General features: G+C 39.7%; 1 protein-coding gene and 3 long non-coding RNA genes across 11 annotated transcripts; 2 read left to right on the top strand and 2 right to left on the bottom strand.

Moving 5' to 3' along the window:
- Nucleotides 1-17,111: 17,111 nt before the first annotated feature.
- LOC137473051 (uncharacterized) lies at nt 17,112-22,989 on the bottom strand. Its single transcript, XR_010998585.1, has 2 exons — nt 22,752-22,989; nt 17,112-17,675 (listed from the first exon to the last, which is right to left on the bottom strand). It is a non-coding gene; the product is annotated as an uncharacterized lncRNA (long non-coding RNA).
- Nucleotides 22,990-23,087: 98 nt separating this feature from the next.
- Nucleotides 23,088-27,023, top strand: LOC137473050 (uncharacterized). Of its 2 annotated transcripts, none has more exons than XR_010998583.1 (3): nt 23,088-23,180; nt 24,848-24,936; nt 26,852-27,023. It is a non-coding gene; the product is annotated as an uncharacterized lncRNA (long non-coding RNA). The 2 variants fall into 2 exon arrangements; XR_010998584.1 differs by having other exon boundaries at nt 23,112-23,261.
- A 7,999-nt stretch (nt 27,024-35,022) lies between these two features.
- Nucleotides 35,023-86,271, bottom strand: CPEB2 (cytoplasmic polyadenylation element binding protein 2). 7 transcript variants are annotated; one of them, XM_068188701.1, is made up of 11 exons: nt 84,265-86,232; nt 81,350-81,628; nt 71,242-71,332; nt 63,171-63,221; nt 56,695-56,718; nt 53,020-53,166; nt 51,358-51,447; nt 45,562-45,680; nt 45,155-45,269; nt 43,183-43,364; nt 35,023-38,984 (listed from the first exon to the last, which is right to left on the bottom strand). In XM_068188701.1, exons 1-11 carry the CDS (start codon nt 85,438-85,440, stop codon nt 38,757-38,759), a joined length of 2,502 nt encoding a protein of 833 aa, XP_068044802.1. In that variant the 5' UTR covers nt 85,441-86,232; the 3' UTR covers nt 35,023-38,756. The 7 variants fall into 7 exon arrangements, with proteins under 7 accessions (XP_068044802.1, XP_068044800.1, XP_068044803.1 ...); XM_068188699.1 differs by having other exon boundaries at nt 53,020-53,190; nt 84,265-86,227; XM_068188702.1 differs by lacking the exon at nt 56,695-56,718 and having other exon boundaries at nt 84,265-86,230.
- A 634-nt stretch (nt 86,272-86,905) lies between these two features.
- LOC137473047 (uncharacterized) lies at nt 86,906-89,033 on the top strand. Its single transcript, XR_010998582.1, has 2 exons — nt 86,906-88,232; nt 88,867-89,033. It is a non-coding gene; the product is annotated as an uncharacterized lncRNA (long non-coding RNA).
- The last annotated feature ends 40,955 nt before the right edge of the window (nt 89,034-129,988 follow it).

The raw sequence follows: 129,988 nt of genomic DNA, 5'->3' as shown, positions 1-129,988 counted from the left end.
CTCTCTGTGGGAGAGATGGAGCACGGAACTGAGAGAAAGGTCTTGGAAACTCTGTTTCTTCCTACCCTGCTGCTCTAAAAAGCAAAGCTTGGTGCTTGGGTAAAGCAAAGCACGGTGCAGATGGAGGGAAGGTGCTGAAGCAGCAGTGGGGGCAGCCCAAAACTGGCTGGTGGAGTGATGTGGTTTCAGCCAGCCAAGGGTACAACGGTCCATAGGTGTGGTCAAATGGTGTTTGTGGAAAAAGGAGCAGGAAGGGGAGCAAAGGAGTGCTAATGCTTTCCTTGCTGCTGCCAGGAACAAGGGCCTCTGCAGCTTCACTGCCCAGGGATGGAACACTGCCAGAGGCTGGGTCCTCCCTCCTCTGTCCTCACCCAGCCCCCCAGCTCAGCCTTCACCACTTGTAAATGAAGGTACAAATGTAATATGAAGAGCAGCAAGGAATTTGGAAAATCATGGAACACAGCAGAAGTTGGAGTGGTAACAAACCCAGAAAGCTGCAAAGACCATCACAGCCATGCCCTGTTCCCATGTAAGGCTAGGAGCTGTTAAACTACCTCACTCCAGCAAAGAGAAGAACATGCATCATTAGATTAAAAACTTGTCTGTGCTTGGATATGGAAGTCTAAAAGGAAAAACCCAGTCTTATGTACTCTTATTTTTTTATACTTGTGTGTCTGTTTCCTAACCCATTGCTAATTCAGACCATCTATAGTGAATAAACAGATCAGTATTCTGGAATGTGTTTTTAATTACAGTCTTGTTTCTTTCTAATGATGAAAAATGAGGATATCCTTTCTGTGTCCCAGGTGACCTGTTTTCTAAAGGGTTTCTATTTTAAATGCTTCCAAATATCTTTTTTCTCTTGTTCCAAAATGTCTCTATTCTCCACCCCTTATATTTTCTGGACATGATTTAACTCCATAACAATTAATTTTGCTGTGAATATATTATCCTCACAGATATGAGAGAAACCTCCAATTTCCACAGTGCTGTTTTCCAAAGTTTCTTGAAGTTTCCTAAGTGACTCCAGCCAAACAACCCCGGAGTATTAGTGCTGCAAAGCAAAAGAATTACATCATTAGGAATTGCTAAGAAATCATGGACTTGATCTCTTTTTTGCACTAAAGTGTCTTTGTGCCTCTTTGTGGCATTTAAAAGGGCTCATTAAGGGTTGCTCTGCTAGCATAGAAGGACCTGAGTGGACTCACACATAACAGGCTCATCTTTGAGAGACACAATTACTTTGGCTCCCAAATGGCCCCAGTGCAGAGAGAATGACCATGGCTTTAATGATCATTCTTTGATGCCCTCTCTGCCACTAAAAGCCTGTCCTTCGAGTGAAAATGGAACACCTGAAAACTGGAACGACTTCTACAGGGCATTTGTGCTATTTTTACCAGATCTTTTAAACAGCAACCCCCACCTGGTCAGGATGTTACCCTCCCAAGTCAAGCTGCTGGTGAAGCCAGCAGGGACATTCCCACTGGAATGAGGGCCAGTGAGCTGGGAGGGAGGGACGATGGCATCCCACTGTGCCCAGATGTGAACTTCCCTGGACTTACTCGGCCATCCAGACCTGGCACCGCAGCAAGTGGCACCAGAGCCAGAGGCCATCACAATGAGGGACAGGCTACTCCCATCCCCAGGTCCCCTCCTGATGCCAGTTCAGTGCAAGGAGTAACAGTAACTTTAGGATGGGTTGAAATATCAAATGGGGTTGAACAGCACTTGAAAGAAAGAGGTAATTTTTCTTCCCATAAGTTCTTGGTTAAAATTAGTATTTTTTTTTCCTTCCAACATAGCACAAGGCCTCAAGGAACCACGGAATTCTATACATATTCCACCAAGGAACTCTATACATATTCCATAGAAAGGGAGCATGGCTTGACTTTTCCACTTCTATACCATCACATACACAAAGACCACTTTCTGAACACTTCCCTCTATTTTCTACATAAGCTAAACTACTCTTTCCACCTCTATGCTAGAATTTGTGTGTGTATGGTTTTTACCCACAAACAAGGAATCTCCTATTTTCAAACATCCTTGTTTGACACCTTTCAGTATGGGGTTAAAAAGTCTAGACAATGGTTTTGCAGCTCATAGATTGTTTTGATTTAGCTGCCAATTGGGAGAAAAATTTGGCTAAGTTGCTTCCAAATACTTCATTTGCTTTTCTCCTTTTTTTTTTTTTTTTAAAGCAAAATTAAAAATGGAGGAGAATGGAAGAGATGCTTTGAGTTGGAGAGAAATATTAATTTTTTGAATACTGATAATAAAAGGCAATGAAACAAAGAATGTGACTGTCATGAAGCGTGGGACACAACTCATTCCTCTGCTTCAGAATATCTAAATCTGTCCCTCCCTCCAGGAAAATATCCTGACGTTCAGCTGTCATAATATTCTTGGGTGGATCCTTTGAGTCTTGCTGACATAAGTTCAACTTTACAGACTAGGTAACGAGATTATTTTATCATTGAGAGTGTGAGGACACTCCCCAGCAAGGGCGGAGGCTCCAGATCCCAGTCTCTCCATGATTCAAAGAAAATCTCCATATGAGTTCACAAATTCACATCTGCTGCTTCTAAATTATTTTATTTAAAGAGTAAGTTACTTGTTCCCTTCCTCCCTCCTCATAGAAAAGGCATAGGAAATAGAATAGCCCACTTAGCTGTACTCCAAAAAATCAGTCTCTTAGTTTATTCACTACTTTTAAACTTCTAGGGAAAGAGAAAAAAGGGTGATGTAAAAGCAACAATTGCTAAGGTCACAGTTGGATTCCATGGTGAGAAATGATCGAATCACTGCTCCCAAGTCACTCATTGAAGGAGCACTCATTGCTGCTGCGCAGTGGGGGAAAGCCCCTCTGGGGCAGATGTGCTGCATCAGGGAAGGGAAGATCTGGGCTGCTGTGCTCAGGCAGGAGAGTGTGCAGATATGAAGATGTGGGGGATGCAGGGATGTGAGGAGGTGATAGCCTTCTTCCTGACATGGAAAATCCGCACAGCTCCGCAGGTCCACAGACACATCTGCCCCGTGTGCCTGAGGTTGAGTCTGGTTCCCTCTGCAGCCTCACTCCCCACATCAGCCATCCAACCAACCTTTCCTGGGAATGAATTAAACCCAACCCCATTAGAAAATGAATTAAACCCAGCCCCATTAGAAAATGAAAGGAGGGAAGGAGGGAAGGAGGGAAGGAGGAAGGGAGGGGGGAAGGAAGGGAGGAGGGAAGGAGGGAAGGAGGGAGAGAAAGAGGGAGGGAAGGAGGGAAGGAGGGAGGGAGGGAGGGAAGGAGGGAAGGAGGGAAGGAGGGAAGGAGGGAAGGAGGGAAGGAGGGAAGGAAGGAGGGAAGGAGGGAAGGAAGGAGGGAAGGAGGGAAGGAAGGAGGGAAGGAAGGAAGGAAGGAGGGAAGGAAGGAAGGAGGGAAGGAAGGAAGGAAGGAAGGAGGGAAGGAAGGAAGGAAGGAAGGAAGGAAGGAAGGAAGGAAGGAAGGAAGGAAGGAAGGAAGGAAGGAAGGAAGGAAGGAAGGAAGGAAGGAAGGAAGGAAGGAAGGAAGGAAGGAAGGAAGGAAGGAAGGAAGGAAGGAAGGAAGGAAGGAAGGAAGGAAGGAAGGAAGGAAGGAAGGAAGGAAGGAAGGAAGGAAGGAAGGAAGGAAGGAAGGAAGGAAGGAAGGAAGGAAGGAAGGAAGGAAGGAAGGAAGGAAGGAAGGAAGGAAGGAAGGAAGGAAGGAAGGAAGGAAGGAAGGAAGGAAGGAAGGAAGGAAGGAAGGAAGGAAGGAAGGAAGGAAGGAAGGAAGGAAGGAAGGAAGGAAGGAAGGAAGGAAGGAAGGAAGGAAGGAAGGAAGGAAGGAAGGAAGGAAGGAAGGAAGGAAGGAAGGAAGGAAGGAAGGAAGGAAGGAAGGAAGGAAGGAAGGAAGGAAGGAAGGAAGGAAGGAAGGAAGGAAGGAAGGAAGGAAGGAAGGAAGGAAGGAAGGAAGGAAGGAAGGAAGGAAGGAAGGAAGGAAGGAAGGAAGGAAGGAAGGAAGGAAGGAAGGAAGGAAGGAAGGAAGGAAGGAAGGAAGGAAGGAAGGAAGGAAGGAAGGAAGGAAGGAAGGAAGGAAGGAAGGAAGGAAGGAAGGAAGGAAGGAAGGAAGGAAGGAAGGAAGGAAGGAAGGAAGGAAGGAAGGAGAACGAGCCGGGTTTCGGGACGTGCTCTGTCCTTGAGGACGCGGAGTTTCCCGAGCGAGCTGCGGGCGCAGCCGCGGGGCCGGCGCGGGGCCGAGGGGCTCTGCGGCACCTGCGCTCCGCTCACTGCCCGGGCGCAGAGAAATCTTTACGAAGGGTTGAAATGGAAGGTCCTCCCGCGTTCCCATGCAGGGTGAGCAAGGCAAATCACAGGGAATATTTTTTCTCTAGGACAAGTCAAAGGACCTTCCGTGCCCGAAGGCGAGAGTTGCCCAGCCCCAGAGAGCCCAAGGTTCTCTCGTTTTCTGCCTCTTATTGCCCTCTGGTGGCACTTGTGAAAATGCCATCATGGTTGTCTGTCCCTGGGACCGCCGCTCAGTCCCCCATTGCCTCAGTTCTTGGTGTTCTTTCACAGTTTGCCTGCAATGGGTTTCACTGCCAGCTTGAGCAGCTCAGACTGGTGATGCTAAAACATAATTGCTTGGTTACCAAGGTCTTCTAAAAGCTCCTCCTTCATCAGTAGGGATTTTGGTACTGATGTTTCACCCACTTGACCTGCTCAGGGTGACACTCCTGCAAAGACATTGAATTGTGTCAGATCAGAATGTGCCCTTCTTGATTTAACACACCCTTTAGGGCACTCTTTGAGCAGCGTGTCCCAGTGGGCTGGCTTCAATATTCACCCCAATATTCAAATTACTTGTGTCTGTCTAAGAAAGGTTCGGAGTTTTTTTTTTTTTTCTGAAGCCAGGACAATAGTGAATTGTTTTCTCCAGGACATCAGTGAAAATGCATGGAGCTGGTCTGCCCTAAAACAAGCTTAGCATTACAGTTTCTCAGAATAACTTCTGTGCATTTGGAAGGACCAAGACTTGGAGTCAACTCCACCAATAAAAGAGGCAAGCATCTTTTATTAGTGGTATAATTTATAGCTTAGAGATCTTTCATATAAAATAAAAGAGTGAACCCTCCTCACCTACAATTAATAGAATTTTGGAAAACATCCACTTTTTTGGCAAACTTGACTGAATATGGGAAATATCCCTCCAAAACCAGACTGTCCACACAGGTGGTATGAGGGTTGGCTGTGGGAGGGGAGGATGCAGGGCGAGAGGGTGAGGCTGCAGACCCACCGTGTGGGACAGCAATGGCTGGCTGTGAAAGAGGAGACCAGAGCCTCCCAGTCCCGTAGCCCCCGTCCATGGCAAAATGAGTATGAGCTCTTGGGTCTCCTGTTCCGAAAGGTATCTTGGCTGTCAAATATTTCTCTCACCAGTTGTCCCCTGAGGTCATGTTTTGGCCAGCTGAACTCTGAGTGCAGTGCTGCCTGCACTCCCTCTGTGCATGTCTTGCCCCTGCTGGAGAGGCTGCAGAGCCCCTGGCAAGTGATTTTGGTGAGACTCTGATTCTACAGCAGAGGAAACTTCAGTGCTAACTGCGCTAAAGATCATGAAAAGCAGTGACCCAAGTAAACCAGTTGGCATGGGGTCCTTTCTTTTCTGCAGCTGCCAGCCAAACTACCTTGATGCACCAACACTATTCTTCCACTTTCATGGCTGAGTAGCAGACCTGGTCTGTAAATAACACAAGGTAAGATAGCATAAAAAGGATGATTTATGTCTGGATTTCCACTCTGAACCATTGAACCCAGCTGTTCCCAAAATCAGAGAAGTTCTTTCACAGAGGTTTAAAAAGAATTGGTGCACCCTCTGAATCAGAATTCAGACCTAACAACAAACTGAAAAACAAACCAACAAACCCAAATGAAATGCAGAGCTCAGATCTGAGCCCTGCTTTATGCCAGGACAGAAGTGAGACGAGCAAAGCCAAACTGGCATTTCAGTCTCCTGCTGTTGGCAATATCTTCTGCACTTACAGGCCGTAGGGAGTGCCTCAGGTCAGAGTGAGGAAAGTACATTAATGTGCCCTTCTGGTGCGAAGCCTGCAGCCCCTGGGGCTGTGCAAAGGAGAAAGAAAGGACCAGGGAGCTCACAAATGCCTGCAAGGATCAAGAGGCATCTGCTGGGCTGGGAGAAGGAAGCAAGTCAAAGCTGCAGAGGAAAGAAAGACATCTTAAAAAGGATTTCATGTGCAAGGAAGACAGCAGAGCTAAACCAGGCACTGAATCCTCTGATGCAGTAAGAAACAGGAAAGTACATCTATCCATAGTCCTTAACATTGCAAACTAGTCTGGTAAATTAATTCCTCACTACGGAGATGGCTATGACAAAAGAACGAGCTTTGACTAATAAAAAAAGATAAAGAACTGGTCTTAGCAACACCACTGAAATGGGTGAGGGATGGTTCTAAGCATGCCCTTGGGTGCTCAGGCACTGGCCTTGGGTGCTGGCCATGTCATGGTGCCTTGAATGCAGGTAAAAGGACAAGATCTTTATCTTTTGGGCATCTGCCTGGGGATTTGATTGTGGTGTTATCTGGTGAACCACAGGGCCAGTTTTGAAGTGTGGAACTGGGAAATTTTATACAGCATCATCTAGAAGATGCTTTTTTTATAAAACAAGGTAAGAAGAAAGCCAGGGTCTTTGGTGTGTGCTTTTTGTTTTGTTTTGTTGTTGTTATTGTTGTTTGGTTGATGGTTGTTTGTTTATTTTTGTGGTTTGGGGTTGTATGTTTGGTTGGTTTTATTTTATTTTGTTTTGTTTTTCAAAGCCCTTGTATTCAAAGGAATACAGTCCTCTCTCACTTTGTTAGCATCTTCTTTATTTTTTAGAGATCTGAGATGCTTATCTCCCATGATATTTCCAATAGCAGCTGCATGACACACCTCTGTCCTGCTGCTGAAGGCTATGACGTAATTAGGCTTGACATTTCACTCCAAGAATGGTCTTAATGTTTTACATTTATTTTTAAATGTTTCACTTTGAGCTTTTGAATGTTTCACTATTTATTTTTTGATGTACAATTATGGGAATCCAGTACCTGTTCAATCACCTGCCAGTACCTGAAAAATCTGAGTGGGATCAAATACACATTTTACTTCAGCAATATCAAGCTCCCAGAACTCTGTTGCAGTTTCTTCTTAGTAAAATTTGAATTATTAACATAATATAGAAAATTCAATAATTAACTTGTTTTTAGTAGTGGAATTTTGGGTTGCTATTATAGCTAATTACTGAAAAAAAGCACAACAATTTGACCTCAAGACACATAATTTAATAAATCTCTAAATGCAGAACAAGAATATTATCTGCCTTTTTGGATGAAAGTAGTAAGATGGAAGAAACAATATGGTTATCAGTTTACTGCACATTTGCAATAATTGAAATGCTGTTTTTAAACTAAAAAATGCTGGTGTTGTAAAGCAGCACTTTCTTCACACTATAAGTGGAGTGAATTAGGTGCTGCTGAGGTTATTTCCATATAGACCTTGCTCATGGGCAGGCACAAGGAATGGGAACACAAAGGCTTGGAGAGGGAAGCTGGGATTGAGCTGCAGAGGAAGGAGCCAGGAAACAGATGCAGAGGAGACTTGTTTTCACTGGTGTGCAGGATTAGAGCAGCCATAGGCAGGCTGGGGAGTTGGGTGCTGGTGTGCCCATCACAGTACCCAAACACTTTATGGCCATTAATCTATTTTTCCTCAGGACATGTCCTGTGGGAGCACAATCCTGCTATCCTTTACTCCATTATTTTACAAATGAGCAACAGAGGGAAGAAGTTTCACCTTCAGGGTCAATCTGCTCTCCATCACTGCCCCCATGGCCACTTCACTGCTGGGCTGCTGGGGAAAGGTTAGTGTGATGTCCTACTACCCCTGGGAAGAGAACAGCAAAGTGAGGGGGGCTGAGCACAAGACATGATAGGCATAGCAGTCATCTAACAGCCGGGAGCACCCAGAAAACAGTTTGGGATAGCAGGACAACAATTCTTCTTAGGGTTGAGCCACCCTGCACTGCTGGGAGATCTGTAGGATCACCAAGTGGGTGAGACGATTCTCACAGCTCTCAGCCTGAACTGTGATTATGTTCAGATCTATACCCGTTTCTTTCTTTCTTTGTTTTGGTCTGTTGATGGCGTTTTCTGAAGCTCACAATAGCATGATATTTGTCTGAGACAATGATGAAAGATGTAGCATTTGTGAGCATGCAACTCTTTTAGCATTTAGCTTAAAATAGTGATGGAATTAATTAGCATATATAAAAACCATTCAGTTAAAACCTATAAAGACGTACACCCCAAACACATCCTCTATAGATCCTTGAAGAGTTTTTTATTAATGTTGTGAAAGCAGTGTTCCAATACCCTTTAATTTTTGCAACTGACAGGCTATTTTATGTTCAAAATAAATAAATCAAAACTAGAGAAATGTTGTGCAGAGGTGAAAGCTCAGGTTTTACAGCAACAGCCTGAGGTGTATGGCATGATTGCAGACACCCTACATCTGCAGAGCTAAACACAGCTCAGAGCTGCAGAAAATTTAAGGATGTTGTTTTTATTTTGAATAATTCTTTTGTTTAGCCTTTGAAGTGAATGTTACTCCAGAAAAAGGCAGGCATTTATCAAAAGAGATATTTGATTTTCAGCAGTAGATGTGCAGACCTGTGCTGTACATTTCATTTTTTGTGTCGAGGGTTTATAGTAGCTGCTTTGGTAGAACATGCCTGGAATATATGATCAAACCATTTGCAGATCCAATTTAAAAGTGTTTTGCGTCATTCTTTTGTCTCTCTCACTCATCTGGTCATTCAGAAAGCTTTCATTTGCACATTTACAAGTAGTAGAAGTTTTTTTTTTCTTTTCTATGATCTCCCCAAACTAGATCTGATTATTGCTACTTACATTTGATTTAGGCTATGATTATAACAAGAGCACTTCCAAACATGCAAAATTCATGAATTCAGCTATTCCCATCTCCAAATGATAAAATGTGAAATACAATATATGTAAGTCTTCATTTCCTTCTAGCTTTTGAATATTTCAGATGAAATCAGCCCATATTTTTAAGCTTTTCTGTATAGCCAAGAGTGCTAAAGGCTTTCTATCCTCCAGGCCAATTTGTTCTCAGTTTTTCAAGCACAAATGCACACAGTAAAGAATAGGCCACTCAAAAAGTTGCCAAAAATCTTTGTGAACTGTCTGCAGTCTCCAAGTAGTGCAGGAAAATAACACTATAAAAACTGTTACTAAATAACAGCAGATTAGACGCTGTGTAAAAATATTCACATCCCAAAGCCAAACACACTAAACTCACTGTTTGGGCAGAGAAATTTTTGGCATCATTACTGAAAAGGACCAAAAAAAGAAAGAGAGAAAAAGGAAACTAATTTCCCTATTGGATTATTTCCTGCTTGTTGGAAAATCATATGAGGATGTGCTTTGCAGGTGTAGCAGCTAAAGCTTTGGTAAATTAAACAAACTGTTGGCTTGAAGGAAATTCATTCTGCAAAAACAGGAACTGCAGTGGTTTCTGTTTCTGTCTCACAAACCCAAAATGGGAGCACAAAAAATATTGTCTCAGAAACCCAAAATGGGAGTACAATGTGTTCTCACATGAAAGCCTGGAAGTGCTGCATCCCTCTGAAAGATGTGAGTGCAGTGTAAGGCTGGATTATGGAACAAGGATAGGGACACACACTTATGAAATGCCCCATTTTATTTTTTGCTTCTCCAAGCTGGCTTTTAACTCAAACATAATTTATGGGGACTGAGGATAAGTTTTAAAACTGACAGGCTGTTGAATCCTGAGACATTTCCACCCACTCTGTTTCCACTGCATAAATCAAAGCCTGCCTTTGTTCAGCAGCAGTATTGTAGCAATGTCTATGAGTTCAGAGCAGTAATTGAGTTATCTTTGAGGTAGCTGCCCTGAAATAAAAATAAAGAGTAAACTCCTCTGGAGTGGAAAGTTCATGTGCCATGTGCCTGGTTCAACGGGCACCATGCAGAGCTGCAGGCATGGCTGAAGTCTCTGTTATACCAACACAAAACTGGTCCATCTGCAGCTCAAGCTAGGAAAGGATCAGGCAACAAACAGCACAATCATCAGCACGCTGTGGTGGCAGTACATAATCTGTAGATAAAAAAGTCTATGGTAAAAAAGTGGGTATCTGTGTACAGCACAGAACAACACTAAAATGAAGTCTCTGCTAAATATGAAGCAAGATTCTTGGCTTGTAACTGGCTGGTTGAACACCTGGCATATCTCAGGGATCATTGCAGCACCATCAAGGTTTTGTGGGGCAGGCAAAGCATCAGCCATGTGGCAATCATTGGGGGTGCCCTTCCTCCTATTCTTCCTTAACAGGAGAAGCTGCCTAGGGAAAATATGAGCATGTTTGAGAGAGAGAAGGGGAAAGCAAGTGATAAGGAAGGTCAGCATTGCTGGAGGGCCAAGGGCTGGGCTTGGTGCTGCAAGGGGGTCATTGCAGGGAGAGTGACTGAGACTGTCTGCACTGCAAGGGATACAGTGGCTCTGCAGGGCCCTCCTGCCACTCTGGAGATGCAGGTTTATCTGGGGATAAACCAGATCTCTGAGGGAGGGCAAGTAATCCAATAACTGTAAGATGAATTACATGATGAACTGCGACAGTTATTATGTTTGTAGTATATGTACTTCCATTATAGCTAAATTAATTGAGGTAGCTGTATGATATGAGCAGGGGTCTCAGGAATTAACCTAATCATTCAGATGTGACCTCTCTCTCTAATGCTCAAAAATTAGCAATACATCATTTGTTCTTCTAAGATCTGTGGTATCTTAATCTCTGTCAGTGCTTACAAAAGCAATTGTAATTGTGCAAAATAAGCAAAAGGAATGGATAACACTATTCAGACCAGAATTGGGTGGAATCACTTGACTCTCAACAGAGTGATTTTGGTTTAAAGAGCTGAAAAGTTCTTCCTTTTTTTTTTTTTTTTTTTTCTCTTTCCTCCTTTCTAGAACTCCTCAGCTTCTCAGACGTGCCAGCACAACTGCTTGTGTGAGCTTGTTTTCACAATGACATGCATTAGAAAAGCTCTTGGTGTGATTCTTGTGGTGTCCTGCACAGGGCCAGGAGTTGGACTCAATCCTGATGGGTCCCTTCCTACTCAGCATGTTCTATGAGCCTGCAATTCTAGTGCTAAAAGTCACCCAGTCACATCCTCTTGCTGGGAGGTCAGAGGATGATGAGTCACCCTGCATCTGGCTTTGGCTCAGCCTGGACACCATTTTTGGGAGCCCTGGGCATGCCCCAGCTGCTCTGCACGGTGCAGGGCCTGGCACAGGTCCCTCAGCAGCAGTGGTGCTGGGACCAAGCTGTGTCTCTGGGAGTGCACATGCCTCCTGCAGGCACAGCCATGAGCATGGGGAGTGGCTAGATGTGGCTGGGTAGCAAACCCGTGTTGATCTGGGCTGGGGACATCATCTGGTAATACCAGCAGGATGGACACAGAAGATCAGGAGTTCTAGAATCAAAACAACACACAAAATTGCATTTGATCTCCAGGTCAAAAATAAGGATTTCCCAAGAAGCCTGCTCACTAGCAGGGCTCTGGGAGCAGCTCTCCGGGGAAGCCAGGCTGGTGCATGAGTGGTGTTCAGCTGTCTCCAGAGAGTGTGTAGAGGGAAGAGTCATTGCAGGATGAGCATCACGTGTCAGGTTATGTGTGTGTGCACAGCTGGAGATGGGCACCATCCATTCTCTAGCACAGCTCAGTGTGAGACGCTTGCCTGTACAAATGTTGTCATGGTGCTGTTGGTCTGATACGGTGCCAGTGCTGATGCAAAAAGGAGAGGCTGAAATATTGAGGATCCTGAGGAATGCTATTGTCCTGTCTAGGAATGGAGATGCAGCCCATCTATGTCAGCAAGCCAAAAGAAATCTGCTTTTCTATACACTGGAATTTTCCTGAGCTAGAGATCTCAGTTTGGTTTTATAACCAGGCAGATATCAGTAACCTACATCTCTCTAAAGAAAGGATTTATCTTCTCTTTTAAAAGGTTCTCTATATTTTTATCCAGGGACTGAAGTAGGCAGAATGAAAACATTGAAAACAGCAAGAGAGCGAAAAGACAATTCTGGAAAAGTGTTACAAGAGCTTTTCCTCAGTGCAAGCCTGCATTTTCCCCCTGCTCTTTTGCTTGTGCACCCAGTTGCCTTACTCTGCCTCTCTTCAGTGTATTTCAGAAATAAAATCTGTCACAATATTTCCTCTCCAAGTGCCACTGTGTGTTAGGTTTCAGCTCCTGACAGGTGTATGAAATACCAGCTCCACCAGATGCATGCAAACGTCGAAGCTTTAAAATGGCTCCCCAGGCCACAGGCCCACTTCACCATGCTGTGTCACTGGGGACAGGTGTCCTTTCGAAGGTTTACCTTTAAAAAGAGAGACTGATCCTGGTGGTGACACACTTAAAACTGCTGAGTGATTTTTTAGGAGCCAGGCAGGGAATGTTGCCTGAAACATGCATCTGCAGGGCAGGGAAAGGGGCTGAAGCTCCTCCTGCAAAAAACTGTGTCAAATCACAGGTATCTTAGCTGAACTTTATTTTCAAATACTTTAATCTCTTTCTTGGAGGCAAAGTCAAATCCTCCCTCCATGGCTTTGATCTCAACTGCTTTTCGGGAGTGCTGGCTGGGAAACATAAGCAAAGATGGGGGGAGATGCTGTCCCCGCAGTGGAGCAATCTGGGTTTTCTCCCAGTCATATGCCCTGCAGCTCTGTAATTCATTTCCTGCTTTCCGTGTATCCATAAAATCTTTTTACTCTTGCATGAAAAGAAATGCTAAAAAAGATGACTCCATTTTGTTTAGCATGGACCCACAGAATTTTGGCTGTTTTGCTGGCAGGGGTAGCATGTTGATCTGCCGGTACCACAATTTATCCATCTTGGTCCATTTAATTTTCTGTTTTAACCTTTTCTGTGGCTTTGCACCTGAGGATTTTTCTAAATAAAAAAATATATTTAAAGGCTGAAATATTTACTGAAAGGTCTGTAATTCTAGCTGATACATCATTCCTGCCACAGAGGAGCTGTGAGAGAAGTATCACAAATGTTGATGGCCAACATTGGGATGGACCCAGCTCCTTTGTCCTTGGTTTCAGCAAACCCCATCTAGCCGGATGCTCTTCTGCTTTTAGCATGCAGCACACTAGCAAAATACATCTAGGGCCTTTTCCTGACACTGCCTTTGTTCTTCAGTGACAGAAGATGCTGTAACGCAAGGACAGCCGGAGGGGCAGGGCAGGACGGGGCTCTCTGTCCACCAGGAGATGGCAGTGCATATACTGAGTTTGGGGCTTTTCCCCTTTATTTCTCTTTTACAGTTTCCCTGAAAGAAAATGGGTCTTTTGAGGACAACGGACCCATAACACTTTCATTTCTATTTTTTTTTTTTTTTACATCCTTCCCACACCGCCATCTGCAGCACAATGCCCCCCACCCCCCACACCTACTGGTCACCTTTCAAGTCTCAGTGGCTCAGCCCTACAGACAGGCACAAAGCGTTGTCACAGACGCTGGACACCGATACTGGAGGAAGGAAAGGAAGAGAGGGCGACCCGTTTTGAACTTAGCAAGCAGTGTGTTCACAGGCTTGATCTCAGTGGTTTTCTGCCCATGCTTTCCTTAAAGAAAAATATGCCCTTGTAGGAAAATTGAATTGACATTTAGCTTCTAGACTTCGTCCTTGACATTCTCAGCTGGCCAGAGGATGGCAGGAGACACAGCTCCTTGCCTGTGTCAAGCCTGTGTGCCTTTGGGCCATATAACTCACAGCACTCAAGTCTCCTGCTAAGGACTCAGACATTTTCTGCTGCAATGTCTTCCATCAGAGGGCTTCCAAAAAGGGTACATTAACATATGAAGTCACATAGATTTTGGGAGGACAGAATGAGACAATAGCTCAGAAAGGGACAGTTTTCTGCACCTGCCCCACCAGCAATGCTCATGGAGCAAAGCCCTTTTGTTCTCCCCTCCCTCACCATTTTGGAGCAGACTCTCAGGAGTTTTGTGCCTTCTGCACTTAGTGTTGAGAGGCTGTTCAATGAATTGCAAATAGATTCAAATGCCACAGCTGAAAATGTGGATTTTTTTTTTTTTGAAGGTAGTGCCATAAATAAAGAGACACCAAGTCCCTGTTTCATATAATGCTCCAAGAACTTTCTCCTGTTTTGCCCCAGTTTTTCACTTATCCTATCAAAACATTTTTCTAAATAACTACAGAGTGTTAAAAATGGATTGCTGTACCCAGGGGAATGTGCTCTTTGTTTGGCAGGAACAAATAGGCCAAGAGAATGTGCGCTCAGCATCACGAGTGGTGTTTGAAGGAAAGAGCAAAGTCAAAAGCCTGTAGACATCACCAGAGATGCTCTCTTTTCAAAGTGAATTTTTATTGCATATTGTCAGGCTTTCAGGAGACACTTCTGCACATTGTGCTCCTAGGGGCTGGGGGAAAAGGAGGAATCTCCTCATCCCAGAGCGGTGCCCATGCTGCTGTTGACACAAAGGATTTTCTACTAATCTTTCTGAAAGTGACCTCATCAAAAATATTTCTTTGCTTCTTAAGATGCCACTTCCAAACAAATACTGGGTTTTGATTACAACAGTCATGTTCACAACTGTTTGCAGTTCAAGGAGGCATTACTGTGCCTCCTCTGATAATCCCTGAGCCCTCAGCAAACACAAACCTGGAAATGTTCAAAGCACCCTGCTGTCATCAGTATCTCTGCAAATTGTTTTTCACTTTTAGAGAATCCTTTTTGCATTTGGTGTGCCTGAACAATCTGTTTCCTAGTGCAATGTGATGCCAGGTGGTAGGAAGATGAAAGACGGACTAAGCACACCTAGTTTCCCCTAGGAAAAAGGAAAAACTGGCCTAAGCCCACAGCCTCAGGAGAAGTTCAAGACATGCTGATTTCCCTGTGGGTTTGCCAGGTTGAACCTCCTCACCCATACACATGATAGGGGCTTGCTGGAGTTGGAAAGTGGTAGGGGGCTCTACAAGAAGTAAGGCCATGCAGTAGTTGTTCAGCAAGACTTAAAAGAAACATGAAATATTTAAACAATACACAAACAAACAAATCCCTTTGATGGGAATTTTGCTGAATTTATTTGCTTCCCAGCTCGATTGCAGTCATAACCCAGGCAGCAAAGAGCACATTGCTGCAAGACAACCCCCCAGACTTTACATCAAGGCCACTTTGCACAGTCCTCTTATTTCTCCTGTTTCCCAGGCCAAGGCTGTGAGATCAAATGTGTGTACTATGTACACTGAGAAACAAAAGTTATTTCAATCATACAAGCATAGAATTGTCTAGGCTGGACAAGACCTTTAAGATCATTGAGTCCAGTCAGGTATGTGACTGCTGCCTATGGACCCCAAAGTTGTTCTTGGTATGAAAAAAGCCAAGTCAAACCCACCTGTGTGCATTGCATCCTCAGCAAAGAGCAAGGCAGGTCTCTCCCATACTCTAGCACTCCACCCTATGTGTGGATTTCTTTTATAAAGTATTTCTGGATGCCTTCTATTCAGGTTAAGTGGCTTCTGAAATATCTGTGCACACATTAATCTGTATCTAGTATGTGTGTGTACACATACAGGGACTCCAGGGACAAGTGTTTTCCACCATTTCCATCAACTCTCTCCCTTCTAGTCTCTCTGGTTATTTGTTACTTTCACTTGCTGTTCATTGTCTTAAATTAAACTCTAAGCTTGTCCTCACAGGGATGTCTTTTATTGTGGGTTGTTGGAAGGGGTTTTGCAGAGAAACTGGAGCAGCAGATAGAGCTCTCCAGGCACTACTGAAATAATAATGAAGTAGTTTCACCAAGGTTGGACGAGACAGCGTTGTCGACTGCATCTGAATTCTACTTGTCCCTGAAAATTGCTTAGGTAATAAGATAGCTGCTTTAGAATTGCTGGGGGTATCCCACAGGATTCTGCTTTGACTCTGATTTCCATTTGCAGCACATGTTCTGCCATTTGGCCAGCACCATCCGCCCGTGTGAGCTAATTTAAGGTTGCTAAACAGATGACACAGAACATACATCTTTTATATTTGATGTCTGCACTGGTGAGTTATCTGACTGAAGGTTAATCTCAGATTCTAATAGGATTTGCCTACACTTCTTGAGAGTGAGATATTGGTCTTCTTTAAACAGCATATTGGGGGAAGCATGCCTGGGGGAAAGGTGGGAGTGTTACTTCGTGCTTTTTTGGCTTCTTGTTTTTGTAGGTTGGAGCCAGTGCTGTGTGCCACTGTGAGGAGCAACAGGGTCATCAGCCCAAGGAGCTCACCTTTCGGAGATGACAGCATCTTCCAGCTCTAGAGTCATCCCTGCACACCTGCAGGGTGAGGAGCTGGCCGCCTGCAGCTGGTGTGGGGCTGGTTGGGCTCAGCTCCCGTCCGGGCTGATGAGTGCTCTGCACCTGTGCTGAGCACGGTGCAGAGCTCAGTGGCTGGCCAGCCCTGTGCTTCACTTTCTTCCTTCCTTTGTACACATCAGAATGTTGACCCGGTGACTGTCTTCATGCTGGGGGGCTTTTCTGTGCCTCTATCCACTTCATCAAGGACAGTGCTCAGACAGCCAGCTTTGGGTATTGCTATGTTTTGCTCTCAGGGCAAGTCCCCATTCCCAACACTACGTGCCCTCTCTGTGCCCCAGTCTGCCAGCTATGCTGCTGCATTTTCTCCCCTTAGTCCCTTCATGTCTGCCTAGCCTCTCCCAGAGGTACAGCAGAAACAGCCTAGGGACCACACTCTGCAAGGAGAACACTCAGAGCATCCCACCTTTACCTGCTGTAAGGTGGGAAAAGGTGTCTGTCAGCTTCCAGAAGAAAGGCTTCTGGCACTGGCTGGCAGCACAGCTCGATCCTGGCAGAGTGGGCAGAGGAGGGAGCTGGCAAGAACTGGCTGCACCCCCTACACCCATGCACCCTCCTAGCATACCCAGGGGGGAGAATATTGTACTACAAGACCATGGAGACCATGAAAACTCAATGCTTCTGATTGTGTGACAACTTGTATTGACACTTCAGTTGCTACGGTCACATAGTCCTCGACTGGCATCTGCAAGTGAAGGACAACAAAAAGAAGCCTAAACATGGATGTCCACAATAAAAAGTCTTGCTCACACAGACAAAACCTTCTACACATCCTGCTGCAGCAGCAAAGCTCACAGACAGCACTGGATAGTGCCCTGGAATTATGCTGTGTGTTCTAGGTGAGGTGGGTTTGAGGTAGGTGCTAATTGCAAGTTTAGAAGGTATGTCCAAATTTTCAACAGTGTAATACCATGCCAGCATGAAAATCTGTTATTTATTTCTGGTGCAGGTCAGCAAGTAACTTCTGATGTGTTGGGTAAGAGCCAGACAGTGCCAGTAAGAGGCACAGTGAGGTCTGTGTCCCTCCCGCCTCTCCTGAAGTGATCTCCACCTTGGTCAAAAGCCAAGGTGCCTGGTGTGGTGGGGTTCTTGTACTGACTCCTCCTCATGGCACCTGCCGGGGGCTGGATGCCTGTTGTACATTAACTAACCTGTACTATGGAAGAAAGGTCATGTGTGCAACCTGGAGAAAACAAAACAAAACAAAACAAAACAAAAAAAAAAAAAAAAAAAAGCCACTGAGTCATCTAAGTGTGTCAGGCCTGAGATGACCCAGTTTTCTGTGGAATTATGTTTCTACACAGGGCAGGGTCACCCCATGGGGTGAAATGCTGGTATAAAGGATGCCATTGTGCTACACACAAGAGATTTATTAGCAAGATCCATGTTACAAGGCCTTGATTTGTCTATCATCTGATCCTTTTTGAATATGCTGTCAAGGCAGTTGATTTCAAAATGATCTCTGTATTGTTTGGGTCTGCTTTGGTGTAGCATGACATTCAGGATTCCTTTGCAGGCAGCTATGCAGAGCAGGAAAATCTATGTGAAATGCTTCCTACTGGAGTCACCATCTGGCCAATATTCATCTTGTTTAGTGAAATGCCGAGATATCCATAGAACGCAGGTGTTAATGCAGATCATAAGGCACAAGTGACCGCAGTAATAAACCAACATGCAATGAAATGTAATTAATGCACCTGGTGCTTGGGTTTGAAAAGAATTTCAGTGCCTTTTTATTTTCCCTGCACACTGAGTGCATTTTAATAGTTGGAATTTCAATCATCAGCTCTCAACCAACCCTTTAATCATATTAATTCTCTTAAAAAGTGAACTATAATGTTTTTTAGTAAACAATATTTCATAATTCAGTCAGCAGGGGCAAAGTGCAAACACACATTAAACTATATGCTGCTTAGTAACATTTTTGTGGCATGAAAAAACTCTTGTCCTGTTTCTGTCAGTCTGGTTCTGCTGCTGGCAAAGGTTTGTTTTCAGTCATGTAAGCATTGTTGATATGTTCCAAGTGTTTTTGAACCAGCTGGAACAAGTGAAAAGATCCCAGGCAAAAAAATAAATTATTAAAATTTCTATCACTGGATTTCACAGTGTGCTTTTTATCTCACCTCTGTCCTGCATTAGTAATGAATGCATTTTGGTAAGGTTAAAAACCCCCAGGATGACATTTGTTCCAAGCAGACAAAAAAAAAAAAAAAATGCAACTCCACACTGGAAATGTAGATTATGTGTCCTTATTTTTGAGTTCCAGAAAATCACATTATTTTCAAATGTCCTCTCAGAGCAGAGATCAGACCCAATCGCATCAGTCAGCTGGCAAATCCCAAGCAGACAGGGTATTTGTGGAGAAAGGGAGAGGTCAAAAAGTCAAAGAGAGGGGTCATGGGCAATTTTTATTTTTGCATAGATATTTCTCAAGGGTGGTCTGAGGGTTGTGAAGAACATAAATCTGTGGCTATACTTGTACACCGACAGAGAGGGATGGTCACACCAAGTGACTTCCCAATCCAGTGCTATTTAGTAGGGACTCAGAGTGCTACCTCCCCAGAGAGATGTCTGCTGCTGACACTGGCATTACTCAATCCCTCTCCCCAGACTTGACACAGGTACAGATCACACTGTGTTCTGCCACTAATGGTCACTGCTAAGCCACAGGGAATGAACTGCTGGCAAGCCAGGGCCATGGGCAAGGGTCAATCACCAGTGGCCACTCATGAATGGGTTATTCCACCACCTTTATGGACGCTGGCTACACTTTCACCTTCATCATTGGACCATCCTTGTAAAGCAGACTTTGGCTCCCAGTCAGCAAGGATGGGCTGCTGAGGGTCACTGCCAAGGGACAGAACACCCTGTTGTCACATAGCTGAGGGTACAACCAGGACTTCTGCAGTATCCCCTTCTTTCACAAGACAAAGGAAACTGGGAGAAGGATGGTCCATGTTGCTGCATGCTGCTGAATTTTCTTGTGTTCAGAAAGAGACAAAGAAATTAAGGAAGGCCTGCTGATCCCAGCTTCTCTTATTGCCTCCCTGTAAATTGCTTTCTTGGCAAGCCCTGTCAGAAGGGTACAGGAAGCACTGGGGTGGGAGTGTGGCGAGTGACAATGAGTGTGAATATTCACCTGGTAGGACAGGGCTGCAGAAGGGCTGATGGGGATGTTCCCTCCTGTCCTCACCTGTTGCAGCATCCCTGCAATCCCTTCAATGACCTGGGTCAGTTTTAGAAAACAAACTACTTAAGGTTGTTCTTGATGCTTCCTGACCTTTTTTACAACCACCATAACTGTTCTCCTCGGGCACCTGACTTTACACTTAGGTTAATAACCTCATAATGGGGTGCCAGCAGCAGACAAGATACATGCAACACTCAAAGCAAACCTTGTTGACAGAACGGGGCACTGCAGGCAGTGCTAACCAGGCTATCCTGAACCCCAGCACTCATAAGGACTGGGACAAAATCACCAATCTATTTTTTTACTTCTTGACCTAACTCAGCTTTTGAGCCCAGGACTGCAGAGGTGAAAGGTTAATGTATTAAGCTGTCTGCTCTTCAATTAATCCCTTAATCCTGGGCAGATTTATAAACTCCTGGAAGATTTTAAATCTCACCTGATTTATGAGATGCCTTTTTTAAGTTCAGATTGCCTTTACAGGCGGTCACCATACAGGGCAATAAGGATAATTGCTATACAGATTTATTATCAGGATGGAAATTTTAATTTCCAAAATAATGTACACCTGTCTATCCTGACACTGTGGCAAAGCTGAGTATCTGAAATGAAAAACCCTGATGTCCCTTTATTTTCTTCATGGCTCATTGAAGAAACCAGTTGTGCTGAGGACAGGCTATGAAGCCTGACAGACAGAGGAACAGAAATCCTTCTGCCATTACAGCAATGCAAATAACTTATTGAAAATAAAGCTATACACTGTTGCAGCATCAAGAATTTCTCTCAGATAATACTGTAAAAATACACCTTTTGGAAGAAGCTCATTGTCTTTTAAGGAAGACCTTGACACTGGAGAGTTATGAGAATATGTGCCAGAAGCTAAGGGAGTTGGCAGGCTAGTATATTTGCATATGGACTTTCTGCATCAGTTAAAAACCTGGAGCCTTGAATACACAGATGTTTTAAAATGCATTCTGGTGCATTCTCTGGTGTCCTGAGAATCTCCCTGAAGCCAGGGAGAGCATAACTAATGTCCAGGCCCAGTAGTCCAAGAAAAGCCCCAGTGCCACTACCACAAACACTGAAGAAAAGGCCAGGGAAGCTCTTCTGTTCCAAGGTAACTAATCATAGAATCATAGGATTGTTTAGGTTGGAAAAGACCTTTAACATCATGTCCAACCCTTATCCCAGTACAGACAAGTCCACCACTAAACCCTGTATGCCACATTTACAGGTCTTTTAAATACTTCCAGCGATAGTGACTATAATTTCCTTGGGCAGGTTATTCCAGAGTTTGACAACCATTCTGGTGTAGAAAATTTTCCTAATGACCAATTTAAACTCTCCCTGACACAACTGGACTTGGCTACTAATCAATCTGCTCAGCTAAAAGAAAGGACTGGATTGTAGGCTGAAGGCTGACACCCCAGTCAGTAAAGGGAATCTAAACACTCCATGTTATCCTGTGACTGAGAGTGCCACTTGCCAATAAAAGACGCCATGTCCAAGAGGGCTGACTGGTATACAGCCAATTACCTGGCTGTCAGACAATGGGCGTGCATCACACCCAGTGCTCGTGATTCATGGCTGCTCACTAGGCTGAGCCTCCTCAGGTATTTCCATATCAAACAGAGGCAGGAATTTTCAACGGCTTCCCACTCAGGTGGGATTGAACCAGTGGTGCAGAAGAAAAGAGCCTGTGTGCAGCCCTGGCCCCTGGCTCCTCAGAGCAGCTGCACACTGTTGCAGAGGAGACCTCTTCCAAAAGATGTCGGACAAACTTTGCTCATGCAGCCTTTGCAGACATCTATGGGCTCAGTTGTTATTGTTGAATATGCTCTTTGTTTAAAAAGTGTAATGTCTGGGGAGGACTTTCATCCACAACAGTTTGAAGAACAAGGAATAGCTCATTCCTTTCTCTTCTGAGCAGACACAGTCCTCTATGCAGAAATATTGTATTATAGGTATTTGGAAGAGAGGGGGTGAGGAGCGGGAAGGAGAAAATGCCAAGATCCCAGCCCCATCAATTGTTGTCAGCTCTGCTCTGGGAATAGAATGTAGCTGTTAATTGCTGCTGCAGATCCAGCAGATGGTGGGTAAGACATTGTATTTAATGGAGCCCCTCAAAAAAGAGTGGCATCTGTTTGTTTAATTTCTTGGCAACTGAATGGCAGATTTAAAAAACAAACAAACCAAATTGGACATTTAGCTATGAACATCCCCCTAACAGATTATAAATGTTTTAAGATAAATAGGTCAAATTAAGGAAAGTATCAATTGACACATTTGAGAAGTAAGCCAAATTTTTAGATATTTTCTCTTTTAAAGATTAGATTTTCAACATATGGCAATGAAATTCCTTAAAGAGCCTTTTAAATTAAATGTTGATACTATCCTTTTGACTATGAATTTATCTAAGTGTTCATAGAACTGTTACAAGTATTAATTCAGAAACGAATCTATTCTGCCTCTCTGACACACACGCTGAGATTAAAATATGATTTCCAGACCTAGACACTTTAATCATGTGCATCTCCTACATTTATAAACGGCAGCAGAAAAACAAAGCAGAAAGAATTCCTCTTTTTAACAGCTGGGACAAACAACTCTGAGGAGCTATTGCCGTGGCTATTGCTGCCACAGCTCCAGTATTAATGCAACTCCTGTATTTCTGGAAATTCACTGCAACAGAAGTTGCGCAGTAGAGTTTGTCATGGATCCATGTGGAATATGGAATATGATATTGTCTCTAACAATGGTCAAACCTGGATGCTTTGCACAAGAATGTAAATGCCCTTGATCTTTACTGTCCATGCAGGGCTGCACCATGTGAAATCCACCCTAGCCCCACTCACTGAGTACACCGCCTCCCAAACTGTAAGAATGGATGACTCTCCTAAGATCTCCTCCAGGTATTTTTTCTGGGAAGCCTTCTGCACCATTTGTCAGATTTTAGGCATGTTTTGTATTTTCCTGTTTTAGAGCAGAGTTCAGATAGGATGCTTAAACTGAGAAACAGCCCACGTGGCCTCTCTGTTTCCAGCTGCTGATCCAAAAAATGCTGCTGCTCACTTTTTCCTACCAGCTAACTCCCATCCGTGTTCATTGCTGCGGGCTAGGCAGAGCCTTCCCATGCCAGAAAGCCGTTCCCTGGGACTTTTTTCTGGATGGCGGCTGCTGCAGGGCCGTGCCACCCGGGCCGCGTGTGCTGGGCCGCGCCAGGGCCTGGCGCTGGCAGGGGCGGCAGCAGGAGCCCCCAGCCCGGGGCTGCCAGCACGGCTGTGCTGCTCAGATGTGTCCGCCCTGGCACGTTCTGCTGGTGGCCGCACGCTGGCTGGAGTCGTGCTGTGTTTTATTCCAGGGGCTCATTCCCTTTCAGGCACTGGATGTGCACGTGCTGTCCCCTGACAACAGGCCTGGGCATGGGGGGCACAGATGTGGGCGTCCCTCAGAAGCGCGCTCTCAGGCAATGCCGGATGACTGCTGCTGGAATTCTTCCAGGTGAAAAAGGCCAGGGTAAAGATTCACTATAATCTCTGTGTGTCTGCACTGCCCGAGCAGGACAACCTTGGGCCACAGGGGGTAACTCACTTCTCACAAAATTTCCCTGGGTGGGGAGAGTATCTCCTACCCTCTTGCTGACACAAATTCCCCTCCTCAGCCTATCCCCAACTCTCTTCTCCCAGGTGCTTGTTTGTCCTATTCCACATGGACATGAATGAGGAGATAAATGGGAAATATCAACACCATAAACCAACTGTCAGTATTTTACCCTGGTGATTGAATTCTTCAGGGAAACATATATCTAAATATAGTCATAGGCTGTAGTCAGCCAATATTTTTACAGCTCTTTATTAAGGACGCCTCAGATATATATATTTTGCTTTTGTTTTATTTTTATCATTCAGGTCATAGCTTTGTGAATATCCCATCTTTTAAAATAAAGGGGGGCTGAGTTGTTCACATAGTGTATACACCTTGATAATATCTGGTCAGTTGTGATGAAGCAAAACTTATACCTCAGCTCCCCAGTCTGTGAATAGGGCATAATAACATGCAGATGATAATAACAGACAATTTTTCTCACTCACAGAAATAAAAACAAGAGCTACCCAATCTTACTATTATGATTTGAGCATCAGCAATTTCTGTTGATTTCACATCAACAGAAGCCTAAGACTGTTTAAAATACCATAGTGCTCTTATTTCAGATAAGAGCTTTTTCTGATTAAAATTTTTATCAGGTGAATGGAAAATTAAATGTCTGTGTGATATGACAGTCCATAAAGTCTGTTCTTTTTCCCCCCTTGGCTTACTCTTAATAGAACTTGTATTAAGCCACTCTTAAAAAAAAATTGTTAGAAGCTGCACGAGGAACACACTTCCCCAGCACCACACTGAGTTGATACTTGATTTCACAAATGAGGTCAGTACCATCTTGAACAGAGCCACTCCTCCGACAAGAAAAGCATCCTGTAGTGAATCAGGACATATGGAACAGACTCAATTCTATTGGAACTAAAATAAGCATGAAAAGGTCTCAAAAGAGATAATTTAAATGCCTTTCATGGGTCTTATCACATATCACATGTCTGGCCTATAAAAGGTTAGACTGGAAAAATCTACTACTATACCTATCTTGCAAAAGGGAAAAAAAAAACAACCCACCTCTGTAACATTCTTAATTAAAAGATAAGGAAGTATTCCTCCTAAATACTCACACCTTGCACTTATCTGTGACATTTCTGCTAAGGAGCTGAAAAAGCAGCTGAGGACTGTTATCTACAGTGGTTCAGCCTGTGCCAGGATGGGGAACGTGACCCAGTTGTCTGTGTAAAGCTCCTCACCACCCGAGGCACCCAGCGTGGCGTGCCGGGACTGCTCCCGCACGCCCAGCTCCTGCAGCAGCTTCGCCTCTGCCTGCCAGTGCTGTTTGTCCTCCTGGCTATTTTCATGATTGCAGGGAAATGCTAAATACTGCAAATTCTCCCATCACCCTTTGTTTTCCATAGCTCTTCTTCATAAAGAATACAGCCAAATTTTAGATTTAGCTTAGAAAATAGCAGCAGTGAGTATTTAAACAAAGACTTGGGCACATCTGTCCCTTTCTGTCCATTCTGCAGCACTGCTTTCCAGCATGACTAATTAACCTTGTGATATAAATACAGGTTCTTGCAGGCAAATACTCATTGGAGTGCGAATGACAAAATCTCAAGTACCAAATATAACCCGTGCATCTCCACGGAGATGGGAACAGGTAGGCAATTTTGCCTGACAAACTGTCTGAGATCTGCACTTTCCTAGTCAGCCTCCCTTCTATTTTCTACCTCAGCTTCAGTAGACTCATCTGCTAATTTTTCCCTGATGATGCCCTCCACATCGTTTGCCTTCCTCATGCTGGCAGCCATCCCTTTATAGAGCTCTCTGCACTCATTCACAAAAGTCAACTGCGTAGAGAGGCCCCATTTCCTATTTTAGGGCACATTCCTTGTTTTAATGCTTTTGGTGAGGCTTGTGCTTTTATCCAGAATGAGACACCATTGCTTTATGCTTTTTTTTTATTTTAGCTATTCTTTATTGTCCTATTGTAAGGGAAAACCAGGCCCCAAGATTTTCTGTTGTTCTTGATGATGTTTCTAATATGTGGTCATTTATTGCCTTCTGCCAGGTAATTATTTCCTTTTATAGACAAGGTATTTTGATATTTCAATCTTGTCAAAGGAAGAAGACAAATATTACCGTGTTTGCTATAAGAGACAGTTGATTTTCTCCAAACTGACTTGAATTATTTTCAGCGCAGGTTAAAATTAATGGTGAATGATCACTTCTTTTTGTTTTTGTATCACTCTGAGATTATTTTCTCCCATGACTTCTCACTTCCTTACTTTTCTGTTTTTTAAGTGCTCCATATAGGAGAATCATAACATGGTGCAGTGCAGGAGCAAAGAACAGCATCATGTTTTTCCCCAAGGCTGGCAAGGCCATGCCATGGTGGAGCAGCCAGCTGGGCTCCAGGGCTGACCTCCTGTACCGGCTGCAGCATCACTTGGAGATGTTTTCAGGCAAAAGTGATCTGTTTCCTGAAACACCCAGCCTGAACTGCACCTTGGCAGCCACAGCTTTGGGGACTGTGGCTGCAGTGGGAAGGATGTAGCCAAGAAATTGCAGCCAGAGGAAAGGCTGTGAGTGTCACACGTGGTGCCAGAGACTGGCATGTGATTAGCAAGCAAGTCTGATTTAAAACCTGTTAAAATATTTTATAAATGTGCCTGTGTTCCTGTGTTATGAGGAAGAACAAAAGAAACTTAGGGCAGCAAAGCATGTATTTGGTGATATGCAGGAAAATAAAGTAACTTCCAAGGGAATTGGTGTTTCTGTACACACAAAGTTTCAGACTCATTGAAATCAATATCCTCTAAGCTTTTTGCCATCTCTGAAGTGCAAGTCTTCAAATTAGTTTGACACATTTTGTCAGAGAGCAAAATGCCCAGTCAGCCAAAGAAACCCCAACCACCTGAGCCCACTGTTTGGAGTAGTTTGTCAGCACTTCGAAGACACAAGCACTACTGAAATGAGGTTTAGGAGTCTTGAGCTTTGCAATCTTTTCAAAAAACCATTTTTTTATTGCACTTGAAATAAAAAGGAGTTGGTGTATGAAAATCAAAATACTGCACGCCTCAAAAGATAACAGAAGTTTATTACACTATAAAGGCTTTCAGCATATGTGAATGCTTATTTTATCTGAACACATTAGCATAGTTATTAGGCATTCTAAATGATTAAATTTTCCTCTCATCCACCTAATCTGCATTATAAATGAATATACTAAAGAGCAATGCACTTTGTTGATAAAGCACTGACTTGGCAGTCAGGAGACAGGGTTTGTTTCTGGGCCTGACTTTGACCTCTTGAGTTGGCTGAGGCTGATCATTTTGCCTTGAAATGCTTCAGCATCTCAGACTGACCTGTAATATTGACATATCTGAACAAAAGCATCACTATCCAATCAATATCCATCAATGTCCAATCAATATTATAAATTGCTTTATGGTGTTTCATTATTTATTTTCATAGTAAACCCTGTTAATGATGCTTAATGAAAGGGGAGAAACTGTTAGGCTATGAATTTTGTTGTGCTTTGGTATTCATGGAGTGATTTTTTTTTTCCAGAGTGAATAAGGGCAGAGATTCCCCCTTCAGCAGTGGCAGCTCCTGTGACTTAGGGCACTGCCTGTTCCGCCCGGATATCTCTCCATTTCTCTTCAGCAGCAATTGCTAGAAAGAAATTAACTCATAGTATGTTTGAATGAAAACCAAATGAAATTTAGTTTTGAACTGTCCAAAGTTGATGTCATTGTGGTCTTGAACCTTGTTCTGCTCCTCAATCCTCTCCTTCCCACTGTTTAAGCACTGTGTCTTATTGCTGTGGCAATCTGTGGCAGCCTGGAGGTGAGTGTGGATGCCCAAAGATAATGTGATTTTCCTTCTCCCAGAAGTGATGACATGGTCTCTAGATCTGCCTGTCTCCTCAGGACGTCCATAAGCCTTGGTCACAAACCACATGTGAAAGAATAAAGAGATGTCAAGAGCCCCACAGCTCCTCGTGCAGAGGAGCTGGTGCTGGAAGCTCTGCATGCCCTTCCCAAGAGGGCAGGTAACATTGCCTGATAATCACATGTGCCTACCAGGGAAAGCCTTCATTTTTCTTATGGTTTTACTGTGCCTCAAAAGTTTACTTTTTGTCTCTTTTGTGTGTTACTTACACATGGGACCATACGTAACTAGTTTTTGTTACAGCCAAGCCAAACCTGTGCCAGTACGTTCAATAGCAAATGAAGTCCTTCCCTCCTGATAGGATGGGCAGAAAAAGGACTGTGGCAGTTTGCTTAAGTAGGGTGGGGCTGGTACCAATAAACAGTTGAATTCCCCTGGAGGTCAGTAGCATAGAAAATGAAAAAAAATCTCTCTGGATGATTGTGTAAGGATCACTTCTGATTTAGTCATATTTCCATGAAGCCTTGCTCCAGTGGAGTAATGCTCCAGGACTTCTTCAGGCATTGAACATAGATTTGTGTTTTACTGAGATAAAGCAGGATGTCATCTGTGAAAAGAGCAATTTATGTCCTTTGTCATGGATTGTGATGCCTTGAATCTCTGGAGACTTTCTGATAGCTATTGCTAGCAGCTCAGTGGACAGAGCAATCAGAGGAAGTGACAAAGGACACAGTTGCCTTCTGCCTCTCTAAGGAAAAAGTCATTCAAATAAAGGAGTCTCCGAGAGTCATTCAAACAAATGAGTGCACACCCTCTGGCTTTCTGTGGGCTTAATGAACCCTATTCACCAGAAGCACAGCCTTGTTGACAAGCCTCTGTCTTTGGAGGCAGAAGGAGAATGCCGAAGGAAAGTCAGTCAGATTTGTTTTCTCTGAAGGAGTGGGAAGACAATTTTCTGCCCTTGCCTAGGACTGTGGGAGCTGCACAATCCTGGGCATGCAGCGACCTACTTGCTCTGCTGGCTCAGGCTTTGCTTTTCTTCGTGGGATTTTGCTCTGATTTCAAACAAACGTTTGCTTCTCTGCTAAGAAATGGGTTTCACACAGTCCGGAGGCAATCCCAGTTTTAGGAGAGCCGATTTGCTTCTTCCTCTGCCTTGTATTTTATATGAGGGCAGAAATTTTGTGCATGAAATAATTTCAAGAGCTGGCAAGTTCCAGAAATGTCTAAATTGTTATGTTCATATGAAGCCATATCACATAACTGTGTTTTGCTTTGCTTGCTTGTTTGGTTGGGTTTTTTAAGTTTATATTCCCCTCCCTGGGATAAAAGACAGGGAATCAAAGCGGCTGCTCAGCTTCAGGCACCAAGTTGCCCACAGTGCCTTTGATATACAGCCCCCTTGCCCATATGTACAGTCATGTGCTCACATAACTCTTCCTAACTGTGGGAAATGAAAAGGAAAATGTTAAATTTGGTAATATTTATCACAATCATTTTTCAAGAGCAAGAGTGAGACTACCGGTCTATTGAGAAATGTGGCCTTTTAACAGTCATCTAGGATTACCCATTTATGTGAATAATAAAAATCTCTTACGCAGATAGAGAAAGTAGGGTAAAACTTCATAATAGGGTATATATTCTCTAGCACAGATAATGACTGAAGGCCTTGGAGTTTGAAGAAATGTCAATTCATCAAGGTTTTGTCTTTTTTTTTTCCCCCAAGCTCTCCATTTTGGAGATTTCATGGAAATAATTGAGTTTTCTACTATTGGACCAAGAGTCTTATATATGCATGACTTTAAAGAAAGAGATTATTAAATATCTCACCATTTAATATCTAGATAATTTCATCCAATAAAATCCTGTGCAGCAAGTAATTTAAATTGGTACCCTATTTATGGCAGACAAAACTGCTCACTACCATCTGCTTCATGGTTTTAATAGATGAAGTGTTAACTGCATGTTGCATAAAATTCATTGCGACTAGGTTAATTAAATGGCTGTGCTTCACTTCCTGCACTCTGGTAATAAGATGACAACCTCATCTGAATTTATTAACCCTTGCCACTTTCAGTACTGTTATCACCACCTTTGGTCAACAAAAACAAAATAAATCATAGTAACAGGAGACATAACCATATTGGTTTACAAAATAGATATTGATTAGCATCTTCTAAAGCAAATATGTCAATCTAGTCTGATTTTATTTTTGAGAAGGTCATTGAAATCTGCTGGAGTATCAGTAGAGTGAGTAAATGATGATGCAGTAGGTTATTGGAAAACAGTGCAAATCTAATCTTTGGTGCTAAACAGCCTAAATGACAGCTTCACCATGGGAAGCTGGAGAGGCCTTTAGTCTTCAGCTTTCTATTTGAGCAAGCAGACATTAAATAGCCTGCTGCAGCATAGGCCCTTAGAGAGGGCTCAAAGCCAGACCTCTGAGTGTCACTCCAGTCAGAGCCATTTCTGTCCCTTTCAAAGAGGGAACATGAGGTAAAACTGCTTCATCTACATCCATGCCCTGGCCACGAGGTCAAGCCTTAGTGACAGCAGATGCAAAGATTCTTCTCAGCCATGGCCAATAGAAACTATCTGCAGGTGAAACTGGGCTGGTCCGTGGTGAGGAAGGACCTGACAGAGGCATCTCCAGGTACCAGTTCCTGGAGCCAGCCTCCTCTCCACCACTTACACTCTTCAGATATTTAGAAAACTTCATTTCAGGCAAGTAGAGAAAAAGCAGTCTTGTTTGCTCTACGGAGATTTATCAGGAGAAATCAACACCATGCGTCAGAGCCGTAGTCATTTTTGCCCTTCAGATACAGGCATTGAAGGCTTTTTGGAGGACTTCCAGTCATTCCCACTGTAGATTTCCCTCTCTGCCTCGCTCTCACTTGGATATCACTTCTGGAAATAGCTCCTGTGTCATATTCAGCCCCTTGGTCTAAGCAGGCTCCAGACAGTGCCTTTGAGGGTGTTTTTATGTGGCCTAGAGAGGAAAGTCACATGGCTCCCTCCTTCTATGCACCAAAGTGGTGTGATGAAATCCAGCTCCGGTTCACAAGTTCAGCTGCACCAAACTGGTTCAACCTGTCTTGGGTATTATTATGCCAGCACTGGGCTTTGCCTTCCAGGGACATAGATAAGATTTGTTTTTTAAACACAACAGGGAAGTTTTCATTTATGTTGAGGGTTGTAGTTAGAAATAAGTTCATAAGATAAATCAGAATTTGTAACTGTTTACACAGCAGAACAAAATATCTTTCTCCATTTTTTGTCAAGAGGCTGCCAAATTTCCCCCATTCTGCCCCCACACCCAGCTCCCAAACCTTGTCCCTGCCCCAGCCATGAAGCAAAATAGCAGAATCAAAGCAACTTGCCCCATACAGTCTCACCTGTGCTGGGGGCCAGGAGACCATCAGCTGAACTGCTTCATTTCTCAGATGCTGGAAGTCTGAGCCTGATGTCAGCAGGCAGTGCAACCAGATTTACCAAAAAGCCCCTGCCCATACTGGGGTGCATTCAGTTCCCAGAGCAGACTGGAAGTAGAGCTGTGGCAAAATTTTGGTAGGCAGAGAGCAGGATGGATGGCATACCTGGAATTTAATGAAACTGTTACTGCAGCTATGAGTTACCTCTGACTAGGAATGGCGATGGCATTGGTAACCATTGGATGCTATCTCTGAATATTTGCCTGATTATTGTTATCAATGAATAAGTTATTATAAATTACTGAAGGACAGCCTGTTTTTCAATCTTTTCCTTTCAATATTAATTTAGACCCCAATTTTTACCAGATTACCTTTAGAGACCTGAAGTTCCCTGACAGTATTTATTGTAATAAATGTTGTTTGATTTTGAATTCTGTTTAAAGAAACTCTTGTCTTGTACAGGGAAGTAACATTTCAGGCAACTACTATTTATGTGCTTTAAAGAAATCAGTATAAAACTGCTGTAGTTCTCCGAATCACTTTTCTCTTGTGGGTCTCCCTGTAGTCACTGTACGCAGCATTTGAAATGTTGGCCAAATGCAACATGTTCTCAAGCAAAGTGGGTAACTTAGACAGATGGTGTCATGCTAACCCGAATTTAACCTTAAAGTTTGAAATTCAGGTCTCGGGGGAAGGTCCACGCATAAGCTGAAGCTGCTGCAAGTCCTATTCCAAAAGCATATGTAGGAAATGTCCTCTATAGGGTTTGTGGGATTCTCCTGCATGAGAGGTGGATGGTGTTCGCTGTGGTTGTTTCCTCACACAATTGCGAGATAGAGACAAAAATACCATGTTTGACTTGTCTGTGGGTGCACTTTCTGAGTATGGCAGATATTGTGCACCTTCCCCAGTTAAACACTAAAATCTCTTCACATTTTCTAACAACTGAGATATCTTCCATCCCAGAGGCAGCCAGTTCAGTGGGGAACAGCTCACATCTTCATTGGGGTCTGGACAAAGGGCTTCTTTTGACAGTTTTGCACACCACAACAGTTAAATTATAATACCTCCTCATGTTTTTTTTTCCTCCTCACACAAGACACAATATTCTAGAAGACCTATGTTTTTCATCTCCCAACACAGCTGGCAAGTTCAATACAGCAGGATGACAGTTTTTAGTGGAAAGAAAGCAGGAAACAAGATGCTCTCTCTGAAGCCAGGAGCTAGACTTTGAGTGTTCCTGCTCTAGAAACTACAGTTACCGGATTCGAACAGATCCAGGAGCACATGTGTATCCGAGTTATGTCTTGAAGGTATCCATCATGTCCTGGAGATAACAGGGCCTTTACTAAACTTTCCTCTTTGTAGCTTCATGTCCACAGGAGGGCACCCAGGGCAGGGAGATGAGATCATGGCCAGACCCTCTGGTCAGGTAAGTGGAGAACAGATTCTCCTTTTGCTGTGCTGCTTATTTGCCACAGAGTCAACAAATTTAGTGAACCAAGCTGTCTTAATTCTGATAGAAAGGAGCAAACAAAGGATCTTCTATTTCTGGAGCACAAGCAGTGGGTGATCAGTGCATTCATCAAAATGTCAGTACACTGGTTCAAGTCCCTGGTCTGCACCAGGCTTGCAGAAGATATACTTAGATAAAATTCCCATTAAGTGTTCATCTGTCCACAAGCTCTGGGTAAATTACAACACCAGAGTGTCATGAACCTAAGGGTAAAGCAGATGGAAATAAAATGAAACTGAGAGACATCTGAACCTGTTAAAATGAGAGATGTGGAGAGAACATCCTGCCAATCCCTTCTTTCCTGCATTACCCAGCCAGCCAGCCCCAGTGCCTGCCTTCTGCAGTGATGCAGCAGCACTCAGCTGTACAAAGCCCTTTAGGTACGGAGGGTGAAATCTCAGGCAATGTCCACACAGAGCTCCTGGAGAAAGGTCAGTGATTACTGTGAGAGATCAGTGAGGCACTGCAGACACAAGTTGTGACCAGAACATTGGCCTAGACCTCAACTCTGTGATACGTTCTATTTAAAGAAAATAGAACAGCTTTACACACCACCCTCCCCTTGCTTGTAGGTGGATCATTCCTGCCTTTTCTTCAGGTCAGCTGGTGGCTCTCGTAGCTACAACAAACTCTGCCCTGTTCTCCTGCGCTACCTCAGAATCTCTTCTTGCCAGTGCTTGGGTGGCAGCTCCCTGCTGTCCACAGCCTTCTTTCCCACCAGCACGCTCAGTGGTTTGAAGGACAACCTGATCTTCTATTTATATTTAACACAAGATGGAAAAGTGTTTAGTACCTCTGTGAAGCAAAAAACAACACAGCCTTAACTCTGGAATGGCACAGCTTCTTCAGAAGGCAATCAACATAACAGCCCTTCACAGGGCAAGTAGACAGGTAATTTGGCAGCTGAGGCTCTGTGCCAACAATTAAGTGCTAATGAAAGTGATGGCATATAAAAACCCTACCACTGACAACAAAAATTAAACAAGCCAGACCAAAGTGACTGCTGTGGAAAACAAATATTTAACTCTTCCAACATCACCAAAATTAGAAAGCTAGGGAATTGCCATTCACACCTACCACATGTAGCGCTGCTCTCCTTCCCCTCTTACAGCTGAGATGCTGTGATGGATTTAGAGCTCCCCAGGGATAATTTAGGAACACCGCATAGAGGCATGCTTAATATGATGTTTAATGTTTCAATACATTGGATTTATTAGGGGATTTTCTGGATTTAAAAACAACAAACAAAAGGTACTAAATGGTAATTTGGAAAACAGCGATGTAGTGACAAGACAAAGGGATTATGGTGTTAAACTGAAGAGGACATCTGGACAGCTTTAGATGAAATATTAGAATGCAATTCTTTACTGTGAGGGCAGTCAGACACTGGCACAGGTTGGCCAGAGAAGCTGTGGATGTCCCATCCCTGGAAGTGGTTCAAGGCCAGGGTGGAAGGGGCTTTGAGCAGCCTGGTCTAATGGAAGGTGACCCTGCCCATGGTAAGGGGGTCAAATTGGACTTCCAATCCAAACCATTCGATGATGATTCTGTGATTTTAAGACAATCAGGCCAACACTGCCATGGCCCCTGTCCCCTGCAGGAGCAGCCTGCTGTCCTACACAGCGGGTGGGATACCCACGGTGAGAGCAGTTTGTGCTCAGTGCAAGCTCAAGCTCCCTTTTGCTGGGTCTCCCAGGGCAGCTGCTGAGTGCAGACCGGCATTCAGCAACATCTGGGTACCAGAGTTCTCTCCCCACCCTGAAACACAGCTCAGGGCAAACCTGTGCCTGCCAAACCACCTCCAGCCAAAGACACAACCCAGAGCTGGGAGAACCTGCTCCTGCACAGAGCTGTCAAGGCTGAGCACTCTGGCACGCTGCTGCAGTCAGAGCCATCGATCTGTGAGTGCCTCGTGTCCATAGGTGACCCAGTGCTGCCTTTTCCCAGAAGGCAGCTGCTCTTCCATGGGGCTCTAAAGCTGCATTGACCTGTGCAGGTGTGACAGACTTCCAGTCAAGGGCCACCATCATTCTTGGGTGGCTCTCACGACTGGAAAGATGTATAGGCAGCCCTTGAAGTAAGAAAGATGCTACAAAGGAAACTCCCTAAAAATCTATTGGAACAAAGAAAAGAAGCCATGGGGAGGGGAAGCAGAAGGAAAACAGGAATCTGAGTGAAAGCAGGTATTTCAATGGGACAGGCAAGAAACAGCCTACAGTGACAAAAATGAAACTTTGACTGTTCATTCAAAGCAGTCGAGAAAAAGTTCTGTTCTGCATTTCCCATAATGAATGCATGGCCTTGGAAAATTATATTTTCAGTTAGAAGTACTAAAGGTGGAAGATTATGTAAGATTTCAGTTGGCCTGCACTGATAATGACCTAGCTCTCTGTTCCTGATCCAGATCTTGGCCTGGTTTCCCCAGCTGACTCGAGCCTCTTTGCACTAGGAAGGATGGCAAATAGCCTTAAGACAGTCCTTCAGTGAATCACGCTGGAGAACTCCCCGCAGGAAAAAGAATTTTCTAGTGTTCCAAATCTGGTAGATACAGATTTGTGTTACTCCAAATCTGCATAAATAGGGATGGAAAGGATATAGTGGGGGCATCCAAGGGCAGGAGCATTGGGGATGTAAAGCAGAGTAAATAATTGGAATATCTAAGAGTGGGTAAAATTCTCAATGAAACCCAAGAGAGAGTCCTGCTTAAAAAAGCTGTACTGTGTTTTCAGGGTTTAGAAGTTCTTTCAGTCATCTGGGAGGTACAATAAGTAACAGGACTTCAATGTGCAGCAAGTCAGCCTTCATGTTTTTCCTCATGAGATTGAGTAATTGCTTTTCCATTTTAATAATTAACAGCATTTTGTTAAAGAGTTGCACAAGAGACAAAACTACAAAAGAAACGTGCCAATAACTTAATAGTTTATTAGTCAGTCAACAATATTACAAATATTTAAAAATTACTTAATATAAATAGTTGGCAGCAAACTATTCCATTACAGAGTTAAATTACCAGTACAACAGACAGACTGGAGATTTAGACACCTGGAAGATAACAGTAAAACAAACTAAAATATTTAACAAAAAAATTTTAAGCTGAAGGCGATTACCTAGTGTCCATAAAAGCATGGGTTCTCTTTTTATTTAGAAAAAAATAAAAAACTGCTTTAACACCCCATTAGGAATACAAAATAAAATCAACTGAAAATATTAATTTGCATATCAAAGAACCATTTATAATTACAATCCAAACACTCCATAAACCACTTGTGCGATTCTATACAGAAACTCGGAATTAGAAACTAGTTGCTTTAATATTACAAAGATTTCAGCTCCAAAAATAATTCAACATAAAATAAACTTTAGCAATTAGCGTCATAAAATTATATATTTCCACATAAAAATACAAAATAATGTTAATGACAAGAATATGAAAAATTATTCCAAGTATTTTACTACTATTAAAATAAAATAAAAACCAAAAAAACAAAATAGAAATATGCATGAAAAAAGTCTCTCCTTTTGTTAGCAAAACACTATCCAAAATAACTACAATCATTTACATCAGTACAAAGATTTCTGGATTTAAAAAATAGTTGCAATGACAAAAGGGGTATCTTTTCTGACAGTAAAAAATGACACTGTGGATAAAATCTGCAAAATATGCAATGAAAAAAATAAATTTGCATTAAAAAGGTTTACACTGTTATTTTTTTATACAAACATTAGAAACAGTATTGCACATCACAACACAGAATCGAGGTTAGTCAGCCTTCCAAAATGTGTTATATTCAAGTTTTGTAGCATCTTTGAGGAGAGGCTTTGTGCAGCCAGATGCAACAGGGATAAAATATCAAGTGTTTTCCATACACAAATATATAAATGCTAAATGTTTCCTTCTTAACAAAAAGTGTGGATTTTTAAAGATTTTTTTTCCTCCACGGTCATACTCATGGGCAGCAATATGCACATTTGGGGAACAAAAGTGAAGAAGCTTTAAAAATACAAAAATACAATCAAACTAACTAGCAATCTTCTACAAAAATAGTAAAATAAATATGATCTGTAAAAAAAAATAATCAAATACAGTGTTCAACAGTTAGAAAATAAGAACTTATTAGATAAAAAAAGGAAAAGAAAAAGAAAAAAAAAGAGGTGGTGCAGGGTATGATGACCATAAGTTGAATTGCTCCAGAAATGAAGTGACAAGTAAAATCAGACATTTTATTTATTTTTACCCATGCCAAAAAAGGGCATCCCTGTTTCTTCCCCTTGTGACTTACTTACGTAGTTCCACTTAAACAGGGAAAGCGATTTTCAACATCTCCAATTATGTCAATTTTTCACTGTTTTCATATTAGTGTTCAGTATTTAATATATTTAAAGGCTCTTCAACTTTAAACATTAAGCAGAAAATATGAAAATAAAGTTTAAAAAAATCTGCAGAATTAAATTATATCTAAATAATTAACATTGCAAAACTACTGATTTCTTTTCTAAATTCCAAAAATTGAGGTATAGCAAAGGAGATGTCATCAGTCAAAAAAAGTGTGCCTTAAAATAGCTGACTGTTGGAAAAATCTCTCACAGAGATATAAAAATAGTGCATAACAAATGTCAAAATGGATCAAGGTTTGGCAGGGTTAAGGTTAAAAAAGAATACTCCAAAAAATCTGGAGGATCATGGTTAGGTAACAAGTAGGGAACATTGACAAATAAATTAGTAAAAAGCTCTTCTTAAAACAGCATCAACTTTAAACATTAAAAACTTGAACCACAGCCACAATAAAACAGCAGTTAGACATGAACCACATATTGTACAGTACAAAAAAGCACACTGTAGACAACCAACATAAGATCAACACTTTGCTTACATGAAGGATTGTCCCAAGGGATTGCAAAGAACAACACCCTTGTAATTTCAACTCTAGCATCAGACTCTTATTTCTGCATTACAGCATTTACTGCTGAGTGTTTGCTTAGGCTGCAGAATAACTGTTTGTTCCTTTAAAAAGTACGGGCTAGTTGCATTAAAAATGCTCTGAGATAGACAAAAGCACTGCTAAGATTTTCTTTTAGTGTTCAGTTAAATATTGCCTCTGTCCTAACTACATTTGTTTTTCAAAATCTGCAAGCAACGTCGTTAGTAGAACTCCTTCATTAAAATAAAAAGACTATCCTTGACTGTCAAGTAGCTACTTCTCATGCAACAGTGACCCCGGTTTGACAGAAGACCACAACGCACACAGGTCAAACATATAAGCAAGGCTTTTTTAAGCCAAATTTCACTGTTGTCTTAAAGGTAAAAATTTAGTTTGTTATGCAACTAGCCGTCTGTATATTACACCTTCTCCATTTTGACTTTACTTAGGATTTAATTTCTAAAGCATTATGCATTCTCATATATGTCTATTTTTGTATGCATTTGTCATGGGTTTCACATTTGGTGACTGGTTAGCAGTGTGCTGGCCATCTTTGGTTTGTAGAGGAAATCTTAACCATGAACAATCAAGGGGGCTTAAAAGAACTTTTTAAATGCTAGCTTTTTACTCAAACTTCTATCTATACTACATCACGCCACATTAAGTAGAAGCACACATCACAAAATTGCACAGGGATTACAATATTACATCCAGTCTGCATAAAATTGAATTCCACTACTGACCAGGTCACAAAATGGCTGCACTTTCTAATCTAAAACTAATTTGCATATTGTACACATGTAGGACATTTTTTTACTTCAGTCACAATAATGCATGCAAGTTTGTTTTTTGTAAGAAATTTTGTAAATTTGCTCATGCTACCTAGTTTCAAGAGAGCCTTTTTTTTTTGAACATTTGCAATAACTCACCTCTTGTTAATTAATAGTTCTAGTGCATGCATATGGTGTATACAGGTAAGTAAACATGCAATTTTTTCACATTCTAAAACTATGGCAGTTTAGGCCATATTGTGCTGCCTGCATTTAATCTGTAATGCAGTGTGTCTTAAACGTTTCAATCCCGTATTAATAGGTGGCATTACACATAACACCTATATAGCAGCAAAGCTAATACAGCTTGTGATTAAAAATGTTTAAAAATAGCTAATAAATCAGATTATCTTGAGGTATTATTTCTTGCAAGTCAAAATGGAGAGCAAAAAATCAACCCTAACTTTTAGTTTATGTATACACTGAAAATAGCAACAACAATAAAAATAAGCTTTTGTAGCAGACATATTCCATCTTCACTATTTTGCTACCTTTGGTAAATTACTGGGGCAGATCTTGAAGTTAAAAACCCATGTTTAGAAATAAGTGCACGCTTCACCCACTAAATATAGCAGCAGACTGTGTGCCCCTACGCAAAAACATTCTCATATCTAGTTTTAACTTTACATATAAAAATAACTTGGAGAAAATACAAAAAAACATTTTATTTTAACATGAAAATATCACAAAAATTAGTAAGCCTGAGATGTAGGGTTTTGGTGAAAAACAAGAGGCTTGTAGTGTTTTGGCTGCTGATAAAGATGCATGTATTGATAGCTGGGGTGAAAAGCAGAAGAATGCACTTATTTCTTCTGCATGTCAGTATCTTCAAACACAGTAAGCCACATGCACCCTTCTCTCCTTATGTAGATGCTGGTTCACCATGTTTAATTCCAGCGGAAGTGGATCTGACGTGGGCGGTCAGCCCCCTCCTTTACCAATGGCTTATGGAATTCACGTCCTGCACGAGAGTGGATATTTGCCCAACAAAACTCACAGTAATACTGCAGGCAAGTGACATTGGCACAAAAGAAAGGAGCAAACTTCCCACCGCACCGCGCACCCTGGCACTCGTCACACATCTGGTCATCCAACACGTATGGCTTTACCTCCACCTGTTGGAGCAAAACAGAAACAATTCCCATTAATAACTGTTTCTCCTTGAAGTTGTATGAAGGCATTCATTTTTCTCTGGTTTAAAGAAGAACCTCAAAAAACCCCCTGAAGTCTGCAGTCAGTCGTACTAACACCTTTATATAACTGATCAGTTATTATTTATCACCTACAGACCCATCCATACTGCAGAACACCTCAAGGCAGATCTTTAGAAGTACACTGTGCATATAGTTAACAGCTACATCAGCAACTTCCCCTAATTTACCCTGGGAGAGAGTTCTTTGCAAATGATATTATGGATGTAAGTGTGGAAAAAAACACATTCACTTAAAGATCTCCCTACTGGAAATCAACATGACAATTAATTCTACATGGTTTAGCAAAAAAATAACTGAGCATATGAGACTACCCTTTAACATAGATTATTTTTTTTTAAGTACAAGTGTCTCTGCAAGTACTACATTTGTGTGCAAATTAAAAGTACTTTCTGCAAGCTGTAATGCAGATCTTTTAGAAGAGCTGTTCACTGTAAATTCACTCCCTATTTTTAAAATATGGTCAAATTTGGCACTACCAATTTTGGTAATCTATTACTTTCTCTTTCTGTGGCTTTGAACTGTATAGGAATTTGTATTCAATAGAATTCTGAAAATATTTTTTAAAGATCATTTTGCAAGTCTACAGACAGCTACAAACACCTGTCTTACACAGCTTCTCTCTCCCAAACTCATCTGACTGCCAGAGTGGAAAAGTGGCAGGAGTCCAGTGATAAATATGCATTATGTCTTTGCATAACTGTACTGCTACAGACTGCGATCAGACAGGAAGAAATACTTCATAATAAAACACAAAATGAGTTGATGCAGTCATTAAGGAATGTATTGTTGTATTCCACATTTTCCTCACTGCTGCATAAGATTTTTATCCTTGGATACTAATGCCTCAGAAGATCGCTACATACAGACATTGATTGTATGCTCTATACTCAGACAGAATACACCTGAAATACTAAGAACTTTAAAATGATACTTTTTTCAGTGTATTTCCAGAGGAAAAAATTTACATATCCAGCTCCCTGCCCTGAAGTTTTACAGCTGAATAGGCTTCATGTTCTTAGCTTCAGAAGTAGAGGCCATCCTAGAAATGTCAGAGTGTCTTCCAGTAATCTAGATTCAGTATGAGTTCTTATTTCACTACAGTGACCTGCCTTATCACCAATTACACTCAAACTTTGCAATAAACAGGTACCTTACGCAGTAACTGTGTTCGTGGCTCAGAATTACTGAAAGCATGAAGCAGCATTTATTTCAAGCTTCAGTGCACTAATGCACCAAGATCAGTACGAAGATGATTTCAAAAATATTAGAGAAGCACTTTGGGGAATAGAAATATTACATGACATGGATGCAGACTGCTGGCATATGAAAGTTAACAGCATTTTAATGAATTGTTTGGAGTTGAAGCTTCAAAGAAATGTTTGGAACTGAGCTTTCATACATGATAAAACAGGATAAGTACTTTGCTGAAGAAAAACATCTGTTAGACAAACTAAATATACCTACACATCAAAAGAAGTGGAGAGAAGCTAAAGAGAACTTAGTTAAGGAAGAAGTTAAGATCACAGACAATGGTCAAGTGACTGTGGCACTAAGATTTCCAATTAAGGTCAGAAAAGATATGTGCAAAAAATGCTCTAAATACTTTGAACTGAAGTTCAGAAGGATAAACAGGTGTACTGCAAAATTTAGCAATTGAAAAAGATTTCTACACAGACAAAACTGGTTATGAAAAGAATGTGAAAGGACAGCAGACCAACAGAAACTGGATATAACTGGTATGGAAAGGCAATGCTGAGGTAAAGGGCAGAACAGGCTCTGCCTCGAGGACTTCAGTGAGATACAGACTGTATTACCTTCCTGGCCAACATACACAAACACCTCAGGAGAAGGCAGTACCCAAAGCAGGACTGTCTTCCTCATTTACAAAACTAGTGGTTTATAGATTTATACTCACTGTTTGTTCATGTATTAATCAGCAGTAGCACTAATTTCAGAGTATTTTCAGAGCCTGAAAAGGCATTAGTGTAAAAGCTTCATGGAGGTAAAAAAGTATTTCTGAAAATAGCCTTTTTCATACTTTCAGCTAAGAATCAAGATGTTCCCTAAAATAATGCTCTTTTCTATGACTCCTCAGTAATGCAAATAACTGTGTGGTAATAAATATATGTAATTAAATAAATAAGGATTGACCTTATGGTTTAATTAAAGAAGATGATTTAAAAAGTATAGATTAACCCTCCTCTCAGGTAAACAAAGAAGTTCATAAACCCTCCCCATCCTGAGAGTTAAAGACAAGTTTATTAACATAGTTAAGATTTGGGACTGCTGTATTTTGCCAGTGAAACACCTCAGGAGTAGCACACATTGAGTACTGTTTTTATAAATTAAGTTTTAATGGATATAAGTCAAATACTGTGCTTCTCACATATAGCATTTGCAGTAGATTTTGTGTTGGTTTTTATTTTCCCCCAGGCTCCAAGAGCCCTGCAGTATTCCATCACCCATTAAGAACCTACATCCTTTTCCTTCAAACAGCAAGCATTGTCATTTCAGATGCCTGCTTGGCATCCAAAGAGCCCTTAAGATTCTGGTGACCTATCATAAAAAAACAAAAAACAGCAAAACAATGTATGTGCAGCTGCAGCCTTCAAAGTCACGATCATGCCTTCTCTTACAAGATGGCACTGCCAGTCTACAATACAGCTCTCTACTGCAAAGGACACACTTCCCATGGGAACAGGAAGACCAAGATTAAAGTTACCCCATGGTTTTACAAGGTACAAGTCCATGTCTCGCATGGGAGACATGGGAGGGAGACATAATTTGGATTGGAGCCAACTCCATATCTCAATTCTCAAGTCAGGTGACTTCACAGACAAATGCCCATTAGACAGTTCCTCAAAGAAACTTAGTAATACTCAATTTTGAAGCTAAATGACTCATTTGGCATTTCTTTGGAGGAAATTCTGGATTCTGGTCCTTACTCCCATTTTGTCCAAATACTCAAATGCAAGATGATTAACAGTTTTATATCCCCTCCCCCAGTCCCAGTGTCTAGGCCATTTTTTCTGTTACATAAGTATCCAAAAGGCAGGTGTAACTCAGGACAGCTGCAAGTCACAAGGATAGCAATCCCATTACCAAAATATAGCCATCACATCTAATTTGAAGCCTAGATGACTCCCTACAACCACACTCACTCATCCTCTGGGAAGGACTGTGTCTGGGGATTTCAGCTCATAAGCAAGCGGTATTTGAGACACATACATAAAGCTGAATTACTCTATTTGAAAGGAGAGAAGTACATGCTGCCTCCATAGAGCAGACTTCTGTTAACTGTACTACTTTCTTTTTCCTGTGCCTTTGATCTGTAGAGGAGACTGGACCTTGAACTACTTTACTTACTTGACCCTTCTTCCCATAAGACCATTTTTTTTTTTTTTAAGAACACCTATTAATGCCAGACTATCTCTGCAGCTCTTGATAGCAAAACTAGTGACCCTTAAAACTGATATAATTTAGATGCCACTTTTCTTTGCTACTCTTATACTTCTTATCAGGAGTTATGAAGTTCACTAGTCTTCTTAATATAAGTTAGTTTTACTTTTCCTAGGAATAAGCATCTGTAACAAATAGAAATATGCACTGGTAAGTACTAAGAAGACTTTCAAACAGAAAAAATAAGACCTTTCGTATTTTCTGTGTTGAGCCTGAACAACTTTCTGAACACTGACAATTATGGCTGAAATTAAGGGCAGTTTTAAGTATCAAGCTAATCTGAAGCCAATGAATACTAGAGTTTCTTATGAATGACAGAGGAATTATCACAGTATTTGGTTTCATTAGAAAATGGGAGAGAAAGAGATTTTCAAGCCCTTTGCCTGTACACAGCAAAACAAGGAACTCCAGAATGGAAAGAACATATGGTCCAACATATGTCAAAGGAACAGAGTGCTGCTCTGTGGAAACATGTTGTTCGTTTGGGGGCATTCAGGCATAGTCCTGAAAGTAGTGGAGTTACATGGATGCTAAAAAAATAAAGAAGCTGGCTTGAAAGCAAATCACATGCAATGCTACCACACTCTGAGAAGTTTCTCTACAGAGCAAAACTCTTTTTTAAAATTTCTGTGTAACTTACTCGTTTATCAATATCGCCATGCTGAAGTTGAACAAACCGAGCACTGATGGCAGCAATGTAACTCTGCTGATTGGAAAAAGCAACACGTCCAGCACCTTTTGGGTATTTCAGCTCAGGGTCAGTGTCAATTCCTGCGTAACAAACTCCCCCGTAGAGACGGTCCATGATCATAGCCAATTCCACTATTAAGAAACAAAACAGCATTTATTCAAACTATTCTCACACTCATGTAGCTTAGTACAGTCATGTCTAAAAATACTAGAAAATTTAATTTTAATTATCAATTTTACAAGAGCCAATGAAACAGTAATAACAATATTAAAAAATATTAAAGAAATCATATTAAATAAGCTATTAATGACTTAACAGACAGATCTTTCAGACTATGGGTACATATATCCAAGGAACAATGGAATTGTATGCTCTCAATAACGTGGAACTAGAATTCCAGGGCAATTTTCTTCAGAGGATTACAGCAAAAGAGTTTTTGGGCAGGCATTGGAATGTAAGGTGTATAAAATAGATCCTCATGCCACAAATTCTTGGTACATGTTCTCTGGCTGTCCTAATGCAATGTCCTGCTTGAATTTAAAGATGTAGTTAGCATCTTTTCATCAGCCACACAGAACTTGATTATCTCTACAGTACTATACTTACCATAGATACCAAAGTTCAGAGAAACAAAAATTTCAAATTTTACAGATAAGTACCTTGGCAATCCTCTGACTGCCAGGTTATAGTGAATTCAGTTGCAATTCACTGGGGTGGAAAACACTGATTTTTCAGAATTAGCATCCTCTGTATTAGGATATAGAGGTGTCTGCAGTCCTTGATGTTCAATAGCTGTTTGAAGAGTCTCCTTAAGTTTTATTGCTTTTGTGAAGTCATTATTCTTATTTCACAGTGCCATAAAAGTTTCATTTTCACATATACAGGGCATTTGCGAGCTGAGCATAAGAATGCATCCATTAAATTTATCACAACATTCAGCACAGTAATATGGAGCACTGGACTGAATTTAAAGAAAAATTAATCTGTATTTGGAACATACTGTGTTTACATTCATTTACAGAGCTTGCATTACAGTCAAAAGTAAAGTCTTAAAAGTAATATACCAAAAAAGCTTGAGCATTGCAGGTCCAAGATAGAAAAATTTAAGATCCTTTGTATCTCAATTTTTTCTCGGTTTTCTTACATCTTTCATCTAAAAGTTCATCCTTCTCTAAGAATAAAATTCATTACTAGCTGTGAAAGACTAATGAAATCCAGAAGCCATTCTAATAACAAATGGGATTTGAACTGCTGTATGGTATGCTTCTACTTCCAACATTCACTGCAACCTACTTACTAAAAGGCCACCTAAAACATTGTAAAAGGCTACTGCAGACAATCTGAAAAAGCAGACTAACCAGGCTCTACTCAACCATTCCACAGCTACAGAAACATTTATTTTTTCCTTCACACCTCTGGCAAGAGTCTAGAAAGAGTCCTGCAATCTCATATAATGTTGTGCCATAAAAGATTGTGCTAGCTCTCTGAATTTCTTCCTTTTTCCTCTATGCCTAGTTGTTCAAGTACTCTGTCACTGGTGTTTGTGCGTGTACCCTGATAGCAGCAGAAGAGTAGCTAATGCACAATGACAAGCAGGTACAAATACCACTCCATAGTCATGGAGCAGGACAGAGATGTTTCCATAGCATTATTTTATGCCTCTTGTGATACAGCTTACACTACAGCTATAAAGAGGTTAACACTTTCCAGCAAATCTCAATGATGAATTGTGATTTATGGCCAAACCTAGACAGTAGAAAAATTTAATAATACATGAATATTGTACTGCAGTTAGAACTACCAAGACTGTTCAATTTATATTTATCTATATCTATCCATACATAGCTACAAAATAATAATCATAGTACAAATTATTTCTAATAATTTCTTACTTTACAAAATTGCCACAGATTCTACTCACCAGCTCTTAATGGTCTAGGGACTCCTCCAACAAAAATTGTTTTCCGAGGATCAAGTGGCTGCGAACCATCCATCACAAAGTCACTATCACTTAGATTCCAGGGACGGATCTGAACCTATTAAATTGGGAAAGAAAATAGTATCCTACTTTAAGTTTCACTACAATGTGAAAATATGTTCATCATTCTATAAAAATTGTCAGTCATAACCTCATTAGTGTAGCATCTCTTGTTCCTTTGTTTTAATTCTATTAATTCAAAATACTACAATTTTAAAACAATCAAAGCGTTCCAGATGTTGAGCTCTGCCAACAGAAGTTTACTTCTGATTTTTTTCATCTTCATGATTTCCAATGCTGCTTTAGACAGATGGCAGCCATAGCCTGCAGGCCATTGACTGTGTACTTACTGGCTTGTCCTTGATAGTGGGGCTGGAAACACACAGATAAAGCTTTCCATCTTCTTCAATGCAGGCATCAATCAGGGCCTGTACAGAACTCTCTTCTTGGAACAGGAGGAATGCATAACCTGGAAAAAAAAACCAAACCAATTGGTTGATTTTGTCTTATGTTTATTTTACAGAATCATCTTTGCCATTCATTTTCCATACAAAAGAAAGTCAAACCAGTTCTTTTGTATTAGTCATCTTCTTTAACTATGTACTATGGTTGCCATAATTAACAGAACTTCCATCTGTAAAGTAACTGTCAGATGAGACTAATAACCAAATAAAAGCAAACATGTCTACTCTATCATGCACTGTAAGTCTAGGCTAAACACCATTCATTGGCTGCAATGGACATTACACAATGAAAATCCGACTTGGCACAAAGGACTAATCTCTATTCTGGAGATTAGATCAAAGTATTTTATTACGTAAGTGACCCAGCAAACCTTTCAAACACTACAAAAAAAAAAAAAGAGAATTAAAATGCTTATTTGATGCTACATAAAACCAAACTGAAAAGCAAAGAACTTGACACATTACTTTCACAGTTACAGTATGAGATACATTAAATTTGTTACTTTACAAATAACCCAATAGTGTAATTAGGGTTGTATTCTAAAACAAACTTTAAAGGGACCATAACTCACATATCTTTCTGAGATTACTACCAAGTTTAGAATTTTCACACAAAGTTATGTTTTATGACTTTGATGGAGAAGTAAATGCTGAAGCAGCTGCTCTAGAGAGGGCTTGGGAAAAGGGATCATGGATGCTTTACCAAGCCTTTTGGAAATCTTGCTGTATTTCTGAGAGAAGCTAATTAACCACCAGCCACTTCTTACTGCAAACAGACACTGTAGCCATCAAGGTAAAGGTGGTAGGGTGTATCTTGAAGACCATTAAAGAATCAATGCATTAACAATGTAGGATTTAAGAATGCACAACTGATTTTAGACATGTGGGAATAAGAAGATGATTTTAAGAAAAAGCTGTAAGGTCTATACTGGTCCTTCAAATAAGTTGTACCTTATTTCTTACCCCTGATACCACAGTCCCATCACAGCTATGTAAAAAAGGACACACAACAGGATTTTATGTATTCTATATTTTTATTTTTATCTTATTTAGTTTCATAACAAGTATGTCATAGGCAAACTTTGGACTTGGGCTAGAGCATTTTCTTGTGAAGTCTATTCTTCACAGCTGAACTGTAATTTTTTGATGATGACCTGTTTAACTTAAGTTTAATCAGCAATAACTTAGATTCAAAATCTGTTTTAATGGGGATATATTACAGTATTTATCACAGAATTTAAAATCCATATATTACCTATGCAAAACTCAGTGAATGAGGGCATGTGCCAACTGGCATGGGTGAGATAAGCTCCATGTAACTGTCCTTACTTGCTCAAAAGGACATATACATTCCAGTTTGAATGGAGAGCCCAGTACAAGAATGATGGGAGTGCAAAAACTTGATTAATCAAAGAGTTAATTGCACATGATACCATCTAAGGAATCAGACATACAAAGACTCTCCAGATACTGATTTTTCATCAGTTCTTCTCCTAATGTAGTTCAAAGGTACTGCCATATAGCTCCAGATATACAAGGTTGATTAAATGCCTCCATATAATCTACCACCTCTCTGTCTGCAGCTATTAACATGCTTAACTGCAGCAACTTGCAAAAAGATAGAAAATTCAAGTACAAGAACTCAAGGAGTGATAAAGATTATTACAGATTTCACAGACTATTCTCAGTTGGATGGGACACAAAGTTCTCCGAGTCCACCTCTTAAGTGAATGGCCCATACAGGGACTGAATCCACAACTTGGATTGTTATTAGCACCATGCTCTAAACAACTGAGCTAATCTGAGGATCACCTCATACTACCACTCCTGACATGGAAAGGAAAGTAATAGAAAAAACACACATTAATACTGCCTGAAAAACATGTACTCATGTCTTTGTTTATCCCACTTAATTAAAAGCCTCAGAAAGCCTTGTGTCATGAGCTCAGCTGTACTATTCCCCTCTAAAGACAAAGTTAGGGTATAGACTGTACCATCAGACTGGTCTGTCTGTAGTTTTTCTCCACAGCTCTAGACCTTCCATGATTTCCAATGCTCACTAAAGAGATGAATTGGTGAGCACCGGAACAGAAAGCGCATCAGGTAAGTTTGAAAAGCCGAGATGATTGAAGAGTCCTACCACATTAAAACGTCTCATGGTATTCTTTAAAAATTTTATCTTGGTATTCATTTAAAGAACAAATCAAAAGCAAAGCGTTCTGGACTAGATTCATGCTAACATGATTTTCTTAGCAAGGACAAAAGTTCTTTATTTCATAGTAGTATGAAAGTTTAGCAGAGGGAGAAAATATGCTTCTTGTTATGCATATTTTGTGTAGAAATCGGAGAGCAGCTTTAAGTTTTATCAACCTCCAGCTAACTCCTGTCATTAATGGCTTAGAGGAGGAGTCAAGAAAAATCAGTGCAAGCCAGCGTGGCACTGCCCATGTACTGCCATGGCAGTAACTGCAGTGGTATTTTGCATTGGGGCTGGTTCCTCCAATGTCCTGACAGACTCTCCATAGTCTGAGGGCACTAAATGGCCTCAGTATAGTGCAATTCTTGCCTAGAGACTGCTGCACCTTAACTTAAATCAGAAAGAATCAGTCCAAGCTGCAGGTTAATACAGACAATGGATCTACACAGCCCATCTTTCAGTTTTTCCATTTAGTCGTCTTTGATGGAGAATAAACTCCAAAACACATTTGAGGTGAAAAAATGTGGTGCTGCACTGTATTTGTGAGACCCGTGTATCTAGTCTTTTAGATATCCTCAGTCTGGGTAAATGAATCAAGCTCAATGTGCTTATGTTACGGTGACCTGAATTGCCCTCTGTACTTCACTGGCTGTACTGGCCAGATTTCCATTGAAAGCTTAGACACTAATCACACATGAAGATACCTGCAGTTATTTGCCTGAATCCCAAGTTTGATCCTATTCAGTGTGATCAAAGTAGCAGGTAACAAGTTCAACAGAACTTGTATGGACCTGGGGTTTTGCTTCTGAAACTAGAAGTAGAACATTTCCAACTTGAGTTTTTCAGCTAGTCAGCTCTGAGTTAGCAGTTGGGAACCTTGAAGAAAGAAGTTACAACTGTTGTCATACAAGGCAGCAGAAACAACCAGTTAGATTAAGGCTGGGCACACTGTCCTGTTTAAATCAGATTATCCTCCCAGACAGACTATAAATAGTACAGAGGTCACAAACAACTGGACATATTTTGGAAAGCATTTTCTGAATTTCCATATCTTTATGGCACCATTTCTTTCTGAGCTTCATTATCAGAAGGAGGAGTCCTCAACCCAGCAAGTTACTTTGGACATGTGTATTGTTTCACAAATAAGCGTATTTGCCAACTACGTAATAACATGAGTTATGATAAACAGTGACAAGTCAGAAAGGAAGGAATTCTGCATCATAGTTGGCAGATCACTGTTACAGACTTTGTACTTTGAGCTCAACTGAGGGTTTTTTTCAGAACAGAGCTTCCTTGTAGGATTGGTGTAAAGTTGTAAAAATTCCTGTTATGTTTCTATCTAATTTTGTGGTGAACCAACACAAAATGTAATTAGTTAAGAACAAGCAGTTGGTGTTTCTCAGGAGGCAGCCAGCCTGGATGGATCAGGAAACTTTCTGAATTTCTTTCAGTAAGGAAACACTTATTATGAGCTTGGCCTTCCCTCAGGACCTTCTGTAAGCAGAGAGCTTGGAAGGAAGCACAGTCTGGAAAACTGAACAGTAACAAAAAAAATCAAAAACAAAACAGGCTCCATCTCTTCACCACAGAGAAGACTTAATCAGTCCAGAATGGCCTAATTCTTTGAAAAGTAATACTATAGCAAATCTCTACTGAAACTGAACAAAGAAAAATATAGACACTGAATTAATTTCATACAGGGTGACAATTTCGAAAACGGAGATTGAAAATAATAAAAAACATTAATTCCCTGAACTAATATAGTATGTATTTCTCAACTGGTAATTAATGATTGATCTCAAAGCTTTATTTTGCCTATCCTTAGCCATTTCAGACATCTTATTAATATATGTATAGATGGTTCTTGTCTGTTCACACAAGTAGTACCAATGAAAGACAATTTTTAATTAAATTCTTCTACAAAATAATTATGGGTCGTATGTATTGCGTTGAACAAAAGAGGTATGTACACAATAACACTCAGCAGTTGTATGTTTCCAGAGTATTTACAAAGAGAAATCAACACTGTATTTTAAATGTGTTAGGCTACATACAAAAAAATACTGAATAATGCAGCAAACTAAAAATTAGGCTGAAGCATTAAGATAGAACATTAAATGCTTTTATTTTTCAAGTAAGGATCAGTTAATCATGGGAAATCAACTTAGCACTTGGGTTGCAAATGCTTCCTGAATTAATTAGATCAACACACTGAAGTTCTTGTATTTGTATTCTCTGCCTTTAAGAAGCTCTACTTACAACACAGTTTGGGTTTTTTTCTTACTGCAGTAATTATAAACAACCCAAATACATGAAAAACCTTTATCAAATAAGGACGTCTGAAAATACATCCTTAAGATGCTCAGATGATGAGATAGGACTATCTCCTTGGAAACAAATGCCAGAATCCATTCCTTTCAGGTAAGAATATATTACATCTTCTGTCTTCTATATATTCATCACAGACTCTGTGAGATGCATCTTCTTCAAAGAGTTCCTTGGGAATTACTCTTGGTAATTTATGAAGAGAGATGCAGTCTAAGATAATCAAATTTAACTTGACAATAGCTTTGTGGGCTGGGCTGACAATCAAAAAAGCCAAAGTCTCTTTGTTTGTCTTAGCATTTCCATGTAACATTCATAAATGTTATTCAAATGCTTTCAATTCCATTTCCAACTCTTCAGAGGGCCCATCGGGGATAATAATCCTGTCTTTTCCCCATGTTAGATGCACAGATAAATAAAGAATCAGTTTACAAAAGAACTATACCTACATTTGTCACTTCCACAGAAGGAATGAATTGCTGCATTCTCTACAAAATCAATAATTTGTGCATTGCTTTCATGTCTAGATCACACTTCTGCATTTATTTTATATGTAACAATACATGGCTGTACATGTACAGAGATATCCTACGTGACTTAACTACTTGATCTACAGAATGGTTTTTCCAACACTTTGTAAGTAATAGTAAAAAAATCTAGTAAAACCTAGTAATGGTAAAAAATCTAATCTAACAGCAACACTAGAAATGATTTTTTAAATATAAAAATAAATATTTTAACTATTTAGCAAATAGATTAGAGCTCCAACAGGAAGTTCACATCCTAAAAGTGAGAGATGCATATTTGATTATCTTGACCAGATAAGCAAATGCATCCTGCCTTTAACTTCCTGGGATAATATTTATCTAAGATTTTGTCTTTAAAATTTTGATAAAATCTCAGTTTTGGAAAATAGACAGAAATACAAACACAGAAATGATGATCAATGATGCATACAACTACAGAGAGTTGACCTGATCAGGCTCAGTAACAAAACAACAGGTTTTAGATTCAGTATGTAAAGGAACCACACCTGGCCCTGCACTGAAACATTTAACTGTTCACAGGGCCTCTACATTACACCCTTTGGAAGAAGATGAGACAGTTTCCCAGAGCAAGATTTGCACTCAGTAAAGGTCAAAACCTTCTAACTCTCTTACCTTTTGGGGGAAAATAGGATTTGCTCTCTGCTTTGTGAGGCCAGTCTACTACCAAGGGCCCAAATCGTCTGAAGCTGGCAGTAATTTCATCTAAAAACATGTAAAATAGTTGCAATTAAAGGAAATTACATAACTCAATGAAAAATACTATCAAGCAAAGACCTTTGCTTCTAGCAAAGGCAGACATTTCATGGGAAGAAAAACAAAACAAAATTTACAAGTTTCATAAACAAAAGACCTAAATAGATGCATCTTCCAGAGTGTTGATATTTATACAACGCATTTCTGGTGATTTTAATCGTACATTTGATTTTTATTGCTTAAAAACATCAACATTTCAGAAGCATATGGGCAACTAAAGCCATTCGTGAAAACTTACGTGGGACTTCCCTAAATTCAAATCAGAATCTGGTTTGAATGAAATCAAATAAATTTACTGTTTAGTGATGTACAGTTCAGAGCTTCGTAAGTAGATATTTATATACCAAGTAACACCACAATTAACATGCTAGCAGTTTCCTATATATAGGAAATCTATACAGGATATCTGCCCTATAGCAGAAACTATGCATGTATCAGAGACAGAAATTTAAAATTGTCTATTTAGAGGTGCTTCCAATAACCATGAATAGACTTGTTGCAACGTCTACTATGCCTCTTGCACAACTTTCTGAGATTTTCTATCCCTGCCACACCTACATGTCAGTGACTGGAAAAGCCTTGGCCGTGGGTTAAAAATACTCTAAACTATATAAAAGCAGCAACTCAAACACAAGTATGGCCAGTATCTTTCAGTCATATCCTGCCATCATCATATAAACAGGGAGGAAAGAAATAAAATGTATTTCCATGTGTTTTTAATTACCATTAGTATTACAGGCAACTGTGCTGAAGCTTATCAAAAGAAATCCCTTAGTAGATTATAGGAGGCATCTCAATGAAAATGGAACCAAAACCTGGTCTTTCCATGTCTGAAAGTTAATTAAACGCAGTCAGCATATTTGGTTTCATGTTATTCTAGGATTACCATGAACCTCCTAACAGGGCTTCCATTTACATTAGAAAGTTAACATGCAATTTACATTTATCTGCACAGGAGAAACCTCATACTAAACAGCACAATTACGTCACATCACCACTGGTGTACAAAGCAATTTCAACTGGCTAACAATCTGAGTTTCTGTAGTACAGACCCTGTTCAATGCATCAAGAGTGCTCTGCTGCCTGACCTTGCTCTGCCTAAGTTTCTCTATTTCTCATCAGGGATAATATTAACCCTTCTGTATCACTGCTGAGATCTTCAGGTAATAGTAAAATAGAATATGAAATTCATTTACAAATGGAAATTTCCTATGCCTACAGAATGAAGCAGGCACACAGAGGAGGGCTAAGATGTATTTGAAAGGAATATGCAAGATAAGCAGGAACATGCAACTCTAATCTTCAAGTGCAGAATCGGAAACAACTGCACCATCCCAAAACCAAAAAAGATTATACTAAGCTCAACACACCCATCAACTTACATAAAGAACAAATAGTTACAGCATTTTGCACAACATTATTTTGCTGACTGGCTTATTTTTACTACTTAAGTCAGGATTTTCATGACCTGTTTTTGTTTCTCCCTCTAAACATAGTCTGCTCGGTTTTCAGGCTGCTCACCTTCATCAATATCCGGTGGAAGACCTCCAACGAACACTTTCCGAGAAAAACGCTCAATTCGTTCTCCGTTCTGGTGAGCTGAATAGCAGGTAGGGGAATTCAACACTCCAACTTGATCACTGTGACCATCATCCAGCAAGCCATCATCTATTGGGAAGAGGGAAGAACGGCCTTAAAAAGAAAAGATAATAATGTACATTAAAATAACTTTGTGGCAGTACATGATTTTGTAATTTTAAGGAATGGGGAATAGCAGTCTAGAGAGTCAAAATGAAAACACCAAGATATTAGAAAAGTTGACATTAGCTTAAAGAAAAATTAGGAGAATGAAAAAATGTGTTAAACTTCAAAATGGAATTTCAAGATTGCCAGCTGACATCACTCTAAGTGTAATACTTCATATTACACTATATGGTAGTTGCTCTGCTGCATCCAGTAGATAAGTGGCAATTTTGTTTTAATTAAAGGGTCTTATTTACAAAAAGAAAATATTACTGATTGCTTAAGTGAGTTTTTTAGTCTGCCTTTGGTTTAGCTTCAAGGTAAATTGGTAACTTCCTCCACCTGAATGACTACAGTGTGTCTAAACTCCTTAAATTTTAATTGAACAGGGAAACAAACATCACAATTGCAACAAGTTTCAAACATGTATTTCTAAAGGTATCTGTTGCTGCTAACATAAGAATATACTCAATTTCTAAGAAAGCAAAGCAGAATTTTAGTAAATGTGTAAAATTTAACACTTGAAAAATGAGTCACAACGCTGATTTACCCTTCTTACTCTCAATTTACTAAAGTTTTGAAGGGAAGCCTTGTGGTGGTTCCTAATAGGCAGTAATCTCCAGTGAGTTTACTGTTACCCTGAAAAACAAGTGTAAAATCTGAGAAGTTCACAGGATGGCTTTGCAAATGGAATCTGACCCAAACACACACTTAAGAGCGCAGAGGGAAGTAAAAATATGGTAATTCTGTCCCACATATTTCTTCGCCATTTCATATTTACAAATTTTGTAGAACACCAAACAAAAAAATTTCAGAAGGTCAGGATATTTATCTTGGCATATTCAATCTTTTATTGCTTTAGTCAGCAACATTAACATTAATGTTTCAAATTAAGAAGTCAGTCTTTTAACTGCAAAAAACCCCAAAAGAAAGACTTTGTGAAGCAAAACAAATAATCCACATTGCCATTTCTTCTGAAAAGCCATTTTCCCTGTTTGCCACTCATTTAAAACATAATAATTAATTCAACTGCTTTCCCTAAAAAAAAGCCAAATCAAAAAACAACCTAGCACATTTTTGGGAAGAAAGCTAGTTTTCATTTTAAATGGACAACTTCTTCCAGATTCACCCACTGAAAACCCATAGTCAGGACCAGTAGGTCCCTGACAGCTGAGTCCACAGTACCTTGGCTGTGAGCAATACTGCAGTCTTTAATTCTCCAACTCAGGAGAACATTAGCAGTAAAGCCTGGTAGGAATACCAGCAGATCCAGTGCTGATCAGCTAGGGGTGAGAGCAGTATGAAAGCCCTTAATTTCCAGAAGACCACCTAAGAATCAGGTGGTTAAAAGACAAGGGTGGAAAACAGCAAATAATATTATGACCAATGACTTATGTTACAGTAATGCCTATTGACACTGATGTGGTATCTCAGCAAAGAAACTGAATGAAAGCACAGGACGATATAAAACAACCAAATATCACAAAGTATCACAAGGAGCACAAAACTAAAAGCAGGAACTGCAGCATTGTACCAAGTAACAAAGAATGCTAACTACATTATTTTTATGGTGGCATATCTGTGTCTTCAGCAGACATCCAATGGAGAGGAGTACAGCAAATACAGAAAGCTACAGTAGGCTCCTGCTTTCCATTAGAATTGGTGATAGGCATGTTTGAGAATGACTAGTGGGGAGCAAGAGATGCTTGGTCTTGTAAGGACACATTCAACAGGTCTGCAAGAGATCAGCAGAGTTGCCTGAGGAAGTGGAAGCATGTAGCTGGTCCTCAAGGGGACAGAAAAGTGAGAAAGCAATGGAGACACGTAGCTAACATAGCTGGATGAAGCAGGCAAGAAGACTCCTCTTGTATATCAACTATTTAGGCATGAGAGGAGCAAGACTGAATCTGTGACTGTAGCAGCTGGATACTATAGATATGAATTTTAGTTATGAAGACAAGTAAGAATGATGAAATCTTTAAGGTGTATATGAACAAATGGTAAGACTTGGTTGCACAACCAGAAGAGTTAGATGCAATGAATTTCTGAATTACTAAAGTGAATGATGGAGAAGATGGAGCTGTTACCATAATGACAGTGACAGGAAGAAGTGCATAATGGAAGAAATAAGACTCATATTGCAGGAGCCTGCAGGTAACTGCAAAGTGGAAATTTTAAGACATTCCACTAATATAGGAGAGTTATTCTCAATATCTTAAATCTAAAATTACTGTAATTTAGCTTGGTTTAAAAGAAGTGCTTTTTAGACAGTAAAACTTACAATATAGACAAGTATATAATGGGGAAAACAGTCTTAGAATAACCCTCCGAATAATTTATTTTTACCCACAGACCCATGCTAAAATCTAAGAACAATGAGAATTGTTCTTTACAAATACAACCAGCAGAACATGTTCTGAAGTGATACCAGAGAGCTCAGTTTTACTTTAATGTGGGTAAAGGTTTGCCAAATGCACTGTAGCTCCTCTGAGAGCTAAGGTGACATGAACAACAATGGATAAATACTTTCAGAGTAATATGGTCTATATGACTACTATTACTTTCTTCTCCATCCTCTTCACTTCTAAATGTCTCTCAGATAAAGAAAGCAAAAAAGGTAATTTGCTTTTCCATTTCAACAGGCTTTCACATTTCTTCTGATGACTATGAATAAAAAGTATTAGCCCTTCTAAACACTTGTTTCTTTTTGTTTTATGACAGTAAAAAAATAAGCAGAATCTGGCAGGAATTGTCAAAATGATTGTACTAACTGAATCTATGTACTAACGGCCATAATCTACAACATCATCCCTCTCTAGATTATGGCTACCAAGCACTAAGTTATGAACCAATGCAGAGACCAAGACAGGCACATGAACCGATGTGTATGTGGTGAATACCAGAAGCCACCAAAGATCTTGGTAGTTTGTTCTTGCATGTTTTACATGGTCTTTATAAGAACTTCACGTCACATCCTAGCAGTTAAAACAGTAGAGCTTTTTTAACGTTAGTGAACACATATTGGCCTATACTATGGAAATCTGTTTACTACTTCTAAGAGCAGTCTACTAGATTTCTTGCTAAGCTTATGAAAGGCTTTTTGCTTTTATTCTGTACACTACCGATTCTACATAAGCGAAAGGAGTTAGAAGGACAGCTAGCAAACTGTATATTTTTAAAGGGGGTGATGACTGCAAGTAGTAGCCATTAGCATGAATTAAATCATTATTAGATCTGCAGTTTTTAACTATTAAAGGATTTTCAATTCAGACTCTAAAAGAACAATGATCATAACAATCCAGACTGTACTCCTCCTTCCCTCACATCCTCCATCCTCCCCAAACTAAGATAACATGCAGATAAGCAATTATAATCAATAATCTGGATTAATTAATCATAATGATCAGTAAGAGATCTGAATTAATTGAACTGTAACAAACAGAAGTGAATTACCTCGTCTTCGACCATAACTCCTCGCTGCATGCAAACAAAGGACAAATTGTAAAATGTCAAATAACTGTATCATGCCCACAAACTAAAATATTTAAGACACAAAGAACCATGTGGATAAGCAGTAAGTAAAAAATCTGCATCTGTACTTGGTACTGATAATTGTAGATGAGAATGCATTAAAGTCTCACATAAATACCATACTATTTTACTACTAAATTGATGTTAACACCAGCTGTAAGGAAAATTCTTTCAAATATTTCAATGTCTTTAAACTTGATCTTCATGTTAATTATGGACAAATTAAATATGGGAACTTTACAATTCATCCTCAAAATGTGATCTGTATCTTACACAAGTGCCTAAACAACACAGGTATGGTACTGAAACTGTAAAAAAGAAAATACTCTTGTAAAAATCATGTAGCAAGTGTTAAATTAATCACAGACACATCCTGGTCCACATGGAACAGTTTGTACAGTCCTTTGCAGTGACAATGCAAATGCTGTAAGCCGTGACCTTCTTTTTTCATGAAAAGACCTAGCAGAAAATTAACCGCAAGGTTTTGTTTGAAACAAAAGATGCCTTGTACTAGCAAACGAAATCAGGGCACAAGTCACAAGAAATAGCATTGTATCAAAAACACTGCACAAAGGCAAAGCAACAATTTTGCACAGACTGCAAGTAAATCCAAGATTTTCCTAACTTTTGAGTTTTGCAAGACTCTTAAAGAGATCATGCTTGCAGCTACAGTTCAGAAGACCATACTGATTGCTTCTCTGCCTGACGGCTAAAAAACTAAAAATAAACAGATTACTAATACAGAAACTACTAAGCTTTGTGCAATTTCTTAGTTACATTTCCACATAGTATTTTCTATTCCTGTTGAACAGACTCAATATCTGAGAAAAATTACTTTAATCATTACAGTGGCATTAAGTATCCAAATAGATGTGACTATTAACCATACGATCATAGCAACATTTAGGAACAGACTGCTGTGTCTTGGCATTATTGTTTTGATTTTACGAGGCCTCTATACATACAATTCTCCCAAAAGCAACTGTTGTTCTGGGTCACTGAAATACATATAGACTCAAAATCACTGATTCATAAATGTCATTCATTGTTCCATTCTCATATTATGAAATACTTATATCCTGGTACCTCCTATTTGATTAGGGGTTTTCAAAAATTTTATTAGATATAGTATTTTTTTCCTTTGTTATCTTGATCCCTTCTGACTAGAAATTCAGTGGATTGCTTATGGAACTCTGAAAAATCTTTCTTGTTTTTTCTCCCTTAGAGAAGTTATTTTTACACAACAGTCATCATCTTTCTATCCAATTTGCACTGAACTTGTTCGCAGATTTATTCTCTCTCACCTGAAATATTTATTATTGAAGAGAATAGTTTTTGCTTAAAGGTTTTCAGATCCTTAATTTCTACTGGAAAGCCAAAACAGAAAAAACCACTTTCTGAAAGAGACCTGAGTATCTAAACAAGCGGAAACACTTTAATTCAGATTTCCAACATCAAAACAGAATCCACAAAACAGTGTATTCTTCTGTGTGATCAGCTGGGGAGACTGATGCTGAGCTTCAGACATGTTTTCTCCCTGAAGCCAGGCCCTCAGAAGACACACAGCTCTGTGTGAGTCTTGCAGCATGTACAAATCTTTGACTCCTGGCCAAAGTGACTCCCACATGGCATTAGCAGCAGCGTCACTAAGCCCTCGCCTAGCCCCCACTTTTTTTTTTTTTAATAAATTCCATCCACAAATAAAACTAGAGTAAGCAGGGAAAAATTCAAGTGCAGCCCTTCCACAGCAATGTCTGCAGTGCCATGTTCTCTCTCAACGGGTAATACAGTGATGCATAATAATATTCATCTTTTGGCACAAGTGTCAGGATACTGCTTTTCTTTTCTCCCACCCTTTCAGCCCCCCAAACCAGCTCAGCTATTTTCTTACATTTTTGTAGTTAAGACAAGTTGACATGCAGAAAAATATTTTGTTACATAACAACTGAAGTATTCTTCTCTGTGCATTCAAAAAAAGGAAACAGTAATTTTAAGGAGAAATAAAGAGTTATTAAAATGTTAAAAAAAGCCAATGCAGTTAAAACAGTAGATGGTGCAGTATTTCATAGATATGGAAATTACAGTGATGTACCAAAGTTATCTGTGCATTTCTTGCTTCAGCAAAACAACGGAATCAGGGAAAATGGGAGAAAAACTGCACCCAATGTTGTCACATCATTTACTTTACTTGTATGGCAAACCTTCTTCCCTAAAATTTATCTGTCTTACTCATTTAGAGTGCAAACTAGTGTGGGCAGGGATTTACTGCTACTTTGCATCTAGAAAAATGCAGAATTTCTGTATTTAATAAAATAATATGCATGTAATGTTTTACACCTTACAGAGCACGCATGCTTACAGAGCATGGCAGCTGTATAAATATAGTTAATTACAGGTTTACCTATACATCAAGACTACACAGATGTATCTAACATATACATAATCAGTGCACATGTTTGTAAATAAATAATTGCAGGGAAGGCAGCTCTTTTGGAAAAGGCCAGACACTGCAGGCAAATAACTAATTTACAGCAACAAAAAAGGAAAGATTAAACTGTTTTCCTTAACTTGTTCAAATAGTAAGTCATACAGAAATTTGTTATTTATTTTATAAAGCTGGATATTTTAATTAGCCAGTAACTTGGAAAGATTTCAAATGAGTGAGAATGTATGAAAGACACTTTTGAAAATATCAATTAGGCATCACATACAAGAAGTATAATGATGCCCAATAAAATGAAATTCTGTAACACTGGAACCTTCCAAAATTAAGAGTGCTGTATATACAACAAAGACATTCCCTTTTAGCTAAAACCTTCTTTTTCTAGATCCCTGAAGTTGCATACTAATACAGCTTACACCCATCAGAAAAATTAAAATCCCCCTTTCTGCAATGTAAATCAGGTCACAGATTTAAGACATAAGTAAATACATTTTTTGTGCATGCTTATCTAACATCAAGACAATAGAACTGTACATTATGTGAGCAATGCTACCACAAAGATACCAAATGTATGGTTTTGTTTTATTCAGACACATAATTCAAATACATAACCAGAGATCAAATATACACATAGTGCAATAACTCAACTGAATGACTGAGCTGAATTAAAAATGCTGTGTTGTATACCAGGAAAAACTACCAGGCAAACTTCCTACAAAGATAAAATCCTATTTGTCACTAACATTCTGGAATAACAATCAAATAGTGACAGAGACATGATGAAGCCTTTTTCATTAATAACTGTAATTTAAAGAAATCCATAAACAGTTACAGCAATAATTTCCCAAGAGTCTAGACTAAACAACGTAGATGCCTAATTCCCATTTTATTCTATTGGATTTGGGTGCCCAAATTCCATTTAGATTTCTTTAGAAATAATACCTTCATAGATTTTAAGGCTGAAAGACATCAGTATGACTATTCAAGCTTGGCACGCATATAAGACTACAGAAGTTCATTTAGCAATTCCTGTATAGGAAATTTAGTAATTTCTGATTGAAGTTTAACAGCTTTCTTTAGAAGCACAACCAGTTATAGTATCTGTAAGAAGTCCAATATGCCCTTGCTAAACTAATCAAATGGGGAATTATGTTTCAACATCAACTGAAAAAATTCAATGCTTCAAAATAACAGAAAGTGGGGAAACCCTGTAATGGGGAAGAACACTCTACATCCCCATAAAGTTGACTCTTGCATTATTACTTCCTTCAAAAATTTTCTCTCTAAGCTGAGAAAGCTGCAGTCAGATATACCCATTCTAAAGTAACTTTTTTTTGACTTTTGATATAGTCATTAAAAATGCCTTACTTTTTTTTTACAGCTTAAGCTAAAACAGATACATAACCAAATATAACTTATTAAAACACATAAATCAGGTTTACTTTAGGTCATTTCAATAATTTAAATAATAAAAACTGTAAATATTAATATTAGGTACAGTTCAATAAGTACATTTTAAATGAGTTGGGAAAAAAATCTATCATTTAAGAAGAGGAAAAACTACCTAAGAAAAGTAGTTTTATCTAGAAGTGCTTAGTCTTAAAAGGGTTGCACAATTTCAGCCTGGGTCATGTTAGAACCTTTCTGAAATCCAGAGATACCAGTTCACTAAAATTACTCTAACTAAAATCCAGAGAGGGTCAGTGTTAAGTATTAGTGCATGCATAAGTGGGCAGAGGATGTTTAAAAATATTTGTGATTTGCTTTCATGAAGGTTTGGTATGCCTGCTCTTCCTCACAGCTACTACAGTACTTACTGAGAAATTAAGGGACAAATGTGGAGTCTTTGAATTGCCAACTCTTCTTTTCCCAAATCTCCTTCCAAGGCACCAATTACGGGGATAGAGGGAAATTTTAGCTTGAATCCACTTAAGTGGAGAAGGAAATTGAAGTCTACAAGTTCATCAACAGGTGTTCAAACCCTCATTCTCATTAGTGCACATTTGAAGAAGTCCCTCAATTCTTGCTAAGAAAGAAAGGTTGTGCAGAATCTGAGCAGCTGGAGCTTCCCAAAAGCTGTTTCCAGTGCTTCTGGTCTTAAAGCTGCAAGAAGCTGCAGTTAAGACATGCCAACCTTGAAGGGGCTCTGAAGAGTGTTCCTGACTGCCCTGGCCTGCACCGACAGCTACATCAGACTCCAGCTGGTAGAGACTAGGCGTCTACAGAACAAGGCTCTGAATTAAATTCCAAAGGGCATAATTTAAAAAATTATGAGTTGCAGCACCTTTTAGATACTCAAACAGTTATTTTTATCTCACATACTGTAGGCTGAAAATAATATTGCAGGTTTTAAAGAGGACAGCAGTCACACTAAGTGTAACCTTTCAAAGTACAAGAGAAACCACACAAGCATTAAAAGCAAGATATTCTTCAGTGCACGTTCTAACTTGTGGTAAGGTTTTAGGATAGACTGGTACCACTGTGTTTCTCCAGTGTTCATGATAAACACAGAGTAACAATAGTTCCCATGTGCCTTTTTATGCAAAACCTCAAAAAGAGAAGTTCTTCATCCTAAGTAAAATTAAATTAATTAAAATATTAATTTCTTACAGCCATCTCACTGAAATACTTCAGTTTCTCTTCATACCTTCCCATCTAACACTTCCTTGTACAGCAGCAGATAATGCCAACTGCACATATACCACCTGAACAAACCAGCTTGCAGAATAGGGCTTAAAGCTGCAGTTGAATACACAAAGTATAATATTGTAAATGTTGTGACATCAAGCACCTTGATATTCAGTGTAGAGGAATCAATATAGAGTTGGCTAAACACTGATTTTATTTCTATAGTTAAGTATGTCTTTTTTTCTTTTCAAGATACGCCCTTAGCTTAAAGTTACCTATTCAATATTAAAGGATCTACTTCTTCAAATAGCCATTATGCAATATTTTCCTTTACTGGGCATAAAGGTAAATCTTAATTTCCTGAAAATTTTAAACATTTGCTCAGTGTTATCTATGGAAAACAGATATTTGTTTGCATTTTATATCCATTTGCACAAGTGTAAATGACTGTGCAGAACGGGTAAGGCAATTAAAAAAAACTACCAAAACCTAACAACAACAAAAAAATCCCCTCCATATAATTTCAAACAGCAACAAATGTGTTCTGGCCGTATGTTTTTATTAAGAGATCTTTACTGCTAACTTAGACTCATCAAGTGAACGACAAAAGTGTACTTCGTGTACAACAGCTTCCATGTCTTCTAATCTAGAGAAGCTGTGGCACTACAGCTCTAATTTTTCCCAGTGCAGAAAACACTTATGTGCAAAACCCCTGATTTATTATTGACTTAGATGGATTACCAAGCTGTGTTTCCTTCTTTAGCCTGGAACAAAGGCTAAAGTTCATGCCTTCACTGAGTAGCAGATGTTCATGAAGTCTGACCTACTGGGAGAGGAACATGAACATGAACTCTAACTTCAGCATATTTCACGGTTAGACACGTGCTTGACAAAAGCCACTTTCAAAAACCCCAGCAAAAATAAAATGTTATTTCACACAAGCATAATACAAAGCGTCTAGTTCACTCTTTATTTACCCAATATAAGAAAACATGTGTTTCTGGCCTTCTTATTTTTCTAATTCCTGTTTCAGTATAATAGATTTCTTACAGCTCTTTGGAAAACATACCCCTGGATTGCTTGAGAACAAAACAGAATGGTGCATAATTATGAGCATTTCAGATTTCCAATAAGCTAGATATAATGAAAGCCTGTTGCAAGATTAGCTCTTGCCATTTAACTCCAAGAAATGGCAACAGTCCCATCAGTGTTGAAGACTAGAGGCAAGTAATTCAGTAACAGAATAGAACAGTATAATTTTATAGCAACATGTCAGATTTAAACTAAGCTAGAGATAATTAGAAACTGTTATAAGATTAGAACTTACCATTTAACATCAGAAGATTGTCAGTCCCTGGATGCGGATAACTCAAGCGACCTTAAAACAAAAAAAAAAAAAAAAACCAAAGAACAAAACAAATGCAGAGGTTTTAGCTATTATGCTAGAAAAAAGAATGAAAAATCACTGCTTAGAATTTGCCTAAGGGAAATAAAGAGCTAATATTTAACTCCAAGCACATTAACCAACAATACCCTTGACCCAAGTTAAAGCTGACAAGAACAGACTTCTTAACCTTAATTCTCTGGTCATAAGATCTGCAGTGTACTTTGGGATCAGCTCCAATAGGATAAAGCCACTTTTTGTTTCATGACACACAGAAATAGTGCTGACTGCTTTAGTCTTCTTTCACAGCAACTGTGAATAACTGCACTATGCACATTGCTTGACAGAGTGGCATTTCTACAACTTAATGCTTCTCTACCCAAGCAATTTAAGAAAAATCATGTTAATAAGAAATAAGGCATGCAAATTTTATTAACTGATTTATGACTGCATCTTGGTGTATTTCACATAACCCTGGTATGTAATATTTTTCAGTAAGTCTAGCAACATTAGAGCAGTTGCTTAATTACAGATTCAATAAAATTAAAGACTATTATAGATAAAATTTTCAGCATTTTAGACTGAATAAAAAACATTAAAACCTTATGACATTAGAATTTTTCGAGAACTGCATTTTACTACACCAGTGGCATGTTATACTTTAGTATTTAAATGAATGGTTTAAAATGCACAGCTGAAGTGTCTGTTCACTACAAATTCCTTTTTATTAAAGGAGACTTTTTCTTTTTTCAGAAAGCTGCAAACATACCAGTAGCGCACACTGACCTAGGGAGACATCTACAATAACTGCTGTGATTGGAAAAATTGTGGTTGAATGTGCAAAAAACCGCCTTGCCATCTATCTTGCTATTTAAATATACTGGCTTGGTTATAATCTGAAGGACATTTTATATATATATATATATATATATATATATATATATATATATATATATATATATATATATATATATATATGAATACTGTGACTTAAGCATCTAAATCTTTTGAAGGAAATGGGAATGCTTGTAGAGGCATAAAGAAGAACCCAGTCTGGAAGCAATGGGCATGTAGAACACACATTATTTTAAAAGGGTCATATATATGCAGATGGCTTGCAAGAAAAGAAACCCCAGGGGGAAAAAGGAAAGAAAACCAAATCAACAAGCTCCGTATTAAGGCTGTCTAGCAATTCTCATCATACTCTGCTTGGTCCTCTACTGCTGGAAAACCCATGAGCTTAGCAGCAAGACTAGAAATTTCTTTAAGTAGTTCTGAGTCCAAAGGGACACCTTTGAGGTTAAATAAAAAATATTTTTGTTGTAAACTGTAAATAACAGGGTTTAGATTTTCCTCATCTCCTTTAAGAAACTAACACGGTAATTTTCTGACAAAAAGTAATTTGAAAATATACACATTGCAAACTCTGAAATGTGAAACTTCCAAATAGCAAGATGAAGATAATTTAGGAAATTTTGTTCAGCCTTATTATTTACAGGCATTGTTGAAAAAAGGTTTTTATACAGCTATGAACTATTTGTCATCCCACAGATTTTATTATTGTAAGAAGGCATGGTATCAGAACACCTGCAGATTAGGTAAGAACAATCTGTTGTTGAATTTGGAAGCACTGAAAGGCTAGGGCAGGCTCCTGGAGAAGGGCACATGAATTCCACCCAGAAGGACTCTGCTGCCTTCTCTAACAGAATCTTTGAGTAGGCTTAGGCAAAACACTAAACACAAAAATCTCTGTAGGAGCCTCTGTCATTATGTTTTTTGTCTTCAAAGTGTCCAGATTTAATATATTTTTTCTGTTATACTGAACATCTACAGTTATATCTAATGTTTCTTGGAACTATAAAAATTCTACCCTTCTAGCAATGCATGCTGGTAAAAGAGACAAAGAATCAGGAAAAAGGCATCTTTAAATTGCACTCTGGGAGCTGCCACAGCTCAGCCTGGTGTATATTAAGTTACTTTGCTATACTTAGGTTTTTGCTCTAAAGGCTAACATTCATTTGTCTAACAGCAAGAATTTCACAAGATCACTGTCGTATCATGTTTATATATATTGCTATAGAAATACTTGCAACAGTATGAGGTGGTCCTTGCAAATCAGAATGTTGTATTTATTGAAAATAACAAATGAAATAGTGAGACATTATCTTAAGCTTCCTTGACTCTGTGGTGACAGCCTTTCTCCCTACCTGAATTCATCCTCTTTTCCTATTTAGCAAGAGAGACAAAGGATAGGGTTTTTTTTTCCTGCAGTGATTTCATAAACAGTCAGATTTAAGGCCTAGTAGGAGAGAGAAGCTCACAAGTGTCAACATCTGGGGAAGAAAACTTCTAAAAAAATAGTAAATTCTAGGTTTATGCAATTCTGCTTTTGCATTCTTTTGCTTTTTTCCCTTTATACCTTCACAAATAAGCTGCATCTCAAACACATATGCCAAGCTGAAATAATGAAGGACTTCTCACTGAGTGGAAGGGAAGGACAGCACTGGGCCTACCACTGCAGCCCAAAACCCCATCTCACTGTTGGGGAGATGAATTTGCTAACTCAGATAATGAATGATTTCAAGGTTAGAAAGGAAAACAACTAACACAATATTCAGTACACTGCTGTATTGATACTTCTAAGTTTTATTTACATGGTTATTTCAATGAAATCACACTTCACTGCATTCTCATGAACTAAACCCCTGTATTTGCTACCTGGTCTACCACTTGGACATACAACTTTAAGACCATTTTAAACATAGAATGTTTGCTTGCTTTCTCAAAATGTAATCACTGCTACTTACTTATAATGGTAGTTTAGGTTCTTATCCCTCAGCTTAATCTGTTGAAGTAAAATGAACTGTTTTCTAGGCTGTCCACCTGAATTTCATGACATACATAAATTCAGAATATTTCACACATAGAATTGGGTTCAAGATCAGTTCTATACAGTGCTCAGACTACAGTATTTTTGAACAGGTTATTTCAGTTACATGGACATTTACTATATTAAACCTCACTTAAAATATCAGAATGTAGAATACAGAAGATGGAGCACCATCTTGTAACACTTTACTTTGCTCCTATCACATACATCTTTCTAGATGGCTATTTTCACTGTATGTTGTTTGATGCATTAAAAAAACCTGATACCATTTTAAGAACATGGCACAAATCCTGTCTAATCCTATGCTGCTTCAATGTCAGTAATCTAGACCTGTATGAACCATTCAATGGTCTTCTAGCAGTTCCAGTGGACTCCATCTGCTTACAAAAGTAATAATAGTAAAGACGATTGAATAGTTTAAAGTCAGCTACCAATTAGTTAGAAAATATCTAATATTGAAATAATAGACTTAGTCCATTCCTGAAAAATTTAAAGTAATTAATTCACTACCTCTCTACAAAACTTGTCTATAGATCCAAAATTTGTAACCTGCTACTATTTGGAACAAATAAAGTGTCTGATATTACCATTCTGTATCAGAAAGCTCATCATGTTCAGGTTTGCACGGAGAATTTCTGTAACTTGCAACTTCACCATACTACTGCTAATTACTAAGTCTCATGTATCATGATTAAATTGAAAGTAGCATTGCTAAGAAGCAGCAGGTATGCCTGACACTTTTTATACAACTAGATTTCTATTAAATCCAGCCTCCTCTTACGTATCTAATTAATATTAACAGAACTGACTGCCTCACACAATGCACTCTTCTGTGAGGACAGAAAAAAATTAAAAGCTTCAAAAAAGTTTTGGTGGGCCATTATACCCACTGAATCCAATTCAGAGTCTTGCTAATACAAACATGAGGAAAGAGTAACAGACTTAGTTTTAGCATTTCTGCAATCTCATGTTCCTGAAAGGGCAAAGAAAATTTAAATTTTTGTAAACTTCTTCTTGGCATACTCACTTTTTATTTTAAGGCAAATTCAAATCTACTTTTAGAAATGCATACTTTTTATTCCTATTTAGCTAAACTGTTGGAGGAATCCCCATATATTAAAACACTACTACTTTAAACATTACTGACTCACAGATTCACAAGTTCGATTTCATGTCTAATCTCCCCCTTTTTAAAAAAAAGTCTTAGTTTTTGTATGAAGAAACTGAGAATCAAAAATTCCTTACCCCTTTTCCTGTTTTTCAAGAGATCTCCTGAGTGGAAGAGAGAAAGCTTCCAAGTAAAGCTTTTCCCAGTAAGAGTGAATGGCTGAGGATCACAGCAGTTTGAGAAAGCACAGTTTCTGGAATCAGCGTAGTTAAGACAACAGCACAAACCCGTGTTTGGACAACACCTAGTTACAGAAAGCCTAGAGACTGCATTTCCCAATGCTTGCGTATGACCTATGCAAGTCAGAACAAGGCCAAATGGGCTGTCTTGCAGAATCCATATATTCAGACAAATCAGTGTATCAGTCTTAAAATATATTCTTTTATCAGAAAAAGTTTCTATGATAAAAAAGAAGAAGCAATTTATATGTAAGATTTCAAAGCCTTTTATGTGACAAGGGAGAGAATTTTTTCCTCTATATTTTTTCCAGCTTCAGAAATTCTTTTCTTGGCACAATTTGAATTACTCTAGGAAGAAACTGCACAGCTTTAAACTTCAGAGCTTCATAACACAAAACAGAAAACAAATGTCTTTGAAAGAAAGACAATGCTCTCAGTGCCATAATCTTTATTAGAAAGATGTTTAAAACAGCAGGTAATGAATGCCATTAAGTCAGTCTCCTCAATACTAATATACATTGCATAGAAAATGTAACAACTGCTTCTAAGCTTCCTCCATAATCTGTTTCAGCCCAAATGCATTGTCTTCCCTGCTTCTTGACAGCAAAATGCATTGATATTTGGGGAAGCAAAAGGAGAAAAAAGAACACCAGGTATGCAAGTGGTATGTCTGAAGAGTTATACTAGCAATACCTCTATGTGTCAGGCTGTCAGTATTTTAATTCTTCTCTCAATTGTTTTAAGAACTATTAGAAGAATAAAAAGGGTGTTTAAAAACAATTATGTAAAAATTAATTAATTTACCTTCAGTTTTTATTTCACTGGAATTGAATGGATGGGATAATCTTAAACATTACTTAAGGTCTTGTTATGAAATGCATTTCAAGAAAGCTGCATGGGAAAGATTACTTTTAATATGATCAGTATTTCTGCTGCAATGACTAGTGAAGTCAAACATCTTCTCCCTATTACTCTACCTTGAAAGTATCTTATTGAAAGCTAAAAATTTCTTTTGATCACATGTGTTTTAGTGACAAAGCTTTGTCTAAGGAAAGCCAAAACTAGTCAACTATAAACAATTTTCTGGCAGGCATAAACTTAGCTTTCAGTGAGTAATATTTGAAATATTTTTTTTTCAAGTTCATGAAAGCAAAAGTGGTGAAATTTGACTCGCTCCTAAAATGGATCTTGACATGCAAAACTTGAAGCTATGAGCTAGCACACAGACTGTCTGTTCTGCATTGTGCAAAACTGGAGACAAGATGCTTAGTCATACTCCAGATATTGTAAGCAGCTAAATCTGAAACACGTGCTTAAAATTCCAGGGACTTTCATTTTACTGCTGTGATCAGATATAAAAGATGCATTGTTTTAGTGTGCTTATATTTACTTGAAAACTTGTCATAAAAATATTCCCTAGTTACAAAATACTTTATGGTTGCGACAAATATGTTATATATTAACAAGAGCAACAAATACTAATATTCTTAATCCTGTGCATGCTGCAAGCAAATATAATGGAGTATTAAGTAAATGTTAAACTTCCTCTGGTAAAAAGTCACAGAGACTGATATAACCAAATTAAAGTTTCATGGCTGGCAAATAAAAAAAAAAAGAAGTTAAAGTTGCTCAGAAATTACAGAAATTCCAATTAATGGTGAAAAAAATCAGAAGACAGAGAAGAACTAAAAGGCTGATATACCACAAGGTCTCTTCCTCCCATTTTCAATCTGTAAGGAACATTTCTGATGCCTTATTGTTAATAACATAGCGGTTTCAGCTGAAATCACATCCACAGAGAAAAAATATCTTATCCATCAACTTAAATAGCAGCACACAATTACTCTATTTAAATTCAGTTGGCATATGCATTGTTCTCTGGCACTCAAACAGAAAAATGGGCTTCCTTTGAGTGCATCACTATCTATGGCTTCCATCTGTTTTAGTTCAAACATAAAACTTAGCAGAATTTTCACTGCAGGAACATCACTGTTTAACTGTTAAAAAAAAAAAATCTCTTAACTGTACACTGACACCATATTCTCATGTCCCTAGAAAGCACAGATGGAAACTGAGTTTTTCAAGGAAATTACTGAGTTTTTCAAGGAAACTACATATGAACCAAATTAACTTTCAAGTCTTAAAGCTTTCTCTTGTCTTAGTCTCCTTGCAAAATTACTGTTGGAAATACATAATTTTCATCTATTGTAACTCAGTGAAATACAAAGAGATGAATAAAAATAAAAGTATTTTCTGTGCTCACTGTGCCTCTGAAATCTCTTCTGCTTTACAGAGATAAAATTAAAACAGTGAGATGGCAGGGGGAACCGAGCAACCAATTCCATTTGTGAAGTCAGCATATACAGAATGAAGAAACAGACTGATTTTCATCTTCGGGAATGTGAGAGGTGCCAATGGCAGTATATTGCAGTAGAAGATCTGCATTCTCTAGCTTTATGCCTAGCAGTAGCTTTCAGACAAGGAAACAAGTAGTAACCACCTGAGTGTGGCAATTAGAAGCACGAATCCTCTGTAAGAGGAATGATGCAGATGGTCACCTCATCCTTTTAGCACATGGCAGTCACCACTGGGCTAGCTGTTTACAGGTTTCAAACCTTTTGTTTTACTTCACGTTTTACAAACATGTAGAATAGACAGAAACTGAATTTAGTAATTGCTAAAACAGAATTAATTCTCTCTGGGCCAAACAAGGAAGAGATCAGACTTAAAAACACCTAAGAATTTATTTTTGGCTTCCACTTACTTTAAAATTGAGTAAAATTACCAGTTTAAGCAAATGCTAGATACTTACAGATGCTTTGTAGAGATTCAGCTTGGGAAAAAACTCCAGACTTTAGGCTGACTATTTTAAATCTTAAAATACCATTAAATGCTATCCGAATGCTACAGGTCTTCCAAGTAATTACACAGAGCTTAAAAAAATCATGAGCAGACTAGCAAGGTGCCCTTCAAATTAGGAGAACAACAGGCCTTTCTGTGCTAATGCAATATATAGTAAGTATAGGAGCCTCTAGAAATTGAGAATGGATGGAAGCAAATAATGCTGCAAAAAAAAAGTTTTTTGGTTTTTTTTTTTTCAATTGCTTTAATACAGAGATTTGATTTCTACAAAGCAAACCTAAAGTCTTGGATAATTTTAAAATTAGATTGTGTTAATCTAATTAGAACATCACAAATGAAGTAACATCTGATCAGCCCAAGTGAAATTGTTTGGGTTCCCTTCCCCAGTGTTCAATAGTAAATGCTACCCGAGAAAGTATGGAAGAACAGAATTCACAAGAGTGAGTTAATGTACAGTGAAAAGAGGAGTTAAAATGGAAGCCCACATATGCAAGCTATATGCTTACTGCTGTGGTCAAATTATTTAATAGAGCTCAGGACTGTAAGAGGAACCAGCATTCTAAAGCAAACTGTATTTCTGGACTTCAGATTTGGATGCATTAGTATCTTCCAGTAGATTTGAAAAAAAATATTTAAAAGGACAAATCCGGATTTTATCAATTGACTTAGGTTTTTTTTTCAGCTTTCACTGTCGAGAAAGGGAAAATTATCTGGCAACATTTGGAGTGGTTTGTTTTAAGTAACTGTGAATCAATGTTTTCAGTAAAAGACAGCTTAAGATTGACTTTTCATTTGAGTGAAAAAATAGTTCATTTTCCATTTTAGTATGAACTTAGAATCTAAATTAACAATCAGTATTAATTCAAATATGCAGAATGGATGACCCTTTTTTCTTTACTTAGCATAGTAACATACCTTTAAGTGGATCATGCTCTGCTCTCATAATGTCAATAAGGGAGTTTTCCAAAGAGTGCATATTCAGACTGTCATACATTCTATTTCGATCCTAAAAGAAAACAAAAGCCTTAGTATTGGTATACAAATTCTGTAGTTTTAAACTAAAAACTTGAAAGGAAGACACAAGTTCCTTCTAACAGCTGCCCACTCAGACACTCTGAAGATGGACAATGATACAAAGTAAGATCTAATTTTATTAACTGTAATTTTAACAGCATCCCAATATAAAACTAGAGATGCAGTGTGAAGAACTCTGTGATGCAGTGTGAACAAATGCTGTGTATGCATTTGACAGCCTGTGAATGCCTGTTTCCTTGAAAACTGCTTGAATCAGTTCTAGTGATCCACAACACAGTTACGCATTAGCTGATTAATGAAGGAGACTAATGTCTGTAAGAGTTCAATTCATTTCATGCCCAAGTAAAATAGTGAGGAATGTGGGGAACTATAGGACAAGGACAGTGGTGTCACACAAAAGAGAGCATTTTCTTGGTGCTTGGCCAAGTGCCTGGCATGGGCCACCGGCCTCTGCCAAGGCTGTGCTTGCTGGCTTCAGGGCCTTTGCATACAAAGACTTGAGTTACAAATGGTCAGCCCTTAATGGTTAAAGGGTGGAAAATTAAAGCTAAACTATGAAAAGAAAATATCACAAATCTTACTAATAGATTATCAGCCTTATAAAGGACAATTTCTATTATACATGATTATTAGGAAGTTACTGTACTGTCTTTATAAATATTTTCACTGACAGTAATAAAAGTTACTGCAATGAACTGAAAATGTTTTCACTGCTTTTGTTTTACCCAAGCCATTTTCTCCCATGTTTTCCAATACAACCAAGTTACAGACACAGAAAAAAGATGACTTCTAAATTTTTGATCTTTCTGGGATACCTTCTAGAATCTGAAAACAGTTTGTGTAAAACTATAATCTCTTCTACTTTCAAGGTTTCTGGCTAGACTGTACTGCACTTAAATCCTATAATTGTGCCTTAATTTTACTGTGGTCTTCATTCTAGTAATTCAGTAGAGTAGGATGAAATACATCATGTACATCCCAGGACTGGTGAAATTTCCTAAAGACGCAACCATGCACTTAGTAGGTATCTAATAGGGACAGAAGGTCTATCCCACACTCACTGTGACTTTCCATGACAGTTCAGCAGAACCATAGATTCATTTCAAATTACTTCCCTCTGCAAACAGGTATTTTTCACATTGGAAGAGTAAAAAAAGGAAGCTTTGGAACAGAAGTTTTCTATGAATCACAAACTACAGCTTCTGATCAGCTTTGCCATGAGGAAACCAGGGTTTCACTTTCATCTTTTAAAAAGTTTAGTCAATGTTGGGATGAAGAGGAAGAAGCCTTTTTTCCCACCTCTCTCTATCTCAAACAGCTATTAAGAGTAATGGGCTCCTGTTGGCTAAGCAAACTGTTAAAAAATAAAGTATCTGATAAAATTAATATTTCTGGAAGCACTCAGACAATTTTAATGATAAACTAAAAACATAGGTTTCTCTTGTCTCCTGCCACATCCCAGACCAAATGCCAATGACACTTCATGAGGCAATCTTCAACCTGGTTTGAGTGCAAACAAGTCACCATTACTATTTTAGTTCATAGTAACCTTAATTTTGGGACTGGCTGGCTTTTTGTTCTGTTTAGTTGCCCTGAGAACCACCAAAAGAAACTGAAGTGACTAATCTGCTTCCATGCCCTTACAGGTTTGTTTCTCAACAGCACAATGAAAATAACCTGCTTACCACAGCAAACTTGCTTTCTATAGAAGGTGTGAGCAGTGACCAAGCTAGATCTGTTTCCTACTGTCCCCTAGCACTCAGAAGGTATCTCATCAGGATTGTTAATGAAGTCTTAAATTCAGGTTACAGCACTAGTTGGTAGGCAGTCAGTGCTCTTGCAAAAACCAACGCTGAGTGAAGACAAAACATGCTTTGCTACCTTTGTAGCTGATAAGGGAAAATAACTAGTATTGGTAAAAACCAGACTGAACTGTATAGGGTGTTTCGTCTTTGTAACAGGCTCATTACATATTTTCATATTTATTTTAACAATGATATATACATATGTCTTGAGGTAACACATGACTGTCTGGGAAATGGTCATTATTACAGACTTGATGACACTGTAGAGCCTATACGAAAAGGCTCAGCCATGGTTAATTCCTAGAACAGGGCTACTTGGTCCCTAGATCTTACAGACGAATGGAAAAGTAAACCATGGAACATGTGCTTGCAATTTATTTGTAAACTGCTCTACGGGGTGACATGGTGCAATAATTCTAACTTCACTCTTGCATCATTTTGAAAGTTCTGTGTATCTAAAGCAAAAGGTCTTGCTCTGCTAGAAGCAGAAGGAAAAATAAGCTTTTCACATCCTTTCCAGAAAATTTGTGGTTGTTCCCTTGAATTGCATTACTTAATTTTGGGCAGTGGAAACACACAATGGGCAGATACCATACAAAATCAAAACGTTGTGAATACACTGAAGTACAGCAGGATTTAAATATGGGAATTGCATTCTGCTATCCCACTATCCATACATCACACTACCCTATCATGAATTTGGGTACTATCTTGGTAATCAGTTTAAAACTCAAAATTTTAATCTCTATTCCAAATGACACTGACAAATTGCATGCTGTCTGTAAAGGACTAAGTAATTCTTTGGGTACAAGGTTCATTTTAATCCTTTGTGCAGCTCGGCTTTATAATGCTACAACACTGCTTTGAGCTCCACAAATACATACATCGTATCTTTCAAGAGAACAGTTATCATCTATGCTAAGAGGAAGCTTTAATTTCAAAGCAGAACTTAAAGAGTATTTCAGTAATGTAGGTCACACACCAGCCAGTATTTTCTAGAAAGGTCTGTTGAAACAGGACAATTCCACTACAGCAAGCACTACTAAATCAGCAAACTTCCATTACAGTTTTAGTCAATTTTTAGGACAAGCACAAAAAGGACTACCACAGAAAATGATTGTTCCAGATCTCCATGCATGTGGAAACAGCCCCAAGAATTAGGATTAGCTTTAGTTTCATTATCTCAACACAACTGATACACACTTGTCTTCTAAAACAACCTGGACCTACTTTTAAAACAACATGGAAGTAGTCCCAAAAATTAGAAGTATTTCCATGTTGTCTTAAAGACAGTTTCAGATTGTTTTGGAAGATAACTGTTTATCAACCATATTGAAATAATAAAACTAAAGATAATCAATAGCGCAAAGGCACTGATACCTAAGCATGTATATTAATATACATTTTCTATCATTCTGACCCTGGAATTGTCAAAGTTGAATTCCTGTTAAATATTTTTCATTTCCTTCAGCTCTGTGGCTCATCAATCCTGTGAACTCTTGTTGTGTCAGAAGGTCTACATCCCAGTGGAATGTCACAACATTATGTTAGCTTTTTTCCCCTCAGAGCTGATAGTTAACTTCTCCCAAGCACTACCAATTCTCAGACTAGTTTTTTACTTTTAGCTGTCTAAATGTTTGACTCCTGCTTGATCTACCTTTCTCGTATCAGAATCACAACTGTGGACTGAGTGACATGATAAAGTAAAACATCGTCTATGTAGGAAAGATTACAGAAAATGGTAGTTACTTTAGGAATAGGAGAAGCACAAAGTATCCTTCCCCACAGAATACAAGTCCTAGAAGGAGCTTTTGACAATGTCATGCAAAATAAACCTAAAGAGTATGCATTTGAGAAGTAGTCCCCAAGCCATGCATCTGAATATGCACAAATGGGAGAAGGGCAGCTTTCTCTGAAGAGCAAGTTTCAGTACTAAACTCATGAACAAATAGTTTTTCTTGGCACATTCTGCTTAGGACTTCTATACATACCCATGCAATTTATGCAAAGATTATCCTGTCTGAGCATTTGCAGAAACTGCAGTCACATCTTTAAGCTTATATATTGTCACTTATACATAAAGCAAATACAAGGACCAAAGCTATTGGGTGGCAAATAATTTTGCTTATTTTTAACTACAAACACTACTTCATAGTTAAGTAGTTTGACACCTTTGAATTTTGGAAACATGCTTAAAATTACTCTTTTGCGGGACTACTTGAAGTAAAAAATTAGAATGCTAACACAGGTATTAAAATCTCTAAATGGTAGTACCTTTTAGGAATGATCTTTACACGCCTCTTCATACGCTAAAGAAATGTAGCACCATGAGATGGGAGCTGAATACAAAAGTCGTAAAGCTTATAGTCATTTCATGTATGGTTTTACTTGGCTACAAAAACAACTCCAACTTTGACCTTGATGAATTAACTGAGTTTGTTAAAAGCTAGATTAAAGAAGCCTTTTAAAAACTGCTTCCCCAACTAAAATATTAAAAATTTCAATTTTTTTCATCTTAAACCTGATCCCTGAATAAAAATATGCTTTAAGATTAGAAAGTGACAGCTGATTTAGTAATAAAGTAGCTACACTTTAAAAAGTACCTGGATATAGTATTCAGTGTTAGTGCTAGCAGTAGTAACAATTCCTACATACGTATTATAAAATACCTCAACTAAGATCTAAATTTCAAGTCATTCTCATTTTATTGAGGATATACTATAATCATAAGCCCCTTGTTGAAATCATAACTAGTGTAAATGAGAAGCTAAATATGAAAACCTATTGGAACTACAATTTTAGCTCTATAAAAAAAGCAAGGAGAAAGACAAAGTCAACATACAAAATTGCTTGGTTACTTTTCACAGTGTCATTAGTGGTGAAGATGAACTAAAGATGTCTGGTAGACATTTGTGAACGGTCAACCCGACAGTAAAGCGTTTGAAGTTAAAATGACACTAAGTAAGCTAACTAAATTGAGCCTAAAATGCACCAAGAACAGGTCCTGTGACAAAGACACACCCACTTCCCAGCTACATAAGCATTTAAAAATTAACAAAAAAAATCCCAGTACTGGAGTACTTCTACTCAAGAATATGTATTCATAACCTGGGAACAACCAGACACCAGACTATGCAGATGACTAAAGTCACAGCAATCTTGACTTACACAGCAAATTTAGAAATTTTGTATATTAATAGTTTCAATGAAATATTTAAAGGGACATTGAGAAATTTGAAAGAAGTTGTTATTCAAGTTTTGGTTTTCTCACACCCCTGCCCCACATCCAGAAATATCTATACAGTCTTGAGTACTTAAATGCAAATACATCAGCATATATAGCAAATGTACTTTTGGATGGATCTTATGTGAGAACACATTCATTTTAACCCAGAGAACAAGGTGAGGTAAGATACCCATCATATACTCACTGCTATACTATCATGGCTGTGAAATATTTTATTGAATTTTTCTAACTCTGATTTTGTATTTCATTGCTAGAATGAGCTGTATAACCCAAGAAAATTTAAATAACGGGAGAAAAGTCTTGTATCATATGAAGTCATAAAAACACTTCCATGGTAAGACCTACAAACTTCCCACTAATTGATTGCTTTGAATGGCTAATCTGTGTAGCTCCTAATACTATTTATTCAAAGGTTGCGATCCTGAAGTTAAAAGCATGGCCAAAGACAGCATTCCCCCTCAAACACAAATATCTGGTGGGGTGTGTTATTTTAATCAGTCCCAGGCAATAAATCCACTGCATTAAAAACTCTGAAACTGTTTTGTTCCAGCCTCTGTAAAATTCTAGCCTCAGTAAAAATTAATTGGTAAAGCCTGACTTATAGATCACTGTTTGGACAATTGTATTACTCTGAAGAGTAAGAAAACTCTGCAGCCAGATAATCTCAATGCCTTAAAGTTTACCATCAGCTGCCAAACACTCAGCACTTTTGAAAAAATGGGCCACACTTAGACATCTAGGAATCTAAACATGGCAAGAACCCAACTTGAACAACCTGCTCTTCACCTAATATTCACTAGTATGCGTATCATCTAGATTAGCCATTGAAAATGTTAAGCTTTATGAAATTATACTAAAACTGTCACATTGAAAATTTGAAATTTTCCAAATGGAAGCAATTCTAAGGCAGAAGAACAAGACAGCAGCTTAAATTAAGTATCTAAAACTAACACCTCTTGTGACATGCAACCTTAGACTTCATTTTGTTTCTCATGTAATTTGCTTTCTTTGAAAACCTGAGCACATTTCAAAAAGAAATAGAAAAAGAAAAATTTGCAATTGTGCAAGATACTACCTCACCATACCAATCCCCAGCTGGAGAGCTATGTTTAAACACAGAATAAGAACACGCAGCTTTCAGCACCATGAACATTACACACTGTTTGTCTGAACAAACAGGAAGGACAAATCAAGGTGAAAACCACCCAGAAACACGGTGTATTTCCTTAATTCAAAAGAGACATAGAAATTAGATTCATGTTCATAGAATGCAGTGTTTTTACTAGAACAAAAGTAGTTGAGCACTGATATGTAGTGTTAAACATTTTTAGCCGGTTTTAATAAGATTATTTGCAAGATGGTAAGAAAAACTAAGCTTGCAATCAAAATAGAGTTAACAGAAACTGCAATTCTCAAAAAAAAAAGTAAAAATAGAAATAGTTAATTATTTTCCTCATACATGCAGTGTAAATCAAAAAAGTGGATATACAAAAACTGATTTAGGTCCTTGGGTTTTGTCCACAGATAGGCCTGTAGTATGTTTTTTGGGGAAAAACACTTGCATAAAAGTTTAGAAATATATTTTCAGCTTTGTACCCTATAATCGGGGACTTTTTTTGTACTTTAGGTCAGGGAATAAAAGAGACTATTCATATCATCTGACTTCCTGAAATGCAATGTAAGTGCCTAAAGTGGAATCCCAGGGGCTGTGTAAGGTCAGTGGTGCCAGGTATGTTCTTTTAGAGAATTAGATTATCTAAATAAGGAACCTAGATTGTCTCTAAGGAGAGAGAAATAGGCCCCTCAATTAAATGCTTAACTTGTACGGCGTCAATACTCGACAAGATTTCTAACTGTTCCTTTAATGATTCAAGTGCAAGGCAACAATCCTTCCCTATATGAAGTACCTACAATGGCGGAAGCAGGATGGCTGAACTTAGACAAAATTACATCTACAGGTTTTATGTCTATGAATGAGTTGTATTTGATGTAGTTTGTATTATCTTAAAATCCTGAGAAAGGCAGAAAAGCTTCTAACAGTGAGGCACATAAGAAAACTTGGCTATATGCTTAATTTGCTCACGTTTAAATTAGTGTTGCCATGATGTTTCATTATTTTTACTTAAAACCAAAAACAAACTGCTGAACTTGTAAAAAATCCTAAGAGATGTCTTTCATAAGTTCTGCAAGCAAAGGCAGCATTTTTGCAAGTAATGTGGCCATTGTAAATTCAACTTCATATGGGATATGTTTCAGTTTTAACTAAGAAGTACAAAAAATGGGCTTTCATCCCTACAATAGGGATGAAATAGTTGACTCAGTTATCAGTAATGACATTCATTGTCACTTGTATTTTAGTTTAATGTCAAGAAATGTTTTTTTCATCAGAACTGATGCCAGTTCTATTCTGGGGCCCACCTAGCAACGCAAACACCAAAGAATAAAGAAGTTTGATGGAAGGGCAAAGCTTCAAATTTGCATACAATTCCCCTGTGGTTTATCATGTTTGCATGAGGTACGTGTTTTTTCAGAAAATGGACGAGTAGCTGATGTGCTGACTGCTATCTGGGCTTTGCAAAAATATATAGCATTTTTAAAAAATGGTAGCTGAATGTTGAAGATTACACAGATTCCCTGAGAACACTGCCTTTTTTAAGCCAGTTTTTAACTTGCTAATTTTGAGCTAGCTAGAGTTGAGAAAAGAGATGCTTTGTCCCCTCCCCTACAAAATTGTTACTGCTGTTATCCCAGAGAAAAAGGTATTCTGCAGGACTGTGAAGGATGCAGTATGTATCCAATATGCATGCTAAGATGTGTTTGCTCTGTGGAAGCTTGGAAGAGATAGGTAACTTCTACAAGCACATAAATGCTTTTGTGCTAGACTTTCCAAACAGCACAAAATTTAATTTGTACTAGTTTTCTAGTATTTTCTGAAATTGCTACTGTATCTTTAAGAATCCTCAATCTAAATACCACAGCCTTTTATGGAAGGAGACAAGCACAGTACAAATCAGCAAGATGGGTGTTTGACAGCATTGAAATTGCCAAGAAGTTCTGATGAAAAGAAGCACAAGCTCTAAGCTCTATTTAACTATTTCAGTATGACTTGCAAAATGTAATAATTATCACAAGGAATTAATCATATAACAATAATGTACTAACTGAAAAATAAGAACATGACAGTGTAGCAAAATAATTTATGGAAACATACAGTGTTTCTACAATAGCAGTAGATAACATTGCAAGTTTTCAAAGAGGTTTATTTTTACTGTGTTCTACAACTATGACTTTATACACGTCAGGGAGATTTAAGCAGAGACAGACCAACAGCATAAATATAGCCAAACAGGCCTATTTAATTGGTGGGTCTGGTGCTCATAGGTGTAACCAACAATTAAGATTGCCCAACTTCTTACTTTGGTATTATGCCTTAAAAAAAATCCCCCAACCCTTACAAAGAAACATTAAGGTATTATAAAGTTAAAAGGATTTCTTTCCTAGCTTATTACATACAAATTACTTAGACGAAAGCCTAAATGCAGAGATGCTTGTTTAGACATAAAATGAGTTCAACGATATTTGAAAACTGCTGTAGAAGCTTCTGAAAGTTCAAAGTATTGGTCACATGGACTTGTAAGGCATACAGGATGAGCAAATGCATTCACAACCTGTGTGCTTAGCCATGTATGAATTCCAGTGTATATGCTACAGCAGTTTCAATGTACGATGACATTAATATTTTTAAATCTGTTCCTTAGATTAACATCTTTGTGACAGATTTCAGTATTTACTTTCTACTATTTTTGCTGCCCTGCTCTGCACAAAGCATTATCTATCTGCAATATGTTTTCCTTAACAGAACACAATTCCTGAAGAATACCACATTTTCTCCCCATCTTTCTACCCACACAAAAGACAATTCAACTACGATATTCCAGCTAGCAAGGCTGCTTCATGGAATCTGTCTTGACAGTATCAGGTCCAAATGTATATGTTTCAGCATAATTTTGGCACATCCAAAAATCAGGTAAGCGGCAAAAACACTGCAAGTATCAAAGTGCACCTGGACAGAGTCAGGACATGGCCTCCTGTACCAAATTAATGAAAAAAATGGTATGAAAACCCAGAACTCTAAAGGCAAGTCTGATCCCAAGGAGCACCTTTGGTCACTACTTCAGCTATACAAGCATTAGATTACCATTTATGCAAATTATGACAAATGAAAGACCTCCGCTAACAAGAAATAACTAAATTAATATAGATAAAATGGGAAAAACAACATTTTACCAAGAGATTACTGAGGGTGGAGTTAAGTGACTCACTGAAAGTCACGTAAGATGTCACTGGCAAAATTCAGAAGGTGAATCCAGATCTTTAGTTCTAAGACACATCCCTCCATTTAATACTTCTAAATCACAGAGCCTCCAGACAAAAAAAAAAAAAACAAAAAAAAACATAAAAGGTGCTACAATGTGAAGGAAAAAATCTTGCTGACAAACTAACATCAGCCTAAATATATCAGTAAAAGACGAACACGACAAAGACTTTAGAACCATCTACAAAAGTAAGAAAACCTAAGTAGAAGGACAAAGCAAGCAAAAAATACCCTGAGGTTTAAAGGAATTTATAAGAATATGAGCCTTACCATAGGCAGAGAACACTTGCTGGATTAAACATACTATGTTTTACTGCTTCCTCAGTGCCTACAGATTGTATGTTTTTTGACAATCAGTATTCTTATTAAAATGTGAGAATCATATATTGCTGAACACACTCAACACATGGGGATTAATTGCAATTTAAGACTAAAAATAATACAGAAACACAATTGTCAAACCAAGTATCAGGATTGCAACTACTGTTTAGTTCTCATGTAAAATGAATGAAGTAAAAATGCTATGTAAGACTATGAACACACCAGGTATACCATCCTTACCTGCAAAGGAAGGAGAGTATTACTGTTGGTGTCAGTTCGGAAAACATTATCTTCAATCCACGATTTTGGTGTCAGTGATGGAGTAGAGCGAGTAAATTTAGGAGGAGCTATGACATTACCAGAAAAGGGCTTCTTCAAAGGAGAGATCTGGTTCATAGTCCCTGGGATTCCCATGGTTCCAGTTCTACGATGGTCTCTGCCATGCATTCCTCCCCAGGATATATTTCCTGTGCTCCAGCCGCTGCTCTGATTGCTCCAGGGCGACTGCTTCAGAAGAGGCTAAAAAAGAAAGATTAATTTCTATTATTCTGAAAATACTTGAAATTATTTTCTACTTAAAACAACCCAAACCCCAAAACAACCAACTACCAAGTAAGCAATGCGCAGAGATTTCTATAAACCACTCTCTTCTGATAACATGTAAATTAGCTACTGAAACAAGGAAGAAAACACAGCTTCATTAAAAAAAAAAAAAAAATAAAAGTCACTCCTACTCCCCCATATGTCTCCCCAAAAAATGCTGCAGTACTTCTGCAGGCAAATTTGATTATAATCTTAATAATTTTAGTGACTGGTAGCATTTTTAAAGCTATGCAGAAAAAAAATTCCAGGGTGCAAAACCAATTTCCAAAACACCCTGAAACCAGTTTTTAATCACACGTTACTTGCTATTGTATGAGATTTCTGCAAAATTAACAGAAGAATTTCAAATATATAAATTAAAAATTATTAAAACAGTATTTCTATTTCTACTCAGTGAGTGGTAATATTTCACTACAGTGATTAGAGATTTAAAAATTAAAATTCAAATGGCAGATTTAATTCCCCCCACTCCAGTATTTTGAATATCATTGTCTCAGTATTACCATATAAGAGCAAAAAGAACACTGACTACTGTACAGAGAATTTGTTTGAAGGAGCTACCTTAACGTTTCCATTAAAATGCATTATTCTGAAGCCACTGCTCAAATGTTTCTGGAGTAATGAATGGAGTAATTTCCAGAGTAATGAATCTGTGGGATTCGGCAGGGTGTATTCTAGGATTTTTTTTGATGATTTCTTCTCCTATCCAGATATGATGTACCTTACACCTACCTAAATACACTTTTAAGTGCACTATATTCTCTAATATAAAAATGGAAGCAGTTTTTAGAAAGATAATTTTTAAAGGATTAAGGTTTTATTCATAAGTAAAACTTTTGCTAAAAAGTGACCTATAGTGCTTGTCATATTACCAAGAGGTGGACCCACTGAGCATGACTGACAGTGAAGAACTGTATTTATCTTTAGTAGTCTCAAATCTGACTGTTCTTGGAAACGCTTTTCCTCAAACATAGAAATGGAGTGGGGGTGTGTGTGATGATTCTAAATTCAGTTCTGTGAAGTGAAAACACAGTACTCTTATCTCTAAGCTTAGCTGCAAGCAACCCTCAACCTGCATTCTAATAACTTAAAAATTTAAAGCATGTCAATATGCTATGTATCGGGTAAAAGAGAACTTTCTGAAGACAGAAAGATAAAATTGTAACACCCCCACCACCCTCACCCCCAGAAAACAAATTAAAAAACCACTAAAGCCATTCTTGGTCAAGTGACCAGGAAAACATCCTATTCCATATAATTATAGATAATTGCGTTGTAAAACTTGAATACTTGCATTGGAATTTTGGGAGAGGCAGGCACTCTATTGTGAAACAAACCTTAAGAGATAATGCCAAATGTTAACAAGCCTCTAATATTGCTAGCTATGCTGCCATGGCACTGTTTAAGTATACCCACAACATGTAAGTGAAAGAAAATTTCTGTACACCTCACTGTTGGAGAATTGCCTGGAATTTGTTTGAAGAAGGTTATTAGAAATGTTAAGGACAACTAGCTCCTAATCATAATGCATCGTAATCAGTTCTTCAACAGGCATACTATGTGAGATTCCAGTTCTGATACAAATGAATCGCCACTGATTAAATCTGATCGGATTTAATACCAGAATGAAATAAGAAATTAAGATGAGGCCTATGTAACTTCAGCCTTTCATAAATTAGCAAATTATTGGAGCAAAATGGGCTTATAATGCAACAACTGGTAATATTAACAGAGATTTGCTTCTCACTGATTTCTTAAAATATTCTGTTCCAGGAAGAAACGTAAACTTCCATTTTAACACGGGATTGTTAAAACCCTCGATTAAAATCGATTACAGAACTTGAAACGCTGCGCTGTCCTCAGATACACATTCAAGCAACGTCAGTCAAAAGCCCTGAAAGGCAGCACGGTGTCAACTTTCGCATCTGACCCTCCTCTCGGCGACCTGTGCCCGTCCGACCGAGCCCGCCCGAGGGCCAGCCCGCGCCTGGGGAAGGGGCTGCCCGGGGTGGGGGCGGCGCCGGCCGGAGCTGTCAGACTCATTGTTCCGGGGACACTGCGCCCGCCGCGGACGATTCGGGGGGACAAGGGGGGCGTTTTCACGGCGGAACTCCCAGACACCAACAGGAGCGGTTGAGCTCTTTTTTTTCAAGCGCAAACCCTCTTTTCTCGTCCCGACTAAACCCCGGCGTCCCTCGGGAGGCGACGGCGCACCAAGGAGGGCAAGAAGAGCTACCCCGGCACCTGCCACCCGGAACGGGCGGGGAGAGTGGCGGCTGTTGTCCGCAGACCTCTCCGGCCCGACCCCTCCGGCCGCCCGGCGCCGCACCGGGCGGGGGGCGCAGGTGCCCTCCCTCCCGCCGGGCCGGCCCCGCCCTGCCGCCGCCGCGGTCCCGCCGGGCTGTCACCGCCGCGCAGCCTCGCCCGGCGCCGGCGAGAACGAAGCTGCCCGGTTGCCGCGGCCGGCCAACCGAGGGCAGCGGAGCCTCCGTCCCTTCCCCGCGCCCCCCTTCTCCGCCCCGGGGCTCCCCGCCGCGGCCGTCGCCCGGTACCTGGTGGTGGTTGTAGGAGTTTCTCTGCTGCAGGAAGGCGGCAGCGGCGGCCGCCGCCTGGTGTTGGTGCTGGAGCTGGGGGCTCACAGGGGATCTCCGGTTCTGCTGTTGCTGCTGCTGCTGCTGAGGTAAATTCATCTGCGGCGGCGGCGGGGGGGCGGCGGCCGAGAAGGGGCTGCTGAAGGGCCCGGCGCAGGGGTTATGAGGCGACACCGGCGAGAAGCTCTGGAAGAAAGCGGGGTTGATCGATGACGGGATCCCCGGGTAGAAGCTGGTCTCGGACTCCGGGCTCGGGGGTGGCATCGCGCTGATTTGCCCGCCGCCGCCGCTGGAGACCGGAGGCTGCTGCGTCTGCTGCGGAGGCGGCGACGAGGTCTGCACCGACCAGGGGGTGCCGAAGCCGGGCAGCGGCGGAGGAGGAGGGGAAGCCGCCGAGGAGGAGCCGCCCCCGCTCTGGTGATGGGGGCTGGGGATCTCCGGGCTCTGCAGGCTGCTGAAGCCAGAGCCGAGCCCGCCGGGCAGGAGGTTCCCGGGGCTGCCCAGTAAGTGGCTGTTCGGGGGGGACTCCATGGGGGGCAGCTTGGCTCTCGCCTGCAGATGAGGAGACGAAGGCGGATTCACGCAGGAGGCGGCGGCCACCCCCACATTGGGGTCCGCGGACGCCGATCCCCCCGGGCAGGAAGGGGCGAGCCGCTCCAAACCCCCCCTGTCCGCGCCGCCCTGGTGCTCGGCGGGGCCGACGGGCCGGTGGTGCGAGTGATCCCCCGTCCGCGGCGGCTCCGGGGGCTGAGCGCTGAGGAGCTGGAGCTGCTGCTGTTGCCTGTGCTCCTGCTGCTGGTACTTGTCAGTGGGGTGGCTGAACTGCTGCTGCTGCTGCTGAGGGGGGTGGTGATGATAGTCTGGGGGGTGGTGGTTATTCAGGGGGTGGCTGCTGCCGAGCTGGGCTGGGCTGCTGAGCTGCTGCTTAAACTCTTTCCTCTTCTGGCTCAGCTGAGGAGGCGGCGGCTGTGGTTGCTGCGCTTGCTGCTTGTTTAAATCCTGGTGGGGGCTGAGACAGGGTTTAAAGTCAGAGGAGGGGTGGCCGAGAGGGGGGTGTCCCGACGCGGGGCTGCTGCCCAGCCTCTCGCTGCCTGACTGCTGCTGCTGTGTCACCCCCAGGAGCAGCTCATCCTGCATGTTTTGATGATGCGCAGCAGCGACCGATGAGGAGAAACAGGGAGGGCAGCGGCGACCCGGCTGCCGGACGAACCGGCTGCAGTGGGCGGCAAGGGGCAGGAGGAATGAGGCGAGGCGGCCGCGGCCGCTCCGGGGAGGGGAAGGAGCCGGCGGTGGGCAGGGGCTGAGGTGGCCGTCTGCGGGAGCTCCCCTGACAGCGGCTCGGCGCAGAGGTGAACCCCCACCTCAGCACACTAAAGAGACAAAGATAATTAATAATCGTTGTGGCGAAGTGTTGGGGGGCGGGGGGAGAGTTTAAACACCCGCCTATCGCAAATCACTATGTAAGTCCCAAAATAGCTTATTTATAGAATAAAGCTCTCTTCTTTCCCATCAACGCCACTGTACTGCTTTAAAAAATATCGCAGCTTTTTGATACAAGCCCATTTTTATCGGAGATTTCTTTTTCCTTTTCATTTACTGGGACCCTCGGTAAGGCGGCCCTTCCCGCCTGCAAACGCACCCACAGGGATCCACCAGATCAGGAACTCGCCCGGACAGGTCACTGTCCCCGGACAGAAACTCCTCCGTCCGACCCCCCCAGCCGCCACACCGCAACGCAGGGGGACAGCGGGGCATTCCCAGGCCTGGCACTGGCGGGGAGGGAAGGAGGGGAGGCCGCCGGTACCTCCACAGGGCAGGCGACCCGTTCTCCTCAGCGAGGTTCCTGCCGCCCCCCGGCCACCCCCGCCCCGCTGCCGGCTCGGAGCCGCGGCGGCGCCCTTAAGAGTGCCGGAACATCCGTCACAGTGACGTCACAGGCCCCGCCCCAGCCCGGCGGGCCCTGGTAATGAGGCTGTGGGCCTGCCCCGCCATGAATAATGCATCAGGCCGGGAGCCCGCCCCCCTGGCGCCGACGAGCCGGGTGGGTGCTACCACTTCACCCGAGGCAGGTGCCAGCCCTGGGGGCCTCTTGGGCAAGGAAGGTTCTCACTGGGCTTTGATGACCTTTCTATCATCAAGCGTGAAACTCTTGCAATAGAGAGATTTTATTACGTTTTGCGGCAGCGGCTGCGATCGGCTTTTATCCCAACAGACGGAGCACGGGCAGCCGTGACGTCGCTTTCTCCTGCCGCCTGTGATCCCGTCAGGCGCTCGCTCGGGGCGGGGCAGAGGGCGATCGCCCCGCCCCTTGGCCTCGCGCGCTGCTCATTTGCATTGACGCACGACCGCGCGCCACGGGCGGGGCGGGGCGGGGCGGGGAGTGGAGCGCGAGCGCGGCGGCGCGAGACGGGCCGGGTGTCAAGGCCCCGCCCATGCCCGGGCTGGCCCCGCCCCTCCGAGCGCGGGTCGGGGCTGCGCCGTGTGCCCGTGTCCCGCTGGGAGCGGGCTGCCGGACTCTCCCTGTCCTTTTCCCTATCCCGTGGGCCGCTGTAGCGTCCAGAGCTCCCGCGGAAACGTGGGCTCCTCACCCCTTCCTCGCTGCACACCCGGGGCCTGCCAGCAAACCTTGTTTGTTGGCACCTCAGAGACCCACGGGAGCTCGGGCGGAACCCGTGCTGAGGTGTGGTGGCGCGGGCTGGTGGCTTCTGAGGTATTCCAGTATCAAAGGTGGGGTTTTACCTTTTCCATACAGTGGAAGCACACATTCTTGGCAGCTGTTCAATGCAAACAAATTAATAGTTTGGCACGTACAGATGTACCATTGATGTCAGTGTATATGTCCCTGTAAAGACTAAAACCAGCGGCCTCTCTTTGTGCTCTGGGAAGGCTGTAGCTCAGCAGTGAGAGAATTCATACAGGGCTGTTGAATGTGTGAGTACTTGGGGAAAGTGTCACTATGTGCCTGACCTGTTGAACTTTTCTCTAGGTATCTGTCCATGCCCACCATCAGTGACTGGGTAGCTTCATTCCTCCTGCTCCATGGACCTTTGGTCTGACCCAGTGTAACAGTTCTTTTTTCTTACATCTGTATATTTTTTCTATATGCATATAAAACATAGAGGGGAAAAATTGTTTTAGGATTTGAAGTAATCTCTGATGTGGTTGTGAACCTGTGTGGATATATATTGGGGAATCCGTGCTATCTTGCAGGGTTAGTATGTAAATGCATTTGCACCATCAAAGAATAATTGATATGTGTTTGTCTTTGCTGTATTATGGCATGGCACTCCAGAATTTCTTGTTATATTGGCATTTGTTTCAAGAACTTGGCAAGCTTACGGGGGCTAAAAAATCCAGAGTGCAGGCCAAGGCCTTACGGATGGTTGCATGCTGAGTAAATGTTGCAGGCCGAGTACTGGTTCCTCTCTGAGGACTGAATTGCTTCACAGCACAATTCTCATAAGCATTAATTTGGTGAGCTGCAGAACTGGTAGCATCTGGCTTCCCTTTGTGTTCCTGTCATACACCTGACATTGAGTTGTGTGCAAGCCTGAACAGAAGTTGTCCTCTACCTGGGGCGTTCTCAGGCAATGTCTAACAAGGGTGGAAGCACTGCTGCACTGCACTCTCCTATAGCCAGCTGCCTAGTTCTGCAAAGTGTGTAGGAACTTGTTCAACTGAGGGGTTTATCTGTGAGCAGTCAGCTTCCCTGTCCCTCACCTTTAAAGCAAGCCCAAATTCTAGCAATTCTTCCTTCAAAACAGCTGTCTTGGCATACACAAGTATTTTTTAAATTGACTGAAAGACAAGAGTGCTCACATCCTTCACGACAGCTTATCTCTGGCATGGTAGCCACTCACCCCAATTGCATGTGTTTGTTAAGTCAACTTTTACGGAGTGAAGATCATCTATTTTTAATCATGTAAAAAGTAAGTGTCCACTCTGCATTAGCTGCCTAATGTTCCACAAACAAAAGACAGGTGCTATCAAAGGATGATTCATCCCCTAACAAGGTACTTTTAGAGAGAGAAACCTGATCTCTCTGTTGATTATAAAGAAAGGTTTTGGCTGTCTTGATGCAGAATCCAGTAGGTCTTTGGTGGTCCCTGGTCCTGTGGCACACACTACTTGACTCCAATACAAGCAAGAACAGTTGTACCAAGCATCAAAACAAGCATCCTGCATGCTCTTCTTCCTCAGATATGAAACCCCCTGTGTGCTGAGGCCACAAGTTCTGGCTTCTCCTCTGCCAAGTCAAATCTCCTACCTGGGACCTTGGTGCCATCAAGAAGTGCTGAGGCCTGTCCTTGGCAGTTTGTTTTCTCTCTCCAGTCTCCAGTTTCTTGATTTTTGACAATTTGGTCTTTACACCCTCTTCCATTAATGTTTTTTTCTCCCTTCTAATCCCTTGATTCCTTCCTGCTTTCTTTTATCTTAGCTTTTCTAGAGATGGCTTGAGAGCTTTTTTTTTGGATTAGACTAGTTGGAAGGTAATATTGTCTGAAAATAAGTGCCTAAATAAATGTGTAAGAACAAGCTAAGTGTGTGTTATGCTTCTTACAGGTGCCTCAACTATTTGCAACACAGGAACTCCCTAAATTTGCCTTTCCAGACCTTAGAGTGTGCTGAGAGTCTTGGACTCCATGTTCCCTGATGGTTACTGAAGCAAGACTGCCTGAAGAGGGGAGCATGCTGGCAGAGCCACGCCTCACCTGAGTGATTTGAAGAAGCTCCAGTCATGGAGCTGGGATGAGTTCCTTAGACTAGACAACAAACATTACAAATGCCAAGCCATATGCAATATCACTGTACATAATATGTAAATTGACAAAAAAAAGATGTTGCAAAGGAAGCTGTCAGTATGGTAGAACCAAGTTACTGTTTTTGCAGCTATTAATCAACCTGCTTCTGTATATTCATTCCAACAAATGTGCCAGACATTGACTTCACCTGGGAGGCCTGTGGTAGAGCCAGGGCTGACAGCTCTCCTGGATTTGTTGGTGCCTGAAAGACAACGATCATGTTGTCTGGTGTTCTGCATCATGCAGTGGGTGTTAAATTTTGTGTGGTGAGTTTAACCAGCAGTGCTATAGAATGGAAAGTATGAGGACAAATCACATTAACCTATAAAAAATAATTATAACTATGTAAGACAAAATAAACTGTAAGGGTTACAGAGCAGCTCCTCTGGCTGCCATTTGGGTGACATGTAAGGGATCATCAAGGTAGTGGTTTTGCCCCTGAGTGGTTATCATCTCTTCTAGAAATTGCCATGCACATCTTAAATTCTTTCCTTTTAGAAACCCAAGAGAATAGCATCTTCTATTGGCCAGTGTTAGGAACAGGATATTATTATATGAAAATGGATTTTGGCTCACTGTTCTTTTTTTTTTTTTTTTTTGCTTGAACAATAAAACCTTTAGCAGTTATAAGAACTGAATGGGACTGTACTGAAATGCTATGCACTTCAGAGTGGTCTGTGGGTTTAGCTTCTTTTAAAAGGTCTGTCTTCTTTTGTGGGGTAGGATCCATACTTTGTAATGCTCAGATATCACTTAACAAGTCTTACAGTTTTTGTGAACACACCATAAGTCATGAAACTTAGATATGGTATGTAGACTTGGTATGTACACAGAGCTACTTCAGTGCTTCCTCATTTTGTAAATGGGCACATACACTAGAATATCAGGAGCTTAATGTATACAAAACAAAATAGCTCTGACCAGTGGTAGAGTCTGCTCTTTCCCTTCTATTAGCTAGTTGGAAAATCACCATGCCTGTGATTTTGAATATGGGCTGCAATTAGATGTGCACATTAGAACTACCTTTGCTTTCATTCCAATACTAAACACAGCTTTTTTGACTATTTTTTGCATGTTACAGTTAAAAGTAAGTGTTACAGATTGTATTGACTTCAAAAAACCTTTTGTGGATTGGCTCAGCATAGTAGAGACTCATTGCCTTCTTGTAATGCAACAAGTTGTTCTTTCCACAGCTCACAATATTTATAGGCCTTTCACCATTTGCAATGATTTACTACTTTATTTGACCTCTTTTCCAAAGCACTACAGCCACCAAAAAAAAAACCAAAAAAACCCAAAACCAAAAAAACCCAAAAAACACAAACAAACAAAAAAAACCCCCAAACTGTTTCTTGATTTCTCTGGCTGTTTCGCCATTTCTTCTTGTTTTGCACATCTACTTCTTTTCCCAGGGTCTTTGTCAGCCCTCTCTATCTAGGTAGTTGTGTCTGTCCTACAGTGCTTGCAAGGGTTCTGCTAAAGATGTGCTCAATCTTCCCTGGGATCAGGATATTTAGGGAAGTACGCGGTCTGCCGTCCTGTGGTCTCTGACATGTGCCTGCTTTGTTGCTCAGCCTAAATTGTGACATGGTCTTGCATGTGCATTCCAGGAACAGCACATTGTTCTAACTGGTAACAAAATACACGATTCACATGCTTTTGCTAGAGCTGCTTCCTCTTAACCCTAAAGCTGACTTTTTGTTAATGACATTTTCCTTCCATGGAAACATGGTAAACAGTCTGGGACTGCAGGTTATTCATATAGAAAAGCAGATGATGAGGTTTGACATTTCACAGGAAAAAGAGGTCTGAAGATTTATAACAATGTGCTTCCTTCATTGTTCTGTTCTTGATTTTTTAAACTCTAAAAATAATAGTCATGCACTCTTAGGAAAGAGGTAGGGAAGTCTTTTTCAGCAGTGAACAGACTGTTGAGTTATGGTAGCTTACCTTTTCTCCTGGTGGTTTTTCTCATTAAAAAAAATAATTAATTACCCAGATATAACAAAACTGGGTAAAAAACCCTTTCTTAGATCACTGTGTGTTGAAATGAAATTAAAAGCAGTGGGAAAAATTAATACCAGAGATTGAAATAGTTTGCTTTGTTCTCTTATTCCCACCCTCATGTTATGTTTTTGTTTGTTTTTAAGGTTAAAAATCTTGAAATTCACAGGAGATGGGCAGCTTTCTTGCTTTATTCAAAGTCTGGCTTCCATCCTGAAAGCCTGCTAAACTTGAAGGATATGGGTTCTGGTTGCAAGAATGCAAAGCAGTGATCTATTCTGTTTTTTCTTCTTTGTGCCCTGGAGTTTAACCAGCACACTAGTCTACTATTCTCTTGCTTGCTAGTGGCAGTTTCTGTTTCTTTTTTGTTTTGGTTTTTTTTTTTTTTTGGTACTGGTAGTCATTAGACTTTCTCCCAAGAGAATCCCTGCCAAAGTAAACAAACATCTTCATGAAAGGAAAATAATGTCTAGAGTATTCAGAATTCCATGTTTTACAGATGAGTATTTGTGGCAACCAACTAGTGAATTAAAGTGAACGAAATCCTATTTCTAGTTTGCTACTTTTGCTGTGCTAATTGAATGTGGCAATTTCTGCTAGCTTCTCAGCTTTGCAGTGCAAGTACTGGATGCTAGGTATAATTTAAAATTAAGAAAAATATGAGATGAAACTTGGTTTAGAAAAAAGATTTTATTTTTTATTGTTGGGAATTGAATAGTACATGTAAACCTCCAAGGAATTGCTGTTGTCTCTAAAATGTTCTGCATGTGGTTGGCAAGAACAACAAGGAGAGAAGAAAGTTCAGCTAAAAAATTCATAAAGGTTGTCTGGTGGAATGCATTACAGTCATCTGTATACCTCTGTGCTCTTATCCCTCTGAACTGATAATTTTTAGCTGAGATGAGATGTTCTGACGAACAGGAGGCTGGCAGATTTGCAGCATAGATTGTTTGAAGGTTTAAATGCTGTGACTATCTCAGCCTACTGTAAGTCTGTAGATATAATGTAAGCTGGAGTTGCTGAAAAGTGATAGAATAGCTCATGTGAACAGCCAAAAAAACCTGTGAAGAGCTTATTTTGTGTGCTGCAGAATTCTGCACTCTTTCTCTATCTTTCTACAGGATAGCAATAATTCACCAGTAGAGCAGAGACACTTCAAATTCGTTGATGATGAGACCATATCTAGTTCTTTGTTTAGGCAGTGGCTTTCACAAAGGGAACCAGTGCTAACTGGGAGCTGCTGCCAACACCATCATATGTTTCTTGACAAGTGCAAAGTGTTCAAAAAGTTGGCACTACAAAATAGAGATACTGTCAATCTTTGTTTAATTCTCAAAATGGCTTTTAAGCTTTTAAAGCTTGTGTTGTTGCTGGTCCACTTGCATATCAGGTAACATTTTTGACAACCCTTATAATATGGCTGGTTAATTGGGTCACATTACTAGAACATAAACCAAAATTCTGTGAGTGCTAAGACTTTACTGCTGGTTTTTCTTATGTGCTGTGAGCAGAAGAAGGGTTTGTGCAGCAGTGTGTGCTACTATAGCCAGAACACAGTATTTTCTCATCACCTTTTCTAGGCACTGTGCAGATGCATCTGCCACTATTTAACAAACATGAAGGTGTTGTTCACAGCTCTGTGAGTAAGTTTGGGTTTTGCTTTACAGGATGCAGGAGACATCTCTACTAATTGCACAAATGTTCAGCCTATATTTATATACCTGAATATTGTGGTGTAGGAGGAAAATTGAAATTTTAAGGTATTATTTCAGTGATCATTGGCTAGGTCTCCAGAAGCTCATGGACCTGGATTGTGCTAGGAATAACTGTGTGGTGCTTCCAGTGATAGAATAATCTGTTCTGAAGGGTGGAGTACTCTAGTGTGACTGCATGTGGGAGATGAGGTAGGAGACCCAAGGAAACTCTGGTAATTTTTGGGCACCGAGGCTTTGAAGTAGCATTCACTGAGTCCTGCAGGTAGCCCTGATCTCAGATGCAGCAGGAGGAAGCAAGTATGTGTCAGTAGCTACTAGGTCTGCCTCCCTGGAGGAGTGTACAGATCATGTAGCAACTTAAACAGAAGGAGTATATGTTTGTACCTCAGCAGGCTGTTAAAAAATTGCTTTCAATTGCTACAAGAAAATTTATTAACACTTACTTATTCAACTCAAAAAAGTAATAGAGGAACAGGTTCCCCTTCTGAACTATAGCATATGTGTTGTACAAAAAACAAAGGAAATCTCTCTGATTTATATGTGAAAATACATTCTCTTGTACTTGACCTTATTTTCTCTTTAAGTGTAAGATGGATGCTCACTAATTTTACACCACCACCCACTGTTTCAGTAAAATTATTTTCAACAGATTCTGCAAGAAATTTGCTGCTTTAATTAGTATGGAATTATCTCAGAAATTACCAGTGCAGACTCTTCAGATTTTGCATAGAACTAAAATTAGTCAGTCTAGAGCTGAAGAAGCACAGATTAAAATTAAAAAATACATTAACCATATAATTGTGAGTAATTATGATGGTATATCCAGTAGTCAAGGTGGGGTCAACAGCTCTGGGCTGGCCACTAGGAATATCAGAGTTTAGCTAGTCAGGAGCAGCCAGCGTGCTTGAGGGGTAGGATGTTCTCTTTCCCATTTGCTGAGAGCATGCAGCATCTTTTAGGAAATGCTCCATCATCTGTGGCTGGAATGATGAGACTGGTCTGGTGATGAGGCTGTCCCTCTGGGAGGGAAAAGGGGCAGGCCTGGATGCAGTGCAGAATTGAACTCAGCTCTGCCATACAACAAATGAAGGCTCTCTCAACACTTGGCTGGTTTTAGTCATGTCCTAGCTGCCTTTCCCACCCCTGGCTTTTTGTTTGTTTTTTAACCTACTAAGTTATATTTCTGAACAGTGCAGAATGACTCTACTGAAGCTTTCATTTATTTTCCTGTGGGTCTCCCTTCTCCTTCTAAATATGCCTAGCTCTAGCTGGGACTCAGAAACAAGAAATCTTGAGTTCTCCCGTAATAATTTACATGTCTGATCTGATGATGAATTGTAAATCAATGTTAAGCTTCATGACTTTTGAACGTTCATGCAATTATGATACAAAGACATTGAAAAGCAATATGCTAATTTTGCCCATATATTTTGGTTCTAAAGGTCATATTATCCACATGATTATTTCTTAATGCTCATGTATAACATTCTTAATAATTGTAAAGAAAAGAAATCAAAGAAAAAAATCTTTGCCAAGAAACTATGCAAAAAGTAAACGTATTAGAATATTAATGTTAAAATGTTTTAGAAGTCCATTAGCTATAAAAAATAATTGAAACCTAGAAAATGTAGAGAAAATATTGCACTTCAATAAAATGAAATATATTAAAAAAGAAAACACACAGTTGAATGCCATCCAGACAACCTTAATTTGCTTCTGTAATGAGAACCTGAGGGAAATGTAGAGTTAAATTTGGTTTATTTCAGTAGATTCTATTTTTTTAACCCTTTATGCCCATATATAAAAGAATTATGATCGCTTGGATGCCGTAACCATCAACTCCTCTATTTTCATACATTTAGTTTTTTGGTAGGTTTTATCTAACCGAGCGCTGGAAGTGCTTTCTAGCCACATAGCTACAAGGTGAAGGAACTAAGGAAAGAGTGGAATTATTGCCTTCATCTTTTTCACAGAGAGTACAAAACCTACTGAAATTTTGTCATTTCTTCTCTCATTATGGTACTGAGAGCTCAGATCCACTTTTATGCAATGGCACAAAACAGTTTGCTGCTTAAGTATATCTTGCAGAAGCTGAGGAACATGTACGCCACAAATCAATTGTATCCATGATATTAAGAGGGAAGATGACATAAATCTTTAAAAATTCCCCAAACTTGGCAAATGACCTTGAGTAATTGTGATATTTCAGGTCAATGTGCTTTGACTGGTGGTCAGTCAAAATGCATCATCCAAAGAACCTTTGTTTTCACAGCTGTAATATTGTTTTTCTGTGTTCATGCTTATAGCAGGTTGTAGCTAAAGAGCAGAAAACCTCATAAAATTTCTACATTAGTGTTGCACATTAGGAAATCGAAGGGCTTTTCCTTTCTGTCTTTCCTCCCAAATAACATTTATTTTTCAACACTGAAAGGTCGTCTTAGAGGAAATTTACCAGAGACTAGAGTGGTATAATTATGCCTTGTGGATGCTTTTTAATCTTGCATGAATGCCTGTAGAATTCTAGTGTCCACACGGGGAGTTATACTATCAGAACTATAGGAGCATAATTATGCAGGTGAATTCTGTATTGAGACAAATGTTTTACGAAAAGGAATTTTATTTTGGCTCTTTCTTTTCAGCTTAATCATGTTCTGAACTAAAAGGAGGTGATCAAATCAATGAAAATAATGAAAATTCAATGGTTACCAAGGGCTGGGGAAATTGGAAAGTAATAAATATATATGTTTCCTGATAACACTCATGTGCGTTTTTGGTTCTTATTCTCTTGCCAGTGTTTGAGTTTGTGAAGGGTTTAGTGAAAGGTTAATAAACAAGCCTTGTTCTTTGCTGAACCTCATAAACTAATATGTGTAGTAGCTAAACACTGGTAGAATATTAGAGATTCTTAGCTCCCTAAGAATAAAAAGCAGCTGGGGCTTCAGGCAAATAGGACACTGGAGAATTAGTTGAATACTTTTTAGTCTCTGTAGGACCTCAGCAGTTAACACTGATCAAATCAGCCATTGAGTTGCTATATATGAATTTTGATATGTCCCAGTTAAATTTAATTCCTAAATATATGAGTCCTAGGACAGCAGTCAAAATGTTCTCTACAAAAGTAGCCCATTTACATTAAAATAACTTTTGGTACGTCAGTAAGGGTGTAGTAACACTAATAATTATTTACAAAATGTTCTTAGAGTAAATTACAAGCATGTCTCAGTGTAATTGCTGCATAGACTTTAAGAGAAGAAGAGCTCAATCATTTTGGTGATGTAATCCAGTCCAGCCTTAGCACTGACCACAGAGCATCGCACTGTATGTCTTGCTTCAAGACCAAGGTGAACTTCATTAGAAAAATGTCTCGTTCATATTTAAAGAGTTCAGAGAACAAAGAGTCCATACCAACACTCGCTGTTCTTGTGAAGTGTTTTATTTGTGGTCTGAATTTAGCTTTGACATGTTCAATCTTTGCAGGGTTAAAGAAGCCTTTAGTGCTGGACAATATTCAAGTATTCAATGAAAGTACTTAAAGGCTGGGATCAAGGTATCTCAGCCCTCTTTAGTTGTTAAGTAAATCTCCTTGAGGCACTTTAGTGTCTAACTGTAAGGCAAGATTTCCATATCACCAGTTTTTCTTGTAGTTTCTTTCAAGTTTTCAAACATCTTTCTTAAGTAAGGACATCAGTGTTATCAGCAGTGGTATTACTAATGAGAGAATTACAGCAAGAGCTGAACAAAAGCATGCTCTTCTTGCTGTATTTGAAGCATGGAGAAGATTTTGTTTTTCATATTTCTCATCACAAGCCTTTTATGAGAGACACTTTGCAAGGGCCTCCATTGAATAATATGTTTTCAAGGCAAGCTTATTAGAAGGAGAGAGCAAGGTGATACCTTGCTGTGATAACCAGAATATTTGGGTTTGCCCTGCGTAATGTTGCACACAATGGTAGTGCTTCTCTCCTCATATTTTTTTTATCTGCTATTATTTATTTTAGAGTTGAAAATACAGCCTTCAGTCTTGTAAATACTGTTTACTTTTTTTTTTCAACATGTGTAACTAATTTTTTTTAGCATTAATGAAGCATGCATCTGTCATTTTAAGTAAAGCAGTTTACAAGGAAGCATGGCTGTGCCATTTGCTTTATTTCCTATTTTTCACCTGTAGAATTTCCAGGTTTTTCATTAAAGCATATCCCTGTATGTTCACCCAATATATTCACCCAAGGTAAATGAGTAGAATTAGTCAAAAAAAAAATCTTTCCTGTGAGCTGACTGCTGAAACATTGCAAATGGAAGATGAGTCTGGCTTTGGTTACCAGTATAACGCTGTTATTTATTCTTAATTAATGTAGACTAGAGGTCTTTGCATGGTGTCATGAAATGGTTTGATAAGTGTTTTAGAAGGATACAAGTATGTGGTTTTGCATTTTTACCGCATCACTCTGCAGCTGTTTCAGGCCTGCTGCGCAAGCACACTGAAACATAATATTTAAATTTCTTTTTAGTTAGCAATAGTTTCCAGTCATGAACTGTTCTCTCCAGAGCAGGCAGTGTGCTAGTCATAGTAGAGCCTTAGCTAGAGTATCTGAGGAACTTTTTTGGTGTTCTGAAAATAGTGAGATCAGTTTTATTGTGGTTGTGTGGATTTGTGCAAGGGGCAGCGCACTGCAGACATGCTTAGAAAAGGGAGCAAGGAAGCCTGTCAGCCTAAGGTCTGCTTGCAGTGAGACCCTGAGAAAGAGGTGATTGAAACTGTGAGTATGGAATCTGTCTCCTGCCGTTTGCTTCCTACTGTGTTCAGTGAAACAGCGTACAATATATATGGTCTGTTCGTAAATAGGACTGCATTGAATAAATGCCCATCAACAGTTCAAGGTGCAACATACAAGACATCAAAAATTAGCAAATTTTTTGTGTGCTCTCACGGTGAAGAATTTCTTCTTAAACAGAAATGGGTTTCCCCTGAAGCAGCCTATTGCCTTGTGGCACTGGGCATCTTGCTGAAACGAATCTCTGTCGTCTTTGTAGCAACAATTTAAGTGTTAGAAAATGGTGTTCAACCCTCAGTTGTCTCTTCTTCATGCTGAACCAACACAATTATTTCAAGCTTTCTTCATCTGTCAAGGTCTCCAGTCCTCTGATCAGCTTGATGGCCCTCTGCTAGATTATCTCCAATTTTTAGTATGTCTTTTTAGCTAAAAGGACCAAGACTGGACACAATATTCCAGGTGTAGCCTAGTAAGTGGTGAGAATGGAATTGCTATGTCCGTTTTGTTTGTTGGCTGCACACATACTGAGGAAGCCTACAACACCACCTGCTTTCATTCCTTCAACAGCACTAGGCTGGCTTGTGTTCAGCTTGTGATCCCTTTACCTTCAATAATACTATTTACTTTTTGACTACATATAATGAAAGCAAGGAACAGATGTTCACAAAGCTTCTGGAAGAAAAAGGTTTTACCCTAAAGCCCAATGACTTCCGCCTTCACCCCCAGTATGGGAGACTTGGTTTTAGTTCTTTCCTTCTTTTGGAGAGCTGGACCTGTGTTCTCCCAAGCCTTAGCTGTGCCCTCGGGAGGAGGCTGTAACAAGCCACAGCATATTCTGTATTTCCTTCAAACTCACATATTGCCGCAATGATATTTTTGTTTAATATATTTCTGATGTTTCTTAGAATAGGGACTATAGGTGTGATACCTCCCTGGGGTTCTCCTCTCCTCTCCTCTCCTCTCCTCTCCTCTCCTCTCCTCTCCTCTCCTCTCCTCTCCTCTCCTCTCCTCTCCTCTCCTCTCCTCTCCTCTCCTCTCCTCTCCTCTCCTCTCCTCTCCTCTCCTCTCCTCTCCTCTCCTCTCCTCTCCTCTCCTCTCCTCTCCTCTCCTCTCCTCTCCTCTCCTCTCCTCTCCTCTCCTCTCCTCTCCTCTCCTCTCCTCTCCTCTCCTCTCCTCTCCTCTCCTCTCCTCTCCTCTCCTCTCCTCTCCTCTCCTCTCCTCTCCTCTCCTCCCCTCCCCTCCCCTCCCCTCCCCTCCCCTCCCCTCCCCTCCCCTCCCCTCCCCTCCCCTCCCCTCCCCTCCCCTCCCCTCCCCTCCCCTCCCCTCCCCTCCCCTCCCCTCCCCTCCTTTTCCATTGGTTCACAAATGCAAAAGGCCAGAGAAATTCCACAAAATTTGAAAAGAAATTGTGCTTGCCCAGCTCCAGTGTGATCCTTATGACATACAAGGTCTTTTTGTTTGGTTTCTTTCCTTTGATGTGAATGAACTTGCCTAGAGTAAAGTGATTAGTCATGACTTGAATGGCTCCATCTTGGTGGTGTTGGTGAGTAAGTGGAGCTACCCAAATTTTTTTTTTTTTAAAGGTACTTACCTTAATGCTTTTAGTATTAAAAATGGTGGAACTGGGGCCTTTTTATTCTTTTTTGTATCTCATATAACTTCATCTATGCAATATAGTAACTTGTGATGAGACAAGGAATCTATTTGTTTTGTTTTAGAGGAGCCAGGAGATATCTAAAAGTATTGTCAAGTGCCACAGTTTTTTAACAAAAGCAGCTTGGGTATAATGTTTGATGTACTGGGTAATAAAACCTGGATCAATGTTCATTGCTATTCTTATTTGATTTTGAAATCCAAGTACCAGAACAAAAAAAAAACTACCAAAAACAAACCAACCAAAAAAAACCACCCAACAAAAACAACCATCAAACAAAACCACTGGCATTTTACTTGCACAATACAAATTGTTCAGATGAGTTCTCCACAATTTCTTTTACTTGCAGGTTTCAAAGGATGAAAAACAATGATAACTTTAATTAATATATTAAAGGGGACTAATATTTCCATATTACTTTTAAGGATATTTTCAATCCCCCAGAAATTTTAAAGGAATGTCCATTACACTAACAGCAAAGCAGACTGTATACTGGTGGGCGTTTAGTACAAGTACATGGACAAATTCTGATGCAGTGGAGAGGACCACTTTCTAGGATTTGTTCACAATGTCTGAGGAAAAGGTGTATTGCCATCAGTAAATCCAGAATGAGAACTACTTCTAAATAACATTAGGAATAATCGAATCTGAGGAAAATCTCAAGGATATTGTAATATGGAAATATCTGCATCAAGCATGAAATAAATCTCTATTGGACTTTGTGATGAACCAAGCAGAACACTGGCTGTTGATAGCCAAAAACTCTCAGATACTGCAGTATCTCTACTTTGTGGAAACAAAGGTTTTGCACCAGGTGGAATTATGGGAAACATAAAATCGACCAGTTCATCAGAACAATTTGTTTCCCTAACCAAGTGCTAAAAGGGGAAGCTTTAATAGAAAGTGTGACTTCTCAAGGAAATCCTGCTGGGTATTTTAAAGGCTGTGCTTTAATGAGCAGATGAGTAAGTTACCTTGGAGAGGAAAGCTAGCCTAGTAAAGAAGGCACAAAGGTGATAATTAAACACAGAATCAATGTTAAGTATGGAAAAGAGGTGCATAACTGAGAATGAAAATTGAATATACACAATGTAAATGACATTTTGGAGAACATAAAGGTAATAAGGAATTATTACTGGCCGGTAAAGCTTAAGACAATAAGAAGACATTACCAATGTATTAGGAACAAAAGAACAACTAAATCAAGTATAGATTTCAGTCTTGCAGAAACAAACCAGAAAAGAACCAATGGCTGGAAATCAAAGCCTGAAAAATTCAATCACTATAAAGATGCAGTGAGGGTGATTACATGTAGAAATAATTTCCCAGTGTAGATAGGTGGTAAATTTGCCATTGCTAGGAATTTAATCCAATTGGATACACTTTAATCTGAGTCTGGGAACAGGCTTGGCAGCATCTCTGTGTATGGCAGTGGAGGTCATTTGTTCTGTGCAATCTTTACATCTGTGAATTTGTGTTTTGTCACTCCCTTTTTTTATAAACTCTTAAAGAAAACAGAGAGTGCTCATTGACCACAACATTTTCTCATTTTCAGCTCTGCTTTAAGATAAGACTAAAAAAACTCAGTCTTATGCTTCAGGGCTACAGCTGGCTGCCTGCAGGAGGAGAGATGCTGATTCTCTAGGTTAATTCTGGATTTTTTTTTAATTTCATTTTACTCCGAAGCCTCAGGGGCAGACAGGGCTGGTTGTAAAACCTTGGAGAGACTGAGCCCCTTCTCTGCAGGGAAGTCCTCTTTTTCATATAGCTGCTATCTTCTGTCTGGCTGGGGGATCAGACAGTTTCAGGGTAGCAAGGGCTTTGAGCACTTTTTTCTTTCTTGTTCATTACAACATCTAGGCATATCTGAGATTATAATTATGATCGTTTGGGCATATCTAATATAAATATCATTATTGATACCAACTCAATATCATTATTGATATTGAGGCCTGGAGGAGAGGCATCAGAGTCCTTTTTGGAATTTTTATTAGCTTAATTTCTTCAAGATAGATTTTTGTTCTGTTTTATTTTGGCTTTTTTGAGGGTTTTCTTTGGGTTTTTTTCATAACCCAGCTCACTGTGGTAAGCAATGGTAAACAGGCGAACCATTATGCCACACACAAAACAGGAGGTTGTCTGTTCTGGTTTAAATCCTGAATTATCGCTTACTCTTGCTGTAGTAAGAGTTGTAGGTTACAATTACTGGTTCTTTTTTCAAAAAGGTCTGCTGCCAGTCGTGATGCTTGATGGAGTTGCAGAGCTGCCACTCAGGCTTCCCGAGTGCTGCTTTGCTGGCTGTGTGCAGCAGCTAACAAAGGGTGTGTTGTGCTTGCAGCAGCTTTTATTCCGAGTCTAGCTTTCCTTCTGCAGCACTGCTTTTGTTTAAAAAACGTACTCCTCCAAAGCAAAAATAAGAAACTTTGCTAACATTGCACTGTCAGAGAGGAAGGATACAACAGATTTGCTTATTGTTTTGGTTCTGTTGAATTGCAAAGGGTAGTGGGTGGAAAGGGGATGTCAGGAGATGCTGGAAGCCAAACTACATATCATCATCTCCTAAGAGGCAAACAGGTCTGCCAGCGTTCTGCTTGGTGGCTGTGCCGGCAGGTGTTTCTGCTCTTAAACTGCTCTGTTATATGCATGTGAAAGTACTTCTGTGCTTCAAAAAGATCCTCCTTTCCATTCAGGAAGCTGCCAACAGGCACCTGTTTTCGTCCTGCAAAGCTGTGAAAATAGACCTGCTGTTTCATCAACATCAGCGTGTTTTCTTCTTAAGCATGTGAAGAAAAGGCAGCATCCCTCTGATATGAGCCCTTATGTATTCTTTTTGTGTGTCCAGTTGAGGGACACCTTTTCAGATGCTGCTTGTTGTGTGCAAGTGGAACTGGCGCTTGCGTAAATAAACATATTGGCTTATTGCAGAATCACCATACCTGTGATAAACCATCAATTCTAGGATTTATCATATTGCACCACATATAACATTAGCTTATGATATGTCTATGTCTAATTGTGGGCTTATCCTGTACCCATTGTCTCCCAGGTGGCTGAGCATCTATCTATAGCTCTTCATGTCTCAGTAGGGGTTTGTAGGTAGGAGCTGCACGGAAAAGTAAGTCCAGCTGGAAAACTGGAGATAGATGGATTGAGAGAGATGAAGGGAAAACCAAACATATCCAGATCATTCTCTGAATGGCAGAACTAAAGAGAACTGGTTTGCTCTGGCTTTGTCTCTATGGGGTGCAAGACATTTATGTTCATCCCACTGAAGAGACCTCTTCCATGGTACTTTCCAATCTCTCTGTGTCCTCATAGTGAGATGTCTCACTTGACCCTAGCTCCTCTTCATTCCATGGTTTTTAGCTACCATTGCTTGGCCTAACAACTGGGAATGACACAGCAGATATTGTTCTGGAGGTGCATTCATGCAAGGTGGCCAACCTGTATGTGTCCAGCATGGTCAGCAGCTGCTACCAGATGAACTTAATCAACTGCTCCTCATCTTTGCTGGCAGCAAAATTAATGACTTTGGGAGCTGCCTTCCATGATGTGCTGAATTTTGCACAGGTCTGTTGTAAGATTTTCCTACTTAAAAAGTGACTACGCTGCTCAGTTCACTTGAAGCTGAACAAACATGACAGAGAGATAGTGTGATGCACGCAAGCTTTGTTTTCTCATGAAGCCAAGCTAAAAAAAAACCCAAATCTGCCTAGGAAAATTTTCAGCCAACATTTGAGAAGCTTGCCATTAATTATCAAAATGAAGAAGCAGAGTGTGCTAACACAGCGTTGATTCAAACCATCAGAATCAATTTCTCAAAAAATAAATGTGCTGAAAATAATACATATAATACATTAGACTTGTGCACTGCCTGGTATTCCTATTTAGTTTCTGCATCTGGCCTTGTTGTAATAACCTCCAACCCTAAAAATCACCTTGCTTTCCCCAAACTCTAGAGGATAAACAGAATTTAGAAGGACCATTTTCTTCCTTAGGCATCAGAAAACCTTTGTATTTTAAGGTTGTTTATTCAAAGTGAGTAAATTGAACTAGGTCATCTTGAATTATGATGTTGTTCTTCAGAGTGCCTGTGTTCCTGAAGCGTCTCTGGAGGACTGCTACTCTGCAAGGTGTCTGCCACCAACCCGTCCTCTTGGCCGTTGTTGCTCACAGAGCTTCGTGCTGTGACGAACATGTCTATGCAGGCTGTGCAGAGCAGATTTGGATTTGTTGATACAAAAAGATGTAGACGCTAAATATGCATTTATTGTATCACTGTTTCTATTGCTGTAAAGTCAGTATTTTGAAGGCTTTAAAGTTTCTGGAAATGGATTTTTGATTTATTCTGATAACAGCCTTCTGGTGCTTATTCACTTGCCTTCTGTGTTCTGAAGGCAGTTGGGAACTATGGCTCTTACAAATCATCCTATGTATTTTGCGTTAATCTAGGCCTTCCTGCACTTCACTTGGTTGTTGTAAATGCAGTTTATAATTAATACAGAATGTGGTTCTTCTGCCCTGTGACTTGGAAACGTTAAAAGACAGCATTCAGTCATAGTTTATGCGCCTGGTGATGCAGACTGGGTTTTTAAAAGAACCCAGAAGAATTAGGCATTCCAATTTCATTAAAATGCTGTGGAAGTGAAGCATATAAGCTCTATTAAAAAGCTCAGCCATTATCTATAGCTCTTGGGGTTTTTTTCTCCAATTTAATTTGTGCATAAGCCTGCTTTGGGGAGAGCAGTGGACAGGGCTGATTTTGCTCACCTTTCCTTCTCCTTGGTGCTGAGGAACAGCCCTGCCTTAGAGCTTGAGCATGCTGCAGCTCACTGAGCTCTCCCATTTTGAACTGCGGCTTCATGTAGCCACACAGGTACTGATTTTATAATTAAAAACTCATTTTCGGAACCATAAAAATGAATGTAAGTATCTGATCAATAAAACTGTTGATATAAATAGTTTGGTGAATACTATGTTGAAAATACTTTACCCATATATATGTGTCTATCTATCTATGACATCCTGGAAATTATTTGTACTTTTTCACACTGAAATTTTCAAGGACACAAAGTTGAATTAAAATCAGTGCAGAAAATAAAATTGTACTACAGAATGTAAAAAGAATTGGATATGTTGCTTTTAAATACAATGCAATATGATTAAGTTTTACATGTAATATTCTGTCACATGTCTAAGAGAACACAGAAGTTTCCTTTATATGCAAGAATCAGGAAGGTACAAAATTATAAATATAATTAAAAGAAAGATGAGAGATCAATAGGATACACAGTCAGGTGAAGAAGAGTAAGTAGGGAGTGAAGTTTGTTCTGCAGTCAGAAGGGATTGCTGCAGCAGTACAGAATATGCAGAATTGCTGCAAGAAGGAGTTAATCATTGTGCCAGCACTGCTCAGCCTCTATTTATTGCAAAAGAGGATTAATGGTTTTCCTGCCTGGTGCTGAAAATAGAAGTCAAATTTCAGTTGTTCTTGAAAGCAGATATAATTAGATTGTGAAACTTGTGGCTTTTGGGTCTAAATAATAGGACAAGAATGACTACCCTAAATCAGAACAGAGTGCAGTCTCTTAGCTGTTTCTTAGGAGTGAGAATAGAACAAGCACAGAATGATACTTTTCCCATTTTCCAGCTGTGCACAATATATACTCTATTTAAACTGTAGATAAGATGGATCATATATTTATTATCCCTCACTGAACCCTTTCTCTACACATTGTTCTGATTATTTAGTAAACAAATTTATATTTTTGTTAGCACAACATTCTTGTAACAACAGACTATACTGTGTGGTTGTGAATTGTATGGAAAAATATTTCTGTTTGATTAAAACTGTGATACTTGGTGCTTGTTAAGTTTTATGGTAGGATGAATCGTGAGCAAATGTTTTTTACTTACTAGCTATGTTAGATTCTCTATTATATACAATTATTTCTTCTTTTTCATCTCCTTTTAAAGTTGAAAGGTACTTTCATCCACCCTCATACAGTTACAACAGTATACTGCTTTTTATCTGTGTTGTCTAGCATACATCATTACTACCTCTAATAAACCATTGGACATGGATCATTCAGACCTAGGTGAAGTGTTTGGAATGCGGATGCAGTCTGGGTTTATACAATGGTGTAATATTTTGTCTTTTCATACTAACAAAATGATTTTTAATTCAGTTTACATTTTCTGTCTGCCAGTGAGCCCTGAACAGATGTTTTCAGAGAGTTCTCAACAAGTCTAAGATTCTTGCTGAAGTGATACTAAATTATTTATTTGTTTGTTATTTGTCCCTGTGTATGTACAGTTAGGCTTCCCCCATATGTATTGCTTTGCATGTATCGATATTAAATAACGTCTATATTTTTGTTGCTGAATCACTCAGTGTTCAGTATAATGACGGCTTTTGAGGTATTGACTGTTTTGAGTAATTTGTGTCATCAGGAAACTTTACCATCTCTTTATTAATTCCCTTTTCCAGATCATTTATGAATATATTGAAGAGAGCAAGTTCTACTGCAGATACCTGATCACTTCTCTCCCATGGTGAAAACAATTTATTACTATGCTCTAACACATCATTTATCTGCTGAAGAATTTTCATCCTTCTGGTAATTTAGTTTCTCTAAGAGCCTTTAGAGAAAGGACTTGTCAAAATATTTGACTTCTGGAAATTCAAGAACGCTAAAGCAACTGGCATTCCAAAGCTGGCTGACATCTTTGAAGAATTATTAATATCATCATTTTAATCAACTGACAGTAAATTGAAGGTTTTGTAAGGTTTCTCTATTTGCAAATACTACATTATTTGTATATGAAGAATATCTCAAGTACTTTTACTATTTGTACTAAGGTTTCTAGCAGTTAGTGACAATTTCTGCAGAAAAGTTATTTACTATGCTGCCAGAAACTCCAGAGCGAGATGCAGCTTTTCACTGACCCTGAGTGGAGCATGGTTTCTTTGCGATAGAAGTCTTCTATTTATTTTCTGTAAATGACACATGCCTGAAGCAACAGGGAGGGAATGAAAGTTACATTTTATCACAATAGCATTTGCAGAAAGGTGAACTGTGAGAGTCCCTATTTTTAATGAAGCTTGGGCCAACCATGAGTTCCTAAAAATGTTACCTGCAGGTGCTTAATTTTTTTTATTAAAAATTGATATCTGAGCTTTATGAACTTATGATTAAACTTTTAAAATAAATTAAAGGTGAGAGGATTAGATGTGAAATTGGAAATGAACTGTCGTACCTTTTGCCTCTAGCTCAGCATTTTGAAGGCAATCCAAATGAGATGTGACAAAGTGCAGTGCACTTTTTTTTTTTTTTGCTGACCTATGTGAAAGTAGAGTTTGGTCTCCACCAGGTTTTTTGTGTGTGAATAGCCACATCACTATCCCTGCTACTGTAATTAGCACTATTAGCCCTTTATTGGAATTTAAAATAAATAGGCCATGATTTAGATATCACAGAGACTAAATTATCCCCTTAGATGATCCACGCAAACTAGAAGAACAGCCAGCTCCCCCCAGCTCTCTCTTTTTTCCATTGTTTGACTGAAGTTACAAAGGTAAGTTTTAAGTGGCTGATACATCCTTCTCCCGTGTTGCATCCTATTTAAAACTTAAAGTCCTATTGAAGGACAGTTCCTGGGTGTGAGTTGAATGAAACTGTCTTTTAGTCTGTTATGGGTCTTGGCTACTCTTGGGCAATTCTTTCCTGATGGGAAAAACTTTGGCAGAATTCCTCATGATGTCCAAAGAGGTGCTCCTAGATTGGAGGTCTTCAACCTCCAATCTAAACTTCACACACCTCCTCAAGAGAATAAAGTTAATCTACATTGGCCTTTACTTATCATGACCCTGATGCTGTTTCTGCAACCTGTTCACTGTTAGGCTGCCAGAAAATCTTCAGACCTGTAGGTACAACCAAGTTATTTCTCCTAGTCTTCCCACACTTATATATAAGACATCATGCAGTAGCAGATGCCCTAGAAGAGAAATGGGAAGTGTTTTTTAAGAGAAACATTGCATGCAGCTTAATGTTGACATGAATGCAGTCTACAACTGGTGGTGACCATCCTATGCCTTTCTCTTTGCTTAACTGAAACCCCAGCTCCTTCTTCTCTTTTCCCCAAGGCACCTAGTGGATTTTCTGTTTCTTCCTCCATCTGAACTTTGTCTCTGCTCCGTGTAGAGAAGAGGAAGAATTAGCAGCTGGACAAGGCCCAGTTCTTCAACCACACTGCATGCCAGTGGCTGCTGGGTGAACAGAGGGCTCGTAATCCTTATCCTGCTGCCGTTCAGAACCCCAACTGATGTACAGTGCACACAATGCTTCTAGACAAAGGGTGATGGCACAGAACTATGTCATTGCTCTTCTGGGGCAGTGATCATTATCCAAATGGTCTCTACATTGTCGTAATGGGAAAAATATTGATGGCCTCAATGTCTATTGCATTGGATTATTTCAAAAGCGATTAGCAGTGGCACTAGAGCCAATGACAGGTGATACACTACTGCACTGCATGTTATGTCAGCAATGTGCCAGTATTCAGCCTTCAAACAGATGCATACCTTCAAACCACACAAACAGGAGCTGTTATTCTGGAAGAAAAGAGCAGCAGTGTAAATGTGCCTTTTCCCATACTTTCAGCAAATTGTAGACTATTTTAAGTTTTTATTCAAAATAACTATTTGGACTTAATTTTAGAACAATGAAAACATGCTGGCTCTTTCAATGCAGACAAAAACTTAAGCTGTCAATATGCAATTGTTGAAACAACGAGAATTTCAGCAATCAAATATGAAGCAATTCTTGTTTCCCACACTAGGTCAGCACTTTCTTGTAGAGTTTATTCATGTCGTCATAGTGTGCTCCATGGAGATGATTCATTTGTATATTTTGGCGTTCAGACAAAGGCTATTAGCTGACTTTTCTCTGTTACCTTCCACATATTTTTCCTGCATTTGTAGCAGCACAGTCTGCCAGCTATCTGCAAATGAAACAGCTTCTTGTCTATACTTTCCTTACACACAAAGAGACTTCTAAGGGTGTCAAGCTATGTCTGAGAAAACTAGATTACATGCTACCTGAAAATTATCACAGAGGGATCTAAAAATGATCTTGCTTAATTAACAGATAGGGGTGTTTTCCTGTGCTGGTCCAACTATTTGACAACTGCTACAGCTTGTAAAGTTGGATATAATTACACAAGGCTGAAGATCCCTAATAAAGAAGTAGTTTTTCATCTGTATAGAAGTAACTGTGCCAGAATGGCTGTGTTCATATCGACATTACTGCAATATATGATACCAGATGTACCATTTTAACTATCTTGGTATTGTTAAAATGGGCAGTTTAACATTTATGTGTGTATAAAGCCTTTAAGCAGAGGAATGCTCAATCTGTTCTCCATTTTGGAAAAGTATCTATTACCTTAGGAAGATTGTAGTCACCCTGACAACATGAAGCTTTGCTCAAACTCTATCAGTTCAATTCTCTCTATGTAGTCAGACATGAAATTGAGTTACAGTGGCTTAATGGGTTACCACATGTCAGTGGAGACGAATTTGTGTGCAGTCCAGTAGCCCATTGCCAACACAAGACAGAAATCATTAGATCAAACAACTCCATTTCACAGAGGTTTTAAAGATTTTTTTTCTCATGTATGCTTGTAGTCTAAGAATGAGCACACAATCTATTACTATGCTCAGCTGAAGACTAAGGCATTATTAAGCAGTAATAAGTTGATCTTGTAACTGAACTACATATTAGAATTCTGAAATAATTTAATTCGATCTGTTTTAAATTAGTGAATGGGAACTAAAAACATGTATATATGGAATGACTCTGTCTAATATGCTGATAAAATAATACCTCTAGTGAGTGCATTTAGTTCACTTGTATACTGATGACTGGAGATTTTCAGAGGTGGCTCACAATCCATGATTTCCATTTGAAATATTTCCAGGTGTGCTTAGGCAGCTTTCTCCCATTTATCCCTAGAATCTCATGTTTATTCTTGTTTCAAAAAAATTACATGATCTTTTGGACTTCTGACAATTTTACCTTCATAATGAATCTTTTTTTTTTCTAACTTGTCACAGATTTGCTGACATGTAAAGAAACCTTTGGAGAGCCAAACCACAACCATATGGAACAAACAGCTTTATTTGGGTTTGGTTCTTAACAAAACCATGCTCTTTGTTTTGTAAGTTTTGCTAAAAAAGATAAAAGAATTACTATACTTAAATTAATGGCTCAATGAATATCTCATCTCTTGATTACAATTATGCTTATGGCAAGAACATTGCCATCAATTGCAATGCCTGAAAATGTTTTTGGAACTTCAAGAAAACAAGATCTGACTACACATTGTCAGGTAATGCCTCTAGGGTAATGTGTGGAAGAAAAAGAGGGTTCTGCTCTTTCAGAGTTAAAAAAGATTGTGGTCATATTAAAGTTTATGTTAGTTTCATCTTAGCTGACACTAAAGACTGTAATTATTTGCAAGAGAAATTTGAATGTAAATATTGTCAGCATTTTTTCACACTTTTTCATTGTGAAACAGAAACCATTGAATGTAATGAGAAGGAAGTTAAGAAACTCCCTCTCAGGATACTATGAGTTTCTTACATATTGCCACACCCTGTAAGTAAAAAACAGATCTCCTAATAGCAGCTAATCTGGATTACTTGAAATACTGTACTGCAAGCACCCAGCCAAATTCTGTTTAGCAGCAATGCTTACAGTTGCTCCTTGTGTCAAAAACTCATGAGGTCAGAATTTTATCACAACTTTAGCTTGCTAGCAGATTCTCCCTCTCATTTTTGAGGGCTGGGTTTTGTTTTTTTTGTTTGTTTTTTTTTTGTGTGTGTGTGTATTTGATTGTTTTTTTTTGTTGTTGTTGCTGTAAGAAAAAGAGAGATGAGAGAACAGAGAAAAAACAGTTTTAAACACTGAGCTATTATCTATAACATTGATTTATGATGGCTTATGAAATTTAGCTCAGTCCTCAGAGGAGAACAGTACTTAGGGAGTAAGAATACTTCCATAATTATGCTCATCAGTCTTTTTTTTTGGTATCTTTTTTGAGCCATGAGTAAAAGCACAAATGTTCTTTTCAAGTAAGGTGGACCCTGAGACTGATTTCTTATTGACTTCTAAATAACCAGTCTGTAGTAACTTACTTCTGATTTACCTGGATTGGATTAGGTTTGGCAAGGTGAAGTTAGGCTGCTTTCACAGAAATCTGGCTCCCAGGAAGTCAGTTTTCCAGTCAATTGTAAAAAAGTTTTATCATTTTTTTTTAATCTTAATCTTTGTGCAGCATTAATTTGCATACTTCATTCCTTACCGTAAATTTTATTCCATGGCAATTGCATTGCTTTTTCTAACTGTGCTGTGAATGAAGTAAACCTTAGAACTATTCTATTTTGATTTTTTTTTTTGTGTGTTCCTATTTATAGATAAGGATGACCCCAACTGCCCACCTTTTGATAAGTTAAGAATGAAACAGTTAATTCTGTGATATGACCTGTCAGTTTCAGGCTAAGGAAATATATTATTTTTAGTCCTACTTACTTTTTGGATAAAAGCTTGAAGGGAAGAAGATCAACATATAACTGAAATGAAGCCCTTGACAATGCCTATTCTGCTGTGTAATTCATAACTTAATGGATCATGAAAAGACCTTTAAAGAATGTTATCCATCAGAAATACTCTTTGTATGTGCAGTGCTTATATCCCAGAAACCCTTGTGTTGAATTTGCCTTACTAGGAGCCTGCAATCCTTTTGAGAAAGGATGAAAGAACCATAAAATAAGTTTATGTTGTTCAGTCACCAAATGTTATAAATGACTAACACAATATAAGCAAACCAGTAAATCTAATCTTTTGCTACATGTATATTTAACAGTCATAAAATCTACTTTTAGGGATGTTGATATTAGACTTGTTTTAGATGCTGCTTGCCATATATCCAAATTACTTAGACCTTGAATAAAGCTATTTTTTCTTTCTAGAAACAAACATATAATTTCCAAGGTGACAAGAAATCTCCCACAGAATTTGTAGAATAATAGCATCTAGTAAATTCTTGCTATTCAAAATAAGTTTACCATCACAGCATCAGAAAACCTTATTGTGAAGGTAATAAACAAAGCATGACTTCCCATCCGTCTTTTGTTTTTTTAATTATCCACTTGATGGAGAAAGAAATGTGCATATTAGAATAATGTAGAATTGTTTTGCTGCTTTGTTTCCTATAATGACATATAGTATGATATGCAAATGTGTATGTGAATGAAGAAATATGCTTTTCATTGCAGATAAAAGGGGGTTAAGCACTTTTCTAATTTTTATTAGGTCTTCAGGAATGGCTCTCAAGAAAGTCCTAAAACTATTCACCCCACAGTCAGTTTTAATTTTACTGTGTAGATTGCATTGTGTGACTGTTGACCGTGGTGGTTTCTCTGGAAATTTATCAGTCTTGGTCCTCAGCCATGAAATGCCTCATAGAGCAAGACTTGAAGCATTCATCATTCTGTAGGGAGCTGGACTAGCAATTCAGAAACCAAAGGGTGTGCTTATGATGGCTGCTCATGCAGAGCAGGTGATCAGGGGTGCCCTGGCCTGCTGGACTTGCTGAAGGGGTGCAAGGTCTCTTGCCCAGGGTATGTCCAGTAGTTGGGTCAAGGAGAGAGCTGACATGAATAACCACAGTCAGTTTATTGTCCTGACAGGGAGCCTTGGGTACTACTAGGGTCAGGAGAGAGTCTTGTCCATAGATGTTGCTGTGTAAGAGCTTCCTAGTTCTGAGGAATGCAGGAATGCTCCTGGAGCATGGACTGAGCTGGCCAATCACTCCACCGTAGACTTTTTGTTTGCTTATGCTTCATCTCATCTAGAAATTGCATTGCCTGGAAAAAAAGTAAAAGAGCATTTTGTTTTAATAAGATCAGACTTGTAAACTCGAAACAAAAGCTTTAGAAATACACGCTTGTGACATTAGTCTGCTTCCATGGGGCCTTTATTTTCTTGATGAATTATTTTCAGAATTCATTTTTGACAGTTTTTTTCCTTTTGATTGATACAGATAGAAAGCTATGAAATTGCAACATGGCAGTTCTCTTATCAAACTGCAAATGGGATAAAAATCAGGGAGGGAAACAGATGCTGCAGTGGTTTCCTTGCACAGATGCAGCCCTTCTTCCCTTTGCACCCCAGTCACAGCTGGTGTGTTTGAACAATGAGGGCAAGCTCGGGGCACCATGGTGCTTGTGGCAAGATTGCTTTTGGCCTGACTGCTTCTCAAGATGCTGTCTCCTACCCCACTGCTGTTCAGTAGAAAATGGCTCTATGTTTTGGCACTGACTGCTTTGATCTCTATTGCCCTGGCTTGACAGCAGCTGGCTATAGAAACTGCTTTTCCCTCTCTATGTAAAGTACAGGTCTTTTAATTTGATATGTAGAAGTGCCGCAGTTTTGAAGCTTATACTCCCTTCACCAAGCCCAAAATAATTTAAGTTAGTTAATTGCCAGGACAAAGTTAGATTATTGTCTGTTATAATGCATCCTAGGAGATGAGCCATGATGTGTACTCCATTTGAAAATGGGATGGGTTTATTTTACTAGTTTAAACTTTGCCATATAATATGGAAATGATGAATTGTGGGCACCTTGTTCTAAGAAGTATGTTTTTATGGAACAGGCGTGCAGAGCACCAGATTGTTGCATTTGGGTTGTGCATAAGTACAAATAGATGAAACCCAAGTGCTCCATTTATTATGTGTAGATTTAAAGACATTATATCTTTGTATTACTTAGGTGCATCTTGCACCAAGGTAAGTTTTAAAATAGAAAATCATGTGTGTATGCATATTCTTCAACATGATTTCTAGCTTTCAATTATTGCCTAACACATTTAATACTTCTGTGCCCTTCAGCTCTGTAACCCTGTCTCAAAGTAAGTAAAAGATTAATTCTCTTACTTCATCCCAAAAGGCAAAGATAGTTTTTGTCATTCCTTAGTTATACACTTGCATATATAATAGAAAAAAGTAATTTACTTTTCTGCCTATTCTAGATAATGTAACATAGAAATTAAGACACACTCACAAATCTGGAATCTCTGTCAAAATACTTTACAAGTGATTTCCTATCTTGTGTAAAACCTTCCCACAGCCACACAAGGAATTCACTTGTGAAATCTCCAACAGCCATATGCTAGGTCATTTCAAGCTGACAATAATGCAGTAAACTGTCACTTCACAGAAACACAGGTTTACTTCCACAAGTAAGGTCAGGATCTTCTGAAAGAAGGGAGGAGTGTTCCAGCTTGCTTTTAGAGGGCATATTGTTGTATCACTTAGCTCTCAGAGCTCTGTTACTCTTTGAAGTCCCTCTCTAAAATCTGAAAATGAACATATTTTTATAATATAGAAACTGATTATTCACTTTCAACACAGCCTTGTCTCTCTGCCACTTAGCATATACCACTATGCAAATCCTTAGGATTCTTGAAATGGGAGCAATAGGCAGTGGTGCTGACCCTTTCCACCCGTCCCACCAGCTAGCAGTGCTGTTCATATTTAGTACCACATATGAATGTTATAGCAGAATCATTTTTACATCTACAGAGCTGCCACGTGCTGTATCTCAGTCTGAGGCTTATATCCCAGCTTTCTTCCTAGCAATGCTTTTGCACCTTCAGTACAAAGCTGAGACTTGAAAATAGAGTTTTATTTTACCTGTTGACCATCTGTACTGTATACACACTGAAGCAATTCAGGCAAAATACAAAATTACTAAAGCTTCTGTGAAAATCCAAAGGGGAAATGAATATTTGAGATTTTACACATCCAAGCTTCTCCTGCTTCCCAGTTTTTAGTGCTTAGTTTACTTAGAAGGGTCAGAAAATTCAAAACACAAAATCCATGGGGCTATTGCATCTGCCCAACACTGGAAATTTCAAAACATCAACTGATCTCAAAACAACCTCTCATCCTGAGAGGAAATAGCTAAGAACTTTTTATGAGTTTAAATGTACTCTTGAATTGCAATTTGGAGGATAGCTGAAGTGACACAGGAGAACAGGAGGCACATATTAATCAGAGAAGAGCTGTATGGATTGTGCATGCTATACGTGCCTGAGTGTTGATGGAGCTTTATGAGCTCACCACAGAGGCAGTGGTCAGCTGGGTGGATCAGGAGCCATCTAAGAACAAATAAGGTAGCTGGGTCAAATGGAAGTCAAGAAGTTTCTCACATTTACCCACTTAACCAACCTAAGTAAACTCCTAGCAACAAAACAGCTGGTGAAAATATTACAACAGCAAGTTTCAGGTTGACTTGCTAAAGACATCTCTGGCAAACAAGGTAGTTGCAGAAGTCATTAAATGTATCTCCACACATTGGTGTTCAAACAGAATGGGTGGGGCAGTTATGAGAGATTGTGCCCCTGCAAAGAGTCTCGCCAAAATAAGATTTTAACCTGACAATATGGACAGGAGTGTTGTCCTTATTCGTTACTCCTATACAGCAAGCCATGTGTCTCCTCTTTCAGGTGACAGACAGGTGTCAAGAAGGCAGATCTCACTGTGTGAAAAAGATGGGAGGTGTTTGCCTTCACTGATTTGTCTGGCTATCAAGCTCAGTTTTTACCACTGGGTCCCAAAGGAAGGATTAAATGCATGCTTTTCCATGGTTTAATGGTCTTCATGCCAAACTCTCTCCAGTGATGCACTATTAAAAGTGCAAGTCACGAAACAATCAGAGCAGGGACTACAACATGTACTAGAACTGTGAAAGTTCACACTTCATAATTAAACTGGCAGAAAGATTAAGTAAGGGCTTCTTTTATAAAACGGAAATTAAGACTACAAGATGGTAAGAGGTAATCTGCCTTTTACTAGAAATAAGATCTGAAACATGAATTCTTGTGTTTGTACTGGATAAGATCCTGTGGATGGAAATAAGATGATTTACATTTATTATATACCATGACATGATTTTGTGAGCATATATATTATCTTAAAATTCTTACTGCTTATGAGGATATAGAAAACAAACTGTTTATTCTCAAGATAAGTTTAAAGTATTAATTATTTTGAATATTTAATAAAATTGGTACTTCCAAAGAACTTGACTTAGAAAATTAGGAGCTTCTAAAACAACCAACAATTATTTTTGGGCTTCATTTTAACTAGTTGTGCATGCTTAAATGAGACTAAGATTTGCCCTTGAATTGTTAAAAAATTGTATGTTTTGAATGATAACTAATTTCTAATAGCACTTATAAATCACAGTATTTGCATTCCTGATCCAAAAGACAATAAAGAAGTCACAGACACAAAATATTGTCCATCTCTGTAGATATATGCCATAATATGGAAACAGAGAAAATGTTTTTTTCCCCCTAATGCTTGTAGTTTCCATGCTTTGCTTTTCTAACTCAGTGTGCTTCCAATCAGGATCTCGGTATCTCATTGTGGAACAGCTCCATGAAGAGAAACTGTGAGCAATGCTTTCTAGACTAGCTGAGAGCCTGTGGGGCAGAACACTCATTTGGATAATGAGATAATATCATCATCAGGTCTTAAATAGCACCACATTCCTTGCTATTAAATTGTTGTGATCTGTTTGGTGTTTTCCTGAATGTATTAAATCTTTTCATCCTCAGGAACTAGTGTGATCTTGATGATACGATTAATTTGACAGCATTTCCAGATTTCTTAAAAAAACCTCCAAACTAACTGGATCAACTTTAGGTTAGTTTAAAAATATATCACACATTGCCATTATACATACATTTGATTGACAGTACCTATACATGTGTCCTTTGTTCACCATCATAATTCTGTTATCTAGTTAAAAACTATGCTTCTCAAAGCATGAAATAGGTTTAAATGGATGCTAAATGAAAAAAGTTAAGTTCTTTGTCTTTATACTGTTGTTCTTGACCATGCAACTGTATCACATTTTTAACTTTTATACACATGATAGCTTGAAATGTACTTGATTTTTGTTAATGAAAGGTGGGATTTTCTTCTATTCCTTTGTCTCAAGGAATTGTGGCTCTAAGATAGCATGATGACTCATTAGAATATTGAGACAGTGATATTGCTCAAGCAGAGTGGTATAAAATGATGCATAGAGATCTCTTTATGTTACACTGTCATTATGTCATTATTGGAAAATTCTTCAGTGACAGATTCAAAAAAGTGTTTCTTAATAAGAGCCAGTTTTTATATTTTTGAAAATATTTATTTTAGGCAGAAATAGAAGTTTTGACTGTATTGCAAATTTTGGTATCACCACTTCAGTGTAGATAAATATAAATGATACCCAGGAAAAAAGCAATCTTAACTCTCCTTGCAGTGTGATGGGCTCTGAATTGAATGTTACCACTTAGGAATGAGATCTCAGAATTTTAATGAATAGTTCTTATGAAACCACCAATTTAATGCTCAGCAGCAATAAAAATGTAAATTGAATGTTAGGAATTATTAGAAAAGAAATAGAGAACAAAAGAAACTGCATTAATCCCTACAGAGTTCATGTCCCCTCTTCTTAAAAACATGTAGTGGAGAACTGGAAAAAGCTTAGAGAAAGGAAACAAGAGAAGTATGGAAATACCTTCACACGAAGAGTGACTTAGAGGTCTTCTAAGTGTTGAAGAAAATAATATGGAGACTCCTGGTTCCTTGCCTCTTTCCACCAAGATCTAGATGTCTATGAGCCCAGCATGTATGCAGTTCAAAGCTACCTTATGTTTTTTCTTATGCGGTGCGTACTTAGGTGTGCAATTTGTCCATGTGTGTTATGTGTGCTGTGAGCTAGCAGAGGCAAAAAAACTACACAAAAAAATCCATGGAAGATTCCATTGTGAAAAATTAAACACAAAGACACTAGTGCTGGCACAGGAGATACCAAACACATCTTCAGGAAAAGCTATCACTGTGTGTTTTCATACCCTTTCCGAGGCATCTACTGTTGATTACTGTCCTGGGCCAGGTAGACCTTTGGTCTGAGTAGGACCATTCCTACGATGTGTAGCAGCATCAGAAGAATTTATCAGTGTAGGAGATGGGCTGATTACATAGTTTTACTGAGAGCAGATGGTACTTCTTGAATCTGAAGAGTTTGTGGCTGTAGGATAAGCTTATGTGTTCAGATGTCAATGCTTGATAGGAACTAAATCTAAAGAACTCAGGATGAACACACGATGAAAAGAAGAATCTGTGCTTCTCAGGACTGTTGCTGCAGGCTGGCTGAACAGAAAACAGACTAGGGGCATGGGCAAGAAAATGACATGAATAAACCTCTCTGAAATAGATAACTGCTGGCTTCAAACTCTCTTGTAGCCTATGGTGAGTGGAGGTGGTTTTAACTCCCTGCTCCTAACTTGATAATCATGGACTTTAAAAGAGTGCATAAAGAGTCATGTCTACACCACCGTGACTTGCTAAGAAATGTAAACAAATGCTACCTTTTGCTTGCCATCTGATAAGGCTGATGCAGATTGATGCTTGTTTCTCACACATCCTCTTTAGGTGGGTGAGAAAGGCCAAGAGCATGGAACACAGCCATACAGCAGAGCCTTGAAGCCAGTTGCCTTATGTCCAAGCGTGCTATTTATTAGTGTAGGTATATCCAGAGTGCCTTTTAAGTGTCTTTTTAGCCTCTTTTACCCAACTGACAAGAGTGGGGAAAAGTATAAGTATAGACTCTCTTATTTTGCAGAAAAGCAATTAACTGTGATTCTGGTTTATATTATAGCAGCTTGAAAAACTGCCCTGCCCTGGCAGCCTTCTAGACTTTATGTCCAAACGTAGATCACATGTGTTCAAGCTTATATCACATATAACTACACAAACACTTACTCACTTGAATAAAACCCTGGGCTGCTGGGCACAATTATATCAGCATTTGCCTAAGTTCAACATTTATGTTCCTTAAGAAAGGCTATCATTTAGTTTTTTGCTTTTTCTCAAATTTAAACAAAACCTTGAAATTTCAAAATTTACAGAGAAATAACATGTTGGAATTGCTTTACTTGAAGTCATCAAAAGAACTCTTTATCAAAGACTTTGACAAAATCAAATCAGTTTGTTTGGCCTTTATTATTTCGACTTTCAAGTGATAACATATTTGAAACATAGTGATTTAAGTGATGAGGTCCAACTGAAATTATGTAACCTTTTAGAAGTAAAACCAAATAATTTTCTTTAATTTTTTTGATGAACTCAATACATTTCTACAGATCATTGAGTCAGCACTTGCTAATGAAAAGCAGTTCTTCTGGAACTGCTTCAAACAGCCCTTGCAGGATATAAGACTTTTAAAATTCCAGACTGTAGATAAAAGCCCTCCTCAAAAAAAGAAAAAAAAAAAACCAAAAAACTTTTACTCTAAAAAGCAATATTACTCAAACTAAACAAATGTTTATGTTTTCTGTCTGCTTGTCACACATGAGTGCCTGTGAATATAGTCTAACACATTTGACAGTTCTGCTGGTCTGATTTAGTACTTAATTCTGCTTTTTTTTATCCCCCAAATTTTTGCACAATATCTGCTTTCATCCTTACTTATTAATACTGGCTAGAGTCTGTGTTATATTCCATCCCATACAGCAATGCTGATAGGAGCATTTTGAAGTGAAAATAATATTCCAGCATCAATTTTATACTCTACTGTCCTATAATAACTCTTTCATCTTTGTTTTTAAATGCTATTTTGAAAGCCACAGATACTTAGGCTTCATACCTTCCTCACCAAAGGAACAAAGACTGAACACTGCTTGGCTCCAAGTGTCAATCAGGACATTACAAGTTAAACAGCAGTCAACACATTGGCAGATGAGTAACACCGAATGGTTACTAAGCAGTGCTGAATGCTGTTTGTCCTAGTCTACCTCAGCAGCTTAATGTGTTTACTTATTCATCTGCATCTGTTAGGGTGTAGCCAATGTCAGTAATGGGTAATTTTCCCAGTAGAGGCAAGGTTTTGGGGCTCGTCTTACAAAACCATTCAGACCTGGAGGACATTAAACTGTGATTAAGCTAATTGATTTCAATAGGTGCTAATCATGCAGGCTCTGGAAACACACAACGATGAAAAACTATAGTGTGCCCTGTCCCTTGGACAACAAATGGGTATCACACTTCACCCAAATTCTCCTATCAAGATGAGATTTTTTTCTGTCACAATTTGGATATGCGTTTGGTTTTTCTATAGCTGTACCCCATGCTGAGTGGATTCACTTTAGCAGTCTCAATTTTCTACTTGGGAATAGCCTGTGGATAAGTCAGGTTCTCATCAGTGTAAGGAGATGGTACAATTTAACGCCTATTACAGGATCTGATTAAGCAAATGGAAATGACCTAACGAGTTGTCCCACATGTCTGCTTAAATACTTACTCCGGTGGTAGTATTTACTGTGCCCTGCCTGATAGATCTGTGGAGGTGGCAGTTTGCTGGTTCATGCTTGGTTTTTCATTGAGGTGGGTCTGAGCACAGAGACACTCCACTACTCCCATCTTTGTGCCACCAGCAAGGAGTGGGTGAGCAAAAGATGTGCAAAGCAGCACCACGGAGGGACTGGTAAGGAGCCAGGAATCCCAGCAGCCTGCAAAGGAAGGGACTTAGGGAGTGGGGAAGGATAGAACCTAGCCCACTTTCTCCATGCACCTGCCAGTGCTCACCTGCTCCATGTTCTCACCCTGGTGGTTTTTTTAATCTCTGAAAGACAATGTGAGCATCCCCAGGACCATCTTATGTGCCTTCCTCCCTTCCCATCTTCTGTGTAAACAAACCACTGGCAGCTTGTCAGCCTGGGTCCTGTGTCTTATATGTTGACTGTAACTTATATTTAAATGACTTAGCATGAGTTGGGGCTTGCACCCGTGTATGTGGGGGAAGAGGGTCCCCGGAGATACTATATCTTGGGAAAATTATCAAGAGCATAATGTAGCATTCCCTCTCATTTAGAATAGCCTTTATTTCACCACAGCTTTCATTTCAGTCTGTGCTGCCAGATGAAGGATGCAATAAGCCTGATTAAATTTCCATGATTTATATATCTGCAGCACATTGAGTCCATAATTAAGACAATGGGGGACAGAGGCCCCAGCTGTGATGTGCAAACAGAGATCTTCACATGTCAGACAAGAGAGGGATGTGTGAGAGAATACAAGTTAAAACTGATACAGTATTGATCACTGTACTGGGTGTCAGCCTGTGTATATTAGTATCTTCTTACAACTTTTGGAGCCACATCAGAGGAAAAGATGATTGGGGTGGGTTCTCCAGTAACTTAAATTTGATTAATTTACTGAATTACAGAGAGATGTTAAACAAGAGTCACTTGGGAGAAAGCTGATTGAAATATAGGTGCCTGTGGTAGAAGCTGGTATCATGAATCTGGAAAAAGAGTGGGGCCATGGTGAGGACCTGCAGGTACCTCCATGGAAAACTGGAGGAGGAATCAGGAAGATCCTCTCACTGACCCGCTTAGGGAAGAGGAAAGAGGAAATGACCTAGTCAGGTAAACGAGGGCAGGATTGAATGATGAACAAGAAAGCTAATTGTGTTGAATGCAGCTGATGGATCACAGAGGATGGCAAAATAGCAATGCTCAGTTTTGGCTGAACACAGTTCTGGGGAGAACAATTTGAAAGGGATGAGAGAAGGAAGCTCATCTACATATGACAGATGTGTACCAGATTGCAAGTAAAATACATGAGTATCAGTAAGGTGAATTTGTATACAATGCACTGTAACTTCAGGATAAGCAGAAGAAAGAATGGAGGAATGTACAAGTTAATGTATGCCTACTTTGTAAACTTGTTTTCAGATTGTATTGTTGTAGGTACCTCTCTGACTGAAGCAACTGAAGTATCAAAACAGCATTGAGTGCCTCTGTCGGAATCCTACAGTAACAGGCATCTTAGTTTCTACCCCTGCTTGTCATGGGTGGTCATGGCTTTCATGTCAGAAATCCCTTACTCCTGGTGTCTGTTAGCAATTTTAACAGTGAGACAGACATGTGATCCTATTCCTGACAGAGAACGAGATCCACAATAATTGGAAATAAATGGAAAAAACAGACAGGGATATAAAAATTAAGTAGGTTTAAGATGAATACTTCTTTGCAGCAGTTGATGAGGATCTCAGAGTGACCAGATAGCATCTGCTGAGAAATAGGAGGATTTTCTTTGGATTTTAGGAAGGGGAAAATCTACAAAGAAGTGGTAAGCTGTTGTGCACCCTAGTTCACAAGACAGTGGGGAGAAAAAAGCCATACTGTGTTTTCTCTGACACATCTTGGAATACAAATGGACAGGCAGTTTGGCCATGAGGGACTCTGTGGTTGCTGCCAAGCACAGCTGCTTGGTCATCTTTTGGGGGTGAATAACCCAATTGCATTCTGCATGCCTGGCAGACTTCTCCCGAAAGGTTCAGGGCAAGTGTATCCCTGCCCATGTCCAGGCTCATGACACCAGGTGTGCTATGCAGCCCTAAAGGTTGATGGTGCAGTGAGTGGCAGCTATCCTAGGTGTCAGGGGATCCACAGAAGGAAACAGGAATCAATCACAGTGTTGTAGCAAGGTATGGGCCATGCAATACCTCCTGGGGCATGGATACCTTTCATGCTGATGCAGCTCAGATGTCCCCGGTGCATCTGTGTTGACAGCAGCATCCCAGATCAGCCCAATTGATTCGGGCTTTTCTGTTCCGGGGTACTTCTCCCTTTTGCCCCAGGCAGGCTGGTAACAGAAGCTGGGAACACCTCTGCTATTGGTGTCCTGTCCTCCTGGCCTGTCTCTGCCCCAGCCAGTGGCTGAGAACAGCTTTTAGGATGCTGGCAGGCCAGGCACCTTTGTGTAGGGCTTTCAGAGCTGCTGCTGGAAACGAGATGATGCAGGGGATGAAAGGGCAGCAGGGACCTCACCCCTGCCATCTCCCTGTGGCCAGGCCATGCAGCAGCTGAGGTGTTAGTGGGGACAATGGCAGTGGCAGAGACATCATGGCTGTTTTCCCCTCCTGTTGAGTAGAGCATGGTGAGAGCAATGAGCTCCCTCCCCACCTCTCTGCTGCGAGCAGCACAGACACCCTGCAGCACGGCGTTCCTTATTCATTACCATATCCTTACCTCCACACCTGTTTGATATTACATATTCAGTTTGGAAATACTGTCCTTTTTGTCCCCTTTTACACCATCTGTTGACACAATCCCGTGTGTGTGTCTGGGTGAGATCCAGCTGGCAGGAGGTGACCACATTCACGTCTCCTGAAATTGCTGATTCAGGGAGGGGAGGGGGGGACACGCACACGCTCCAGAGCCCCGCGCCCCGATAGCGCCGCAGCTGAGAAGCCTGCCATTGCCCTGTGTGATAGTGCCAGGCGTTATCAATGCACAGCCATCCTTTCACCCCCGCCTGCCCTCCCCGCGCCCCCGACGTGCCTGCCGCAATCAGGGGAACAATGGCAGAGGCAGAGTGCCCGGCACAAAGACAACAGCTGCACTCCCGGGTCAGCCTTTGCAGCCTCCCCGCACAATGGCGATGTGTAACCCCATCCCACTGCCCGCCTCGGAATAATTTATTTATAGATGCAATATCTCTTTCACCGGCCTATTTAAGAATGTCTTCTCATAAATGCATGGAAATTGAAATTATTCTCTGCTTTCCCCCCAAAAGATTAAGGTATCTGTTCCATATAGATAAATAGCGCAATTTTGGAGGGGAAGAGGGAGAAAAGCTGTTGGAATATATGTAATAAAGGATGAGGAGAAGTTGATTAATTGTAATGTGTGCATTTTTAAAAATTAAATATATCTCATTATTAGTGTCTCTGCAATAATAGGCACATGTTTAAATAAAGGAAAAAAAATACTGAAGTCAGGAAAAAAAAGCCCTCCTAGGCAATGAATACTAGTCTTTCCTCTGCGAGAGATGACTGGTTGCCTCTTTGGCAATAAAACCTCTTTCACCCTCACAGACTGTAAGCATGAGCATCTGCTTAGGACAGAGAATTTTCTACCATCCAGGAGACAGTGAATCATCTCTCACATGAAAATATGGTTGGTTCAGCACACTGCTTGCTTCTCTTAAATACAGCATGTGCAGCCTATGCATCATCTAAATGTGTAGTGTAACACAAGATCAGAAATGAGGACAGTCTCTGAGATCTCTAAAAAGAACTAAAACCAGCAAAAAGTTTCAATACCCTCCATTTTTTAAAATAATCTCTCTTTAATTTTTTTCCTTTATTTTCACTACAACTAAGTTTCATTTTATTTGTCTAAATCCTGATCTCTAAATGCAAACAAGTAGTAGCTTGGTGACAGCACTTTCCTGTGTTAAAAGAGTTGCTTTAAGGATCAGGAGCCTGGAGCACTTCTTCCATCCAAGTTTTGTGTGCATGTGAACATACCTCTGTAAGGAAAACATGACAAGACAGTCTCCAAATAGGAAAAAGCTCTGGCGTTGCTAAACACTCTCCAGACACCTTCATCAGATTTAAAAACCAACAAAAACTCCTCGTGATATGGAACACACTTTATTGGTCACTCTGGAAGGAATTTTTAAAATGAAAACCACCGTATATAACATTATCAAAGTTTCCGTATAAAGTGTATTGGAAAAAGTGCATGGCCTATTTATATCATCCTCGCTTCCATCCCCTGCAGTCCACAGGAAAAGCCTCATGACTGGCAGCTGCTGACTGCCCTATTATCTGAGCCTGGTCCAGTCTGGCTAATTACAGTCACTGATTACTAAACACTGAGCAGCACTGTCACCTGCCTTAGCCTGACAGGATTATACCATCTGTGCCACATGGCCAGGGTATGGAAAGCTGGTGAAAGGTCACAAAAAGGGGCAAATAACCCTTAATGGGAGGTAAATGTATGTTTACAGACGTGACAGCTGACTGTCATTAGAGTATATACACGTATTCACAGCTGAAGATACTTCTCAAGGAAGAATAAGGGGCATACGAATTGTGGCTTTGTCAGACAGTTGGGTTTTTTCTGCCCCCAAAAGAGGTGTTATTCACTGGGAAGAGACTAAATACACTTCTGTCAGACACATTGACGTAACACTGGGACCAAATGTTTTCCCTCCTTACCTCCCCAGATCTTGTCTGCCCAGCAGCAGCAGTTTGGAAAAGCTGATCTAGTGAAGCTGGTGCAAGCCTTTGTGTTGGTGAACTGTCTGCTTTAAGGGAGCTCGTTGGTTCTACTTGGTTTGTGTTCACAGAGGCACCAAAATTAACTCCACTGGGTAATGAAGACTGGGCTACTCTCAGGGAGCAGTGCAGGAGCCATAAGCAGAGGGTCTCCCCTCTCCAATACCCTGCTCCAGTCTGAATGTCTTGCCTCCTCCCACCTGCAGCGCCTGCATGAACATTGCTCCTTCCTGCACCTCTTCTCTCACCGATGCCTACATGCTCGTACCTGCCCTCTGCTCTGCCCAAGCCTTTCTTATGGCTGTTGCTTTTCTTCCCCTGCACGTGAGAAATTTCTTTTCCCAGGTACACGTGGCAATGCAACCTTTTCACAGAAATCTTATTGTATTACCTCTTCCTTTTTTAATGTCTCCATGAATTTAGGTTATGACTTTCCAAAGGGTATTTTGCAACTTTTTCTATGTATCTGGGCTGAGCCCTCCTGAGGTCAGAGAGGCATAGTGTTTATTCACTGCCTTTTTGGATCATTCCAGCTCAAATCTGATCTCTCCTACACCTTGGAGGTTATCTAAGTTATCCAGAAATCACCATAATTTTTTGGCTTGGAAATTTTTTCTTGCTCATACCAGTCTCTGGAGCATTTTGCATATAGTATACACCCAAGAGCATCCATAAAGTGGCCTAAATCTGACAGTATATGCTTCTGGGTCCCCTCAGCTTGTCCAGGGCTATTATCTGTGCAGAAGATGGTGACACAAAATCTGACATGGTCTCACGGTTGTCAGTCTTCTGTTATCAGCTGCTCAGTGAGTTGCACCATCACCTGCTGTGGCCACTCCCCCAGGTTTGGGTTGTGGTCTGCTGGGTAGGGAGCATCCTCCTCTTTGCTGTATTCTGCTTGAAATATGCAGGTATTTTAGCCATGAAAACAAGCAATCTGTGCAACTTGAAGTGATTTATTTCAGCTAAGCTGTGGTGTCACACGCTTACTACCTTGCTTTTATTTTCCTTGGATTTCTTGCCTAGACATTCTCTTTTGCTGTCAAATTTGTATTATGTTTCTCCAGTTGTGTTCAATTGGTCTGGTCATTATTTACCAGGTGTTTTAGTATGTGCTTCTAAGATAGATGTTTGACTGAAAAAAATCACTACAAATGGCCTTGCATAAATCAGTTCACACCTTAAAGAAAAACACATGAATCCCCAAAAGGTGCATATATGTCATAATTGAAGCAGACTTACATTTAATGGAGTGTAATCTTCTTAGAAATAAAAATATAATTTATTTCTTGTCACATAGGTGACCAACATTTAACTGCCACTGAGTACAGGATTTTTTAAAAATATATCAAATCAGGATGTCTAATGCTCTGAGTTTTCATAGCCAACTTGTGTGGTTTTCTAATAGCTGCTCTGTTCTGTTTTGTTGGGTTTTTTTTCCAGTGAGCTCTTTAAAATTGATCTCAGGAGCAGAACACATTCAAAAAGCAACTTTGTATACACTTGTGTGTACATATATATGTTCACTAGTCTGCCAGCGAAGTCAGACACTGACATTTCATGGGCAATATCACCATCCAGGCTGGGACTGGGATGGACTGGGACTGGAGCAGAGGCATGCAGTGATGATCCAGAGCACTGCAGGAGAGCAGCAAGATGAAATTCAGTGGCACAAAATACATGCATTCTTTCAACCAGTGCTGAGACTTTCTGTTGGGAAGTGAAAAGGCGCATAATTGGGATGTGCTGGTAGACTTCAGTCACTGGGGTGCTACTGATGTGCTGTAGCTGTGGAAATCCCAGGCTGATTCTGAGACACACCATTTCCAGGACAGATAGAGAAATACTTTTAACTCATTTGGTTACCAGCGGTTACCCTTTTGCCTCTTGACCCTCCTCTGGGTGAATACAGGCAGGTCTGGTGCTGCCTACAAGCCTGGTCAGCCATGCCCAGAGGAGATAAGTGCAAGGTGAAGCAGGTATGGAAAGCACTTTCTTGGATGAACAGGGGACCTGGCAGCTTAATTTGAGAGAGACAGCTTCAGGAGTGTAGCTCATTTAGCTCCTCAAGACAAATACCAAGAGAGAAAAAGATGTGATTGCTCACTCTAAATTTATCAGCAGAGGCAAATGCTAGAGAGGGAGAGGAACTATTTAAGGTGAAGGACAATGTTGGCCTATGAGCAAATGAGTGCAATCTGGCTATGAATAAATTTGGGCTGAAAATTAGAAAAGAGTTTCTAACTATCAGAGGAGTGAGTTCTCAGCTTTTTAATAGGAATTCAAGAAACCCAATTCTTATTCAGTCGAATTTGATAAGATTATTAAAAAGCTGCCTGTGATAGCAGGGAAGCAGTCTATGGCTTAGAAGGTCTCCTCCATCTCTGAGCACTGGTGGATACAGGTTGACTTGACTGGAATTATATTAAGAATTTTCAAAAGTCAGAACTCAAATTGTCAAGAGAGTGTTACAAATTTTTGATTCTTTGGACTGTAATGTCTCCTCTGTATTTCTCTGCCTTTTCTATGCACCTGTGAAACACAGAGGATAATTCCACCTCTCCTCCCCATTTAATCACACTAGGGTATTATGAAAATACCCTCACTGTGGTATTATAAAAATATACTATTTACTGTTTGTGTAGCACTCAGGAATGCTGTGACGATGAGTATCAAAGGAAAAAAAAAAGCTGTGCTGAAATTAATAATTTTGGCTGCACAGCTAGGTTTGAATTACATCTAGTAAATCACGCCTAGGGCAACACACTGAGTGAGAAGAAAATAAAATATTGAACAGTTGCTCATTAAGTGAACACAAGCTATTCCGTGAACGGAATGAGGCAGGGTCCCATGGAAAATATAGTATGTGATTTTGTAATTGAAGATTAGAAGAAGGCTGAATTAAGGTTGCACAAGCCTTTCCTTATGCCTTTCCAGCATCGAGGATCTGGACAACCAGGGGATCAGGCCCAGCCAGTGTGTGTTAATGAAAGGCAGGTTGCTAGACCAACCTGATCTCCTTTTATGACAAGGGGACCTACTTAGACACTGCAGCACTGGAGGGAGTCCAGAGAAGGGCAGTGGAGAGGATGAAGGGTCTGGAGCACAATTCCAACAAGTAGCAGCTAGGGCATCTGGGGTTTTTTAACCTCGGGAAAAGGAGGCTCAGGGTGGAACCTTATTGCTCTCTACAAGTACCTGAGAGGAAGCTGTAGTGAGGTGGGGGTTGATCTCCTCTCAGGTAAAAAGTGATAGGTCCTCAAGCTGAACAACAGGAGCATCTGATTAGATATTTGGGGAAATGTCTTCACTGAAAGGGTTGACAAGCTTTGGAACAGACTGCCCAGGGAAGTGGTGGAGTCACCATTCTTGGAGGTATTTGAAAGAAGTGCAGCTGTAGTGCTCAAGGACATGGTTTAATGGAGGACTTGGCAGTGCTGGGTTAACAGTTGGACTCGAGGATATTAGAGGTCCTTTTCAACCTCAACAACTCTGTGATTCTATGAATAGCCACCCACCCTCCTATCTCACCAGCCTGCGTGCAGGGAAATGCTCTGGAGTGCACTGTGTGAATACCCCCCACAGTACTCTGCCCTTGGCACAGGCAGCTGGAGAAGAATGGGAGGATTGCACCAGCTCACCCACAATCAGCTTCTCAGAGCCAGGGAGAGAATAGTGTTCTGTCTCGTGAAGAAATTGGAACTTTATTTCGTCCCAGCTTGGAACTCATCCTGTCTTTAGAAATTCTGTGTAAATGCAAGTTAAAGGAGTGATTAAAATCTTGACTGTTGAGCCAAGAAGATTGGGTAGCCCCGGCAACCTTCATTGTGAATTTTGAAGTGTAGCTGGCTTAGAATATGAAGCTCAGGCTTTGGGTGTCATGTCAGGACTACCACACGGACTGCCAAAGAGGAGCGGGTACAGTCCCAAGAACCCATGTCCATTTCAAACCTTGCACTTCCCTTGAAAGCGAGAGTTTGCAACAAAGATTGAAGATATCAGTGAAGGAGCAAACATCCTGTCATTATTTTTCAAGCTGGTTGCAGCACAATGGGTCATACATGAAATAATTGTCAACAGACCATCAGGGATAAGGTGAGTTATGGCTATGGCCATAGCCACCACTGAATAAGTGGCTGGCAGTAGCCCTCCCTTGGGCACAGAAACACTGATATCAGTGTGTATGGCTTTATTCTAGCTGGACTGTCTGGTATGCCACCATCAAATGCTGAAAAAAAAAAATCTTGCTATTTTTAAAATAGTTTTGATATAAAGGTCAAACTACTAACATGTGTAGTAAGTTTGGGCCCCTCTGTTTCTTGGCACCTGACATCTTCCTCAGCTGAGGACTGGTTCCCAGAGTGGGGATGCTCACTTCTCCCTGGACACTCTGCATTTTCAAAGTGGGCTGTAACAAAACAAACAAAACCTCAGCCAGTTCTGCAAATCAAATTCCTCAAAAGTTATACAAGAAGCATATATTTCTCAGCCTTGGGAAACAGTATTATTTATAAGCGCACCCAGAATACTTGGCTGGATATTTTCTGTGTGAATTGATGCAAAGGAGTCTGGTGTGACTCCATGTACTATACTAAGGCAGACACACCCCATATTTAAAATATTCCTGGTTTACTCTAGTCAACAATATTTTCATGTTTGTTTGTCATAGCATGCATGTCTGTAATTATGTGCTGATGGCACATTCTTACTAACTGAAAATATTATCAAAGAATACGGAGCTATCTCTAGATGCAGACCTGGTTTGTGACAGCAATGTTTGCTATTGAATCACAAGCCACAGAAAACAGTGATTTGCACAAGAACATCTAATGCATAAGAAGTGTGCTGAACACTACTTCTGCACAGGAAGAGGGAAAGAAGAAAAACATACTCATCTCAGTAGTGGTTAAACGATAGTGCAAACCAGTAATTACGTGCAAATTATGACCTTGTGCCCTTACAGTCAGCTCCTCAGTAAACATGACTGCTTTTAATTTCCATTCCTTCAGCAATAAAAGTCACTGTTTTCAGACTAAGTTCAATTCTTTTCTTCAGATTTTTTTTTCAATGAAAATATGTGGTTTTATACTTCAAAACTTTAAATGAAATGCTGGGCTTTTTAATATTTAAGGGACCATAATTGAAATATAAAACTGGTGGTAAAATATTAGCTTTTACAAATTTCACTCTCTTCCTTTAAGCTTTTCTATCATTATAAGGCATTACTTACAAGTTTAAAATTTAGAGACCCTTAAACATAAATATTTTCCATTTTCTTTTGACACTCTGTAATGTTTCTAAAGCTGAAGAAATGTCAAAAAGTTGTAGAAAATAATGTGATGAAAGAAATGGATGCTTTTCATGTAATGTACATGGAAATTAAAAAAATACAGAAATACAGAAAGAGCGTGGGAGAACAATGGGAATGAAGCAGACAAAACTACTTTAAAAAATACACATTAAGAGTACATTTAAAAAAGTAATGGAGAATCTCACTGAACTGGAAGTGACTTAATTAATGGAACTTATTTCC

Source organism: Anomalospiza imberbis, chromosome 4 (genome assembly GCF_031753505.1).
Source record: "Anomalospiza imberbis isolate Cuckoo-Finch-1a 21T00152 chromosome 4, ASM3175350v1, whole genome shotgun sequence".
In the NCBI taxonomy this organism is placed as follows: Eukaryota; Metazoa; Chordata; class Aves; order Passeriformes; family Viduidae; genus Anomalospiza; species Anomalospiza imberbis.
The sequence above is the reverse complement of the archived record's forward strand: the minus strand, read 5'-3'. Positions and strand labels throughout refer to the sequence as shown.

Excerpts from the sequence above, each read along its gene's own strand:
- CPEB2 (XM_068188699.1), bottom strand. The coding sequence starts at position 85,440 with ATGCAGGATGAGCTGCTCCTGGGGGTGACACAGCAGCAGCAGTCAGGC. Across the intron at positions 53,191-56,694 it reads GAGTTATGGTCGAAGACGAG|GCCGTTCTTCCCTCTTCCCA; the intron begins GTAATTCACTTC and ends TTTCTTTTTAAG. Across the intron at positions 45,270-45,561 it reads CCACTATCAAGGACAAGCCA|GTTCAGATCCGTCCCTGGAA; the intron begins GTAAGTACACAG and ends CCAATTTAATAG.